The following is a 143,214-nucleotide window of genomic DNA, read 5'->3' as shown; positions in this document are numbered from 1 at the left end:
TAATCCGTCACTATATAATGAGATTAAATTTTAGTTATTTTTCTTTAAGACAAATGAGAAATCCGTAGCATCCGTCGTTAATTAGCGTAATTTAATATGGTCCGTCGCTAATATTCCGTCACTAAACGCCGATTTTTTAGTAGTGAAATGGAAAAGTTTTAGTTCATAAAAAATAAGAAAAATGTAAATAGTTTCCTAAATTACATTGTTAACTAAACTGACTGGAGCAGAAAATAATAAAGAAAAGTAGTTATATACTAAAAACCAACAATATTTAATGTAACCCAAATATACAATTCCACTAAACTAAACTAAAAAATGAACAAACCTACAAAAGAAAGAAATGATATCACTTAAGTTTTAACTTTTCTTAAAAAAAAAAAAAAGTAAAAAAAAGTAAAATGGACTTTAGATTTAGAATCAATCTTATTATTAGAGTAAAGGAACAAGTAGAATACCTACAATTACAATTTACAAAGTAGATAGAGAGAACAGAGATTAGTAGAAAGGAGGGACCCTCGCGTGCAAATTAAAAATAACCAACAAAACACATAAGAAACCGCAGTGGTTCGAACCCACGAGTGTGATAGGCCATGACCTCCAAGTGCCTTTTGAACCCACTAACCATGACACCAAAGCAGCAGCAACATTTTAGCGGGTTCAATAAAGTAAATAATAGTAAACTTTCTGCTTTAAGCCAAATTTTCCATGTAGATTCAACATAATTTCCCGGTGAAGTGGGTTCAATTGATCCCACTAGATACCACGTGGGTCCGCCCCTGGTGATGACATACTTGGAAGAAGAGAAAAACTTGTTCATTTATTCGGTGAAAAAACTAATGAAAGGTGTTGGAAGCACATGGCCTCCTCGACCATAAGCCGCAATGGCTTGGGGCCTCAACTTTGCGGCCCCATTTTTTCTAAAAAGTGTGTATGCATTATTAAATTCTAATTTTCCGCTTTTGCTATTTTTATTATTAAATATTTTAGTTCTGTACTGTTTTAATATGCTTTTTCTTGCGCCAAGGGTCTATGGGAAATAACCTCTTTACCTCCTAAAGTAGGGGTAAGGTCTGCGTACACACTATCCTCCTCAAACCCCTTTATGGGATTACACTCGGTATGTGGTTGTAAATGTTCTAATTCCAAAAAGAATAAATTTTTTTGAAGAATTAATTAAACGGCAAAGGTGCAAATATACCCCTCAACTTTGCGATTTAGAGCAGATATACTCCCGTTAAAAAAGTGGTGTATATATACTCTAGCCGTTACAAAATGGTGCAAATATACCTTGCCCTTACACAAATAGTACAAATATACCCTTTTCGCTAACGGGATTTAAAAAAAAAAATCATTTATCTTATTTTTTAATTAAAAAAATGCCATATGGCTTTAAAAAAAAGTCTACCCATTTTTTTTAGTAGACATATTTTTCTAACGCCACATGGTAAATTTTTTTCTGGTGGGTCGGGTCTGGTTCGTTTAAAAAAATATTTTCATGGCTTTAAAAAAAATAAGTCTACCCATTTCTTTAAAAGAACTAGACCCGACCCACCAGAACAAAAAATTATCATGTGGCTTTAGAAAAATATGACTACTAAAAAAAATGGGTAAACTTTTATTTAAAGCCACATGGTATTTTTTTAATTAAAAATAAACAATGATTTTAAAAAAAATTCCGTCAAGAAAAGGGTATATTTGTACCATTTTGTAACAGGCAGGGGCATATTTACACCACTTTTATAATGGGGGGTATATCTGTTCTAAATCGCAAAGTTGAAGTATATATTTACACCTTTTCCCTTAATTAAATCCCAAAAAGGAGCCCTTGATAGCTATATTATCAATTGAAAAGGATTTGTTAGAACAAATGGATTATAAAACAGTAGTTAATATCTTCACATCTAAAAAACTCTAGACAAATAGACTTTAAATAAAAATATGTATGACTGTTTTTCCTTTCTTTTAAAAAAAGTTAGTGTCTTTCTGTGAAGTTTGGCTTTAGGCCCCTCATCTTGTGGAAGCATATTGAACTGAAATTTGCAAATCAACATGCTTAAAAATGTAAGCTATTGTTTGTCTTAAGAAAAAGGATTTGGGAGTGAAAAATGAATCAAGGTGGTAAAGATCATAGGCAAAAGTGAGTCTATGGACAAAGGTCAAAGAATTAGAGGGTCAAATATTACCACTTCAGAAGTGTTTAGCTTAAAATTCGTCTATTAGCTAGGTAGATCAGTTAAATTATTAATAATGAGGTCACAAGCAACATAAGTAATTCAAATTGTGTAATATTTTGATAACTTGGATATGACGAAAGTGACGTAATAGGAATAGCAAAGCGTACAATCGAAATAAAACAATTGAGAAAATAATAGATAAATTATTTGATTCTCCTTGCTCAAATGATGGAAATCTTTGAAGATCATTGATTAAGTACAAAGTCAATAGAAAATAAGAGTAAACTCGTGTGTGATAAGGTAAAATCATATGGTTACAACAGTGGGGAAGTGGGAAATTTAGGATAGCTAATGATAATTAACTATTTTCGTGATCCTCGCCCGTTTCAGCCGTTACTTGGCTGAGATTGCGAGCACTAAATAAGATTAAATGAAATCCTGAAGATCTTGTAATTTGGTTGTTGTTTGAGTTATCTCTTGCCATGAAACTTTAATCCTTCTCAAATGGCCGGATCTTTCTGGGCTTCTATTATTCGGTGCGAATAAAGTGGGTCTGAGATTTAATTCTCGGATAGTTTAACGCGTCTTTGGTCCGACTGGCATTGACTGATTCAACGATTGACTATAGTCCTCTCTACGACTGTCACATGTCCGGTAAAATACTCTTCACTTCCAATATCTCTGATTCTAACGTCGTCATTTAACTTGTGCCCCCTTTTCAAAAAAATTGTACGTATATCCACTTCGGACAATTTCAGACATATATTGTCTGAATTTAGTCTTGACAAAATCTAGCTTCAAACACAATAAAGTTTCATATATATGGTTGAATTTCAGATATATATATATATATATATATATATATATATATATATATATATATATAGCTGGAGTTCAGTTATTTTTGTGTAACTTCAGGCACATATGACTAAAGCTTAGTCATTTTTGCCGGACTTCTATCATTTCTTGCTCTCAATCATTTTGTCTTACTTCAGCCATACTTATTTGAATTTCAGCCATATATATTAATTTTGTCAAGCCTAACTTCAGACACAGGAGTGAACACGTGCAAAAAGATTTAAAAAGTGGATACAAATTAAGTGACGACATCAAACAGGCTGCTTCGTGAAATTTTACATATATTTTTTCCTTACTTCATATTTTTTACCAAAATACCTATTAAATATTGTTAAAATATCCCACATAGGTGGTTTAAGAGATGGACAGACTCCTTATATGGACTTGGACAATCCTTCCCTCATAAATTAACTTTTGGGGCTGAGTTAGGCCAAAGATCCATCTCTTTACAAATAATTGGGCTTTACATCATGGTTATCGATTAGGGCAATTTGCACGATTGCCCTTATTCGGGGGTGGTCTTTAATTTTTGCCTCTCAAATTGCCGGTCTTTAATTTTTGTCCTTATTCAAAAAATACCCCGAGGGCTCGAATTCAAACTCCTCATTAAAAAAATAAAAATCGCAAGGCATAATTTCGTAGCAAAATTAAGCCTATTCGGTCAAAAGTTAGGCCAGTAAAATTCTAGCAGAATAAAAAAAAATATGTCTTGCAAACTTTTTCTTTAAGGCAAAGACAAATCGAGATGACATTCTCCACGATTAGCATGTTCCAAATTTGTGCACTTATCTTCAAACTCCAGCACCCGATAACCCCAACAATGTCCTGAAAATGCCTGACTGTACTTTACACAATCCTTACAAACAAAACGTGCTTCCACATTTGTCATCTCTACACAAAATCAAATTAATCAATATAATAATAATAATAACAACAATAATAATAATAATAATAATAATAATAATAATTGTATAACAATATCGGGGGTGGTCTTTAATTTTTGCCCCTCAAATTGCCGGTCTTTAATTTTTTCCCGTCGCCTAAAATAACCGGAGGTTCTGGGTTCGAACCCTGACTCAGTAAAAAAAAAAAAAAAAATTCTGAAGGCAGAATTGTGTAGCAAAATTAGGCCTATTCAGGCAAAAGTTAGGCCTTGTAGAATTCCAGCAAAGTGAAAAAAAAAAAAATCTGCCTTGCAAAATTTCGCAAGGCAAACTTTTTCCTTAAAGCAAATTCTGTCTTAAGGCAAACTTTTGCCTTAAGGGCAGAATTTTCGCGAAGTCTTGCCTTGTGAAATTGTATTTTTTTTTTTAATTAGCGGGGGTTTGAACCCAAAACCCCAAAGTATTTTCGGTCAATTTTTTAAGCCAAGGCAAAATTTAAAGACCAGCAATTTGAGGGACAAAAATTAAAGACCATCGCTTTTGAAGGACAATCCGTGCAAAAAAAAAAATGTATCGATTAGTCGTTACGTTACTACGTAATAAGAGTGCTCCTGTTTCACTAGTTTTGTTCTTTCTAATAAATAGTGTATGTACATGCATCAATATAATTAGTGTTGTGGTTAATACTTTGTGCCGCTCATCTCGACCAAGGACAATTACATAATCCAGGGAGTCCAATTTCCCTTCGTAGTCTTCGATCTATTAGTCGTTAGCATTTAGGATCCCTAGCAACCAAAAAAATTTATAGAAAAAAGAGATATTAATTAACAGCCATTGTTATCCCCCTATAAATGTGCAAGCAATGATACCACAAATCTCAGTATCTCACAATTACTTTCTATTAATTGGTAAATTTGACATGGCTAAATCTCAAGTTCTCTTCTCCTTGCTTTTTGCTTTCTCCTCCTCGCATCAAAGGGTGTGTAATAGTCCTCTTTATCTTTGAGAGTTTTATATAGATAGCCAGTTAAATCACTGTTAATTTTCCTAGCCATTATATGTAAATTATACATTGTTATATACATATTATACGTAGATTATACATATAGTATACATTATCGGGTTATTTTTTGTTTAAGCCGTTGCGGCTAACATTTTGCTAGCGTTTGGCCATAGATTTCCAAAAAACAATAATTGAAAAACTTGATTTGGATGAAGTTTTTCAAGTTTTGAAAATGTATTCGGCCATAGTTTTTCAAAACATATTTCACTTTTTGTTTTGGAAAACATGAAACATTACTTATACCCATTAAGTTCTAAAAACTATCAAGAATACCCAATCATACAAAACATACTTGTTAATCCCAAATTAAGCATAACATGATATTTTAACAACAATTGCTAATAACACACTTACTAGCTACTACATTTCAAATTACAATACAAAGATTCATCCGTGCAAGAAAAAAAAACAACGACAGTAACTAGCTATTCTTTAATATAACCTTCTCACATTGTACGAACAATCTTTACTTTATAGAAGAGACTGCTTTAATTGTGGAAACATGATAGATACGACTTTAATGGAGGAAGGTGGTAGATAAAATTAGTTGGGTCATAAATAGATAGGTTTTTTTTTTTTTTTTGTAAAATACAAAAGTTTGGGATAGTTTTTAAAAGTTTTGAAAATGTCAAAACAAGATCTTGGCCCAAAATTAGGTTTGAGCCAGAATTTGGGAATTTGTTTTTAAAATCTATTAAAATTTTATGGCCAAACAAATATTTGAAAACAAATATTCAAAATATGCCCCAAAATCTATGGCCAAACGGGAGCTTAAGTTAATTCCTCGTTATTGACCTTTATATCTCGATTTTTTTTTTTTATCATTTTCATAATCACTATCATTATTATTATCAAAATATTATTGTTGTCATTGTTAATGTTACTTTTCTTATCTTTAAAACAAGATAGGGTCAGGATGTATTTTAAATCCTCAGTATAGTTAACACTTTCTAAGACGTCCGGGAGAATTTCAAGTCACGAGTATGAGAAGAAATTCTTTTCCTTTTTCCGGTTACACTATTGAAACTAATTATTTCGAAATGTATTATCGCATGTTTGATCAAGTTTTAGAGAAGTCGCAGAGTTTAATATTATTTAAAAAGAAAAACTAACTTCACAGAATTGGGTGTTTACCCAAGCTTTAAGACAAAATAAGTGTTTTTGAATAGTGACAGGAGTTATTTTTTAGAAGTTAAAAAATAAAATAATCTTTCTCCAAAAGCACTTTTAAAACCTTGATCAAGCACAAAATATTTTTCTTTTGTAATTGATTAGCCAAATACAAATTGCAGCTCTTCAAAACATATGTTTTTTAAAGCACTTTCTGATAAAAACCACTTTTCAAAATAAGTGAAATTTAAAAGTTTGGCCAAACAAACTAAGAAACCATTGATACAAGAAGTAGTAGTCATTTAGATGTGCCGTAACCAGTATTCATTTTACAAATTAAAACAGATGATCTTTTTTATTACTTGAGATGAATACATCAATTGAACATTACAATTATACCATCCAGATAGCTCACATCAAAACTAATCATAAGTCTTCTATTACATATTTTAATTTACTGGTGATTTTAATTTTTAATATAAGCATTTATAGATAACTCTTGATGATTATTATTGTTGTCGTTGTTATAATAGAAATTTGATTTTGTGTAGTAGAGATGACAAATGTCACTGCTAATCCCTGCTTAAGGTATAGTCAGACATTTCATGGACGTTGCGACGACAGAGAGGCAGAGTGTGAAGACAAATGCACAAACTTGGAGCATACTCTTCGGGGAGAATGTCATCATGATTTGGGTGGTTTGGGTTATGCTTGCTTTTGCTATGTTTGTTGAATTAATTAATTATATATTTACTTGTTTGGCAAGAAATAAAGATTGCTACTTAATTTGTAGCAGTTCAACCTCTTGTTCGGGCAAAAATATAATTAAGGATTTCCAGTTTGTTGTGTGGAATGATTGTATGCAAAATATGTACCTTTGGTGTTTATACTAATTGATCAATAAACACATGATTTATGCTTTTACATCAATTGTTGTATGACTCAACTGTAGTCAGTCAATATGTATATATCATCAGTTTGTCACTTCAATTTTATGACTAATTACCATGGTAAATTAGTTAAACTATGTGCTAGCTAGTATTTGTTTTCTGCGTCTTATATTCTTTACCTCAACGAAAGAAAAATACCAGGTGAAATAATAGAATATCCGATGAAAGTTCAAAAGTTCGTGTAGTATGATTTAGTAAACAACTCTGCTAACAGTCTTGGATTATGGAACATATACTATATTTTTCGATAAGGGAGTACGTACTAATGCTATGTCCTAAAGTTATTATTAGTGGTCGTACCTTTGCGATTAAAAATTAGTAAAAGGGTTATTTAAAGTTCAAACACAAATTCTCGAGCCATAACGAGTGACTATTCAAAAGTTTGTATACATAGCAATTTAGCAGCAACTTAATTTCTTAAACTACATGTACTTGATGACAAGGCTAGGAGACACAGCTACATGGAGGGAGTAGAACAGTGTTGCAAGTTTGCTAGTCAAAGGAGTCAAGATGAAGTATTTTGATACTAATATTTTCTCTACCATCCAGCTCCTCTTATGTTTGCTTTTAAAGATAAAAATGGACGATTCGCCTCAGCAAAATTTGTAGGAGTATCAAAGATAAAGAATTAATATATCACGGTGACAGTGACAATACCTACATTTAAGTGGATTGATGAACCACAAGGACCTAGAAAATATCAATGAACGTCCTTAACTAACTGGGACAAGTCGATCTTTCTAAAAATGAATACATAAATTAATACAAGTGCACAAAACCATTTCACATACTACATGATATATCATGCATACACAATCAATTAAGCATACACACATACATAAAGTCGGCTTGTACCTCCTATATGTTTCACCAGACCGTCCATAAGACACAAGCATGTGGTTGTTTCATTTAAATACTAGTACATGTTTTCGTGTTCGTTGCGACTTGCTGCAATTAATTTCCGTAGTAATATTTAAGCTATTTTATGTGACAAATTAAACTTATTCATTTTCTCCATTGCAAACTTAGATTTCGTATGTCAAATGTTTAAACGTCGGTTAATTTCTTATAATTTCTAAACTACCATATATATTGTAATTCAGTACTATCGTCATATATGACCTTGTTCGTAATAGTGTAAGTCCGTGCTTTGGGCATGGCATGGAAGAATGTACGTGACTGAGAAACTGCTTTAGTTAAGGGTACTGTTGTGCTTCTTAGGAGTTGGAATAGTTTATTGCCTTAAGATTCTAGCACACCTATTAAAAGAAAATTTAAAAACATGAATTATAAAGGTTAAATGGGATTTGTAGAGAACATTTGTTGAGTCATTTCTTTTTTACTTTACTTAAATGCCATCACCAATTCTCGACTCTTAACTATAATACAATTAACTTATTTATTCCTTGTTCCTTTTTTTTTTTTTTTTTTTTTTTCCATCTGTTTAGCGTTTGACTTGATCAAGAAAATACTCTATATATTTCGGAACTAAAAGGACACCAACAAGGTTAATATCTCTTATCTATTCTTTCTCTTCATATATTTTTCTGTCTTTTCGTTACATAAAGAGATAAAGTGGAAAAAAAAAAAAAAGAGGACTTATAAAAGTAAATCGAGTACTATAATCTGGTTATATGTTTTAAAAGAAAGACATACTTATTTACTGTAATTCAACAACTTGATTTTTTTTTACTTATTCCTCGACAAGAGATTGAATTGCAACAAATTACACTACTGAAAAGAAAAAAAAATAGCCGCGGACAAATTCTGTAACTAAACAGCAAAAATCCATTACTAATTCCATTTAGCGAAGATGTCAATAGCTAATTTAAGATTTTTTATGCCGTCTTTATTTTTTGCCAAGAGAGTAAATATATAATGACTTCATTCATTTCAACAATAATAAGAATGGCAAGCGTAATGCCACCAATCAAGATGACATTCTCCACGATTAGCATGTTCCAAGTTTGTGCACTTATCTTCACACTCCAGCACTCGGTAACCCCAACAAGGCCCTGAAAATGTCTGACTGTACTTTACGCAACCCTTATGAACACGACCTGCTTCCACTTTTGTCATATCTACACAAAATCAAATCAATAAAATAATAATAATAATAATAATAATGACGACGACGATGACAACAACAACAACATTAACGGTAAGAAAAGATAACAACGATAACAATAATAATAAAATTGATGAGTACAAAGATACTTTCTCCGTCTCATTTTAACTTTCGCTTTAGCTCAAAAAAATTGTCACCTTAAAAATTCAAGTTTAAAGTTGGCAATTGTTCTCAATTATACCTCTAGGACTTTGTGTATTCCTCATTGACGCTGGCGTCGCATGAGTCTCAACTATACCCTTAACATTAAAGAAGTACTTTCTTTTTAATACTGCTCAATTCAATTCTCAAAAAAAATATCTCGTAAATTTATAAAGTGGATACAAAAAAGTGATGACGTCAAACAGGCCGCCTCGTGAAATTTTTACATATATTTTTTGCCTTACTTCATCTTTTTGACCAAAATACCTATCAAAATTGGGGATTTACATCATGACTAGTGAATTTATCTTTTAAATATTAATTTTTTTTTTTAAGTTTTCAAAGTTAAATATTTCAAATTTTCAACAATTATTTTTAACGCTTATATATATTCTCCTATGATTTTTCATCACTTGAGAGTTTTTAATCTTCGTAGATACTTGTGTGGTCTACATATAAGCGAAACAAAGAAAATAATTTCAAGAAATTTTTATCGTTTTCCGTGTATATAAATTTTAAAATACTAGTTATTTCCTTTGTACATGATATATATATATATATATATATATATATATATATATATATATATATATATATATATATAATTGTATGAATCCTTTTGTAATTTTTGTCTTATTTTTTTTCCTTTCTTTTTTTCCTTTTTAACCTTTTTTCTTTTTTTTATTTCTACATCCCTACACAATTGTTCATTTTCTTTTTAAATCTCTTATTCTTCGCCTTTAACTCCCTGATAATAAAAGATAAATAACCTAAAAATAATTTTTTCAAGTCTTAATATGAATGAAAAAACAAGATATTAAATAAATAGTGTATAAAAATACTATAGAATACGAAGAACTATAGATATTACTGCACAATATATTCAATCTATGGAGAATACAAAAATAATCAATATAGTTAGGAGCTAATAAATAATTTAATGGGAGAAAAAATCATTAGAAATACATAAAGAACCAAAAAATATGATAAACTATTTTAATATTTTCTTATAACAAAATATTTGATTTGACAATTTCTTAAAATCCCAATATTAATCCGGAGTAGCCGCTTCCTTATTTTTCAATTTTCTCTTTACTATGTATATGCTCATGTTCCTTTTAATTGTTATGGATATTGTGCCTTATGTTTGGTTGACAATTGTTGGGTGCAACAATGAAAATAAATCGTTTAAGATCATTTATTGTTAAGAAGTTAGATTTGACCTCTATTTACAAATTATTGAACTTCAAAATAGCTCCCAAATTTGTAGTATCAATTTTTAAACAGATCTAATAGTAACCCTAACACATATAATTGAAAAAAATATGTTTTAATTTGTGAAGGAAATTAAACAAATTAAGAAGTAGAAAAAGAGTTTATGACTTTAGATAGAATATAATCACCTTAGAATAAATGTATCTAACATTGTGGTAAATACTACCAAGTGTACCAGGCTCCTCGATGTGGATGACAAAGCATAAAATATCAAAATTTAGTGAAAATTGAGTAATGGAATTCAAAAGATGTTTTAAACTAAAACGTCAGCATGCCTTTGTCGGTAAAAAAATGAAGTCTATTTGAATATGCTGGGAATATGACACATTCAAATAATTTCAACCAAAGTAGAATATTCTTTAACACGAAAATATTACAAGACAAATTATAATTATCCAAAGTAAAAAATAAAATATAGCGAGTATGGAAAGTAAAGATCAGTATTATCCCTTTGGGTTCTCTATCGGATAATACATAATCCTATCCCAATCTAGGACAAAACAATTGCAAAAAATGAAAACAATATATTAAAGAGCTACATATACTTACCATACATAATATACGGAGAAAAATGTGTGAAAAGTTAGACCCTCGGCATAACTTGATAACTGCATAAATGAAGCGATACAATCGCCCATGAATTGACAACATAAAGTAAAAAACGAATACGAAAGGCGCTTTTAATTTCTTTGGAGATTCTTAATGTAAAGTTCTTCTCAGGTTCAGTGCTTGAAGATGAGATCCTTGAGACCATCCTCTCACACAGAGGAAGATAATAATATGCTTACGAGCCCTCCTAATATGGAAGAAGTAATTCTAATTTGATTTGAATGGGCCGGGGCTCCCGAGGTACATATGGCCGGCCCTTCGGGTGTCTCGGGGATACAAACAAAGAAAAGACAATGGTTTTTAACATAAATAGACATTGAATGTATTAATTGCTCAATTTAATTAAAGATCAAAGTGATTGTTGACCCACGCAAGGAAAAAATGAGTAAACCGATGACTCTTACTAAATTTATGTTGTTTTATTGCATTATAAATTGATCACTAAATTAATGACAATGACTTTATGGCTTTCTAAACTGAAAAAGTAATGGGTAATTAAGCAAAAGTAATCAAGAAATAATTTTTAGATTTTCTAATATATCATATAAATAGGAAAAATATCAAAAATTTGAAAAAGATAGATGTCATTCTTGACTTTAGAGGCATGCCACATCACCTGATCTTCTATTCCTAGTTTTATTATATATATTGATTATTTACGTTACTACGTACTAAGAGTGCTTTCACTAGTTTTATTCTTTGTAACAAATAGTGTATGTACATGCATCAATCTTGGGAGTTCAATTTCCCTTCGTAGTCTTTGATCTATCAGTCGTTAGCATTTAGGATCCCTAGCCAAAGAAAAAAAAAAAGGAGAGAGAGATATTAATTAACAGCTATTAATTGTTATCCCCCTATAAATGTACAAGCAATAGATAGCATGCAAATCTCACAATTACTCTCTATCCTAATTGATAAATTTGACATGGCTAAATCTCAAGTTTTCTTCTCATTGCTTTTCTGCTTCCTCTTCCTCGCATCAAAGGGTGCGTAATAACCTTCTTTTATCTTTGAGAGTCTTATACAAATAGCCAGTTAAATTCACTATTTATTTTCCTAATATATATATATAAAATTATAATTTCGGCTAAATTTAGTTTATGCGGTTGGGTGAGCGATTGCTTAATAAGTCAATTCCTCTTTAGTGATCTATCAATCTCGATCTTTCATCGTTATCATTATCATTAGCATTATCAAGCTTATTATTATATTGTTGTCATCGTTATTGTTACTTTTCTTATCTTTAAAATTAAAGAATATAGGATAGCATATGTACGTATTTTAAATCCTCAGTATAGTTAACAGTTTCTATGGCGTCCAAAGAATTTCAGTTTACCAGTACGAGGTAAAATTCTTTTCCTTTTCTGGGTTACACTCAATGGCGGATTCAAGATTTTCAATCAGGGTGCTCAGAAAAACAACTGAACCAACTTTTGCATTTGTGCTAGGTGTTCAAAAATCAATATATGTACATGAACACCGAAAATTTATCCTAAATATACACTGTAATTTTTTGCCCAGGGTGTTCAGGTGAACACCCTGAGCCTTTACTACATCCGCTCCTGGTTACACTATTGAAAACAAATTATTTCGAAGAGTATTATAGAGCATGTTTGATTAAGTTTTTGAGAAGTCAAAAGTTTTTTTTTTTTTCATACAAAAATGTTTTTTTTTAGAGACTTGAGATATTTGTTCAAGCTTTTAGGAACAAAATAAGTGCTTTTGACTAGAAATTTATTTTTTAGAAGTTAAAAAATTAGTCTTTCTCTATAAGTACTTTTAGAACCTTGATCGAGCACAAAATATTACTCTTTTGTAATTAATTAGCTAAACACAAATTTTGACTCTTCAAATATACTTTTTCGCAAAAGCACTTTTTAAAATAAGCATATTTTATAAGTTTGGCTAAGCATGCTAAGTAAAAGCTAAGAAACTATTGAAACAAAAAGTAGTACTCATTTAAATATGAAGTAACCAGTATTAATTGATTTTACAAAACAGATGATCTTTTTAAGCATTTATAGAGGATTTTCTCTTTGTGGATAATTAGTACTCCTTTCTTCTCAAATTATCTATCGTGATTGCTAAAAATAGTTATCTCAAATTATTTGTTATTTTAGAAGTTAAAGACACAATTAATTATTTTTCACTATTTTACCTTAAGTAGAATTTTGTCATTCATGAAGATGATACATAAATAGAATAAACATTTAATTAAGAGAAATTATAATTTTTAGACATAAATACTGTAAAGTATTCAAATACCCTTTCTAAATATATTTCTTAAGGGGCGTTTAAAACAAAAAAAAAAAAAGACGAGATAATTTGAGACGGAATGAGTATATATGACTCATAAAAAAAATTATTACGGAGTAGTATATATATGAACGTATTACGAACCAGTATCAATTTTTTCATTCGAAATTTTTACGTAGTTTTTAGTACCTTTTGTATTGATTATTATTATTATTATTATTATTATTATTATTATTATTATTATTATTATTATTATTATTATTATTATTATCATATCTTGTTATAATATTGATAGTTTTGATTTTGTGTAGAGATGATAAATGTCAAAGTATCTGCTAGTGATCCCTGCTTAAGGAAGAGTGAACCGTTTTCTGGAAGTTGTGACGGCAGGGAGGCAGAGTGTGTAGACAAGTGCGTAAATTGGGAGTATACTCTTCATCGTGAATGTCGTAATGATTTGGGTGATGCTTGCTTATGCTTTGATTGTTGAATGAATGACTACTAATTATATATTTACTCGTTAATTTGGCAAAACATAAAGACTGCTACGTACTTGATTTGTAGCAGTTCAACCTCTCGTAAAAATAAAGATTACTGCCACTTTGTTACATTTGGGCTTTTTGTTAGAATAAGTACTCAACTTGTACGCAAAATATATATGTATCAATAAATACATGGTATATGTTTTTAGAGAAAATGACAATCTTTAAAAATAGGTACAAAAATGTTTCCTAAACTATGCACCGAATGGTTTTGGTCCTTTAAGTTTGTCAAAAGTGAATACAACAATAATAACATACTCAGTGAAATTTTATAAGTAGGGTCTGAACAAGATAGAGTGTATGCAGATTTTATCCCTACCTCGAAAGTAACAAAGCAGTACGCCGGATAGACCATTAGCTTAAAAAAAAAAAAAAAAAAAAAAAAAAAAAACAGGTCACACAGAAAAAAGAAGCAGGAGCTCAAAAGTCAATATATTTAGTTTTTATCAAACTTGTCTGTTTATATCAAACTTGTCTGTTTAAAATAGTCTCTTAAAGATGTACCGAAAGCCATGTGTATGTGCACATGGCTCGTGTGAAGTTATTGAATTTCTTTGTTGGCTTAAGTCATAGATAGCCCTTAAACTTTGTCACATTTTTTTTTTTTGAAAATTTCTACACAGATCGAGGGTTGTATCTGGATCGTACTTAAACCATTTCACCGATCCTACGTGGGTACCTTTTGCCTATGTGGCGCTGCGTGACGCGCGAGTTAATTGATTTCACTTTTTATTGGGCGCGTGGACCGGCCCTTTCATCCTTAATTTTTTTTTTGGTTAAAATTTTACCTCTTTTTTAAATAAAATTTAATAGATAAAATAATAAAAAACTAACCCACCTTCCTTGTTACCGCCCGTCCGTCCCCCCTCGCTCACCCCATCGTACGTTCCCTTTTTTTCTCCTCTTCTTTACCGTGTTCTCTTCTCTTCTCCATTCTTCTTCCTTTTTTTTTTAATCCACTGTACGTTTGTTTCTCTTCCTTTCTTCTTCTTCTTCCTTTTTTTTTTTTCTCTTCTTCTTCTTCATTATAACACTTCATTTCTTTTAATTATTTATATAAAATTAATTTTTGAATTGGATGTTATTTTTTACCACCATTTTTTTGTCCTTTTTAGATCTGAAAAGTAGCATTGCTATCTTGTTCACCGGAAAAAATGGGGATTCACCATTACTATGACTCTTTTTTTATCTCACCTTTCATTAAAGGTTAGTGGGTCTTGTAAAAACATTGATAGACCTAAATAAGAGAAGAAAAGGGAAATAAATTATTGGTGAGGTGGGAAGACGGCGGTTGGGGGCGGTGGTGCGGCGGCCGGTGGTGGGGGAGCGGCGGCCAGTTGGGGGGTGGGGGCGCGAAGGAGATGAAAATTGGGGGAGGGGGTGTATAATTTATTTTTTAATTATTATGATGGACGGCGGTTGGGGCGGTGGTGCGGCGGGGGGAGCGGGGCGGCCGGTTGGGGGGGGGGGGGGGGGGTCGCGAAGGAGATGAAAATTGGGGAGGGTGTATAATTTATTTTTTTAATTATTATGATGGACCCCACCGCCACGTGTCACGTTTTCATTGGACAAAGTTGTTACGTCATGGAGAATGTAATACACTCTCTTAATTTTGTTGATTATTGTGAAAAAGGTACCCAATAGGATCAATTTAGACGGTTTAAGTGCGATAGGTACAACCCTCGATTGGTGTAATCCAGAGGAAAATGTGGCAAAGTTTAGGGGGCTATCTATGACTTAAGCCTTCTTTGTTTTAAACCATAATTATGTAAAGTAGATGGCGGCGACCATAAGTCTATCCATTGTCATAATTTGTTTACGTGGATCGGAAAAGGGGAAAAAGGAATGTGAGAAACTAAGGACCCGTTTGACCACAAGAATTATTCACTTTTTTAAAAAAATTTTTTTTTCAAAAATCTTTTTTAAAAAAAATTAGTGTTTTGAAATTGTATTTGAAATTTGAAAAACAAGTAAAATCTTATTTTTCACTTTTTTCACAATCAAAACCTTGATGAAAAAGAACATTTCAACAATAAAATATTAATTACAAAAACTATGGTCAAACACAACTTTAACTCCAACTTCAAAATTCCAAAAAAAATGTTTTTTTTTTTTTTTTTTTTTTTTGGTTTCTATGGCTAAATGCCTACTAAAACAGAAGGTTGGTTTTTTAATAGCCCGCTGTAGTTGTTTCACTTAATAAAAGTAGTACTAAATAGGATGTATTAATTAGTAATTATTAATAATGCATGAATGAGTTATGTTGAGATTATATTTAACAAACATAACTATATATTTCGGAACTAAAAGGACACCAACAAGGTTAATATCTGTGATGTATCTTTCTCTTATTTTTCTGTCTTTTCGTTACGTGAAGAGAGAGGGAGAGAGTCGAAAAGAAAAAGAGGACGTATAAAAAGTAAACTCAGTACTATATATATAATCTGGTTATATGTATAAAAAGAAAGACATATTTATTGTCATCCTACAACTTGATTTTTTACTTATTCGTCAACACAAGAAATTGAACTGCTACAAATTACTCTACTAAAAAACCAAAAATTAGCCACGAACAAATTATGTAGCTAAACAACAAAATTCGTCACTAATTTTATTTGTGACTCTTGGTTCATAACTAATTTGAGGTTCTTTTTTGAGAGTGGCCGTCTTTATTTTTTTTTCAAGGTAAATACTTCATTGATTCAACAATAATAAGAATAGCAAGCGTACGAAAACTAACGTAAATTTTTTTAAAGAATAAATTAGTATTAATTCGCAATACGTTTATACTAATTACCCATAAAGAGAGAGTCATTTTATATCACAAATTAGAATTATCAGTAAATTAAAATAGGGATAATTGCGGCCCTAAACACTTTGGCCAACTAGTTTACAAAATATGTATAAGTTGTGTCTAGTTATACTAAAATATACATATACTATACATATAGTATACATACCTTGCGCAACATATACACTGATTGTGTATTGTTGTGTATTTTTTGACCATGTTGGTAAACTAGTTGGCCGAATTGTACATATCCGTAACTTTCCCATTAAAATATATGCAATAGAAGGATGATGTTTCTGAAACTCGAAAAGGGGAACGTGGGGAATGTAGAGGGGTATTTTTGACTCGAAAAGGATGATGTTGGTCGAAAAATACACAACAATATACTATCAGTGTATATGTTCCGCAAGGTATGTAGAGGGAAAAAGGGTCAAAAATACCCCTCTACTTTCTTTTATTAGCTAAGTTTGCCTTGCATTACAAGTTGGCCTATTTATATCCTTGTTGTTATCAAAGTTAACGAAATAACCCCTCAATTGGATGAAATCCCCCAAATCAACTTCATTCGCCAATTTCACTTAAAATTCCGATTTCCCATTTTAACCTAACCCGACCCACTAATTTCCCTTTTTACAAAGTATAACCGTTTAAATTCAATATAAACTTCAACAAAGTTCCACATAAGAAGTTTGGCTTGCCCCAATATGTCTGAAGTTGACATGCATGATTGAATTTTGAATATTTATACCTGAACTTCAATCATCTCCATGAAGTGGGTGTTCTTAGAAAAATTTGAAAACATTAGCACAAGTTGTAATACAACAGTGTTTTTAAGGTTTTGTGGTGTAATGGTGACTTTTAGTCTTTAGTACCAGTAAGGCCTAGTTTTCTTATATATATTTTGAGTAAGACCTAGTTAAATCTTGCAATCTCAAAGTTTTAAAATAACACTTCTAATAGAACATATAATTACTTTCAAAATTGGGAGAATAAAACGAAAAATAAGGTGGTGGCGAAGCAATAATTAGCCTAGTTCTTCAAAGAAGAATAAGGCAATTTAATCGTACTATTCATACATAGTGTTCTGATTTAAGATTTCAATTCTTTCTTATTTTAAAAAACATATATCAAATATATCATAATATTGAAAAGGGGGAAGGGTTTGACTTAGCTTAGTTGGTGATAATTCCTTATGTATATAAGGTTAAAATTATTTTTTATGTATATATAGTAGATATTGAACCCCACTTCATAGTTCGCGTGTTTATTTCTTTATATTTTTAAACCCCATTAATAAAAATCTTGGCTCTGTCATGAATCATAGTTATGTTTTAAATTACGTGTTCAAGCTTGTGCTGTTACATCTCGTGCTATACGCCCACTTGGACCAAAAAAAGTATATATACTTCTCTTAATTTGTAGTCTTCAATTTATCGATCGTTTAGCATTTTGGATTCTTTGATTAGCACAAAGACAAATGGACAAATTGACAACTATGCATTATTCTTAGTTCCCTATAAATGTGCAAGCAAGGATACCATAAAGGCATAAATCACAAAACTACTCTATTTGAGAAGATTAAAGATGGATAAATACCAAGTTTTCTCCCTCCTGCTTTTTTGCTTCCTGATCCTCATTGCATTAAAGGGTGTGTAAAGAATCATCCTTTTTTAATTGTTCTCATCATGTTCTTTCTTTTTGTTTTTGTGTTTTTATTAATGTCATATTATGTTTTGTTGCTATTATCGTGGTGGAGAGATAGAATATGACGCATTGAACATCCTAAATGAGAGTGTGAGGCCTTATTATCCGGTTACCTACGAGGAAATAATAGAAAGATCCATTTGTGAAGAAGAAGAGATAAAAATAATTTGGGGTTATAGACTAGAAAGTAGACTAAAACATAATATTGCCATCTTTATTAAATAGAATATCACCATTTTTATTAATTAGATCAAATTATTAATATCAATCATCCAAAAGTAAAGTTGGAAAAAATAGTAGTTCTTCATTTTAAATAGAAAATCAAATTTTACTGTAGTTCGTGACTTTGTGCCAGACTACCTCGACCAAGCACATCTCAAGAGGCCAATTTCCCTTCGTAGTTTTTAATCTATCAGTCGTTATCATTAAGGATCCATAGCGACAAAAAATGCTAAGATCCACTAATAAATTTGCAATTAATGATACCACAAAATCTCACAATTGCTCTCTATTAATTGAGAAAGTTTTGATCAGATGGCTAAATCTCAAGTTTTCTCCATGCTGCTTTTCTGCCTTCTCCTCCTGGCATCAAATGGTGTGTATTAATCCTTAACATTACATCATTAAAAATAGGAATTAGCGACAGATATATTCTGCAGCTAAACAATAGTTATGTTTTAATTTAGCGTGAATTATCAAAAAAATATACTTTCTGTTAGCTAGCAATTTAGTGATGGATCAGTGACGAAGTTCGTAGCTAATTCAAGTTTCTTTGTAGTAGTTCTTATAGCAAGTATTATTGTTGTTGTCACATTAATTTTTATATAAAAGTAGATAGGATAGTAACATTAGGAAGTATATAATTTCAGAATGTTATTTTTTTTTTAAGTTAAATCACCCAGTAGATGTGTAGTTGTATATATTATAACCACATCAAAAGTTAGATCAGAGCAGGCTATATATAGCCATGCCTCCATACAAACTACTAAAAGAAATTAAACAGAGATGCTCTCCTACATCTGTGTATCACGGAAAATAAAACATGTTACCAGTTTACCAACTAGTCTGATAGGAGTCTAAATGGAGCGACATGCATGGTCAGTAAGGATTTATATAGCTGATCCAAATTCAATTGAGATTGATCGAGGTGCACGTAGTTATTGTTATCGTGTTACAAAGTTTACCAAAAACAGACCGCGACTGAACAATCCCGTCTTAATTCTTAGCAACAAATCACCCTAACCGAGACATACTTAGAATGATTAATTACCAACAACTTAGTTAGTTACTCCTAATGATTTGATTTGTGCAGAGATGACAATTGTGGAAGCAGCTGAGAATGATGACTGTCCAAGGTGGAGTGGTACATTTCGAGGGTCTTGTTTAGGCCGAGAGGGAGAGTGTGAAGACAAATGCACAAACTTGGAGCATACTATTCATGGAGAATGTCATTATGATGATTATTATTTGGGTTACTCATGCTTCTGCTATGTTTGTTGAATGAAGTAATTATATATTATTGATCATTTGGCAAAAATATGGAATGATGCTTTGTTGAGTTTCAATTTCTTGTTTGAATAAGTTAATATTATCCAAGTTGTGGAATGATAATACTCCATAATTTTATTTGTTACGTACTCTTGCTGTCCTAACTTATGTGATGGTATTTGATTGAGCGCGAAATTTAAAAGAAGACGGAAGAGTTCTGAAACTTGTGATCTTTCAACTCATAGAAATTTTTGTGGCATAAATATTTTCATTAAGGATAAAACTGGAAGTTTAAAGTTAATTTTTTTACAAATAGAAAGTTTAATTTTTTTTTACAAATAGAAAGATATCATTTTTTGAAATTGACTAAAAAAAAGAGTGTCACATAAATTATAACAGACAGAGTACTTGTTCAAATCCTTGTCCTCTTCTTAATTACACTACTAATAACAAAGGAAAAGCATGAGGAGAAAGAATAGAATAACAGATATCACACCACAAAAACTACAAATAATTTTGTGAATGGAGAGAAAAATAACACAAGGATTTAATGAGGTTCGGCTAAGCCTAATCCTTGAGGCAGAAGCAGAGAGGCTTTCACTATGAAAAAAAAGAAGTGTACAATATAATGGATCCCCAACTGCAACCCCTATATGTAGATCCCAAGTCCCAAACCTATAAGAAGAGGTCTTCCCAATCCTACAAGGACAATATGTTTTCTTTTCTCAAATATATTAGAACATAGGTTTCCTAAATATACAAGGGAAAAATTCAAGACATAATCAACATATCTTCCCCTTGGCTTGAATTCTCTTTATCAACAGGATCAAGTCTCTCTACCTTGCCCTCAGCCTTCGAAAGGGCTCTATCACATACCAATCAAGTCTAAGCAATGCCTAAACTTGTTGGTCGGGACTGTCTTGGTCATCTCATCAGACAGATTATCATATGCAGAAACTTCTTCACATCAACAACCCATTTTGATTTAATGTCTCAGATAAAATGATGTCTGACTTCAACATGCGTCGTCCGCTCATGGAACATAACTCTTGATAAGATGAATGACATTCCAACTGTCACAAAACACTGAAACCTTCTTCTGAGCTAGTCCAAGATTACTTACCAAGCCTTGTAGCCAAATAGCCTCTTTCACTGCTTCCGTAATTGCCATATAATCAGCCACTGTGGTAGACAAAGCAACAAACTGCACAATCGCCTTCCCAACTGATGACACTACTAGAAATAGTAAAAACATAACATAGAGATCTTATCCGAATCCCTGCATAATCTGAATCAACATAGCCTACTACTTAGTAGCTCAATTTGTCTTTGCAAAAAGTGGTCCACATTTGTAGTACCCTTTAAGTATCTCATGAACCACTTCACTGAGTGCCAATGTTCTTTACCAGGATATGTCATGTATCTACTCACAACACTAACAACATGTGAAATGTCAGGGCTTAGTATAATGCTACCAATAGCACTTGAATATGGAACACGAGACATATGTTCCATCTCCTCACCATGATCAAGGTTTTACACCTCGTCCACTTCCTCTACTTCTGAACTACTGGACTGGGCTAGTGGAGATTTAATTTCTAGCTCTATACTGTCACTGGCACCACGATCTGTTTTTGCTATTATCTTCTCCCTCTGACTGTCCAGTGAGGCAGACTCATTGAATGTCACATCCAGTGAGACAGTCCTTGCCTCAACTGTGGAAGTGCAAGTTTACTGCTTAGAAGAAATGTTTGCTTTTAAAATCTACAATTAGCCTATAATAAAAGTATCATTTGACACTCAATACAAACACCTACTATCATCTAGTCCAAAATGATAGGAGGATATTAATTCTCTTCGCTTGGGAACAAAACTTACTAATATAGAAGACTGAAAAAACATTACAAAATTGCCAAATTTTGTATGATTTTTCAGCTCAACAAATTACAATACTTTCTCCATTTTGCATAAATGCAGAAAATGCAAACAAATAGCTTTGAATGAAGGCTAACAAAGAACCCACTCTAAAATATTCCGAAGGATTAAGAATGCAACTGTTTCTTTTCCTTTTTACTAATGAGTTTTTTGTCATTAAGTAAATCAAAAATTCAGGAAAATTATAATGGAATTTTGTGGGTCACTACGTTAAAGTAATATGAAGTTATCTTCAAGAACAGACACCTTCCGTCATAGTCTACACATTTTTTTATTCCTTTTGGTATTCATACTATATACCACATACAAATTCCAAGTCTATTCACTAAACTAAAAAAAGATACCAAGTATAGATTTAAACATCGGAACACTAACTATTAAGAATTCTTACTTCGTCAAAAAGAAAACACCAACTATTAAGCACATCAGAAAAGGGGAAAAAAAAAAAAAACCTAAATCTTGAAGAATGAAATCAACACTTGGAGATAAGTTTAAACCATAAAATTTTAAAAGCGGAAACAAGAGGAATATGTAGATTTTTCTTTTGCGTCGTCTTCACGCTTCTCATCACAGCATAAAGTAAAAACACTAAGAGGAATATGTAGATTTTTTTTTTTTGTTAACTGTGGTGTTTGGATCAAGGTGCGCATATTTCGACTAATTACTACTACGTTTCATCGATTAATTACTGCTACTTTTACTAGCACAAAACATTTGAGAAGAAATCATTTAAATGTCTTCATATGAGTTTAAATCTGAGACTTAATAATTCTCAACCATTTTATTGATCATTGGGTCACATCTTGATGTGCTCGGCTCTTTTTTTCATTGTCCACATCAACAATATATAAAATTGCCTTGAGTTCATTTATGTGAAATTCCAGTGATTATAACTATATCTACTGCTGCTTTTAAGATAATTTTTTTTTCCCACCCGGGTGCTCGATATCCGCTTTGGAGTATGATTATATCCGAATTTGCGCCGCATAGGGCTCCATTTGAAAGGAAGTGCTCCATACCAAAAAAATTTCATACTGTGACTAATTAAGGAAGGAGCGAGTCTCAACCTTTCGAAACCTTTTTTAATTACTACGGCGCGATTTAAATTTAATCGAGTTCAATATAAATAATACTCTCTCATCCACTTCATCACATCGTTTGGTGGTTGCTTTTAAGTTAATTAGGTGTTACTACAACGCGAATTTAAATTTAATCGAATTTCAATATAAATAATAATAGGCAGGAAACCGAGAAAAGAAAAATGGTAGTAATTACCTTTTGTTTTCTTTTACTTTTGTCCACAACTTTTTCAACTTTATTCCCTTTTGCTAATATTTCCAAATTTCGGAAAATAGCTAAGCAGTTTCTTGGAAAGTGCACTACACTCTACGTGGAACCATCACCTCACTCGCCTCTCTCCTCTCTCCTCTCGCACGCAAAACCATTTCCCATATTAATTTCCTCACACACCACACTTTCCTTCAACCCCCAAACATGGCGCAATGGAAAATGAAACTTTCCCTTTTTCTCTCCTTTCTTCTTCATCTCGTTTTTCTTTCTCCTTCATTCGCAAAGGTTCCAATACCTTCGAGATTTGCATCGAAGCAAGGGGAAAAGTTGATTCGAGAACTCAATTTATTCCCTAAAGAATCTGATAACATCGTCGATCGAGATCCATTTCCTACGGAAGGTTCTAGAATCGTCGAGAAGCGATTCTCATTTCCTAATTTGGCGAATTCGAGTGTTTCTTTTGAAGATTTGGGACATCATGCTGGTTATTATAAGATTAAGCATTCTCATGCTGCTAGGTATATATACACACCTTTTCAAACTCTAGGCTCCGATATTATTGTTATTGTTATTATTATTTTCTTCAATCTATATCCTAATTCTATTGGATGTGTTTGATTTAAGATGGTAATTTTGACTTATATTTATATTAGGAATATGATAATGGTAAAGGGCACGTGGTCCAAGGAAGGGGCGCACCCAAGGGGTGTCATATAGACAACTTACCCTAATTTGATAAATAAAACGTCACATCAAAACCTAATTATGAATAGATAGTTGAATTTGATTATGTTGATAATTCTGACAGTTACGAGCGTGAGCTTGATCTCTGCGTAAATTCAGGGTAAGGGCTGCTAACATTGCATAATAGTCTCAGGCCTGGCTCTTCCTCGGACCCGCACATAGAGTTTGTGTGTCTGCTGCCTTTTTACATTTTCACACATTCCAATTGAAAATTGTCACAGAAGCTGGAACGAATGGAGAACGCTTAATTTATCTCCTGATTTATGGTGAAATTTGTCTTAGTTTCGGGGTTTTATTTTGTTGTTGGGGGGAGGCGGGGTTACTCTCTCCCAGGCCCTGCATCCAAGGGAGGACCTAGGGGGGCACAAGGGGTTCATTTCATCCGAATCCCCTTCGCCGGAAAATTGTCAAAATTAATTTTTGTGTATATATAACAAATATTGAATCTCCTTAGTTTCTTTGTGTGTTTACTTCTTGATATTTTCGAAATCCTGACTCCGCTACTGCTTGCATTGGCTTATATTGGATTACGTTTTGACTTCTTTGGACTGCAGCAGGTTTTCTGTAATCTTTTACCCCACACCCTTGCATGAGCTTCTTTATCTACCTACTCATTCACTTTCCATTTTGGAAACTCGAATGCAACAGTAGAGTGGAATGGTATAGCGGAAGCTTGCAGCCAATTCTAATTATTTTTGGATTAAGATGTAGTAGATTAGTTGATTAACATAGAAATTTTCTGTCTGGTTCATTTATTCATCTTCAAGTATCACTATTAGTTGCTTTCGTGGAGAATTGCGATTATTGTTAGATGGTTAAATAATGACCACTTATTTTACTATGTCAATTATCTTTTAAGACTTTCCGTTTGCTTAGAGATATATATCAGCTTGTTTCATTGAAATATTTCTCCTCCGCAACTAATTATTAAAATATAAATCTCCTGAGAATTCCTCCTTTGTAGATCATGTTCTGGTCTAACTTATCAACCAGCTACTTCTTCTTCTTGTGTGGTTTCTTATTTATTGAATTGTGTCACCTTCCATTTTGTAGGTTGTTCTATTTCTTCTTTGAATCACGCGGTAGTAAGGACGACCCTGTTGTCATCTGGTTGAGTGGAGGGCCTGGTTGCAGTAGTGAGCTGGCCCTTTTCTATGAAAATGGGCCTTTTACTGTTTCAAAAAATTTGTCACTTGTGCCGAATGAATATGGGTGGGACAAGGTATTTTCACTATCTTTGAAATTGACTTTCCAGTTTTAGTAGTTTCTTGTTAGTTAACAACTATATCTTGTGGTGCGTAAACAAAAAAGCTTGTGCTTAAGCAATTGTGGCAGTTTACCTTCTTGTTCTTTACTAGATGATCAGCTTGATTGCTTAGACTTTCTCTTTTCTCTACTCTTGATATAATGAAAGTTAAGAGTAGTACATAAATGGTACATGGGACGGATGAGTTTTGCCTGCCAACATTTTATGCATGTGCTTTATCCAGCTTGTTGTTTCCACAATAAGTACTTTTGTAGAAGCATGCTACTCTTATTGGCAGAATACCAGTTAATTTAATAGCTTGTTCATTGTGGAACTTCCTGTGTGATATTATCATTTTAATTTAAAAAGGAATAATTGGAAAAGGCAATTAAGAAACTGTTTCGGGACAACATATTGTTAATGTCTGTTTCTGTTTTTTCCTTTATCAAAAAAAGAAAATGGCAACTAAGAATATGCTAAACAAAACAGTTAATAACATGTCCATATCTGGTTCGACATTGCATAAACACACGAATCATCAATACAAAGACCTGAGTTCTTGATTCCGCATGCCGAAGCTTCGATAATCCAAGCTTCTGCATACTCCTTCTCCGAGAGTATCCTAGTAGCCACCTAAAATGAGTATAATGTCAATTCACAGACTTGAATTGATACTTGTCATCAATGTGAAGAAAAATCAGTGTGGCCCATTACTTTGCTTGCACATAGTACATCTGTTATGAGAAATGGCCATCTCAGAATTTGAGATGGTTACAAAGTTTCAGTATTTATGGAGTTATCATCAACCAGACTTTGAAAAGCCGTTACTTTTTTGTCAGAAAGGGTCTGTGTTTACTGGAATCTTATTGCTTCGCATATGACAGGTTTTGGCCATTCTTTTTCATTAGACCTCTAATATTTCACTTCCCTGACCACATACTTCTGTCTTCTTTCTGCCTTTTACTCATTGAAATTAAATTACCTGCATGGCAAATTGGCAATTCAAGACTGCAGATGGGAAAGTATTTCAGGTTCCACGGGAACTTCAGTTTTGGTTAGGGTGGTTTGAGTTTTGATTGAAACTTGGAATTTGATTGCCGAGTCTGACAGGATGAAATCTTCTCTGCGTTCAACATTTGTTTCTAAGATTAGAGTACTTGGTTCATTTTCATTAGTCAATTTTCCATTGTGTCCTTCAAGGACACTAAATTACCTTCATTGATTTCCAATCTGAAGAAATGACGTCTGCATGTAAATTCTGCAGGTATCAAACCTTATCTATGTAGACCAACCTACAGGTACTGGCTTCAGTTACAGTTCTGACAGACGTGACCTCTGTCACACTGAAGCATGCGTTGGCGACGACTTGTATGACTTTATTCAGGTTTGAAAATAAACCCCTAAAGCAACTTGGAGCCTTTTATATATATACACACAAACACACACACACACTCTGCTGCTGAATTCATCCATTCAAATCATAGTCTTATGATGACACTGGCTTCCGAATGTTTTCTTACCTATTAATTCCTGGTTTCATGTATGTTATTCATAGGGTTTGCTACATTGGTTAATTTACTGCTTCTTCAGAACGATAAACATTCCACCCATCAAAAAAGGGTGATAAACTTTTCTTTAGGAGAAACTGTACTTGGGGGTGAAATCACAACTTCTACCCTGATCATAAACATCCTCAGGGGTACAAAGTCAATTATGACCTTCCTTTTTTGTTAGTAGCATAATGATAAACAGTTTCTAAACACCTGTAATCTCCTTTCAAGAAATTCGTTCATGAAACTTTTTCTCTCTCACTGAAGTTGTGATATTGACAATAGACATGAGTAATGAAGCTTCTAATGAGCAACAATGGGAAACGTTTCGAGAAAGACTGAAATTAGTAGGAGAATTCTTGAACGATGATATATTTATTACCACATAGTAGGGTTTGCTGATTCCACCCACTCTTATGGTGATGTAAGACGCCTCTATCTCGCTGCTGACCTGTCTAGAATTGGCACCTGTTGACAAATTAAAGTATTTTTGGTGACAGTAAATGTTTTATTGATGTGTCTGGGATCCCTTTAAAGTAGCTGCTTGGACTCTTGGATTGTGCTGTGCTTGTCGGTTCTCGTCTATGTGTTGATCAGTCTACTTGTGGGATGCAAATAAGGGTGACACGTCTACAAAGAGCTCAAAAGGCTCAGTTTCTGAACACTCGAATTCGAGCCTTAAAGAACTCATGATCTTTTACTTGTATAGATGATAGGAGAGATATTATACACTAGGACACTAGCCTTATATTGTGCTGATTAGTGAGCCTTATAGGCGCTTGATGCATGTGATCTGGTCCCAGCAAAAAAGGAGGCATTAACATAGTTGGGGTTCTTTTTTCTTCCAAATGCATTAATGGCAAAAATGTGGTCACATTGCCAGCACATCCTCTTCCTCAACCTTTTTGCAGTAATCAGTAAAACCTTCTTTGTGGGATGGTTGCCTTGTTTTTTAATGGAACTTGCAGCTGATTGCTGAATTTTCGGTTAGATGACTTTTTGGTTAATTATTTCCCTCCCATATGCTTTTGGTTAGCATGTATAACAGCTTTTAACCCCGAAGATTTAGCAGAACTTGGCCTAAGCACCTTAAGACACTACACAATTAGCTATTCAGGTTCTTACCATTGTATCATTCAGATGAACTCCATAAGCTGAATTCCGTGTAGAATTTTTTCATCGCATTATTAGTTGACAACACGGATATATAGCTTTTAGTGTTTTTCCTCTACTTGTCTGTTTCTTCAAGATATAAGGATGGTTGTGGTTTGATTATAAATTTTCTTGAGTATTTGTGGTACATTGTTTATTTTAGTTTCTTCCTTTTTGGTGGAGGCAGTACATTTTCTAACTTGATGTGCAACAGACGCAATTATAATCCTGACTTTTTTGTGTTGATATGATCATTAATGGTTTAGGCTTTCTTTGAGGAGCATCCAGAGCTTGTAAAGAACGACTTCTACATAACCGGAGAATCATATGCCGGGCACTATGTTCCTGCTTTTGCTGCTAGAGTACACAAAGGAAATAAGGGTAAAGAAGGAATACATATAAACTTAAAGGTACGACATTTCACCAGCTGTTGTGCTGTTAGTTCCTTAATCACATGTCTTTACTTCATTGGATCTATTTGAACAGGGATTTGCCATCGGCAACGGGCTTACAGATCCCAAAATACAATACCCTGCATACACTGACTATGCATTGGACATGGGATTAATTTCGAAGTCTGATCATGATCGTATCAACAAACTACTTCCAGTTTGTGATATCGCGATAAACCTTTGCGGTACATCCTGTTTACTTTCTTTATTTCTTCCATATCATTTTGACTTATTCGGGCTTTCCCTCGGAGAAAAAAAAAAAAAAAAAGGTGGGGTCATCCTGATGGGAATGGATGTTCTTGCACTCGCAGCAAATCAATTCTCTATACTCTGTGTTGCTTCTCAGTTTCTGTATGTTTGTTTTTCTCCTTTTAGGCACTGATGGGAAAATCTCTTGCTTGGCGGCTTATTTTGTTTGCAATTCTATATTCACTGCTGTCCGCGCACGTGCTGGGGTGGACATCAATGTAAGTTGTCACCCATTTCAGTCTGTCTTTTCATTTTCTACCAATTGTAGTGCCTGTTACCCGTATTTGTAGAGAAATAGGTGTCAGCAGCCTCAGAAAGAGTAGAAATGATCCTAGAAATTTATCTTTTATAAATTGTTGCGAGAGATTTTTATGCCAAGAGATATATAGAGAACTTCTAGTGTAATGTTGGCCAAAGAGTTTAAATGGAGAACCATGGTCAGTATTCATACAGCCAAGCTTAACTTGTTTGGGATAATGGTGCAGTTGTCATTCTTCACTTCAAGTTAATCTTTTAAATTACTCAGATGGTCACACTATCCCGCAGCATACCTTCCAAAGTTGCGAACAAATGACTGGTTAACCATACAACGACCTACCCAGTGTAATCCCACAAGTGGGGTCTGGGGAGGGTGGTGTGTACGCAGCCTCACCCCTACCCTCTGAAAGTAGAGAGGCTGGTTCCAATAAATGACTGGTTGACCATGTTTCTGATAATTAACCTTTCACCTGCAGCACTACGACATCAGAAAGAAGTGTGTGGGACAACTCTGCTATGACTTCTCAGACATGGAGAAAATGCTGAATCTGCGCTCTGTTAAGCAGGCTCTTGGCGTTGAGGATATAGAGTTTGTCTCGTGTAGTACTACTGTGTACCAGGCCATGCTTGTTGACTGGATGAGGAACCTTGAAGTAGGAATTCCAACCTTGCTTGAGGATGGAATAAAGTTGCTTGTGTATGCTGGTGAATATGATCTTATTTGCAACTGGCTAGGTAAGCTTTGTATTATCATTAAGCTTGATTATAGATGTTTACCACGTAAATATTCATGTCATAACATTGTCCCTTTTAACAGGTAACTCAAGATGGGTTCAGGCCATGGAATGGAATGGTCAGAAAGAGTTTGTAGCATCTCCCGTTGTCCCTTTTGAAGTTAATGGTTCTGAAGCAGGATTGTTGAGAAGCCATGGGCCTCTGAGTTTCCTGAAGGTGCCTTTATTAATCGACACTGCATCTATCAATTAACGATGTTATTGTTCAATTTATCATGATTAGTGTTTGAGCTAACTGTTGTGGTGTCTCGTGGCTAAATGCGTAATAGGTTCATGATGCCGGGCACATGGTTCCAATGGATCAGCCTAAAGCTGCCTTAGAGATGCTGAAGAGGTGGACTGGAGGCACCCTTTCTCAGCAGACGACTGAGACTGAAAACATGGTCGCTTCAATATGATTTCTGATTACGCTTTTCATGGTTTTCAGATATCTGTAAATATTACTCTATCCTGATGGTAGGTGGCCTCTTTGGCTAAGGATTGGTGGCCTTTGTCCAAACTTTCTTTACCACTGTATGTTTGACCAAAGCAAAGGCCTTCCTAAACTGTATCACTATAAAACTTTCTGAATCGCATTGAGGCATGATAAAGATTTGAAGACAAAAAGGCATTTAGAAAAATATGCATATATTATTGTCGGTTTCTTTTTATAACCGTGGTGTCCGGGTCAGCTTGCTCGTACCTCGACTAATTTCATGGGATACCTGGTCCCTCCCACGAGTACATGTAACATGTAATTCTGCGCCACCAAGGGTTGCCCAGATAGATATGCGTATATTATTGTTGGATATACCAAGAAGATAGACAGTTTATATTATTAAGTGTGATGCTTCTCAAGCTAGGCACATTCTATCATCTTGTACAAGCAGATAGGTCTCTTGAATGTAAGAACTATGAAAGTAGTTGCTCAGAAATGGGGGAGGAAAAGAAACTGGGAAGCTTAGTTTAGAATGTATCATTGACTTCTCCCCCGCATTGGACATTTCAACTTACCGAGATAATAAAGCCACTCTGCTTAGATTTTTAATAGCTTATGGCTTAGCATTCTCATTCCTTGTATAGCTGTTGAACTAGTGTTGTAAATCAATCAATCAATCAACTACGTTAGAACCCAAATTAAGTTGGATTCAACTATATGAATGATCTATTTTCATTCTGTTCGATTCGAATTTATCACATTCAATAATGTTCTAAATTTTAAGTCCCGCAGAATGGTGTGTCTGACACTATACCACAAAACATACGTAATTGTGACAAAGAAAGGTTCTCCATTCTTAGCATAGGTTGAATTAATGTAGAGAAATTGTAAATATTTCAAAATAATGTCTTTTCATGAGATTTTAAACATATTTCGTTTCTTTTGTAAGACATTCAATCGTCAAATTTGCCGAATTCGTGGGCTAGTACATATGGAGTCTTCGCAGGACACAGATAAAAAAACTCCAACCACATTCCTTCATTTTATCTGTTATGAACATTTTTGTCGCAATCTATAGTCCATTTTAATAGTCATGTTCTTAGGAAAATAGTAATTAAAAGGAAAATTTGACTAAATTATTTTTATTTATTAGAACAGTCAATTTTTTATTTGTTATTAAAAAAACATTTAACTTACCTAAGATTTAAATATAATTAACTAAACCATAATCTTTTTTTTTTTTTAAACTAGGAAACCTGTAGCTGATTAAGTGCACTATTAAGTGCACTATGGATAAATCTCAAATCACATTAATGCAATAGTCATGTACGTAACTTTGTTTGGATGGCAAATCAGTTCATTAAAAATGTAAAGCATACTTATCTAGTTTATAAATGCGATGTTTAGATAGATTGTAGGTATAATAACTTTGTTGGATGGTTAGAAATTAGTTCATATTTATTAATAAAAAACTCGGGTAAAAGATAAAATAGAAACTTTAAAAAATAAGTTAGTGATGGGTGGGGGGTGGAGGGGTGGGTGGTGTGAGGTGGGATTGGTTGGTGGATATGGTGTTGTATTGTATTGTATGCGTATAATGGAGAAATGAAATGTAACCAGCATAATGTTTACAAAATTAGATTGTATATATACCTATGTATAATAAACTTGTAAATTACATTAATAAAATACCCTCCAAACAGGGGTAAGAAATTAGTTCATATATACTAAACCAACTCAGTCACCCTTAATCCAAAATCTTTTCCTTTTAAAATAAACTTAAGGCTCCTCAGTTAACTTCACTCCTTTGTGGGGACAAAATCGTAAAAATGTCGAAGAAGAAAAAGCACAACTCAGACTCCGACGAAGACGACACTTTCTACTACCGTTACTCCTCCGCACCATCACCGGCGCCGCCGTCCTCCGCCGCCACATCCAAAACCCTAACAAAACCCTCACACGTCAGCAAAACCCTAGCTCCATCAAAATCAACAGTATACGTAAGTAATCTCGATTATACCCTTACAAATTCAGATCTCCACACAATCTTCTCAACCTTCGGTAAAGTAGCAAAAGTAACTGTAGTTAAAGATCGGGTTACCCGAAAGAGCCGTGGTGTAGCTTTTATTCTATTTGTTTGTAGAGATGATGCGGTTAAAGCTGTTAAAGGAATTGACAAAAAAGTCCTTAATGGAAGAACTTTAACGGCGTCGATTGCATCGGATAATGGAAGGGCAGCAGAGTTTATAAGGAAGAAAGTTTATAAGGATAAAAGTAGGTGTTATGAATGTGGTGAAGAAGGACATTTATCGTATGAGTGTCCGAAAAATAAACTTGGTCCTAGGGAAAGACCCGAGCCCTCGAAGAAAGGGCGGAGAGGTAAAATGCATACATTTAGTCATTATTTGATGCAGGTTTTACTCCCTGTGTCCCAATTTATGTGATATAGTTTGACTGGGCATAGAATTCAAGAACGTAAGTAAGATTTGTCTATCGGATACTAAGGTAGGGGTAGATGTTGTTGCATTCTATCCTCCTGACACCCCCCCCCCCCCCCCCTTGTGGGAGTACACTAGGTATGTTGTTGTTGTTGTGGTCTAAAATAAGCCATAGATATTTGTGTGGTTGTGAATCATTTCACTAAGGGTAGAAGGGGAAGTTTCAAGTTAAATTATTTCTAAATATAGAATGTATCATTTTTTTTTTGGGACAGACTAAAAAGGAAAGTATATCACATAAATTGGGACAGAGGGGGTAGTACTTTTATTGTAGTTTGAGTATAAATTATATTGATTTGTGCTTAATATTGTATTTTGTTGTGTAGGAATAAAGAATTTTGGGAGCAACAGTGGTAGTGGTGGTGGAGGAAAGGGGGGTGGTGGGGGTGGTGAGTGGGAGGATGAGGAGGAGGAGGGGGATGATGACGTGGCAGCAAGTTTTGATGATGATAATTGGGCGTCGGTGGTGGACAGGGGAGCAGAGGAGAGGTTATTGAAAGGAGATAATGAGGAATTCAAGAAGGAGAAAAGGGGGGAGAAGAGGAAAGGTTATTTTAGTGATGAGAGTGATGAGGAGGATTGATTTTCTTATAGTGGAATTAGATGAGGAAAAATGGGAGCCTTTAGCTTGTTTCTAAAGGTTTTGAGGAATGGTTTTCAATGGTGTTAATTGAAGGTATTGAAAAGTTTTCGTTCCCTCCTTTTATTGTCAAGTGTTAATTGATTTCATTGGTAAATACCATTATGGTGTTGCATCGTATCTATGATTGTGGAACTAGATAGTAAACATTTTTGACTCGCGCTCTCTATGCGCGGGGTCCGGGGAAGGGCCGGACCACAAGGGAGGAACTAGATAGTAGTTGTATGTATATAGAAATGTAGAACTTATTTAGTTTTAAGTTGAAAAATGGGAGCTTTACCTTGTTTCTGAAGTTGAGGAATGATTTTTAATGATGTTAATTGAAGGTATTGAAAAGTTTGCACTCCCACCTTTTCTAGTGTTTTGGTAATTGTTGAGTGTTATTTGATTTCATTGTTAAATTGATATATGATGTACGATGTCTATGATTGTGGAACTAGATAGTAGTTGTATGTATGTAGAACTGTAGAACTTATTTAGTTTTAAGTTGTATCTTGTTGGCAAAATGTTATTATTGGTAAAAATTCCATTTTATGGACAGTGTGGTTCTTTTATTTTTCTTTCTCTTCCGTTGGAGTGTGAATTGCTCCTAAGTATTGAGATTCCTGCTCCAGCTAGTTGGAATTATGTTATTTGTAGGTTTAACTAAATTATGGTAGCATTATCGAAATACTCATATGCTGTTTTGAAAAGTATAGATTATAAGCTATGTTTTCCTCCTAAAAGTGAGTTATTCTTGGAAATAGCCAATCAAGGTGGCCTCCTTTTCGGCCATCATTCATAGTGGGGTTCCTAACCTCGCGAATATTGGCACATACCTGACATTCCGATGTCAGTCGTCCTTGGTTTTGCTTTGTTAGATAGTGGGGAGAGGGGGCAAGATAAAGATAGAAAAGGAACATAGAAAAGGAACCGCGATCAATTATACTAACAATTGCACCTCAATTCCTAAGTTGACATGTTTAGGTATATGAATCCTCTATATCCATTCAAACCCAACATTCGGAGCAGTGTTTTGGACGGCGCGCGGCGACAAAAGGCGATAAGGGCCTGCCTCGCCTTAAGGCGAGGTGAGCGGCGAGGCGCTCGCCTTTTTGAAGTGCGGCGCCAATAAGTACCAAAAAATTAAAATATTTAATTGCATATATAAATATTCAAAATCTCACTAGCAATAACATATTAGCAAATATTTCAATTCAAAAATTAAAAGTAGATAGTAGATACTAAAAGTTTAGAACTTGAATAAGTCAATGACTCAATAATTATTGAACAGAAAAAACAGTCACTGTCTCACTGGCAGTTGAGAAAAAAAAAAACAGAGGAGAAAATAGAAAAAGAAAAAAACAGAGGAGAAAAAACAGAAAAAGAAGAAGAGAATAGAAGAAGGAAAAAAAAAATTTGCAGAAGTCGCCGGAAACAGAGGAGGAGTCGCCGGAAAAAAAGAAGAAGAACAGAAGAAGAAGCAGAAGAAGAAAACAGAGGAGGAAGAAAGAAGAAGAACTGAAGAAGAAGAAGAAGAAGAAGAAGAAGGAGAAAGAGAGCGTACCTGAAAAGCTTGAAGGAGAAGAGAGGAGAAGGCAAAAAAACCCTAGCCGTTGTTTTCATTTAAGTCTTCAACTTTTAATTGCTTTTTTATTTTAAATACCCACTGTTGCCTCGCCACAACTGGCGCCTCGCCTCGGCGCCATCAGCGCCTTTTGAAGGTGAGCTCGCCAGAGCCCTAAAAGGTGGCAGAGCCACGCCTCGTCACCCCTCTCGCCTTTGGCGAGATGGCGCTCGCCTTTCACAACACTGATTCGGAGAGTTCACGTGAGTATTCATAGCTTCGCGGAATAGTTGCTTGTTCTACAGCTTGGTAATGTTATAACTACAAGCAGTGGCAATTCATTTTCTGTACACCCGCTTATGCTCTAAAGTGACGTATTTGAATCAATTTACATTTTTACCATTTTCACATAATAGCAATCCAACAAGACGAGTAGGTTGAAAGTGATTCAATTTAAGACTGTTTGCGCAGCTTGCACTTTCTAGCATACAGAACGTGCCCTGTGACACCAGTCTTACAAAAAATAAGTTTTGCAGAATGCGGCTGCTCTCTTGCATTTATAACCAGGTGTTACGTTAATCTAACAGCTCTGGTTCTGCAGCAGTGTCTTAGTCTTGCCGTCTTGATGTCTTATTTGAATGCTCTTTCCAGAATTTTCCCCTCATCCTCTTTGCAAATACATGACCTTAACATGCGTCATTTTATTCACTCTTGGTGCTCTGTTTTACATGCTTAGTCCATTGCCATTCAGCTGGTTGGTGGGGATGTATTCATCATCAACATATATATCTGGATGCTAGTGGCTTTTCTTATTAAGTTGCTTGTTTCACTTTTTGCTAGTAAAAGAGAAGGTAACATGGAAAATCTTAGCTTTAACCAATAGGAGTAGCTAGAGTACCCGAGGTTGGTGGTGAAGGATTTGGATCATCTGGTTTTGGAGCAGCACAGAAATTTTTATTCACGAGATATCAACATGTTTGTTGTCATTCTTGTCTCTCTTGTTCGTTCATCATTTTGGATCTGGGGCTTGGAGCTCGCGAAGATTTTAAGGTCCCTGTGAAGTTTTCAGAATCGCTTCAAAGTTTTCTTCATTGAAATAGAGCTAAACTGTCACTGAGCACCATATTCAGGTACTCCGAGCATGTCAATGCAAGCCATTGGGCACTCCTGTTACTCTTGTGGATTAACTACTTGACAAGTTAGTTAGATAGCTCTTTATTTGAGGATGAAACTATGCAGAATGTTGCCTTTTAAGCACTGAAGATGTTGCCAACTTCATAGAAGTTTGATGTGCTATTTACCTCGTCTAGCTTGATTTTCGTCCAGTCTGAAAGGAGTACAGATAATGTCATTTTGAGGCAAGATAGATGATATTGATTTATTCTACTGAAGCGAGAAAGTTCCTGAAACTTGCATTTGCGGATAAGGAACGTTTTTGTTTCCCTCCTTGTGTCCGGTACACGCTTCGGGCCCGAATAATCAGGACTTGCACAGGGAAGTCGCACTTCGGGGGTAATGCGCTTCTTATTAAAGGCCTTTTATTCTCAAGGCTTGAATCTTTTTATGCGGTTAAGGATGGAGGAATATGTATCATTTCACCGCAATTTTGGTGGTGTTGCCTAAGAATGAAACTAGCAGCAAATTTGAAACCAACACTTTATTACAAAGGATACAAAGAAGGAATGTTAAAAGACAGCAGAAATCAGAATAAGAGAAGGGCTCATGTTAACATGTCTGTTCTTTTCATCACCTAACGGAGAGCTACATCGTCGAATTACTTATGATATCACCTATCCATATTAATGTTTATTCTAAAAGCTCTAGTGTTAATGTGAATTATGTGTCACTAGTAAGAAGGTTGTGCAATTATTATTCCTTTTTCGCATCAAGTTTGGAGTTTTAAAATAGAGTGGGGGAATCTTGTAAATTTACGACAAGACAAGATATGGAAGTGTGTGAAACTAACAAAAGAGACTAGTGTAGGGGAAGTAAACAGGTGTTCGTCTAATTAAAGACTCCTTGTTTTCACTAAAGTACAATGTTCTAATAAGTTCAAATTAAAATTACATAGTACCTATAAAAAAAGTGCTAGACTGTTAAATAATTGAAAATTTTGAATTATTTTTAATATTGAGATTGCAAGAAATGTTTGTTTAAAGCAAACAAAATAGCTCTATACGTTTTGTAGATTGTATGCCATACAATCTATACTCTTTTCTAAGATGAATATCACTTCATAATTGCAAGTACTAAACTTCACATAATACACCATTGTACTTTTTTTTCCTCTCCTTTTTTCCCATTAGACATTAGGTAGCAAAAGCTCATTTGTCCTATTGATCCAACGTGAATAAGTAAATTATTGTACGCTAAAGGAAACTCCATTCCTAAGCTAAAACTCGCGATGTTGGTTAACTAAAAAGGTATTTTTATCATTCCACCTACACATTCATGGTACAATAGTACATTACCTAGGGTTCGAATCCCAATATGTACTCACCTACTACATTTTTCATTCATTTCCGCTTATAAAAGAATAAGAGAGGGAGGAAACCCATTACATTAGCTCGTGTTTAGTAAGAAAATCGAGTATCCTTATTGGATACAGAGTCGCCTTTGTTAGAGAGCGCGTTATCCCTCAATGTGAGACTTCTTGGCATGAATTCGAATTCAGTTGTGCCTCAATACAGGATCCAGACACACGACACTCGGTTGGAAAATCCCCCCAAAAAAAAAAAAAGTAAGAAATTTGGTTAATACATCAAAGTTCATTGGCCATTTTTGACTTTCAACAAATAGTCAACCTAAGCTTTTTGGGTTGTACCTACTTTTAATTCCTATCTCAACAATGACAACAAATCAACGGTACAGATTACATACACATCACAAAAAAGCCGTTGAATCTAAATCCTAGTCCTAGTTTAGAACAGTAACTACCAAAAAGGGCAAAAAAAGAGAAGTAGCTGTCGTTTTCCTATCTTGGTTATAAGTTTTAATATCTAATATTAGTACAGACAAATACCTAATTCTCTTACCTATAATAATTGTACTACATTAAAGAACCTTCTACAATTGTTGTCCAAACACATCAACGGAAGCTTCAAAATTATCTAGTTTGATCTGTAAGTTTATATGATTTTGCACTTGTTTTTTTTATTATATTGTACCCTTTATGGGAGTTTAAAGAAAAAGAAGATTTTTTTTTTTTTTTGTGGGGTGTTTTTTAATTGGGTAATTGATATATATTTGAGTTCAAATTGCTTAATTTTCTTGTGGGGTGTTTGTTAATTGGCTAATTGAATGAAATTTGAACTCAAAATTGCTTAATTTTCTTGTGGGGTGTTTGTTAATTGGCTAATTGATAGAAATTTCAGTTCAAATTGCTTAATTTTCTTGTGGGGTGTTTGTTAATTGGCTAATTGAATGAAATTTGAACTCAAAATTGCTTATTTTCTTGTGGGGTGTTTGTTAATTGGCTAATTCATAGAGATTTTGAGCTAAAAATTGCTTTTTGAGAAGTGGGTTTTTGTTATATCTAAGTGATATTTGTTGATTGATTAAGGTGTCTAAGTACTTGTTTTGGGGGTAATCTAGGTTTTCTCGACGTCAAATAAAATTTTTTTTTTTTTTTTTTTTTTTTTTTTGGGTTCTTCTTTCAGTTTTACAGGCTATAGATTTGCATTGATAGGTAAAAAAAAAATTCAAGAATGTAAGCTAAAAGGTACTGCCAATTTAGAACCAGTAGGGGTTTTTTGAACTTGGAATGTCTTTTTGTTTAATTAGGCAAAGTATAGGGACTATTGTGAGAAAGGAGAAAACCTTGTATTTAAGATGTAAACAAACTAGAAAGCCTCTTTTTAGGTTACTTTATCCTTAGCAAGTTCTCGAAATCGAGAACAATGCTTTGTATATTCCTATTTTATTTTCATGTGTAGTAGCTTATAGCCAGAGGCAGATGCAGAGTGCGGGTAGTGGGTTCATCTGAATATAGTACTTTTTACGTGAAGCATAAATTTTGTGAGAAAATCAACTAAAATTGCAACAAATAATGGTATGAACCAATAACTTTAAAAATGCAATGAGTGTTCAATGCCAGGAACTTTAAAGTTTGAAACCATGAAGCTTAAATTTTGGATCTGCATCTACTTATAGCCATGTGAATTTCGAAAAACTGGAACAATAGAACTAGCTTTGTTGAATCAATTACCTTATTACATGACGCCTGCAGTATCTTTTATCTGCATCATAATTGCAAATTTTACAAAATGGAGTAAGAATTATGCATGTTAATTGATTGGTTACCTACTACATTCTACAGGTTGCATAAGTCGTAGTGTCTATCAACTTCAAAATTGGCTTATCAGTGGACATGATCTATGTTCAAGTAAGATTTTATAGAAAAGATAATTATGTTCCTTTTTTGTTAGGAAAATATTTTATTAAACTGATTCTATCTGAGACCATAAGTTGTGTGTTATTGGTTACTCATTATTGCTAGTTGTTGTGCCAAGAATAATATGTTCTTACAAGATAAGAAAATAAACGAAGCTGCAAATCAAATTTGTGAATATCTAAAGAAAAGTGGAGTTATAACAAATGGAATCAAGTCAAATTGCTATAGTCAAATCAAATATACTGTATGAGTTAACCGGCTAAACAGTTTTTATCTACACTTCCCCTTTTTGGTGATCATCGGTATTTCCAATGTGTGGCAGCTCACTTCAAGAAGATGTGGGCAAGCACTTTGTTGTTTCTGAATTTTCTCTATCCACTTTGATTTTCCAAAATATACTGTAAACTTATTCCCTTCGAGCTAAGATAAGACAACTGCTTGGGTCTGATTTGAGGCCATACTTGATCAGGCCTTTCACAGAGCCTAATGCTTTTGATCGATTGAAACCTGAAATCCTTTATATGTTGTGGTAGACTGATGATTTCAAGGATATATGTTTCTTCTATATGGTACTTGGGGTGAGGGTAATGTTGGGTTTCACTGTAGTTTCTGTTTTCCTTTTTATCTTTGATAAGTTGATGTTGGTTCATTGTCCTTCTGGTTTCCGTCTCAGTCTATTTTCACGTCTTATTATCAATTTCCTCTTGGAGATTGACCCCTGTGGTAATGCCCTTTTCGGACCCCCGCGCATACGTGAGGCTTAGGCCGGGCTGCCCTTTTATTATCAATTTCCTCTTGGAAGTGCCTTTCTAGAATGAAACCCATCTCAAGGAACTAAATTAGCTGATATAGCCCAAACCATGTCTATCGAAGGAGACATAAAAGTGCAGCAAATAGAAAGTTAGTAGGAAAGAACTTACGGCACTTGACAGCTTGTAATTCAACCCTCTAACACCTTCCATAGGGTTGCTTGAAAGGATGAAAAAGTGGTTAAGTGCCGTAAATTATTTCTTAAAGTAATATGATACATTCTAGAAAGGCACTTCCAAGAGGAAATAAACGACCCCTTTTTGTTATTTCTTAAAATTGTGTAGGAATTTCCTAGGAAGCTTGTGCTACTAAGAACTTTCCAGCTAAGGAACATATACTTGTAATTGGTATTTGATTTACTATGTCTAACCCTGATTAACAACAAATTCAGGGCCACCTGATTAATGTAAAAAAGAATTTCTTTCTGAGTGCTGAATTATTAATTAAGAACAAGCTTTCTCATTATTTTCTTGCCCCACCAGTGATGATGAACCATTGGCCTTCAAAAAAATGCATGAATTTTCCACAGTGGACGGCTTTGTAGAGATAACTGAATCCTTGGCGGACATGATAAAGTTCATTGCAAATGAGCCCTCCGTGGGGCTTTTCTACATTCAGCAGCATACACAGAAAGCAGCTCCCAACCTTGTAAATCTAAAAAACAATATTGAGGAGAGATCCCGTGAATTGTCTCTCCACACAGAAGACTTGGAAGATTCCATCACCGTGATCGGGTCGATGAAAGAGTGTGGCATTCCAATTGCTAACGAGATGATTAAAGATCTCAGACATAGTCTAGCTGTCATTTCAAAGAAGCAACCAAAAAAAGGATTGATTAGCGGACCCCGTTCAAGTTTCCCCGTCGGTATAACTACCTCTTGGAGTCCTGCCACGTGGGGTCGCAGTACAGGTTCAGAAGAGGACGATGATAGGGCTCCTGGTTATCTCTCGAATGTTTTCAGGTAGGGATGGCAAAATTAGCCAATGAAAGCATGACCCGCCCAACCTGTTCAAGTTTGGGCGGGTCATTCACTAGCTCAGCCCATTTTAGGCCCCAACCATTTCAACTCATCTAAAAATTGGCCTGATGTGTAGCCCAAATTGGGCCATAAAAATCTTGTCAAAATATTTTCGAAAAGATTTTTTTCATTTGATATTAGCCATTATAAAGAAAAAAATAGTTTTAGTAGATACTAAAAATTATACTACCTCAGTTTCAATTTATTTGTCTTACTTTCCTTTTTCGTGCGTTTCAAAAAGAATGCTTCTTTCCTTTTTTGGCAACTCTTTTATTTCAACTTTTCACATGACATATTTAAGATACAAGATTAAAGGACATTTTGGTGCATTCTACCTTTCTTTAGTTTAAGACTATAAAATTCAAAAGTTTTCTTTACTTTCTTAAGTTCTATGCCAAGTCAAAACCTGAGAAACAAATTGAAACGGGAGGAATAAAAACAACAAACAAGGAAATTAAAACTTTGTAAAAATTGGGTGGGTTGGGTTATGACCCGCTTTTTAGCTCATTTAGCCCAACCCCTTTCAGCCCAAGTTTCTTAACTCAGCTCATTTTAACCCGCCCAAGTTCAGCCCAACTAACTCATTTAACACACCTATTTTCAGGTCAGCAAAACAAAAGGCAAGTAACTTCACATGGGCTCCTTTAGAGTCCGGAGAATCTCGACTAGCCAAGAGTGAACCATCTTCATCGGACAAGGATGAGCCATCCGTCTCCCGTACTAATGACACACTATTGGCTGCAGATGCGAGCTCTTCTTCGTCACTCGGACGGGCCAATAGTGAAGATTTAAGAGTGTCAGGTCAAACTATTGATGATGAGGTACAACAAGAACAGGTATACAAAAGCATGTCCCATGATCAACTGATGTCTTTGTCTGAAAATTTCGAAGAATTTAGAGCTGATAAAGAAGCGAAATTAGAAGAGTGGTTAGGAGAATGAGGAATGATGATGACCTTTTGCTCGATTAAACTCTGAAGCTCGATGATACTTTTCGTATGAACGACGACGCTTCTCTTGTATCATGATTCATATACTTTATTATACTTGATGAATAAATGTGAAAGAAAAGAAATGAGTCTTGAATTTATGACCACTATAGTTGTGTTTGTACATTGAGGAATGTATTGTTTGTGAACTGCTTTAGCTGATTTCTATGGTGTGTTCTGAATGCTCAGTTTCATGGTTCAAATAGGAACCAATGTGGGGCGTTTGGTTCATATACTCCCTCCGTCCCAAAAAGATTGTCTTCCTTTCTTTTTTAGTCTGTCCCAAAAAGATTGGCACATTTCTATATTTAGAAATAATTTAATTTTAGCCACACATTTCAAAAGTCTTTCCTTTATTTCTTTAACTTTATAGTTTGACAATCTTTTTATGCGGTGATTAATATTGAGGAGATTGTTGTACGTGATTGCTTTTAAAAGGGCTATCTTGTCTTTAAATAGTTGAAACCCCGCATTGCTAATACACATATTCTTATTCCACGTTCTACATTGGTTCCTGCATAACTGAGTTAATGCATGTGTTAATTAATACCGTCAATCAAACGATTAACATTAGCTTCGTGTGCGAGATTCAATGTTGATATTAATAATTACAAACCATCAACCAAACGACCCCTAACAATCTAGGCACAGCTTATGACATTTTGTAGACTCTACCCATGAATTTAGCCTCTGCATACGTAACCTTTGCAAAGTATAGCCGATCACAAGTCCAAATAAAAGAGGAAAGTTGTGGCAGATTGACATTTAGCGTAAAAGTTTTACATAAATTATGATGAATCTTTTTAATGTTGAGTAGAACCAAATAGATACAACAGATTTGTATATTTGATTCCCGCTAATTTTGAATTGAGGCATGGTTAATTGATCATCGATCAATTTACATCCAGCTCTTACTATTTGATTTGATATGAGAAATGATTCCTAAATAATGAGCAACATTTATGGTTATTTGCGCTTGTGAATATTAAACATTCGAATCTTGCTTATAAGATCGGATCCTAAAAACCAGTGTTTTAAAAGGCGTTTTTGGGGCTAGCCCCGGGGCGATGATTCGAGGCGAAAGTCTCAAAAGGCGTACGCCCAGGCGTATATTTTAAACAATTCGGGGCGTACGCGCAAGCGTTTGGGGCGAGTTTTTTTTTGGGGCGTGTTGGGGCGTAAGTTAAAACTTCTTCAAATTAAAACAAAATTTGTTAAATAAGTCCTTAATATAATGCTCACATTCTCAAAAGTCAACTAGTAATTACTCAAATATTTTAAAAAGGAACCGAAACATTAAATTTAAAAGTCATGATCTTTTTTTATTGCTAGAATGCCTAATATATGTTCTTTTTCAATTATTTATCTTGTCTTCTACTATCTCAAAAAGTAACGACGATCAAACGTTTGTAAGTAGCGTATAATAGATTATTTTGATTATTTTTTTTGTGGGGATGGAGCATATTTATAGTTTTCTTCAAATTTTTACGCTATTTTACCTATTAAAAAGTATTTATTATAATTATATCCTTTTATGAAATACTAAAAATTAAAGTCCCATGAGGCTTACGCGCCGTTATTATTTCGCCGAGCTACGTAAAACGCCTCGATTTACGCTCCCGCCTTTTAAAACACTTCTAAAAACTAGTTGCTTATTGGTAACAAATTTTTTTTAATTATATACTACATGAAATACAAAAAGTAATTACTACACAATTGAGGTATATTTTATAACAAGCTCCTACAAGATTTGTAAGTGCATCTTATGTTGTAATTACAATTGATCCTTTACAACTTTATTATTCCCTTGTATTCATTTTTTGACCTTTCATTAATACAGAACTGTTTTATCTACAATGACTAGTGACGATAGCTCCGGGCAAAATAGAGCTCGGGCCCAATAAGTCTACCCATTTTTTAAAACGAATCAAACCCGATCCATCAGAAAAAAAATTACTATGCAGCTTTAGAAAAATATGTCTACTAAAAAAAAATGGGTAGAAATTTTTTTTAAAGTCATGTGGCATTTTTTTTAATTAAAAAATAACCTAAATGATTATTTTTTTAAAATTCCGTCAGCGAAAAGGGTATATTTGCACCATTTTATAACGGCGGGGTATATTTGCACCATTTTATAACTGCGGGGTATATTTGCACCATTTTGTAACGGTTAAACTTATCTTTCCCGCTCAAAAATGTATTTTGTCGGTAGCCATATACTTGTTTAGAATTTTATTTCTTATGTTCAGTTGTGGGAAATAATTGAATTCAACATTAAGTAATTAAAGTGCGATCACCTCTCAATGGGTCAAGCTATTTAATTTTTATTGTAAATTTCAAAGTTCAAATTCCATAACTTTTCTGATGAAAATTAATAAAATAAATTTAAAATTCATAATGAAATTGTTGTTAAAATCTCCTTATGGCAACCGTGCCATATATAATGGGATAGATCGATGTAGTACAAAATAATCATTCTATCCTTAATTTATAATTTTACTATGATAATCTTAATTAAAAAATTAATGCATCAATTTCTGTGAAATTTTAAAACTAATCTAAGTATTTTTAGCGGAATATTAAATATTAGAAATATTTCTTTGTATTGCTATGCAACATAAATAAAGGGATTAGAATGTTTTTACCTTCGTTCCTTCAAGTTGGAGTAGTTACTTAATTGAATAGGGTACCATACTTTTTACAAATTAATACTTTAATATGTATATCTCAGCAAATTACACAAATAAGGGCTATATACAGAAACAATTTAATATATGCATGGTGTGAGGACCCACCATGTTATCATGCCACATAGGTGCCACTTGGCACATATATTTGCCATGTGGAATGATTAATATATAGATATTATGGGAAGACTAGAGATATAGGGAGGTTTTGTACTAAAATTTTGTCATGGAAAGTCCTTTGGCAGTTGTGTAGAGATTTCTGAATAGGCTTATTAGTAAATAGTAGGGCTTGTATAATAATTATTATTTACATATTAGTCCCTAGGTGAGTAGAAAGATAAAAGGAGGGTCATTCATTTGTAAAAATCATCAAGCAAAATCAATCAAGTCTACTATAATAAAAAGCTTCCTTATTCTAACAAATTTCTCTTGTCTTTCTCAATTACTATTTTAGCGATCTTGAGTATAGTAATCTAGGCTGACTTGGCATAGCAAGAGCGTGAGCAACTTGTGCAAGAACGTGAGCGAGTTGTCAAGTGCCGCACGTGCGCTTAGTTGAAGACTAAGGACGTGACAACGTGGTATTAAAGGTTACAACCGAGGGAATGGCAACGACGGAGAAATCAACGCCGCTAAAACCCAAGCCAACGTTATCCGTGATGCGCGGCAAGAAAGGGCCATAACGAAAGAGGAATGACGCCAACAAGAGCCGGAGGTGCCGCCGGAGGTTGTGCCAAATGAAGAGCTTACATCCCAAGAACCGTCTAAAAAGGAAGATGACGTGGAGGTCCCTGTTGACGTCTCGCTCGGTAAAGAGTGGGTTATGAAGGTTAATGTGGGGATGGACGCCATCGACATATTTGGCCAACGTTTGGGTGACTTATAAAGTGAGGCACTCTTAGCGTTCTTCGGCGGGCATACTCTTGAAGAGATTGAAAGCATCCGAAATGACTTGGAAGGGCACGTACGCGAGATTGAGGTAAAGCAAACCATCAACCGCCTTAGAATGCGTATAGCGTTGATACTATCGATGCCATGAAGACAAAGATAGTGGCACTCGAAGAGCAGTCATGTTGGCGTGACCGTATAAATGTTGTTTGACGAGGGAAGCTAAGATCGATATGAAGCCACCGGTGTTTAAAGGGGTTCGTGATGCACGGAGGTGGAGAACTTTCTTTGGCACTTGGAGAATTTGCGCATGGCAAAGTAAGGGACGATGAGGCCAAGATCAACACCGTTGTGTTGTACCTAACGATCGACTATGGTGGAGAAGAAAGGTCGCCGACGCGGAGGTCATGCACAATCAACACGCGGGATCAATTCAAGAACAGTTCAAAATTTAATTATACCCAAATAATGTTTTTACAAGGCAAGGCGCAAAAGTAGAGTTGAAGCAACGGGGAGCATCCGCGACTATGTATAACTCTTCAGAATTCCCAACCTTACCAATGATGACTTATTGTTTCACTTTATAGACGGGTTGCAAATTGGGACACGGAGTTACAACGCCGTCAAAGTCGCGACATAGACCAAGCCATAAGAGCCGAGTCTTTAATGATACATGACAAGCATGACAAAGGTCAAGGCAATGAGTCATGTGTAGAGAAAGGGGAATGGCGAGTGCAAGGAGTTGCAACAACAATACTCCAAGACTCAAAATGCAAATAAGTTCACGCCTACTGGTCGTCGGCTATGTCGAAAGAGAACGAGAAGAAGATGCTACTTATGCGGAGGGCCAAAAAATTGCCCCGACTCCGAAGAGCATTAGCGCTATGGTACGCGCAAGTCATGAGACGCAAACACCGAGTACGAGAATCGCACTAAGGACTATGTGTGGTCTTGTCGCGAAGCAAGATAGTCAAACCAATGATAATAAAAACCAAGACGTGGATCTCGCCATCAATCCCGCTCGTGCCCGGGTAGACACCGGGCAACTCATAATTTTGTGACCGAGGTCCAATAAGAGACTAGAACTGTAAGCTCAAGACTAACGCCCTCGTTAAGACCGTGAATGCTAAGCCGAAAATGCTCGTGGTGTAGCTAATGGCGTTAGTGTCAAATTGGGCGATTGGAAAGGTACGACAAATTTTACCGCCACTACTATGGATATCTTTGACATTGTTTTGGGGCAAGAGTTCTTTAGGCATTGTCATGTGATGATCGACCCCTACCTCAAACGTCTCTTGGTCATGGAGCGAGAAGGCTCTTCTCATTACCTACGGTGACTATGTCGCGTCGGACGGGCCACACATCTTTCGGCTATGACTTGTCAAGGGGCTCAAGAAAGAGGGGCCAACATTCATGGACCATTACAAGTTTGAAGGAAGATAATGGTACCCAAGAGACACCGCCGCCTTGGATAGATAATTTGCTTGAAGAAAACAAAGATGGTATTTCCGAAGAGCTACCTAAGAGCTGGTTTTAGGCGTGAGCGGTTGATAAGTCTGGAGCATTTAGGAAAGGGTCAAGTCATGCATCGATTACTATTACCGCCTACACGATAGAGATTGAAGCTATCATTGACTACTAGGCCGGTGGAAACAAAGGCAAAAGGCACTGCCATGTTCTAAATATATTGGAAGGGAATTTTTTCTTAGAAGTCATGGGCGGTTTGAAGACTTGTGGCGTTTAAAGACAAGATTCGAGAGTTTATTTAGCGAGCGGTGCGCCGCTTCGCCGCACCATCAGGCGGGGGAGAGTGTGAGGACCCACCATGTTATCATGCCACATAGGTGCCACTTGGCACATATATTTGCCATGTGGAATGATTACATAAAGGGAAGAGTAGATATTATGGGAAGATTCTAGAGATATAGGGAGGTTTCCTTGGAAGACCCTAGAATTTCATGGATTTGCATGGAAAAGTCCTTGGAATACTCTAGTTGTGTAGAGATTTCTAGAATAGGGGCTTATTAGTAAATATAGGGACTTGTATAATAATTATTATTTACATATTAGTCCACTAGTCGAGTAGTATAAATAGGAGGGTCATTCATTTGTAAAAATCATCAAGCAAAATCAATCAAGTCTTCTATAATAAAAAGCTTCCTTCTAACAAATTTCTCTTGTCTTTCTCAATTACTATTCCCTTAGCGATCTTGAGTATAGTAATCTAGGCTGACTTGGCATAGCAAAGCGTGAGCAACTTGTGCAGAACGTGAGCGAGTTGTCAAGTGCCGCACGTGCGCTTAGTGAAGACTAAGGACGTGACAACGGGGACCATAGATTTTGTGCTCAAGTTTTGTCACTTGGCAGCTTAAAGGAAAACTAGCAAACTATGCCTGTACGATGCACGGGGCCTAACATAATTAATTTGGTTACTTAATTTAGTTAGTCTTTATGGTTTGTATATTTTGCAAAGGATACTACGATTTTCCTTAGTGAGTCTCCATATTTTTTTTCCTTTTTCTCTTATTTTTCCCCTTAATTTCTCAATTGTTGTTAAAATTTGTCTCATTTTGATTATGTCTGCCTCTTTTTATATTTAGTAAGTTGGCAATTCAAATATTCTACATGTCAAGTTTATAATCACAAGATTCAAAGGATATTTTATTATATTATACACATTTTTAATTTAGAACCATGAGATTCAAAAGTCTATCTTTATTTTTTAAACTCCCTGTCTAGTCAAACGTAGACACTTAAATTGAGACAGAGGGAGTATATGCCGAATGAAGGAAATGAAAGGACAATTAAGACTTTAACCCGTGGGGACTTAAAAAATAAACACACAAGAGGTAGAATTAATGTTCAACTTAAAATGTACACATGTTAGTCCTACACAAAGTACAATTTTAGTTGCTTTTTTTACAACCTATTATTGTTATGTTCGTTTTCACTGGGCGTTTATACATAATAAGAAAAAGGAAAATATAGAATAGACATATGTTTTTAGTAATGTGACCAATTAATATGAGACAAAGAGTACTTCTACCAGATAATTATTAAAAAAAAAATAGTGGTGTTCTTCAAAAAATTTGATACTCAGCTTTTTTAATGCATGTGCTAATAATTTTCAATTGTTAAATTCAACTCAAACCTTCAAAAATTAATAGACCACTTTATCTTGTTCTAAGGAGATAGAAATAACTGTACACCAAAGGAGAGAGAACCGGAGTGAAGCAAATTATTTGAAATGTTAGTATTTATTTGAAATCGCACACGTGGCTTGGTTTTAAAAGGTATGCAGTACACGTGTTTGTTTATCAATAAAATAAACCCAAGTATGAGGTATAATTCTCAAAGCATTTTGTACATTTAAGTACTGCAGTGTTCATACCCTCTAGCCGTTTATATATATTAGAAAAGTGCCAAGTTCAATAGTCTAAGTGGTCGTAACTTTGGTGGGACCCACAGCTTGACAAGGTAGAGTAAAATAGATAAACGTATAGCTGACATCATCTTTTGAGGGTATATAAAGGCCCTAACAATAACAACAACATACCTAGTTGAATCCCACACATTAAGGGGGTCCAGGGGGTAGCGTCCCGCAGCCTTACCAGATTCCCACCTGGAAGGTAGGGAGGCTGCTTTCGAAAGACCTCGGCTCGAAAAAAGAAAACAAGAGAAAACAAGGAAAAGAGTCGGATTGATACAAGCAAATCAAAGCAATGCGAAAATGAGAAATAACAAGGGCAGAGAAGTCTTGATAAAACAGCATGGATAGACAAGACCCAAGACATAAAAGCAAGAATCAATGGGCAATAAACAATAGAGCAAAACTGCGCCTACTAGTGCGAAAGAAAAGCAAGACTACTTAATAGCCTTCTATCCTAATCTGAGTCCTCCACAACCTCCTATCTAAGGTCATGTCCTCTAATCCGAAAATGCGACATGTCCCGCCTAATCGCCTCTCCCAATATTTTTCTCTTCCTCTACCTCTCCTAAACCGTCCATAGCCAACCTCTCACACCTCCGCACCGGGGCATCTATGTCTCTCCTCTTCATATGTCCAAACCATCTCAGCCTCACTTCTCGCATCTTGTCCTTCACCGATACCACTCTCACCTTGTCCTGGATGTCCTCATTCCTGATCCTATCTCTCCTAGTGTGCCCACACATCCATCGCAACATTCTCATTTACGCTACTTTTATCTTCTGCACGTCAGAGTTCTTGACTGGCCAACACTCTTCCCCGTACAACAGAGTCGGTCTAACCACCACTTTGTTGAACTTGCCCTTAAGTTTTGGTGGCACTTTCTTGTCACACAGAGACCCTAAGCGAGCCTCCATTTCAACCATCCGCACCAATACGATGTGTGACATTATCGTCAATATCCCAACTTCTTATAAATAGACCCAAGATCCTGAAACTTCCTTTGATGAGTACCAAGCTTCACTTCCACTCACCCTCCGAGGTACGCCACCGAACCGCACTCTAAGTATTCCATCTCTCGTCCTACTCAACTTGAAACCAGACTCTTATCTATCTTCAATCCTCTAGCTTAGAGTTAACCCCGCTACGAGTCTCGTCAATCAAGACTATGTCATCTGCAAACGACATACACCATGGCACCTCACCTTGAATTTGTCGCGTATATCCATCCATCACCAAGGCAAATAAAAATAGGCTAAGAGCTGACCCCTGATGCAAACCCATTAGAACTGGAAAGTGCTCCGAATCTCCTCCTATAGTCCTTACCCTGGTCTTGCCTCCATCATACATGTCCTTGATCGCTCTAATGTATGAGTACACCTTTACGTGCATCTCCACAAAACCTCTATCGCACTTTATCGTTAGCTTTCTCTAGGTCGAGAATACCATGGCAAGTCCCTTTTCCACTCCTTATCTCGCTCCACCAATCTCCTAACAATATGAATGGCTTCGGTAGTAGAACGCCCCGCACGAATCCGAACTCGGTTTTTAAATAGACATATCCTCACCTTCATCTCTACACCCTTTTCGCACTTTCATTTGCTTATCTGATACCTCTATAGTTGTTGCGGCTTTGAATGTCGCCCTTGTCTTGTACAAAGGAATCATCGTACTCCACCTCATTCTTCGGCATCTTGTCTTAAAAATGACATTAAAAATCGACCACTCCAATTGTGCACTCTTCCAAAATTCAGAATCTCGTCATTCCTCTTCACCGCACATCCTACGAACAACAGTTCGTCGACCCTTTTTATACTCCTACAATAATAATCGCAATGCCTCTCGAGAACTCCAAATCTCCCAACACAATGTTGCCCTTCTTCGTTCAAGAGTTTATGGAAGTATGCCGTCATCTCCGTCTAATGAGAGCTTCCTCCACCAACACTTTGCCATCCTCGTCCTTGATGCACTTCACTTGATCCAGGTCATGTGCCTTCCTCTCTCTCGCCTTGGCTAGCATGAACAACTTCTTATCCCTGAGGGTATATAAAGGCCCCAAAAGTTGAAATATTTACCAAATTACACAAAGAGAACCAATGAGATAAATTTAAATATGAAGGGCAAAACGGTCAATTTACTTTGAAAGACCATGAAACAGAGACACGTGAAGCTCCTCACTGTTGCTTCTTATATAAGAGAATATTAGAGATGCAATAAATTTCCTTTCAAGTTTTTATTTCAATATCTCTAGTTACAATTAATTTTTGTTATCTGACATAGGTTTTTCACTTACAGGAAACTATCATCTTTGTCAAAAAGTTAAAATTACTGTTTCAAAACTTCACTATTCCCTTGTAATCATTAGTTAGCCTTTTTTTTAATTATTAATAAAGGAACTTCCATATTTCTTTGCATGATGACATTAATTAGGAGTGCAATAAATCATCTTTTTAAGTTTTTGAATTTTCATTTCAATCTTCGAGTTAGCTGTTTAAAGAAGTATAAAACTTTTTCATGGACCAAAAAGCTCATTATCTTGTTTTATGATCGCATTAAAAAGGTCGTAAATACCATTTTCAGATCTTTTAGATTAATACAAACTTGATTTTTTTTTCTTTTATGGTGACATTAGAAATATAATAAATGTTCTTTTCGACTTCTAGATTTTTGTTTCAATTTTCTCGGTCACAACTAATTTTTTGTTTGAAAAACTGATTTGAAAAGTATTTCAAGAGAAATAATGCTTTTCACTCACAAAACATTAATTTTTTTTAAAGTGAATTAGTGTACAAACACAACTTCAACTTCCAAATACTCTATTTCAATTACCTAACTAAATTTTTTTTATTTCAACTTCAACTAAATATTATCCACACGCCTTATAAACAATTTGAGATATCGCGAGAAGAAACTTATGCGACAATAAAGTCAGTAACATGACTTGTTGACAACAGAAGGAACAAGGCATACCTGTAAGACAGCCATTATCTGGGCTGATTCAAAAGCTAACTACTTTCTGTACACTAGTTCTTTCTTTCTATAGTAAAGTACTACTGCTCCTACATATAAAAACAATATATTTCCCTCTTTGAGAAAATAACATAGAATTGCTCCAAGAAATTGGCAACTAGAACGGCAAATTGGGGAACTAATTGCCAGTTGCATCACGGTTTCCAAATCCCTAACACCTGCAAAGCCACCACATAAAGGTCAATAATAAGATACATGTTAAATTGCAGTTTCGTCAACACGACAACTACTTTTACAGGAACCTTAAAGAAATTTAAGTAGTTCTTGATAGTTCAGTAGTACATTCTACATTTGCTAGTTTGCTGTAACAAGGAGAAGACAACAACAGAACATAAAATGCCCTAACAGAAGTTTTTATAGAAAAATGCATCCTAACAGAATCTAAGGAGCATAATGGGGAAATGGCATAAAGATAAATTACCTCATAACGGGCGAGCAAAGCAAAGTGTCAGCTACCATAATATACACGATGTATTCTAACTAGCGGAATTTCCACTAGAAGGCGGAGCACATGTATTCGTGCTATCATCATATATACTCCTGGGATAACTAGGCGCATTACCATTGCTTCCTGTCTTTCCTCCAGCATCCAAAATTGGAGGGGTAGAACTACCACTATTACCCTCAAACTTATCACCAATGCTTGCATTGGGAAGCACATACACAGAACTACTGGCCACTGATTTTGATCCCATGTTGTCATTTACACCAATATTCAAACTTGGAGAAGCTACAGATCCAATAGTGCAAACTGGTTTAGGCTCCAAATCTACATTTGTTGGAGAGTTCGCGGTACTGGTGCTGCCAACTGCTTTAATCCTGCTGATAGCAGCAGGGGAAGAGGTGGTTCTATCGCCTCCGCTTACAACTTTAGCCTTTCTGAAATAAATTCATAACAAGGAACAAGAAAAGGCTGAGATTCACTCCCAACAAACAAAAAAAAAAAAAAAAGAACTAGCTCGAGAGACAAAGAGATGAAGGGGAAAGGGAAAGAGGGTGGGCGCTCATACCTAACTATTTTTCGCTTGAGAGTGGTGCCTTTTGACTTCGTGACACCTGTTTAAGAAGGAAAATTCTTTAGACTTAAACTAATACAGGCCACGGTTTCTAAAAAGGAATAAATGAAGCTACTTGCACCTTCCTCTCTAATAGAGAGAGGGAGGAATATATATATATATATATATATATATATATATATATCAGTATGTATGTGTAGAAAGCGAAAGGATGACATACCAGATTTAAGCGTAAGAGATCTGGACCCAGGTTTGCGCTTTCCCCTATCAGCCTTAATTGAAGCAATTATAGAATCAATATTTGGACCCAAACCTTTTCTTCCAATCAGTTTCACCCCAAGCTTCTCAGAAAGGAAATTCAGCCTCATCTCGTCACCGCCTCTGACCTCTCTGAGGTCAAGGGCTTGTTGCTTGGTTAGCAAGGCATAAACATGAAGCTCATGCTGGTTATTAAAATGGGACTGAAGCTGCTGAAAGAGTAATTTATTAGAAAGATGTCGATCAGGCCTTATCCCATCATGATTCCGTGCTTGGGGCCCACTGAAAGTTACCCTCAAAATTGCTGGTGAATCGAGATCAGAACTTTTTTTAGCAAAAATTATAGAAAAACTACCAAATTCCACGTCTGGCTCCCTAAATAAGTCGTCCAGAACACAAGCATAAGAATAAGCGCTCTTTGATGGTTTTTTCTCAACCTTCAAACTCATGGTTCTAACCTTAGCATGGTGAGCAATGTTCGCAGCTTCTCTAAGCCCACTAAGAAAAGCTCCGTGCATAGTGGCTGGATATCGCCTATTTGTGGCCTCACCAGCAAAGAAAAGTCTGCCATCGCCCACACTTTCTGCTAAAATATCATAGTCATCTCCTGATGCCCCGACTGCAACATTAGAGTAAGAACCCAAGCTGAAAGGATCACTTCCCCATCTTGTACAGACAGTTTGGATGGGCTCTGGCACTTCAATTCCTTGTGGTTCATATATACCTGATAGCAATGTCGCAATTCTCATTACTATATCAGAATCAAGAACCCCAAGCTCCATGTAACAAGAATATTTTATCTTTACTGATATAGAGAGATACACAACCACATATTTCTATCAAATGCAAAATACTGAAGATAGATTAACTAAAGCAGATAGTAGAGTCAAGATGAAGAAGGAAAAAGAGTAAGCTTTTCACCCTCCTCGCCCCCACGTTTTCCTTTTTCACATCAAAATAATTCCTTCTTTTGGGAAAGAGGGATGTGGCCCAACTTTTTTTCATTATAAACGTTACTATAAGGCATGTCTACTAACAATAATTACAAGGAAAAAATAAACACTAGCCTTCTTCTGGGTTGGTTGGATGAACATAAGAAGTTGATATGTACTGAAGAAAACCCTATATTCCTACTTTCTCTTCAAGTTTGTCTCCCTCAAAGAGAGACATCTCCCCTGCCATACATTTATATAATTACTAGTTTTAGAATACGTGTGTTTCACAAAGGAACCCGCACCCACTACTCTTTGGGTGTGCACAAGGTAAACCCTGCTCCAGTGTAATAGCCTGTGTGGTTTGCAAACCACACAGGAGAGGTAAACCGCACTAGCCAAGCCCTGTGCAACAAGCTCGACCGAGAAAGCATGCAGGGGGTTCAAACCTGAGACCCCCCATTTGGGAGATTACTTGCTCAACCAACTCGGCCACCCTTGCGGGTAAAAAACTAAAGGATTATTCGGCACTGATTCATAGTCCACCTTTTCTAAAGTATCAACCTAGTGAGATAAATGATTCAAAACTGAGAGCATTGATCATAAAAAAGTCATGTCACTGTTACTCGGTCCATCTCTTCTAACCAAGACAACCAAGAGAAAATGCCATTATCTCCTTGAGAAAATTTAATTTTTCTGCTCACCAAATTATTGTTTTTTCTTCTTTTTACTATGCTGAATGATATCTTATACAACAGAATGAGAAATTAAATTTCAAAATTATAGAAGTCAGTTGCAACAAAAACTGCATTTTACCTTTTAGAATTTGAAGAACTTTTGTCACTGCATCAGTCGGGGGCATGGTCTCAAACTTGTGCGCAGCTTCTCCAGCAACTAGAGCTAACAATAAGGGACCACCAGCAACAGTTGCATAGCTATAAAACAGAAAGAATTCACCCCTGCTACTAGAATTATCAGTAAGATGTCCAAAGGTATCGAGATCAGTGCCCCAGAACACATACGGGAAAAGCATTGCAACTTTATTTAACAATCCAAATCCCAATCTTTTTATTCCGTCAAGCTTCCGCTGAGGCAACTCTGGAATGAACTTCATAGAACCACCTTTTAAAACTCCAAGCGGAACAGTGCACAGTGCCATATCTCCTTCAAATACTTGGCCCCCAGCGACAACCTGTACTCCATCGCTACCATAACGAATGGTATGCACAATTTTTTCATAAAGAATAGGTACATTTTCGGCCAATGCCTGAACTATTTTTCCATTTCCTCCAGGCAGGAAGCAGTGATCCCCTCCCATGTCAAAAGGGTCATCTTGGTCCCAAAATGCTAAGGAAAGCTTAGAAATCAGACCTGCATTTGCATATTCCAGATTTGCGAGATGCCAATTAAACAAACCCATCTCCTCTTCATTCACGGAATCCTCATAATCCTGACGGAAAGTCTCCAATGCTGCTCCAAGAGAAACATCCTGTGAAACTTCTCCCATTAGCTGCCTGAGCTTGCTTGCCTTCTCCAAAAGTAGGTTATAAGCTACCTCCACCTTGTGATCTAAATCTTGATCAACTGGCTTCCCATCGACACGATAAAGAGGGCATTTGTCTCTGACCTTGTGAAGTGTGTAAGAGAGCTGCCGTGCCAAAAGACCAAGCGGGTTCCCAAGCGTACCCGTCAACACACTCCCTCCTAGATCAGCAGCAGCCACCTTATTCCCACCTTCCATCTTTTTAGTGTACACTCTTCCACCCGCACGCTTTCTTCCCTCCAAAACTGTAACCTTAAACCCAAACAACATCAACTGCCTCGCTGCAGCCAACCCCGCAAGTCCTGCCCCAATAATGATCACACTAGGCTTACTCCGCTCAGCTGGAATCTTATCCTTAATGGCCGGAGCAACTCCAAAATTAATATACCCACGTGATAACACATAGTTATAAGCAGAATCCAGCAGAGCACTACAATGCTTAGGTATAACGTCAACAAACATCTCTTTCGTTATCCAAGTCGATACATTTTCGCGCCATTTGGTAATTATATGGTTTCTAATTAGAATGTAATTAACCTGCTCGATACCACCCACTACAGAAACAACCCCAGCCTCGATTTCCTCGTCAGTCAAAGAGTCAGCTGGAAACCCAGCAGTTAGAGCAATTAACGCCTCAGTCGTTGCCTCTTTGTTAATTACAATAATCTCATCCGAAGCATCGGAAGCAGTAACTGTTCTAGCAGTCAAATTACGCACAAGATTCGAATTGTCCACAAGGGTTTTGCTAAACTGGACAGAAGAAGGAAATGATAATGAAGATGGGTACTGTATATTGTCATTACAGTTATAACTAATTAATAGCCTGTTTGGCCAAGCTTCTAAAATAAGAACTTTTTTTGAATGAAATAGTGGCCTAACGATCCTTTAGACCTTCGGAATTCGAAGCTAGAGGTGTCAGAAAAGTTAAGTGCTTTTTTTTCAAAAGTAAAAAGTACTTTCGGTGAGAAGCATTTTCTGTTAATCAATTTAAAAAGCACTTTTAGGCGCAATTAGTGTTTAGCCTAGCTTTCAAAAAGTGCTTCCAAGTGTATTCTCAAAAATGCTTTTCAAAAACAGTATTTTTTGGGGAAAGGTACTTTTCTCTTTTTGCTTCTACTCCCTCTATCCCAAAATAAGTGTCGCTTTAGTTCACTTCAAGCCCATTTAGAAAAATAATAAATATAATGTATAGTTTCCCAAGGTAGGGGTAAGGTCTATGTACATTCAACCCTCGTCAGATCCCACTTGTGGGATTACACGGGCTATACTGTTGTTGTATAGTTTACCAAGTTACCCCTATTTATTAGATGTTTCTTGAGAACTGAGCACTTTTAAGAAGTAGTTCTTTAATATAAGGGTATAGTTGGAAACAATTACTCCCTCCGTCCAACTTTGCTTGTCCTCTACACTAAAAATAGATGTTCATTCTTACTTGTCCGGTTTGGAAAACCAAGAGATAATTCACCATTTCATATATGTTTTACCCTGACTATTAATTATTGGGTTGGAAACTTCAAGGAATTGTTAATGGTACACAACTTTTAAAGTATTGTTTGATTGATTTCAACCATTAGATGATTTAGTAATAATTAGGGGTGATATAGTAAGATGGACGTATGGAATACTCTTTTTTGTCTTGAATTCCTAAAGCCACAGTTATTTTGGGGCAAATTTGTTTGCTAAAGCGACACTTATTTTGGGTCGAAGGGAGTAAAAAAAAAAAAAAAAACAGCTTCTACGACTATTTTCTCCCAAAAACTTGGCCAACAATCTCACTTTTTAAAAATAAGCACTTTTGGCCTCTAAAAAGCTTGGCCAAACAGGATATAAAACATTTTAGGAAATAGGGAAATTGTGATATACCTGGTCCAAAGACGACGTCGTAATTCGAGGCCTACCTCGTCTCCTTTTAGTTGGAATAGATAACGAAAGAAGCTGATCTGATATCGAATCAGAAATCGGGTTAGAATTCGGGTTAGGGTTAGGGTTTGGAATTGAAGTGAAATTGGGAGTAGAATTAGGGTTTGAATTGGGCAAATGAATGGTGAATTGAAGAGGATTGTTACTAGTAATATAAGGTAAAGATTGAGGATTATTATTATCTGAAGGATCCATGGATGTTTTTTGACCTTTTTTGCAACTGTTATATAGTACTGAGAAAAAGGTTGATGAAAAACAGCTTTGGTTTTGAGCAGGTGGATCTAATATGAAATGGTTCTAAATAAAATTATACTCTAGGCACTTTTATTATTGGAATTTTTACGCATACATACCTACTTCTAATACATAATTAATTGCAGAATAACTATCTTTTATTTTAATTACTAATAATAACTAAATACTTTTCTAATTTAACTATTATGAAAACCTACACAAGAATTTTGAATTACCATTTCACAAATACACCTAAAAATTAAGCACCCCAATCCCATATCCCCTTTTAATGGTAACAATATTAATCACTTAATATATATTACCATTCTCTCTCTTTTTTCATAACTTCTTACCTTTTATGATCGTCTTCTTCCTCTCTTCACCCTTCTGCAAAAATTTCACTTCCATTCTCACCCATCAAGAAGATTCGTCATATTCTTTTTTTTTTTTCAAAAAAAAAAAAAAAGTTTAAAGACTCACGTTCTATCCCATCTCCTTTGTTTCGTGAATTTTTCGCTATTTGTGTTATTATTCTTCCACAAAATTAACTTGGTGGAAGTGATTGTTTTTTTTGCATGTGGTGGTTATGGCGGCGCACACGAGAAAGGGGAAAGAGAAAGTTTTTTAGGTTTTGAGAAGACGAAAAATATATGTATTTGTGTATGTTCTATGATATAACTATCAATTGTTGTGGTTGGTGGTGTATTTTTGTAAGTTTTTCTATATATTTGTGTATTTTGTTCAAATTAATTCCATCGCTCATCTAGTTTCAAATCCACTAGGTGACGCAAATACATGGTAAATTTTTTATATATTTATGTATTTTGTTCAAATTAATCCCATCAAATACATGGGTGATGCAAATTGTTACTCACACAAATACATGAGATTTAATATAAAATACATGGAGTTTGATTGGAAACTTCAAATACATTAGTTATGCTATCAAATACATGGGTAAATAAAAAACGAAATCAATATTGAAAACTTCAAATACATTACCACTAAATACATGGGTGATGCAAATTGTTACTCACACAAATACATGATATTTAATATAAAATACATGGAGTTTGATTGGAAACGTCAAATACATTAGTTATGCTATCAAATACATGGGTAAATAAAAAATGAAATCAATATTGAAAACTTCAAATACATTGGCTGTTGATTGATCGTGTTGTTTTGAAATCACATAAATACAACTTGAATAGACGAAATTTGTGAAATCAAAACGGTGTTTTTGCACGAAAATACCTGATGATTGATCGTGTTTGTTTTGTCAATGTATTTTCAGAGGTGTTGAAGATTTAATTTGAAATTTGAATTTTTACGTTTGAATGTGGAAGAATGCATGGAAGAAGAGAAACGTGTAAGGAAAGGGAATATTACAGCAGATTTTGCGGAAAAGAAGGTAAAAAATATCTTAATTTCTCATTTAATACCACCACCGTTACATCAAATCCTAAATTAAAGGAGCCCATTCCTTTTTTTTACCGCATGCTCATGTATTTGCTGGAAACAAATACATGCGAAAACATACACAAATCAACTGATTTTTAGCTACGAATGGTAATATTAAAAAGGATAGCTACAAATAGTAGGAAGCTACAATAAGGTAGTCATTTGAGAAATTTTACCTTTATTATTACTGGATAAATTTCTCTTTTAGCTAGGTTTGGCCATAGATTCTCAAAAAAAAAAAAAAAAAAAAAATGATAAATTTGATTTGGGCGTAGTTTTTTAACTTTTGAAAATGTGTTTGGTCATAATTTTTCAAAACATATTTCACATTTTATTTTGGAAGACATGAAAATTAATGATACCTATAAGTTCTAAAAACTATCAAGAATACTCAATCGTACAAAACATACATACTTATTAATCTCAAATTATGCAGAACATGATATTTTAATAACTGCTAATAACACACTTACTAGCTACTACAATTCAAATTACAATGCACCGATCCATCCGTGCAAGAAAAAAAGAACAATGGTAGTAACTAGCTATTCTTTAATATAATCTTTCCACATTGTAGGAGCATTCTCTTCACGACGAGCAGGCATTCCGATCAGATGACCGAGGAACGTGGTATATGGAATTAATTGGGTCATAAATAGATGGGGCTTTTTATAAAATACGAAAGTTTGGGGCAGTTTTTAAAAGTTCTGAAAAGGCCAAAACATAGATCTTGGCCAAAAAACATGTTTGAGCCAGAATTTGGGATTTGAAGATTTATTTTCAAAATCTGTCAAAATTTTATGGCCAAACGGGAGCTTATTTTTATTTTTGTCCTTGGTAATAATGCCCATTAATATCAAATGAAACTCATAACTAGATCGTGTCAATCTGTGGAGGCGCCTTTTGTTGTTATTGGATAAATTTCTCCTTTAATTTTCATCTTGTTCTTGGTCATAACACCCATTGATAATGTAGAGGCACCGATGTTATTATTGGACAAATTAATTCTTTAATTTTCTTCTCATTCTTGGTCATAACGCCCATTAATATCAAATGATTCTAAATAGAACTAATAACTAGATCATGTCAATTTGTGGAGACATCTTTTGTTATTATTGGACAATTTCTCTTTTAGTTTTCTTTTCGTTCTTCATCATAATGCTTGTTAATATTAAATGGTGCTAAATAAAATCTATAACTGGATCGTGTCAATTTTTGGAGGCACCGTTTGTTATTGTTTGACAGAATTCTCCTTTAATTTTCTTCTTAGTCTTGGTCATAACGCCCATTAATATCAAATGGTTCTAAATAAAACTAAATCGTGTCAATATGTGAAGGCACCATTTGTTATAATTTGATAATTTTTTCTTTTAGTTTTCCTTTTATTCTTGGTTACAACGTCCATTAATATCAAATGGTTCTAAACAAATTTATAATTGGAGCATGTCAATATGTGAAGGCGCCGCTTGTTATTATAGGACCGCTTTCTTCTTTAATTTTTTTCTCGTTCTTGGTCATAACGCCCATTAATATCAAATGATTCTAAAACAGGATCATGTCAACATATGGAGACACCTTTGTTAATATTGGACAAATGTTTCTTTTAGTTTTCTTCTCGTTCTTGGTCATAACGTCCATTAATGTCAAATATTTCTATATAAAATCTTTCGCATCTGAGGTTATCCTTAGTTGTAAGGGGAAATAAGTTACGGCCACAGTCCTTCATGGCCGCGAAGCAACCTTTTACGCCATCACATCGTATGTTCAAAAAAAAAAAAAGCTTAACGCCCAAAGGTGTATCAAAAGTCCCGAGCCAGACACGTATCATCTGGCCAGGATATCTGATCTGAGGCGCGTACCTCCCCATGGCCTTTTCCTCACACCCCTATAATGCACCTCATATGGGTGAATCGTCACTGTCACCGTTGCGTCGCCACTTTCCATCTGCGCCATCTGAAAAAAGGGAAGGAATTTAGTTTAGTATTTATAAACCACACAAATCCTTTCCTTTTTCAGATGGCGCGTATGAAAGCGGTGATGGCACTGCGGCTCGAGGTGCATTATAAAGGTGTGAGGAAGAAGCCATGGGGGAGGTACGTGGTTGAGATATGAGGTCCTAGCCAAAGGACACGTGTCTGGCTCGGGGCTTTTGATACACCTGTAAAAGCTGCTCGAGCCTACGATATGGCGTCGAGGCTATTTCGCGGCCACAGGACGGTAACTAATTTCTTCCCCACAACTGAGGATAACCTCAGAAATGCGAAAGATTTTCTAGATAAGCTTAATCCTAATAATTCTAGTAGTAATAACACCCATTCGTAGCAATCGAATAGGATCGCTTCCGCATCGGCCAGCTATGCGGTGAGGTCTCCATTGCGCATAAGAATCCTCGGTTTCGTCGTTTTCTGACGTTTAATCTAGGTTTTGCCCCGCTGCCGACAACGATTTATAAATTCTAGTTTGAGGCTTTGACGAGAGCTGGAGTGATACTTTGGGACGGCAACGGCGAGCGGGGCATAGACGGCGACCAAGAATAGAAAAGACAGCAGAGGATTCTGAAAAAAAATTAGCAAAAGAGAGATTTTTAAAAAATTCCAGCTAGTTTCGAGTATCGATTTGCCATATTTTACATGTCATCACATGTGAAAATCACACATTTTGTTATTATTGGACAAGTTTCTCCTCTAGTTTCTTCTTGTTCTTGGTTAGAATGCTCATTAATATTGTGTCTATTCATGGAGGCACCCTTTGTTATTATTGGACACATTTCTCCTTTAGTTTTCTTTTTGTTCTTGATCATAACACCCATCAATATTGTGTCTCTTTGGAGGCACGCTTTATTATTATTGAGTACATTTCTCTTTTAGTTTTCTTTTGTTCTTGGTCATAATGCTCATTTTGGACAAGTCAAAAGAGAAATTCCAAATTCTTACACAAATGAGACTAATCACACCTGATTAGTGATAAATACTGACTGAGTAGGAAAATATTAAATTTGCTTCAATCAGCTATATTAGTCGTAGAGAGTTAGCATACATTGTTTCTCAAACGAGACTCCATCCAAGCCTTCTTTGGGGGAGGTTTTATGCTCTATGAACATTCCGTCATTGAATAATCACTATCAAATTTCCGTCTTCAATCTGAGAGAACGGAGGGTCAAGCCAAATCCTGTCGCTAAACTTGTTTATGTTAAGTACAAAAATTCATTAAAAATCTTTGCTCACCAATACATAAGATAGCGATAGCACATCAAAATTATTGATTTAGATATGAGAAAACCGTATGATAGAGTTGAATGAATACATGTATATCGCATCATGAAAAAAATAGGTTTCAATGGTACCTTCGTTGATTGGATATTCTAATTAAAATGAGTTTCATTTTTTTCGTTCAACAAAAGTGGAAAAAATAGTTGGGAGTGTAAAGCGATCAAGGGAATTGTTAGGGAGATTTACTTTTGCCACATTCATTTTTATTTGTGCAAATAAATTATTAGCTCTACTAAAAAAATTTCAAAGACTATGAAAATTTTATGTGGACCACGGTGAGCACAAACCAGTCAACTTGTAACTTGTTTAATGTTTGCAAATGTTTTACATAAAAACGCTAGTGAAATAAAAGGATTTTCGAGACCCATGCAAGATGCTCTAATTTTAATTTTAATGAGGTTTGTGTTTTTTAGTTATAATAGTCAAGAATATAAAACGATGAATTGGTATTTTGTTTTAGAGTAATTTAGCACATGTAATTAAGGAAACTTTTTATGATTACCTATTGTTATATATCGAACAAACAGAAGAATATGTTACGTTTTATCGAGAACAAAGTGGGAGCAATTAGCTGCTGAAATGGAAGTTTATGAGTATTAAATTCTTAATTACTAGCTAGGAGAAAAATTCTCTTGAAAACAATTTTAGCTTTGATCCATGATATGATTTATCGTATTTCAAGTACCTGATATCTTTTTTTTATAGATATTACATTCTTAAATAGACAATTTTAGTGAGAACATCAAAAAAGCAGAGAGCAATATACTTTGAAAGAATATGGGATAAATAGTGTAAGTCTAAATCTATATTGACATTAATTTTCGTGATCTAAGGGGTTTTAATATGATTTTGTTAGCAAATTAATCGACGTGATGTATTATAACCCAACAAACTAAGCACAATTTAAGTAAAGCTACGGTTCCTTCGTGAAAGGGAAAGGCAACACCTTATCACAACAAGACAAGTTCAGTTGAAAGAGTACCATTGCTTGTCTTTCAACTGCCAAAAAATGAATACTTCCTAAATGTTTCATTATGTCGACAAAATGTCACAAATATCGTCCCGGTACTGGAGAAGCATCTTATGGGGATGGAACTTACTTAGCAATGACCTTCTTTTGAAATTATTAATGAAATATTTGTCCATGTTTGGGATGATTTATGATGATCGAATTGATTGCTTTTTTCTCATATACTGCATAATGTAAAAATCGTACAATTGCAAGTGTGTAAAATCTAATGAATCTTTGAAATCATAAATGGAATTTGCAAATTCTTAATGCTTTATTTGGCCTGTTTGATGTCCATCCAATTCACACTTACCATTCTTGATTATTGTTTTGAATCTTAGAACTTGATAAATATTTAGTTGCATGAGATATTTATATTAAACCATGCAAATTAATTTTAGCAGTTAAACTAGCATAAACTATAAAGCTGCATCATTTGATTTGATGTAAACATTACAGTCTAATAAGTTTTTATCCTAGATTGACGTGTTTTTTTTTTTTTTCAAGTTGATGGTAAAATCAAGTATTATATCGAAAAAATGCTTGGGATAAAAAACAATTCAAGAGATCAAGCCCAATCAAGATTGTCATTCGTACCTTAAAGCTTTTTGGAATGGGCTACGGATTATAAAAATGAAAAATAAATACTAAAGTACTTTCAGAAAATATGTCTGATTAATGCGCTTCCTATTAAAATGCGATTGCTAAAAGAACACAACGTGGGTGCATGGATGACAACATTTATGGTATATGTGGTTTTAAGTTTCAAACAGTCGAGCATATATTTTTTTGGTGTCCTAGATTCGATCTTATATGAAGCTAAGTCCAATTAGGTGCCAGTGCTTAATGAAGTAGTATATGATTTTTGGGAGTGGTTTTGACATATTGCAGAATAATTGTTCTGTTTTTTTTTTTTGGAGTGTAGATATTTGTCATCGTTTGTAACTATTGTGGCACATTTGAAAGAGCTCAAAATATAGCATTTAACCATAGTTAACTGATAAATATATATAAACAAAGACATGCATTTTATATACTCATAGCATTTGTAAATATATTTTATCGGGAGTCCCTCACGAAGGCAATACCTTCTTTCCTACTCTTTTGCTGATGACTTGGTCTAATTCTTTTGATTTAAAAGCTATTGATCCATAATAAAAGATTGAATAAAAAGTTAAACAACAATACCAAGGGCTTCACATTCTTTTTACTTGATTATCTCGCTAATGATTCTCTAGAGACGATAAAACGTGAGTGATTATTTCAAGAAAAACCATGTTGCTTGCTGTATTGATTGCCAATTCCGAGGGCAATATACTTGTAGAACGGTAACTTCTACCTTAGGCTCTTCTTTTCTCTCTTTGAATTTCATTTCACAATAGTTATTTTGTGCTAGACCTATCCATGCTCTCTTTATCTCCCTTGTGAATACGGAGAAAAACTTCATTACGTGTTCTCACATAATTAACAATAATTGCGTCAGCCTTCTTTTTGTTTCACAAAAAAAAATTACTCAAAATTTGTAGATCCAAAAATGTAAAATTTGGATCCATTTTTTTGTCACACAAAAGAACTCACGCAACTTTTTTTGTATCAGTTGTGTAAGGCATACAATAGATTGTTTCAAATACGGATGGCAATGGGGCTCGATAGGTGCGTGCTGGGTGGTGCAAGTTTTTCTCTATGTGGGACGGGACATGTTGAAATAATTCTTTTAAAAGATCTAATATGCGGCAAGTCTAATAAGCTAGACGCATTTGTTTTGAACTAAACCAAAATCAAATTTTCTTGTTACCGATATGAATCATCTAATATATGTAATTTCTCTCATCGTATTCACTTGGACCGATAGTTAAAATTTCAAAATCGCTTATTAATATGTGATTATCGTATGTTAAAGATATTTTATTTTTCACGATGTCATGTCACCGATCAATATGCACGCACCTTAACTATTTTATCAAGTACTTTGTTACTGTGATACAAAAACGAGTATTTTGTCACAAGGATTAGACAGATGTGAAGAAATCAACTAGTGTTGAATTAGACAAATGAGAAGAAATCAACTTTTTTTTTGTTCTTATTTCTCATGAAGCAAATACTTTTCAACTGCATATAGTCTTTGCATTTGTTCTTTATGCAGTTTTATTTATTTTCTATTTGGAAGACAAAGAATCATCATCAAACATTAAGTCCAAATTCATATCTTTTTTTTTTTGTTTTTGTGCAGTTTCAATGGAGTTCCAACAGAGGAAAGTCTACAATGGCGATCTTTCTTAGTTAGGTTGGGAGCAGAAAATCTCAGAGGAGTAAAAAATGAGGAGCTCCTTGTAGCTTGTCACAAGTATGTATATTTTGAATATTCATTTGATGCCTAAGTTTATAATCTGATTTAATAGATTGTTGGCGTATTGATTTGCTTGTATACTAGCGGCTATTTAATAGTATGTTTTTAAACAATATCTATATTCTAGCAATATAGTAAGGCAAGAAGATTTAGGAACATTCTTTCACCCTTAACCAGAGGTCTCAAGTTTAAGCATGAAAAGATCATGACAGGCAGGGGCGGATTTAAAGAGAGCTGAGGGTGTTCACCCGAACACCCTTGTCAAAAAATTACAATGTATGTATAGGCTAAATTTTCTGTGTTTATGTACATGTATTAACTTTTGAACACCCTAAAAAAAAAAAGCAAAAGGTTAGCTTCTGGTCTTTGCGGTGTTCAAAATTGTCTCTAGCGTTGTAAGTTCGATTCCCCTTGACAACGTTATTTTTTATATTTAGTTTCTTCTTTTTTCCGAACCCCCTAAATGAAAATTGTGGATCCGCCACTGATGAGAAGAAGCATTTCTCTCTTTGACTGATCTTATGCGGCACGAATCCGAATTAGTCGGTATGTCAAAGTGAATATCGGACACCTAGTAAAAAACCATTGGGAAGATTTGCAACAAACATTCTTATGTTTCCGCCCTTTAATTTTACATGACTTACGTTTTAACATTTTACTTCTTCTCCAGATCAGTTTATGTGGTATACACAATATTAGGAGGTGTCAGCATTTATGTGGTCGGCAAAGAAGAGTACGATGAACTTGTTTGTAAGTCTATACAGGAGGAATACATCAGTATCCCTCGAAACTTATCAGTAAATTTCATTAATAAATGCTCAAACACGATCTGCATGTTCCAATTGAGCATCTGAACACATTAATAGATGCTCAAACACGGTCTGCATGTTCCAATTGAGCATTTGAACACATGATAAAGTGTTTCAAATTTTGTCAAATTTTTTTAAACACTCATATATTCTCAAGAGGCAAGATATTACGTAAATAAGTTAAACATATAATATATGTCATCTTCTTAGATTATAATACATCAGTCTCAATATATTGGAACAACCTGAGGTTTCACGACTTATTGAGGCTAATGTGTATAATTAAAATGAGATGATATATTTTAAGTGGTTAACTCATTTACGTAAAGGGGTATTGAGAACACATGCAAAAACTTTTCCAAAATTTTGAGTCGGATCGGAATTGTCTAATAAAGAACATTTTAACACATGTTCAGATGCTCAATCGAACATGCCTAGTTTGAGTGTCTAATTAAACGAAATTTACTGACAAATTTAAAGGTTTGTCGATGTATTTCCCGTCAATATATTATGTTTTGTACTAATCATTTGCTGTGTTAATGAAATGTTGACGTGATTATCAATTAATATTGTGGTTTCTTTTGAAGTAACAGAAGTGATATATGCTATTACTTCAGTTGTGAGGGATGCCTGTGGAAAGCCTCCAAGCGAACGTCTTTTCCTAGACAAGTATGGAAAAATTTGCTTGTGTTTAGATGAAATTGTTTCGAAGGTAAATTTTCACATAATCATATATATACTGTGAAATAATATAGCACGAAATATGTAGATATTGGTTAATTTCTTTATTATATTGACATATCTCTAAACTGAAGTTTACACAGAAAACGAAAAAAAAAAAAATCACGATAAATCTTGTGCAGAACTTTATTCCATGATACTGCTAACTCTTCAATTATATATTTCCTCACTTCAATAGACAATAACAAGACTACCTATTCTGGAAAGTGGAAAGCATAAAAGACCGTGGAACGTATTATTCCAAATATTATTTGCTAATGTTTACCATTTAATATGTTTTCCTTTTGTACCTTGAAGGGATTGCTTGAAAATACAGAGAAAGACAGAATCAAAAGACTTGTGAGATTAAAACCACCATCAGAATTTTGAGGGACTAGTACCCTAGCATGCATGATTTGATTATCACATTTACTATTTGCATAAGGCAACACTTGAAATTTTAGTTATTCAGTTTTTAGATTGAATTTTGTCTATTACATGTTTTAAGCATCAGTTCGTTTTGAAATCTTGTATTTTTTGGCGTTTTGAAATCTTGTATATTTTGACGTTTTAATCATTATATACTCGTCGTTTGCAGTACCATAAAAATTCTAAACATATTTTTTTGTATAATTTGATTATCTCTTATCTAATGACAACATACACATGCAAAGTGCCTAAATATGTTTTTGTGTGAATCAGGCTCGATATTAGAGGTGATTTGGCACATAAGATTGCCTATTTTTAATTTTGTCTAGCAATATTATTTGTAAATATATATCTAGGAACACGGCATAATGGGTAAATACTTACCCGCTCTTGGTATTTGTTTTAAATATACAATTTAATCTTTTCAGTTAAAATTTAAGTTGAGTATACATTACTTAATCATGGTCAATATGTGCATGAACAAATACTTAACTTTTATTATTGATTTGATGTAAACATCATATATGAGTATATTATATCAAAATGTAAATAATATATTCTGTCAAAACTTCTATTTGAACATAAAACAAACGGTAGTGGCATCAACAACAATGAACACGATAAACTCGCTTTAGGATTGGGAGTACCTTTTACGTGAACGAAATAAGAATAATCCATTTTATGTTTAACACCTAATTTTGAGTTAAGGTTCTTCTTACTGTATGACCATGACGAGACCAATGTGCATAGGTATTTTTACTCGTCAAAATAGTAAAGTTTAATATATCGTCCACAAGAGATCAAAACCGAGGTTTCTGATTTGTATTATTTTTGTTACTATTTGAGAGGATCAAACCGATGAAAAGAGAGTTGTTCAAAAGTATTGAAAATTATAATAATAAAATAAGAAATATTTTGGATTTTTCTAATAAAAGATAAGAGGTTGGAATATTTTTTAAGAAGATAAAATTATTATAATAAAATCAAAAGTTCATTACTTATTTCTCCGTTTAAAGAATGATTGTCTAATACAATCACTCCACATAACGACAATATGTTAATAGCACCACTCTCGCTTATACTATTAATTTATTGACAATTAACTAGTGACATTAAACAATAATTAATTAATAACACCTCTTTCGATTAGTGTAGTTAACCAATTAAAGTAATGGCTTCAACAAGAATTATCTTAGTTGAGTGCACCTTCTTGGCTTTGGTAAAGTTATCACGGATGCATCCTCCTTTCTTGGCTTTTAGTTCTTGCTCCTTCTCTTTTTCCATGTATTCTTTTCCTGCAAGATTTGTTAGAAAAGTGCGAGAATATGATATAAATTATTCATGTTTTATTTTTAAAATATTATATTTTTATATTGAAATTACATGAATAATTTATACCCATCAGACCACCTTTCAAAAAATTTATCATAAATTCTTACATAATTTACATTGAGCTCTTTGCTTATTTGGATTTCGAATCATTAAGTACTTTCGTATCATATTAGCTTTTTTAGTCAAAATGTGTTGGTTATTACTTACCATTAGGGATACTTTACTAATAATTGTTAGACGATCTAAATGATTTTCAAGTTGTACTTTTGAGGGACAAAATATTGCCTAATGTCATTTTATTAAGTGGGCAATCATATCTTGGGTATCATAACATTTCATATCACGACCTCTTAAGAAAAGAATAGAAGAACAAGAGTATGCCGCAACTACAATAAATGTAACATACCAAATGTATTGTCCCAAATTGAACGGAAATAGAAGTGTAAAAACATGAACGCAAATTTCAACCGTCGTTGAATTATTTGAATGTTCTTTGTACTCGTAGATGTGGAATTTTACTATGTGTCCCGGACAATAGTATAAATATCTGAGACACTTTAATTATTTAATAAGTGTGCCTTGATCCACTCTTGTTTATTTAATGAAAATGAAAGAAAGAATTTACTTAAAAGTTGTCAACAAAACTTAGTAATTAAGTATGTCAGTAAGACAATAACCAAATAGACATCTCTAATTGATAAAGATGAATCTTATGGATATTTAGATCCAGCAATTCTCTCGGTTGAATTATAATTGTCGATAAAATAACCAAATCAAAAACTTACAAATATATTTAAGGCTGGTCTGATATTGAATCAGAATTCGGGTTAGGGTTTGGAATTGAAGTGAAATTGGGAGTAGAATCAGGGTTTGAATTGGGCAAGTGAATGGTAAATTGAAGAGGATTGTTACTAGTAATATCAGGTAAAGCTTGAGGATTATTATTATCCGAAGGATCCATGAATGTTGTTTCAGTTTTTTTTTTTTTTTTTTTGCAACTGTTACAGTACTGAGAAGAGGGGATGAAGAAAAAGCTTTGGTTTTGAGCAGGTGATCTAATATAAAATGGTTCTAAATAAAATTATACTCTATCAATTTGTGGAGGCACTTTTATTATTATTGGATAAATTTCTCTTTTAGTTTTCTTGTTCTTCTTGGTCATAATGCCATTAATATCAAGTAACGCCATTAACATCAAGTGATTCCAAATAAACTCATAACTATATCGTGTCAATCTGTGGAGGCACCTTTTGTTATTATTGGGTAAATTCCTTCTTTAATTTTCATATTGTTTTTGGTCATAACGCCCATTAATATTGTAGAGGAACCTATGTTATTATTGGAAAAATTACTTCTTTAACATTCTTCTCATTTTTGGTCATAACGCCCATTAATATCAAATGATTCTAAATAGAACTTATAACTAGATCATGTTAATTTGTGGAGGCACCTATGTTATTATTGGACGAATTTCTCCTAAGTTTTCTTTTCGTTCTTCATCATAATGCATGTTAATATTAAATAGTGCTAAATAAACTCTATAACTGGATCGCGTCAATCTTTGGAGGCACCGTTTGTTATTATTTGACAGATTTTCTTCTTTTGTTTTCGTCTTAGTCTTGGTCATAACGCCCATTAATATCAAACGGTTCTAAATAAAACTTGTAACTGGATTGTGTTAAACTGTCAATATGTGAAAGCACCATTTGCTAAAATTTGATAATTTTTTCTTTTAGTTTTCGTTTTATTCTTGGTCATAACGCCCATTAATATCAAATGGTTCTAAACAAAATTTATAACTGGATCATGTCAATATGTGGAGGCACCGTTAGTTATTATTGGACTGCTTTCTTCTTTAGTTTTATTCTCGTTCATGATCATAACGCCCATTAATATCAAATGGTTCTAAAACCAGATCATGTCAATATGTGGAGACACCTTTGTTATTATTCGACAAATTTCTCTTTTAGTTTTCTTCTCGTTCTTGATCATAACGCCTATCAATATCAAATGTTTATAAATAAAATCTTTCGCATTTATGACGTTATCCTCAAACTCGCAGAGGAAAACAAGTTACGGTTTCCGTGGCCGCGAACAACCTCACCGTCGGGAGACCGAAGGCTCGAGCAGCTTCCATAGGTGTATCAAAAGTCCCGAGCTAGACACGTATCCTCTAGCCAGATCTTCCCTATGGCTCTTTCTTTGACACCCCTAGGTACGACACTTCATCCGGACGAACCGCCACCGCCTGCTACCGTTGTGGACGGCGCCTTCCTTCCACGTCATCTGAAAATGGAAGGAATTTAGTATTTATAAATCACACAAATCCTTCCTTTTTTTCGATGGAGCAGAAGCAAAACGGTGACGCGGCGGTGACCGTGGCAATTTTCCAAGATGAAGTGCATTATAGGGTTGTGAGGAAGAGTCCACGGGGGAGGTACGCGATAGAGATCCCGTGCAGGACACGTGTTTAGGTAGATTTTTGATACATCCGCGAAAGCCGCCGGGCTCGTGATATGGCAAATGTAGGTCGTTTTTGCGCCCACATGACTGTAACTAATTTCTCCCCTACAACTGAGGATAACCTCAGAAATGCGATAGATTTTCTGGAAAAGCTTAATCTTAAGAATTCTAGTAATAACAACAATTCCAATCAGAGCAGCACTGTAGGATCGTCTTCCAGATCTGGCGCGGTGTGGTGAGTCTCCATTGCCAGATAAGAGTCCTCAGTTTCGTTGTTTTTTGCCATTTAATCCAGGTTCTGTCCTGCAGCCAACAACTCATGATAAATTCTATTTTAAGGCATTGACGAGAGCTGGAGTGATGCTTCGGGACGGCGGCGACAAGTGGGGGATAGACGGCGACCAAGAATAGAAAAGACAACGGAGGATTCTGAATTTTTTTAGCAAAAGAGAGATTTTCTTTTTTAAAATTCATTTGGTGTCGCGTATCGATTTATCATGTTTGTCATGTTACCACGTGTGAAAATCACACATTTTATTTTGTTGCTAGATTTTCTGTTAGGGGCTGAATAGGCACATTAATTTGAGTTTAGGTGTTCAATAGGAACAACTCTTGGCATGAATGTCTAAATGAAAAATTCAGACAAGTTTAAGGGGAGACATATGTATTCAGCCTAAAACATATAACTAGATCATGTCAATTTGTAGAGGCACCTTTTGTTGTTATTAGACAAATTTCTCCTCTAGTTTTCGTCTATTTCTTGGTCATAACACCCATTGATATCAAATGGTTCAATATAAAACTTATAACTAGATCACGTCAATATGCGGGGACACCTATATTATTATTGGACAAATTTCTCCTTTAGTTTTCTTTTTGTTCTTGGTCATAATGCTCATTAATATTGTGTCTATTCGTGGAGGCACCCTTTATAATTATTGGACACATTTCTCCTTTAGTTTTCTTTTTGTTCTTGGTCATAACGCCCATCAATATTGCGTCTCTTTGGAGGCAGCCTTTGTTACTATTGGACACATTTCTCCTTTAGTTTTCTCTTTTGTTTCTGGTCATAACGTTTATTTTGGACAAGTAATTCCAAATTCTTACATAAATGAGACTAATCACACCTGATTAGTGATAAATATTGACTCAATCCAGGCTCTTATGGAATGACTTATTGTATTTTCATTCGTAAGTTGATAAAACATCTTCTAAAATAACATAAATTTGAATGCTTGACCAATTAGGCCCCACCCTAAATACGGAGCATAAGAATTTCAAGAAGTATGTGACAAACCTTTTATTTCCTTAACAGCGTCACTTGAGAAGGCCAATGTCAAAATAATAATATAATATACTAATTTAAAAATAACTCCAATTGAATATTTTCTCTGTTCCAATTTATATGACACACTTTCTTTTTTAGTCAATCCAAAAAAGAATAACACGTTTCCTTAGTTGATAATGATTTAATTTTAAACTTTACCTTTTACACTTAATGATCTATAACCACCCAAATATATTTGACTTGTTTTAAACCACAAGATTCAAAAGTTTTTCTTTATTTCTTAAGGGAAAAGGCTCAAATATGTCATCAAACTATTAAGAAGTCTCATTCATGCCGCTCGTTAATAGTTGGGCTAAAATATGCCACCGCTGTTACCATCTTGGGTCATATATGCCATTACTCACTAACAGATACTATCAGATTTTATCACGTGGCATTATCTAAATCCTTCATTTTACGAATGGCATATATGAGCCATTTCGTACTTCAGTAGCATATTCGAGCCTTTTCCTAATTCCTATATAAATCTCTATCTTTTTTAATTTTATGTAACAAGTTCATCCTTCATACTAATAACATTATTATTTTACATGGAAAAACTATATACTCTCTTATTTAGTTATATTATAAATCTAATCTTATTCTACATCATTCACACTTTTCATGTACTTTATGACTCTTTAAAAAGATCTAAAAAAAAAATCGTATAAGAAAAACAGAAACAGGTTTAAAAGAGAAAGAGAGTACACTAATGAGGTGTAGATAGGTATGGAGAGTTACATTATTTGCGAAATTTGGGATGTTAATAGTGGTTGGGAGAAGGCTCAAATTTAAACCCATCTCTGTTTTTTCTTAAATGAATCTATGTTCTTTTGAGATCTTTTTAAAAAGTCATAAAGTACGTGAAAAGTGTGAATGATGTAGAATAAGATAGGACTGGGCATAAATACCGAAAATAAAAAAAATGGACCGAACCGAACCGAACTTCAAAAAATCGAAACCGAAAGAACCGAACCGAACTAGTTTAGTTCAGTGTTCGGTGTCCACCTTGAAAAAATCGAAACCGAAATAGCCGAACCGAAGTTTGATAAAACCGAACCGAACGCACAATGAAATTTAATACATTACCCAAAAAATTAACAATAGTCCAGGGCTCTTTTTTCGGGTGGTCTTTTAAATTTAAGCCTCATAAGAAAAGGTTCTAGGTTCGAATGTGCATAAAATAAAAAAAATAATTTCGCAAGACATTGGGAGAGCGTATGCTGATCCAAAGATACAATCCTTAAGGAATCCCTAAGTTTTCCATTTGCCTAGGATTGAGACATTTTTTTTTTTTTTTTTTTTTTAAAGAAAATCAAATATCCTTAACATAGGAAGGTGTCTTTAGGATTAATGTATGTCCTTTTTAAGTGTTTTCTTAGTTATTCTTATTGTCCATGTATATAATTTTGCCCCATAAGGCAAAAACTAAATTATCTAGTAATCCTATGTCATGGTTATGGACTTGCTCGAGACATTTTTTTTTTTTTTTTTTTAACTTTTAGTTAAGGCATACTTTTGGTTTACGCCTAATTTGTATATCCTGTGGGCCTATAAGGATGATTTTGATTTCAATTTATCAGCTTTATCGAGACATTTTTTAACTTTTAGAGAATATGAATTAGTGTATAATTAAGGAAAGTTTTCGCTTTACGCTCCCAAGATAATATCATATTAACAAAAATCACTTTATTAAAACTTTCTACATGGTTATTAAAAAATCGTTTAAAAGTTTTGCTCCATAAGACATAACTAAAATGTCTTCGAGGAAAGTTATGCCCCCTCCCGATAACTTTAGTTTTTCCCGCGGGGTTTTGGCGCACACTGTCCACCTTCGAAAAAAAGCGGGTTCGAAACCCGTATAGTAGCAAACTTAAACACTACAAATACGAAGGCAAAATTTAAAGATCGAACATGAAAAATTTAAAGAACCATAAAGAAAACGCGAATTCAAAAATTAAAATACCTGCGCCATTAAATTTAAGCCCAAAAAAAGCCCAATAAGATTAGATCCCATAATAGAAAATCAAATATAAGTAAGTGTTTTAGGATTAATATAGTTTTCCATGTATATAACACCTAGTAATCCTATGTCATGGTTATGGTTAATATAAAGATATGAACTTGTTTGATTTTGATTTCAATTTATAGCTTTTATGATTTATTAGAGAAAGATAGTAAATGGAATCGCTTCTAATATCATATCAAAAAAACTTGAAAACCGAAACCGAACCGAATCGAACTTTAAAAAATCGAAACGAAAGAACCGAACTAAACTAGTTTGGTTTGGTGGTCGATGTCCACCTTCAAAAAACCGAAACCGTAATAGCCGAACCGAAGTTTGATAAAATCAAACCGAAGAACCAAACGCTCACTCCTAGAATAAGATTAGATTCATAATATAACTAAATAAGAGGGTATATAGTTTTTCCATGTATAATAATAATGTTATTAATATAAAGAATGAACTTGTTACATAAAATTAGAAAAGATAGAGACTTATATATGAATTGAGAAAAAGATCAAATATGCCACTGAACTACGAAATGACTCATATATGCCACTCGTATGATGAAGGGTTTAGATAATGCCAAGTAGAAAAATCTGATAGTAGTAGAATTTTATTAGTGAGTAATGACATATATGACAAAAATGGTAACGATATTGGCTTTTTTAAGCCTAACTATTAACGAGTGATATGAACGATCCTTTTTTGATAGTTTCATTGCATATTTAAGCCTTTTCCCTTTCTTAAATACCACGCCCAATCAAACTACATCAAATAAATTGGGAGGGAGGGAGTAGCATTTACTTGAAAGTCTATGTTGATACAAAACTTTTCTTTCCTTAACACCATCACTTGAGAAGGTCAATGTAGAACAAAAAAAGAATAGTCTATGCCAGAAAAGTACTTCTCTTATAAAAATATTAATAAAGCATACCTTAATTAAGTATTAAAATTTTGACATCATCATCATCATCATTTCCATCACAATCTCCATCTCCATTTCAATTCTCCAGCTCTCTGCTCCCCTCTGGAGCTTCCCTATCCCCCACCCCCTCACACCCCACCACCCCACCCCACCCGCAACGCAGTCGTTTCACTGCTATTTAATCAGTTTACTTGTCGTACTGTTTCTTAGATCCAAATTAAATCCTTTTCCGGTAAATACAAATTTACATTCAAATTTAGATTTATATATTTGAGGTTTTTAAATTGTCTTTTCTAATCCTTTGATTTTGTGATTTGGTACAGTTGAGTATATTGAGATGGGGAAATTTGATCTATTACCCATTCCTAAAGATAAATCGGTAAGTTTAACCTTAAATTTTTACTGCAATTGGAAAATTTACTACTCCTATTTATTGTTTATTTCTGGGTTTGAGATTTTGATGAATTTCACTAGATAATTTTTACTCTTTATGACCTGCTTATTTACCTTTTTTTTTTTTTCCTTTCTTTAATTAGTTTAGAATCTTTCTATTTTTGGTAACTTGTAGTGAAAGTTAGAGCACATTGGATTTTATCTTTTATTGAATTTTTGAGTTACTTTTGTAGCATTTCTGTAATCATTTGCTCTATAGTAATTACCTTATATGGTTTTTATTTTTTTTATTTTTTTTTTAATTTATTTTATCTTTCCTTAATTAGCTTAGAATCTTTCTATTTTGGTAACTTGTAATGAAAGTTAGAGCTCATTGCATTTTATATTTTTGTTTGAATATTGAGTTATTTTTGTATCATTTATGTGATTATTTGCTCTAAAATAATAACTTTATATAGGGTTTTTCTTTTCTTTTATTTGACTATTGGGTTGTTTCGGACTTTCGGTAGCATTTCTTTGATCATATGCTCTGTGGACTGTAGTAAACAGTGTTATCAAAAGCGAAAAGCGGAAAAAAGCTCTAAGGTCTGTTGGAGCTTTAAGTGTAAAACCGCAAATAAAGCATGGGCTTTAATGAAAAAAAGGCGCAAATGGAGAAAAAAGTACAAATATATATATGTTTAGTCTATGACTAATAATTATAAGCACGAATAACAAATATATGGATAACGAAATCGATTTTTTTTTTTTAGATAAAGTGAAATATCAATTGTTTAGTGTAGCCTCTTTAGGAAACACTCATTCGCAAGCAAAATTTTATCTTAGAGCCTTGATGATGACACTAAAGCGCACATTAAAGCAAGGCGAAGCGTTCAACATGTTTTGAGCCACGCTTTAGGGCTTAAGCTTGCTTTAAGCGTGTCTTTGACAACACCGGTGGTAAATGCTTCCTCTATTGGTAGCTTTTAATGAATTTTATAGTAATTGTGGTTTATATGTTATTTGAATCTTGGGTTATTTCTGTAGCATTTTTTTTTTCATCACACGCTCTGTGGTAAGTAGCTTATGATCTTCCTATTCGTAACTTTGTAATGAAATAAATAGTAATTGGGTTTTATCTCTTATTAAAATTTTGGATTATTTCTGTAGCATTTGTTTGATGATATGCTTTGTGGTAATTGCAGTACTTAAGGGAGGAACTTGCTAGGGTAGATGAAAACTGGGCTGCTGCTCGGTTTGATTCACTGCCTCATGTTGTTCGTATATTAACCTCGAAAGACCGTGAAGGTGATGTCCATGTCTTAAAGGAGCAGAGTGAAATTATTGAGGAAGTTGTGGATGAAGTAGTGCATGCCTACCACGGTGGCTTCAATAAAGCTATTCAAAATTATTCTCAGGTGTCTTTTTACATCGTCCCTTATTTGTTGAATTTTGTTTAGTAGCGAATTTCCTAGATATGCAAATTTCTAGTTTCAAGCAAATGTTTATTTAACTGAACTGTCCTAGAAAGAGATACTCACAGTCGTTCTGAACTTTGCTTTGGTATCTTTTCATGGATTTGATATACATTGCGAAATTGAAAAAGATATAAACAGAAAGAAAGCTCACCAGTGCAGATACATAAGATCCTGTCATCTTTACTTTCCTCATATTTATGGTGCACTCAATGACATGTACAGATAGTGGAATTAATTTTGTTGAACAGGATTCCTACCCAGTGCATGAATCTTGCATACGGGGTTTCTTTTATCTTTATCTTTTTGTCAATAGAAGTTACTCTTGTTTCTAGAAAAAATCTTAATGAAGAAAAATGTTGAAGCAATGAGTTTGACATTAGCCCTTCCTTTCTGGAAAAAGGAAAGAAAATTAAAGAATCCTATAACCAAAAAACTTGTTTTCTGTGGTAAGGTAGTAATTTATTGATATACAAAAATTAAAGATACTCGTGTATACAAGAGAAGTATACAAAAAGTGTAGAATCCTGGAGTGTCTCCGAAAAATTATAACCAAAAAAGTTATAATTGATTGAATTCACAATATTAATGAATAACTATCTTCACTTTCAATCAACTAAATAACTATATTCTCTTATCTAATTATGAAGTTTTTACAAGAAGCTGGACATCAAAGCAAAAGAATTCCAAAAATATTAACCCTATATCCATTACTTATGAGGTCAATTTGTCTATCAAAAAGTAAAACTCATCGTTTTGCTATTCTCATCTCTAACCAATGCTGGCTGCCAACATACTTTTGAGCTTGGAACGAGAAGTTTCTGTTCCTTAAAAAACGAAAAGAGAAAAAGAAAATGTTTTCTGAACACATAGAAACATATGCTAGAACAATTCATTACAGCTTATTCATTCTTTCCCTCACGGTGGTGAGAGTGGTATATATTTTGAATGGCACTATTCTTGGAGAATGTAGGTATAAGGACGCTCTTAATTACTTTATAAGGTTAGTTATCAGGCTTTGATTGTCAACGTACCTTTTTATGGTTTATCACATTCTCAGGGAATTGTTCTCCGGTTTGCCACTATGGTTAAAAATGCAATAGGTGATGTAGCTTTATCTACTTAAGCTAGTTATAAGACTCAAGACTACTTGGCCCCAGAATACGGTTATATCGGAATGTAATTAGTTTTATTCATCGACCATCCTTTGAAGTTGATTATTTTGAGATTTACTTTGAAGAGCCTTGAGCTCCGATTCTCTAATGTATAGTGAATTACTCTTTTCTTGATCGGAAAAATTCCTTGTGCTCTGATTTAGCTGTTAGGCTATATAAAACAGTAACCTCTTTTTGTAATTGATATACCTTTTATCGATATGTTTTCTTTTGGCATAGAGTTGCACTTTCAACTAATTTAACAACCTAATGAAGCTAGCTGGAGAGGTCTCTGTTTGATTCTGGACCAAAAATCAGGTGCTTGGTGATAGATATTGTCTCTTCTATTTGTTAATTAATTTGGTGAATCTTTTGTTTTGCTAAAGGAAAATACAAAAGTTAAACCAACCTAAACATGTTGCTGTTAAGTTCACAATGTCTGAAATCAATTGAATTTAAATTTTTGGTCTTTGTGAAAGAGGAACATTTTGGTCTTATTATTCTATGAGAAGCTCTTAGTTAGGACAGAGGTTAGTTTCCCACATGCCTCTGTCTGGATCCCTAAGGTGCCGAGGAAGGTGTGCTTCTTGGCATGGCTAGCTACTAGAGGGGTGATCTTGACGGCGGAGAACCTTAGGAAACGAAAGGTTATTTGCACGAGCTGTTGCTTCCTTTGTAAGGAGACGGGAGAGGATGTGGACCATATTCTATGACTACTTTGCAAATTAGCCTCAGGGTTATAGGAGGACATCTTTAGGTGGTTTGGTGTCTCTTGGGTAATGCCTAGATCTGTGAAGGAGTTGATGTCCGGTTGGAAGAGTGGAGCTCGAAGAAGAAGGCACAAGGCTTGGAATGTCACTCCTCTTGGTTTGATATGGGTCATTTGGAAAGAAAGAAATAGGAAAGCTTTTGAAGGGGTGGAGATGAGCTTTGCTCAATTAAGGAGTAGTGTCCGAGCCCTTATTTTCTTTTGGTGCACCCATGTAGTTCCTGTTTGTATAGAGGATTGGGTGTCTTTTGGAGAGAACCATATTTTGTAGGTTTCTCCTTTTTTTTGGTATACCACTTGTATACGGCCATGACCGCGTCTGACTCCAGATCAGAAGGTTGCGTGTTCAATTCACGTCGGGTTCAATCCCCCGATCTTATACCTGGTCCTTCTCTTCATCAAAAAAAAAAAACTTGTATACGGCCATGTTGGCCTTGTTATTATTAATGGAAAACATTACCTGATCAAAAAAAAAAAAGGTCTTATTACAGTTGTTCTCTATAGTTGTTATGTGAAATAAAAAATGACTTAGAGCCTGTTTGAGTTAGCTGATTGTAAATAACTGATAAGTTTCAAGTGCTGAAATTGATTTTATAAATAAAAAGTTACGTGTTTGGATAAACATGTTGAAACTGATAATAAGCAGTTGTTTGCGTTTGATAAAAAGTGTTGAGAAGCTGTAATTTGTTAACTTGGCTAAAATACCCTTACATTTCCACAAAAAAATATAAATTGGAAAGTATCTTTATAAAGAAAATGGAGGAGCAGTGATATGGAGTAGAGAGGAAGTTAGGGGTTTTATTTTGGGAAAGGTATTTTGGGAATTAAAAGAAATATTAAAGAGAAAATAGTAAGTCAAACCAAAGTGCTTATAAGCTGAAAATCCATTAGTTGGGATGACCAGGTTATGACTTTAGGCTGATTTTGGCTTATAAGCACTTGACTTAAGCACTTTGTCTACCAAACGCATGGATAAGCGGAAAGGTTAATAAGTCAGTTTGACCAGCTTATAAGCTTAGCCAAACATCCTCCTATATCTGGTTAAGTTGATGCTGCTTCTGGAGTAAGCACAGAAGCGGACTTCTCTCAGCACAACTTGAAACATGGCATGTTGTTTATGTATGTAATTAGTATTATGCCAGTGCTGAAGTCTAGTTTTGTGCTTTTCTTTTGCCTTTTTTAATATTCTTCTTATTCTTATATATCAAATATTATTCATCTTATTCTTTTAGTCTACTTTTACCTTCAGATTTTGCGGTTATTCAGTGAATCCACCCAAAGTATTGGTGTTTTAAAAGGTGACCTGGCAGAGGCAAAGAAGCTTCTTGGTGCCCGTAACAAGCAGTTACATCAGTTGTGGTATCGGTCTGTTACATTGCGACATATTATCTCCTTGTTAGATCAAATAGAAGGCATAGCTAAGGTCAGTTGTCTTCCTTTATATTTCTACTGGTGTTGCTATTATTCTTGCTCCAGTCCCTGCTATATTTCTAATTAATTGCCGCATTCTGTCTATGTTAAGAATGGATACATGGATACTAGCATTAAAATAAATGTCTAAACTACTAGTTACCAAGAAATGTCTAAACTGCTCTGTTTGGAAGATAATTAGAGCCTTTTATATCTGTGAGTGGACTCAGAAGCAGAAAATTATAAATAGTTTTTGAAAGAATTTTATAAATAACAGTGATGACATGGTCTGGGATCTGCTTATACAGAGCAAAAAGAAGGTTGCCCATCTGTACAAAAAAACCTAATCCTGTGCTGAATGATGTAATCTAGCACACTGTCGTCATCCTTTACATCTTGAAAGTCGCTCCAAAAAACCAAAAATCATAGACATCTGAAGTTGGATTCTACTTCTAAGCAATTGAATGATTCAAAACATAGAATTGCAATATCCCATAAAGAGTAAACATAGTTTTAGTTTGTCGATATAGTACACTATCAGATAGCTTGATCTGTGGCTCTGCCGCTCTTTGCTATAAATGTGAAGCTATAGAAGGACCTTTAGCGCATCTTGTTAAATCGCCATGTGTTTTACTGGCTGTGTTTAAGTGATTAATCCAATAGAAACAGTCGCGCATGTGTCTAAATTACATCAATCATATAAACTTATCCCAAAAAAGGAAAAAATTAAATACATAGAGGTCAGTTCTCAGGATTCAATTATGATAAGTAGCTCATCGCAGTTGGAAGTCGTGATACAATCTATCCTCTGTTTGACATGTGAATATTTCAACGAAATTTCTCCCTTTCCTTTTTATGCCTTTCTCTCTCTTCTTCTGCATTAGAGTAACGTAATGACCTGATGCTTCTTACACATGTGAGAAGATGCTTGACTAGAATTATATTCTCCTCCTAATCAGATAAAAGGAAAGGCTAGCTCTAGTATTGCTTGGTGGGTAAGTTCAGTAAAAAGATGAGGCATTGTTGATTGGTATAGGTGAGCTTGACAGGAAAATATACGGGTGGTCGTCTGCTCTACGGTTTTACTGTATTCTCTATTGTCATTAAGGCTCACAGAGCTGAAAGAATTCTCTATTAAGAGTATCAGGGTGGGAGAGGCTAGCTTGACGATAAACTGTTAAACCCATCCTTGTGGGGAGCTCGAGTTTGTTCTCAGCTCTCAATAACTCTTTGTTTTGATAACCGTGTGTCCGGGCCAGCTTGCGCGCACCTCGACTAATTCCACGGGATACCTGCCACCTCCCACTAGCAACAGGTACCAGGTAACTCTGTCCACCAAGGCTAGAACAGATGGGAATAAATCACCTAGTGTTTTGTCTCAGCTGGGATTTGAACCTGAGACCTCATGGTGCTCAACCCACTTCATTGACCACTAGACCACACCCTTGGGTCTCAGCTCTCAATAATGAAAACGCTCTGTAACTTTTTTCAAGTCTATGACGTTACTTCAACTTTTATTAAACTTCATCTGAGCACTTGTTCTTCCCCAGTTGTGGTATGCGTTTTTCATCTTGGACTTGCCTTATATTTATATTATGTTCTTGGCCTCTCAAATGTTTTGGATGTTGCGGTCCCCCCAGAGACATCCTGTACAAGCAATTTTAATCAAGAAGAGGCTTCACGTGTTGATGATGCTATGCAGATTCTCAGAGTTCTTTCAGCCTTTTATTTTATCATCATTATCCATCTTCATTCTTGTTGATGCATTACCTTGTCTTTTCTGCCACAGGTTCCTGCTCGTATTGAAAAGCTGATTAATGAAAAGCAATTCTATGCTGCCGTGCAGTTGCATGTTCAATCAGCTCTTATGCTTGAACGAGAAGGCCTTCAAACGGTGGGTCAATAAAAACTTCATACTGGTTCTACATTCACACTTTCCCTGTGGCTGCTTGAAAGAGACCGTGGACAAACTTTCAGCATACTGAGTTTTTCTTGGTCACATAGATCAAATTTCTCTACCATATTCATGATACCTAGTTTGCAATCTGCGTTAAAACCGATTTTGTTAAAAGAGGCAGCTTTTTGTTCTATAGTTCCATTGCTATTACAAATGCTGCTTCTAATGTGGTCGTCACAGCAACACCAATTTCAAGTTGATAAACAAGTTTTTAGCACTAATCTCTTGTAGAGTTGTAACATTTTTTGGTGGCAGTTCTTACTCAGTGCTGAAAGGATGGCTTGGTGTACTTACTGTATATTGTTGGCATCATACAGGTTGGTGCTTTACAAGATGTCAGATCTGAGTTGACAAAGCTACGAGGAGTTCTCTTCTATAAAGTCTTGGAGGATCTGCATGCCCATCTTTATAATAAGGGTGAATACAGGTACATATCATTTACCCTTGGTCTATATAAACCTTCTTGCTGTTTGAGGTTGTATTCATGTCAAGTATTTCATTGTTTGTGAGGCCACCTCTAGCAATGCAACTCGATATTCTGTATGTTGAGATACATAATTGGGTGATTAACTAATTTGTTTGTGCTTGGAACTAACGAAGCACAATTTTGGAGGTGATTTTTCTTGTACTTTGTTATCCTCAACTTTCTGTTGAGATTAGCCACATGTTTTTTATTTAGATTTTAATTTCAGATGTTGCTTTATATTTGCTTAACATTGACCTTACCTTTGCAGTTCTACTCTCTTCAGTATCAGTGAAAGGGATGATGAAGTACCCACTACTGTAGCTGTACCATTGTCCATGAACAACTCACAGCCTCTCTCTCGAAGAACTAGGTTGCTAAAAGGTGACAATCAGTTTGGTTCATTTGGAGCTGGTGATGGATCTCACAGAACTAGCTCTATTGATGGCAGGTAAGACAAAAAGAAAATTTTAAGTGATGTTGTTCTGTTGATAATATCATCCTCAATATTGTTGCAGATGATCACATGTCAATCTAGATCTACCTCTTCATTGGTTTCATCTTTAAGTGAAACTCGATAGCATCCTCCATAAACACCTTTAAGTGACAATTTAACTTTATCATTCTTTTGGTAGATTTCTCCATTTATTCCTCTTCTGATAGTTTAACTTTATCAGTCTTTTGGTAGATTTCTCCATTTATTCCTCTTCCTGGTGCAAATGGTAGCAGCTGAGTTCCTTTCTTCTGCCTTATTTGCAGCTCCCAAGTAGAAGGTCATGATGAGGATGGCGAAGATACTGTGTCAGATGGCTATCCTACCTCTTTAAGGATTAATGGCACTGAAGGTGCTTCGAAGGATGTAAAAATTGTCTCTCATCACGTTCCGACATGGCTTTCAGATTCTACACCAGATGAATTTGTTGTAAGAAAGATGCCAAACCCAGCTAGTTTTGGGGTTGTGGCCTAGTTGATTGACTGATATAAAGTTGCTTTCTGCATGCTTGTAAATATCAAAATTCTTATATATTTATAAGAGTTCTAATGCTCCCAATTTCAAATGTAGGAAGCAATCAGGAAGACTGATGCTCCATTGCATGTGAAGTACTTGCAGACCATGGTTGAGTGTCTTTGCATGCTTGGGAAAGTTGCAGCAGCAGGAGCCATAATATGGTTAGTTCCCATGTTCACTCTTTTGGGCCAATTGGAAGCAAAGCTCTGAATTTGATTACCTGCATACTCATCTTGTTCAGGCAGAGATATGTTTTAGAATGACCTCGTAGGCTGGGGGTTGCAAATAGGTGCTAACCAAAAGGATTACCTGTCGTGGGAGAGGTGATTTTGCCAACCACAGAGAAATGATCAAAGGAAGGTCGTAAATCTCTGGTGGACAGTGGAGACAGAGGAGCTCTTTTAAAACTAGTACACGAACTGGCTAAGATCCAATTTTTCAGTACGGCAAACCATGTCAATTAAAGGATGCCACTCAAGGTCTTAAGGCAAATTTGCACTTTTGGTCCATCCTACAAGCAAATAAACAGATTTCTGTTAATGCTTGAATACAATGCTAATGACGATTACCAGAACTTTGATTTGATCTTTGCTCTAAATTATGATGATTTCACTTGTTTACTTTTCATGATTGAATTGGTTGAGTCTTATATTTGTTTCTATCTTTCGGTATAGGGTTATCTTCTTCATGTTTCATTTGTGGTATTTGAATATGTAGTCTCTAATTACTCTTTTTTAATTGTATTTGTTTCAACAGCCAAAGGTTACGACCTACTATTCATGAGATAATCACAACAAAGATCAAAGCTCATGCAGAAAATGCTTCACGACCTCGCATTGGCCAGGCTGCTCAAGCAGCCATTACAGGTCTTCACTATCTCAAAGGGCAGTTGGAGAGTTTTCAGTCATCAAAACAGAAGCATCAAAATGGGATATATCTCGCAGTGCTACTAGCTGTCAGCCCCGTTTCACCTGTCATGGCTCCTACAGGAACAGCACAGGCTGCTGCAAAGGAACTCCTTGATTCAATTCTTGATACTGTTGTTCATGTATTTGGTAAGTGATATGGTCTTGCAAATTTCTTCATCCTTTTTTTTCTTTTATTTTTTCCCTTATTGATTTTGCTTCTAGTAGTCTGCATTCAGTTCCACAATCTTTTACTTTTGGTTTGTGATTGCAACTGAACAATTTCCAGAGAACCATGTTATTGTTGGAGAACTTCTTGAGTCAAAGTGCGCACAACAAGTTGACTTGAACACGCCTAAGTCCATGCCTACAGACATTAGTTGGAACCCTGATTCAGATGGATCTCATGCCACTGGAGGCTATAGTATTGGCTTTTCATTGACTGTCTTACAGGTCAGTTTCTTCCATGTCAATCATTTGCATTCTGATGCCCAAGATCCCTCTAGTTGGTTGGAGTATAGATATATGGTGTAGTAACAAAGCAGTGCTCATTCGATTATGGATGATACAGATATTCACTAATGCTATTGTGCAAACAGAGTGAATGCCAACAACTCATATGTGAGATCCTGCGAGCTACTCCAGAAGCTGCATCTGCAGATGCTGCTGTCCAAACAGCAAGACTTGCAAGCAAGGCCCCTTCAAAGGATAAGAGGCAAGTTAGTGGACTGCTTATCACTGTTGTCCTAAAGCTTGTGATCTCTATGTTTTATGTTATTTTATTTTCCAGTCTTCTTCTCTTTTAATTTAACTTAATTTATCTTTATATTGAAAATCTGTTTGCTTTTGCTCCTATTTCCCGTTTTCTTTGTTTTATTGGTTGTCCTCTTCTGGTTCTTTCATTTGGGGTGTTTACTATGTTGAGGGGAGGAATTGGTTGAATTCATGTGCATTAATTCAGACAACTAGTCAAGTCCCGTTTTGACGTATCTCTTGATACTTCTAACCAAACTGGATTGGCCTAAGTGCTGACTGATGTAGCCCAATTCTCTTAGTGGGTTAGAGTATCTGGAAGGTGGCAACCGCTCATAAACTTGAATCAGTTATCCTTTTTTATATGTTGCAAATTATTAGTTAGTTAGGATTACAAGATGGATAAACCAAAGGCGTTTGATTATTATGGAAGAGATAATTGACAGAGCAGTGATAACATTCTGAAGCTAGAAGGGGTAGCCAAGCTGGAAGGAGATCTTGGAGACAGAAGTCAGGTGCTTATGGCTGAATCAAAGTGAAAGACAACAGTTTATTCGCAGAATGGAAAATGTCATGAAAGATGGAATCACATTTAAAGGCCGAGTAGGGGAGATAACTAAAGACCCAGATTTCGTCAGAGGAGATTCTGAACTCTTATAACTAGCTGTATCATGAGACTGAGGGATGGAGGCATACTTATATATGGACACAATTCCCAAAATATCTACTGGAGAAAGTAACTGAAATGGCCATTCACGGGGGAAAAGCCCTAGAAGTGGTGAAAAACTGAGATGGCTTCACAATTAAGGATGATTTGCTGAAGGCTCTTTATCCGAATAAAAGGATTTGCTGAAGGATGTAAGTTACTTTCATCACTTGGAATGTTAACAGAAGAGCTTAAATGCTTCATACATTGCACTAGTTCCCAAGAAATGTGAAATAAAAGAACTAAAGGAGTTTAGGTCTATTGATGATTCCCAAGAAATGTGGAATAATTCCTTAAGAAGTCATAAAATGGTGAAACTGAGAGGATAAATATTCTAAGGATTCAACAAATAGGGGGACACATGATGGAGCGACTTTTTGGATTTGAGATTTAGAAGGGGTTTTCAAGATTGGGAAGTGAGTGAGTTTCAAAGATTGATAGAATTGCTTTATAGGCAAGTCAATTTGGTGGATAATCCTGGTGTGTGGTGGTGGGCCCTAGAAAATAATGGAGTGTTCTCTGTGAAGTCTTTTTATGAGAAACTTTTGGTTAGGGAGGAGGTTGATTTCCCATGTAATGCAATATGGGTTCCAAGTGTTGAGGAAGGTGTGTTTCTTCACCTGGCTAGCCACTAGAGGGGTGATTTTGACAGCGGAAAATCTTAGAAAGCGGAAGGTTGTCCGTGTCAATTGGTGTTACATGTGCAAGGAGGCGGGCGAGAATGTGGATCATCTTCTTCTACATTGCGGTTTTACCATGAGATTATGGTGGGATATGTTAAAGTGGTTTCAAACTTCTTGGGCAATGCCAAGAAGTGTGAAGGAGTTGATGGTCAGTTGGAAGAGGCAAAGAGCGGGAGAGAGGAGAAGACGAAGGGCTTGGAACGTGGTTCTGCTTGCGTTGATATGGGTTTGTTTGGAGAGAGAGAGAAATAAGAGAGCATTTGATGGAAGAGAGTCGAGTTTCTCTCCGTTGAGGAGTCATCTTCGCTCTCTTATTTTCTTTTGGTGTAAACAAAAAGTTCCTTGTAATGTAGATGATTGGGCGGAGTTTGTAGAGAATCATATCTGTAGATGCTTTATCTTTTGGTATATACCTTGTATACGGCTAGTTTGGCCATGTTTATGAATGAAAATACCTTTACTTGATTAAAAAAAAGTATTCTAAGGCATTATCATTGCGAAAAGTGCGAATAGAAACACCAAATTGATTTTCTATTTCAGTACAAAATCTTTGGAATACAGAAAACAACCGGAGCACATCTTTCTTTGATAAAATTCAAGTACATTTGAATAATCATCAATGAAACTAGCAAAATTCGAAGGTTGAACCGACTCTACTAGGATCCCATATATCAGAATGAACTAAAGAAAAGATCATACTTTGCACAACTCTCAGCACTACGTGGGAAGGTGGCTCAGGTATGTTTCCCAAGCTGCACAATTCACAATCTAATGTAGATAAACTAGGCATAATCTTCTGAAATGGATAAACTAGATGTCCCAAACGTGTGAATTTAGTCTGGTGAATCGGTAAGTGGACATGTTGTGGAGGAATTGGGAGAGTTAAGGTAGTAAAGGCCTTGTGATTCATGCTTTGTTCCAAGTGTCTCCCGTTTTGCGGTCCTGCATAACAACAAAATCATGTAAGAATATTATGGCACAACTCTGGGGTATGAGTCAAACGACTAACAAATGCAAGATTAAAAGGACAATCAGGGACATAAAGAACAAAATTTAGCGTGACTGGATAGGGAATGAGCTTTGTCCAACTCGTTTTGCTTTTGTTTGGAATACATTGGCTAAAGTAAACGTTGGAAGAGATTGCGAGTAAACCATATGAGACAAAAGTGATTTATTACTAGAAATATGAGCAGAAGCGCTTGAGTCCGTAGCCCATGGTACAGGAGTGTTAGACTGTGAAACACAAGCAACAAGATTACTAGCAACAAAAGTGTCGAGCAACAGAGGCTACTGTGGAGACGTCTGCTTACTTATACCGAAGGCTCTCATTATATTTCCCTTCCGTTAAAGAAAACCCCTAGTTACCTGCCTATCGGTCCTAGCAATATTAGTATTTTTGGGCGGTCATTCATGCAATGAGTCGCATACTTCACGAGTGTGTTCATGCTTACTATTGTAACTAAAATCGAGATCCTCTAAAACGATTTCCTCCTCATTGATTCTCCATGGTCCGAGATGTTCGATTTTTCATTGTCTGAGATGCGAGAACAGATGAGTCAACAGTTTATGATGATACTATTGTGTACTGGGCCGCGCAGCAAGGCCAAGTACTCCAAAATAACGCCCACAAGCCATCTGAATTTTGGGCCTAAGAGTTATTTAAATGGCATCCAATTGCTGAACAGATGCTTCACTTTGGGCATTTTGTAGTTCTCCTGTGGAAATTCATATTTCACTTTGGCTCTTGGAAATACATCCAATTTTAGTTGGTGACAGTGACAGCATTAGTTTAAGGAGAAACATAAAGTACGGTCAAACCTCTCTATAACAACATCTTTGGGTACGAAATTTTTCGGCTAACAATGGCTGTTATATACCTATAACAGCATTGACATTTAAATAATACTTCGCTATTATAGGCAAAAAAGATGCATACATAAAATCTAATTTTCATTTTTAATTGCCAATTCTATATTAATCACACTTTGTATAACGAAGGAAAATTGTTTGATTTTGAAAATATATATATATATATATATTTGTCATAAATAGTGTATTAAATGATCAAATATTTGGTCAAAATCTCTACGCTTATTATTGGTAATCATAGATATTCTATTTTTATAAAGACGGTTAATTATTATATTATCAAAAAAAGAAGAGAGCTGTTATATGGGGTGTAATTTTACAAAGAGCGTACTGTTATAAAGTTGGCTATTGCTGTTATAGGTGAAAAGTTGTTATAGAGAAGTAAAATATAACATAAAATTAAAAAAATAATAAATTTATTTTTCAAAATCCTTTTTTGGGTCGAGCTCGTCGCACCGGGCTTGCCTAGTGCAGGTTACCTCTCCTGTGTGGTTTGTGAGCTATTGCACAGGAGCTGGGTTTATCCTGTGCGCACCCAAAGAGTAGCGGCTACGGGTTCCCATGTCATCAAAGGGGAAAAAAAAAAAACATAAAATCGGTGCCGAAAAAATTTGACTGTTATAGAGAGGTGCTGTTATATGCGGGTCTTTGTTATAGAGAGGTCTGACTGTATTACTTTTTTTCTTTGTGAGCTAAGTGGTGAAAATGCTTTCTGTCTTGCAATAATCTAGAGTAGTGGACTGTTGTAGAAGTTGGATATTTTATGCCATCACATAGTGTTCAAATATTTCTTCTTTTATGGGAAAGGCACTACTTTTGTTCTGTTAGCCATTGTATCTCAACTTTCTCTCTAGTTAATAATGGACCATCTTTGATTTGTATTGATTACAGGGATGGGTCAGAAGATGGGCTAACATTTGCATTTCGTTTCACAGATGCTACTGTATCCATTTCAAATCAAGGTATGTCAGGAGGTTTACCAAAACAACAAAGTATATTGAGTTTTAGATTCGTTTTTTTTTTTTTGTTTTTTTTTTTTTTTGGGGCTTTATTACATGTCTATTTTCCTACTGATCTTGCTACTAAACTAATGAGCTGGCGAGAAAGATTCTTATTGCACCTTCATCTCTTGTTTTGGTTAGTTTAATGATTTAACTCTATAACAATTTTCACCCAGGGGTTGACCTCATTAGGCAAGGATGGGGTAAGAGAGGCTCCAATGTACTCCAAGAAGGTTATGGTACATCAACTATTTTACCTGAGCAGGGAATTTATTTAGCAGCCTCGATATACCGACCTGTTCTTCAGGTTTGATCTAATCATAAAGCTATAATCAGTCCAAGAGTACTGGAAAGTTCTTTACTAATTTTACTCCCAACATTCTATCAACAGTTCACAGATAAAGTCGCTTCCATGCTGCCACAGAAGTACTCACAACTTGGGTAAGCCCGATTTTATTGTACCTTATCTTTGTTTGATGGGATCGTGTTCTTAATTTTTATGTGAATGTAACGGTCATAGATAATAAGTAACCTTCTTTTCACATTGATCCCACCAATGTATAAGCAGTGAGCTATTTGCTGCATAATTTGTAATCTGGACTATAATCACTTAAGCTTGGAAATTAATTCTAATACTGTGAAGACGAAGTATTAAAACCTGATTAGTGGTTAAAGCTGGCTGCAAAGAGATGATAGAAGGGAAAATAATTTAATAGAAGGACTTTTAGGAATAATATAGGCTGTCTTTCTCATGACTTGTACAATAACTACTTTATACCAGGTATTCATATCTCACTAGTTCCTCCTATAGGATAGAGAGATTTATCCTAGTCTCTTGCTCACGGTGATGCTGATGATACAGGCATGCTCTTAAACCTTTTGCATTCATGTTTGCTAACACAAATGATTACCAATGGTACACACTGGAATACAAACCAGAAAGGGTTCACCATTTAGCTGTTACACACAAACAGATGATTACCAATGAGATACTCTAGAATACAAACCTGAAGGCTTCATCGTTAAGCTGTACACTCAAACAAAAGATCTCCATTTCCTTCTACATAAACTGTTGAATTGCCCCTATACCAACATCAGTTGCTAACAGTCGCTAGCACCTCTCAGATTTTAAAGTTGTATTGTATTTTTGCAGCACATGCCTGAGAAGAAGCTGCTGCTGATGTGTTTGTAACAGGTTTTAGTTGTTAGCTTAATGCTAGTGGTATCACATCTTCTACGTTTTGTTTAGGAACATTAAATGCACTTGCAACCATGTTATTTGATCCCAATAGAGGTTGCATCAGCAATATTGCAGATCCATGTTTCATGATAATCTGACACTCTTCCTGCACTTTGACTTATAATTATTGTAGGAATGATGGACTTCTGGCATTTGTGGAGAACTTTGTGAAGGATCACTTCTTACCGGCAATGTTTGTTGATTATCGGAAAGCTGTACAGCAGGCAATATCAAGCAAGTCTCTTTACAGGCTACATTCTCTGCTAGCTAATTAGAGTTATTAAAGTTGCAATGTACAATCGTCTGTTGGTAAAAACACAATATAGGGATTTTAATGGTAAACAAGAAGAAGAAAGCATGCTTATGTTAAATGGGAAAATAAGCAAAAGTGAATATTGAATTGCATGTTGTTATCAAAAAGAATATTGCATGAGATTTGAAGATGTGGTACATATTGATGAGACAAGTCCTAATCCAGAAAGCTGTCATTGTTTTTAAAATATCCAGCCAAATACCTTCAAAGAGCACCTTTGATTGCTATTTGTTGCAAAGTTAATTGAGTTCCCTGGCCACATCCTCAAATTGCAACTAGTGACATATTTCCTTAGCATCCATAACCTTTCTTGCATGAGATTTGAAGATGTGGTACATATTGATGAGACAAGTCCTAATCCAGAAAGCTGTCATTGTTTTTTAAATATCCAGCCAAATACCTTCAAAGAGCACCTTTGATTGCTATTTGTTGCAAAGTTAATTGATGCGGATCTTTGAGTCTGATCTCAAAAGTTCCCTGGCCACATCCACAAATTGCAACTAGTGACATATTTCCTTAGCATCAATAACCTTTCTTGTCTGGTGCTGCTTAGTTCTCGGTCGTGGAGTCCTGCATCTATCTGTCCATGTATAACATATGAACAAGTGGTGTTACTAAATAATATGCATAAAAGAATAGGCATCAACAATACTAGCTCTTGGCCAGTGTATTGGGGTCTTCAACCTTTATCCGACGTACCGTGAGAAGTGCAATGAATGACAGTTACTTGATAGTCTTACTTATTAATCACCATTTGAAGTTTGGCTTTAGTAAATTTAAATGGAGTTACATTTATATTAGAACATATTAAGTACCTCTAATAATCTGCTAGAGCATAGGCTTGGTTTGGTGGTAAGAGCGCGACATGTGATATGTGGGTTAAGCACAAGTCACAAATTCAAACCGTGCCACTGACAAAAGCCTGGTGTTTAAGTGGAGAAAGGTAGAGAGGCAGAAGACCATTGTACACTAAGTTTTGAACTGTGCGACTGGTCCCTAGGGATTTCTCCGTTATAAAAAAAATCAGCTAGACCATATTTAGAGATGGAGTTTAAGGTGATGCTTAATATTCCAATTTTCCTCAAATGTACTAAAATATAAAATCTGCTTACATAGTTGAATTATTCTACTATGCTATGAAGTTGTAATACTTAAAGTTCTCTTATAGGCCCAGCGGCATTTCGTCCACGCGCGCATGCTGTCACATCTTATACCCCATTGGTTGAGAAAGGTCGACCAATCTTGCAAGGACTTTTGGCAATAGATTTCTTAGCAAAAGAGGTACTATATGTTCAATACTTTTTCTGATAAATCCTGTATATTTGTCATTTCGTTGTTTTCAAGCAGTCAAGTGCCTATCTGTTCTATGCTGCTAGTAAGTATGAGCGATGTTAACATCATAAATTGTTGTATACAAGTGAAGACATTGTTATTTTTGTCCTCTTATGATACCTTCAGTGTTTCGATTTCATTTGGTCTCCGTCTTTTCTCTCATTGGGCTGCATGCCTGGTTAATATTTTTTCCAGTTCTCTTACTTGATCAGTCTCCAGCATTTAAAATTTACATTCACACAGGTGCTTGGATGGGCACAAGCAATGCCAAAGTTTGCTGTTGCTCTTGTGAACTATGTTCAAACTTTTCTTGAAAGAACATATGAAAGATGTCGCACTTCATACATGGAGGTTTGAACAATTCCTTCTCCTTTGATGGTTGTTCGAGTATAGGTAGCTGGGGTGCTAATCAACATTTCTTGTTATCTGGAGGATTGTCTATGGAATAAGCATTAGTTCTTTATTGTTCTTTACTCAGAATGACTCTATATATTCAGAAGATGAGAAAAGATGTCTTTTCAATATTCAAGAAGATCTTTACAGCTAATGTCTAACTGAAAAGTTTCCAAACAACAAACAAATCAGAGAGTTGCCTTATGAGAGTCCCCCTAATTCTTATATCTTCATGTTTTATTATCTTTTTCCTCATAAAAGGGGAAACTTTCACTTTGTGGGGCATAGTTCAAAAATGGAGTAGAGTACAGAAGTAGAATATTATTAGGTTGCCTCAATTTCTCTTTCCAACTTTATTCACTTGACAATCCTATATCTTATTTATTCAGGCAGTTCTTGAGAAGCAAAGTTATATGCTCATTGGCAGACATGACATTGAAAATCTGATGCGACGTGATCCAGCCAGTGCATGTTTACCCTGTTCAATTGGTGAGCTTAACACAGAAAATGGTGCTGCCAATGGTGAAAGTTCGGAGGTTGAAATGGAAATCAGTGATGCATTATTGAATTTGCGGCCAATCAGACAGGTATCTGTGGCTACATAGACAATAGCTAAAGAGGGTTTATGTTTTTGTCCGGATGATCAGTAACAGACCTATTAGAAATACAATGTTAATTCTAATTGAAAATGAAGTAGAAGAGGAAGATGAATACTAATGTGAAAAGAAGTGGAGTTATTACATGGTGCATTACCCCATAAGTGAGATGAATCTGAAAATAATGGAGTGATATATGATAGAATAGAGCTGACATTGATTCAGCAAACTTGGCAAGTGAAACAGTTTGAGATAATGTACTCTGTGCAGCGTCATTTTTTTTTAATTTTTAATTTTATTTTTTTGTATGATGATAAGCTAGTTTCAATTCATTTTTGCAGGATCACTTGATTCGTGATGATAACAAGCTAATTTTACTGGCATCTTTAAGTGATTCATTAGAATATGTTGCTGATTCAATTGAAAGGCAAGTTCTCAAGTCTTTTTGCATTTTTGTCCTTCATTTTGAATGTTTGCTTTAGTCGGGAGTACAGAGTTTTTCATGGGTTCTCACATAGTTAGAGAGAGCACAATAGATGCCTAATATTTACCTATCATTCGTCATTACCAATCAGCAGTAACAACTGTTGGGTGTCTTGCTTTGATACTCCTAGTAGACATCTCATCTCAATACTTAGAACGTTCTAAATTTACTTTGACCACATGTCTTCTATGGGAAACAAAAGAAAGCAGTTGTCTTACTGAAAGGAAGAAAAAGGTTTTCTAGAGAAAAGAAGGAAAAGTTGTCTTGAAAACACACACACCTGGACATTGGTACCCATAAAATTTCTTCATCTGTCTTCTCTCCCCCTCACAAAGCTCTTTCTCCTCCCCGCGGTGGTTGGCTAAATGCATCATTTCTTATTAGGGGAAGCTTTGACATTGATTATTGTTTGAATATAATGAAATTTTTGGTACAACTGAGTACTATTTGAACTTTGAATACCGTTTTATGGCTTGTCAACTTTTTTCTGATGCAAATTACAGGCTTGGGAAGATCTGCAATAGCACATCAAATCAGGTAGAAGAGAATGGGGGGAAGAAAGCTCCAAAGCATTCAAGAACAAGCAGTTCGCCTCCTAAGGATTTGGCATCTTTTGCTGCAGAATATAAGAAACTTGCAATTGATTGCCTCAAGGTTCTTCGTGTTGAGATGCAATTGGAGACTATTTTCCATCTGCAGGTTTGTGGCATGTGTGGTGATTCCATTAACTTTGTTCTGGAAGAGGTAGTATTTACAACCAACAGTGTGAGCAACTATTTTACAGGAAATGACGAGTAAGGAATACCTAGATGATCAAGATGCAGAGGAGCCGGATGATTATATAATTTCATTAACTTCCCTGGTAAAGTTTTCTTCAGTCTTTAGTGTATAACAACTTTTCCTATCTTTTTCTGGTAATAATCTCTTTCCTTACCCTTACAAACTCTGCTTATAGTAGTAACGATGTGTGGATGTTGTTATCTACCACATGATCTCTATCTTCTCCTTTGAGATTCGAATTCTCACTTTGTGGATGAGCTAAACTTGAATGCTGACTGTTCTCTTGGGAGGGTAGTATGACGATATCGTGTTTCGTCTGTTTTTGTTTTTATATCCCGCGGGTCTCATACCTCCTCAGTGCCCCATATGTGATATTAATTCTAAAGAAATATTAGAAAATTCACTTAGAAGATAAAGTTTTATCCAGTGCCAAAAATTCTGAACACTTGAAGAGTAACTTAGGCTTCGGGGACCAGCTTATATGGTGAGTTTAGAACATGAGTATGTAAAAATGGTACTGCCATTTGGCCAATTGACTAATAATTTTCCTTCTGCAATGGCCTCATGTGGTCTTTAAAATAAGTAAGAAGTAAAAGTCGTTCAGAGAGGTGAATGGCATGGAGTACAGAAGAGGAAAATCATCTCACAATGTTTTGTTGTGTAGCTTCTTCCAGTAGACTTGAGAAACCATTGAAGTCAGATGACTAAGCTTTCATTTTTTTTCTTTAGCATAGTAGTCGTTCAGAATTCATCCTTTGGTTTGCTTTCTTCTAATTGCTTCTTTTTGGGTTTGTTATCAACCGATTGAAGATTATTGTCCATTTCGATTTAGTTGTTCATTCTATTGGAATCAAAGTTACAGAACCAGTTCTTTCTATGTTTTCTCTGGTTTCTGTAATCCAGATAACACGCCGGGATGAGGAAATGGCACCCTTCATTACAGGATCAAGGCGGAACTATATATTCGGCGGTATATGTAGTGTTGCTTCAAATGCATCAATCAAGGTCTGGATAGAGCGGTTCTGTTGATTAAATTCTGATATTCAATTGAATTTTCGACCACCTCCCATCTTATTCTTCTCTTTATTTCTTCCTAGGCTTTGGCTGATTTGAAATCTATCAACCTGTTTGGAGTTCAGCAAATATGCCGTAATTCCATTGCACTGGAACAGGTGGTTTCTCTTTCCTTGAAAGGATTTCCTTATGGTGTTTCCATTTAGTGAGCTAAATGCAATTCAATTAATTTGATCTCTAAATTAACACCTCAACGGAACCAATCTGCCTACTCATTGATTCGATGTAATTTTCATTTTTCTTTCTAGCTTCGATGCTTGCGTTTTTATTTTCTCACACAGCATAGCTAATAGTTTCCTTCCAAGTTGTTTAGGCTTTGGCTGCTATCCCCTCAATCGACGGTGAAGCTGTGCAGTTGAGATTAGATCGTGTTAGAACGTACTATGAGCTGTTGAACATGCCATTTGAGGTAATTAAGTCTGCAAGTTCATGTCGTTTAATTTTCTGATGTCATGCTTCTGATTCGTAGTTGCAACATGTGTGTAACTTTTGAGCTCTTTTTCGCAGGCCCTACTTGCATTTATCCCGGAACATGAGAACCTCTTTTCATTTGCGGAGTAAGTATTCTGATGTTAGTGCAGTTAATAGATGTGACAATTGGGCTACAAGGGGTAATGAAAACAAAACATTCAATGTCTTCTCTTCAGGTACTCTGATCTTCTAAAGGTTCAGGTCCCGGGTAGGGAAATTCCAGTTGATGCACTAGATCGTGTAGTTGAAGTTTTGCCCCGCTAATTCAAACTGAAGTGCAGAGCACTGCCTTTATTGGAATTTGCTGGACAGGAGTGTTTGCAGATTGATTCGTTTTATGTTGCAGAGCTTTGTGAAGTATAGGCATATGTATAGATGGTTGGCTAAACATGAACTGGAAGTAAATGCATGGATAGAAGCTTAACCAGAATGTTTTGGTCAGGGCTGTTAGACTTAATGTTGTTATTATTCTTTTTGTAGTCATATTCTTTAGTGTCCTGCATCATTTTTGGCCAAGCTTTGATTTTCTTCTTGTTCATATGAAGGGCTTTTCTTTAGTGTGGACGAAATGAATCATGTCTGTAAAATTCTGTATTGAGTAATAAAAGATTTCGCTTCAAACGCTGAATGTAATTGGATCATCAACCCACTCTCTAAGAAAAAGTACGTAAGGGATATGCCTTCCTATCTCATGTCTCGAGCACGAGAGATTTGTTCCCATTTTTTGGAACAAGAGGTGTTTTCTGACCTTTATCTTTAATGATTCAGTTTGAGGTCAATTCTTTTGGTAAGAGCTTCCAATAATATTTTTAGTTCTAGTATCTGGCTTCATTGGCTACCTCTTTGTATGTAAAGTGAATTATGCAAGTTGAAAAGAAAACTAATTCTGAATCAACACTCGGAGCTGTGATAGATTGTAAACAATCTGATATGATAAGTTTGGTTTTTCCTTACATGCATTTTGGTTTGTTGAAAAATGTACAAACCAGTAGTCGTGAGCTCTATAGCTTGGCCTCTCAAAAAATGATGTTGCACTCATATCGGATCCTTTAAAAATGCACTACTTATGGACGGTTCTTGTACACCAATGACATTTTTAAAGAGGAGCAACATCAGATTGTGAGCTTACGCACCAATGACATCTTAAAAAGGTTGGAGCAACATTGGCTTGTGAGCTTTCTTCATGGCGTAATCCAGCAACAAGAAGGACGATCTTTATTTTAGTTTATTTTTGTCCGTAGAAAGTGGGTGGTAGAGTGGAATGAACACACAAGATTCATGTTGATTATTTCAATTAGTTCATGATTGAGGTGTAGTGTTTGCAAGTCAAACAATGGAAATTCCAATGCAAAAAAGATGGTTGTGATATTTTAAAATCATTTTAAAATCAGACTTGGAAGTTACAATTTTTATTTTTTTTGGCCAATGGCAAGAGTATGGAAAATGCAAGGGCACAAAGGATACCAACCTAATTTTATTGATTCAGTGAAGATCTAGTCAACAATTACAGTGCAGTATGTATCAAAGGCGGATGTAGATCATATCTTATTGGTTCATCCAAACCCAATAGCTTAAGCTCGGATCCCGTATATATACTTAAAAATTACTAACTAACATTACCAATCCAATAAATCAAATGGAATGTGGTAAGATTCGAAACTCTAGCCCATAATGTTCAAATCTTAAATCCACCTATATATGAACTACATACAACGAATGTTTCTTTTTTCCCTTATTTTTTTTTCCTATTGACACACTCGTCAAATTGGAATGTTGATAGATGATAGTGCATATGTATAAGAATGGTATATAATTTACAAAAAACATGTCATAAAGCATCTTAGTTACATGTTGTTGGGCTACTTACATGACTGTTGTAAATACATGTTAGTAAAAGGGGCTACTTCATAATGCTTTTTACTTCTGTAGACTCAAACAACTGGAATTTCCTTAATATTGGTAAACAGTTGCCTTCACTGTGCTCTTATCTGAGCTTGAAATGTAGGGCTCAACTTCAGTGTCTTCTTAGCCAAATTTCGAATATCCTCTCGCGAAGATTCGTTTGATATTCGTATAATTTCATCCAACGCTCCACTTGACACGATATCTCTAGCGTTACCCTCTGTCATAGCCGTAAGAACATGTCATTACTAGTAAAAAAACAGATATCTTTACTTTTTCAGTATTGTGAAATACTTCATATATGGAATTTTGAGGCAGAGGCATTAGATCCCCAGACTAGCACTTGCCAAGGAACAAGGGTATACCACTAGGCCAGAAGGTTTAGCTGTTTTTAGCTACTATATCTTAATAACTGTATATACATGTGCACTATAATAGGTTTCCTGAATCATAAAAGCAACTATAACAAGAAATAAGTTTGGACAAGTAGCTAACCATTTTGTGCCAAATGGCATAGAGCAAGTTCTATGTGGCGCCTTGTCGAAGAAGAAGCACTGTTAGAGTTGGTTATCAACCATCTTAGAACGCCATCTTCCATAAGAGTAGAACGGCCTTTCCTATGTCCTGGAAAAGTAATACCAGTCAAGTGCATGCTAACAGGAAAAATCAGTAATTACATCAATATCTAATCACGCAAACCTTGAATTGTTCCTCGCGATTCACACTTTGCAAAGTTAGCCAATCCTCTGGCAACTTGCGCAATGACTTCAATATTTCCAGATCTAGCCATTTCTAACAATGCTTTGACAGCTCCATCTTCCCTCAATTTTACATGTAACTTTTCTGTCATGAGATTGAACCTTATCAATGTTCAGATGTTCAACATAAATGAATAAATCATCCAGCCTCAGAGGATCAATGAAACAGAATGTTAATAAATAATAAATAAAAAAAATTAAAAAAAAAAAAAAAAAAAAAAAAAAACAGAATATTGCTTCAATTTTGTAAAATACAAAAGGCAAGGACAACATGGAGTTGAGGAAGATAATGCTTTGCAAACAACTTCTACTAGTCATTCCAAGAATGCACATGAAAGTAGAAATTTGGACACAAACTACAGTAGATAATGACCTAAACTTACCGTTTCCACACAAATTTGCAATTGCTCCTGCTACCATTCGAAGAGTTTGGGCGTCATCAGTTTTGACAGCTGTATTGGCTAAAAGTTGAGCACCTCCTTTACTTGATATTAGTGCTTGATTCACTTCTGAACAGATTAAAATTTGTAAATTTTCAGTACAACGCAAGTGAAATTTGTTCGATCAGCCGTTTACAACAGATTCATGTGAAACGAGAAAGAGCTTTCAGAGGGTTAAAACATCAAACTGACTCAATAATAGTCAAACGTTGCTTTACTCCAGAACATCATAGTGAGCTTACATCGCAGATGCAATTATATTCGGATGTTTATGCCCTCAAACTGAAAAATTATAATCAGATTGATGGACAAGATTTCTGTCACTTGAACGTTCTACAATATATGATTATGGTTTAAGGGAAATTCCTGTGGTTTTTGAAAGTCGATGCAGGCGAAGTAAACAAAGGAGTGTTTGTATCCTGAACGGTTCTGGACCTGGCAGCCTCCTTTTGTTTGTTCTTATTGTTAGCTTTCTGTTTTTTCTTGCCACCTTTTCAATTGTCCCTGTCTTTCTAAATAAATCAGTCAACACTCCTAGGTCCAATTAACTAGTTCTAATAGATTTAGTTTTCCATACTGCCCAATCATAAATAGTTGTTGTTGGGTGTTGGTTTTTGTTTTGTGGGGGGGGGGGGGGGGGGGGAGGTTGATAGACCCTATTCTGCCCCTTTGTATGATCAACAATAACATACCCAGTGAAATCCCACAATGTGGGGTCTGGGGAGGGTAAAGTGTACGCAGACCTTACCCCTATCTCGGAAGATAGGGAGCTTTCTCAGACTGCTCCCCTTTGTATGATCATGAATAGAAATTTGAAATTTAAATGACTGAGCATAACTAGCATATTCATACTTATCATTTGTGTCTAAAATCCTTCTTCCTATGGCCAGCGCATTGAAGACTATGCTAACTTACCTCATCGACATCTCAACAGACACAGAGACATGGTTAAGAAGGTCCCAGTGAATGACAAAATCCACACAAAGGAAATTCTTAGAACAGCTGAGAATGTAAAGAAGAAAAGATTCACAAGTACCATTCATTGCCAAATTGGCAATAGCTCCAGAAGCCACTCTGAGTATAGTTGCATTTTGGGATGATTGTAGCAGCATGAGAAGTGCATCTAAACCGCCTTCCTGCACAATCTTTTCCTGATTGCTGTCTGAAATACAAAAAGAAAGACTCAGGTTTTGCTTCGGCATATTATCTGTTGATTTCTTTTTTCATTAGCGAAAATGATAATAACTTGTTCATGTCATTCTTGTGGAGTTGAATGACTTGAATCAGATTATGGACCTAGTAGGAATGGAAGATTATGTAGCGATACAATGGTAGGCAAAAAAAAATCTTTCATGCATGCCTTTAACTCTTCTTTCATGGCTTTTTGCGAAGTCCGAAGAGGTAATTCAATTTATCTACCCAGCCAAAGAAGCATCATTTTCAGTTACCATTCCAATAAAGATTTCTATCAAGCTAATGCTTATTGCTATCGACAAACACACCATTGTTTTGACACTTGAATATAACTCAATAGTTAGTTATACAGACCTTCAGCTGCAAGATTGGCTACCACTTTCACAGCATGAATTTGGACGTCCAAATCGACTGATGACAACAAAGAGATTATCTTCTGGACACCAACTGAATTGCAAAGTAATTAAGCCTAGTTAATTTAAAGAATCCAAAAGATAAATAGAAAGAAATAGACATGATTATGCTATTATATAACAAGACAGAGACCTGACTTTAACATTCAATGAATTTTACCTTCTTCAATTATCTTTGACATGGTGTTCTGATGGGCAAAAATCCTTTCCCTTGATTCAGTTGATCTATGCATATTGAATGATCTACTGGGTGTATATTGCTTCATATATGACTTCTTCTCCTGTAAATATCAGATGTTAACTCTAATCCGGGTTATAGAAGACAAGAAAAAAAACCATGGTAGCACTTACCTCAAAGCTATCTTCACTTTCAGGCACAAGCTTTTTCAAATTAAACAGCTCATTTTCAGCAGCTTTCCTCTGCTTTTCCTCAATTAAAAGTGTTTGCCTCACATTGTGAAGTTCGTCATGTAATTCTCTCTAAGGACCATGTTGAGGAAGCAAAGATTATTATCAGTAAATTTTTCACTAACTGAATTTATGTTTTTTTCGCTTGTGAGCAGAATGGGATTTTTTTCCTGTTCTTGCTGTTTCCTTTTTCTTTTGCAGAAGGGTTAGGAGGGAAGGTGGACATGGTAAGATAGTTTAAGTGAATTGAACTTTAATGAGAACCTTGAGGGGACAAATGTTAAAGTCCTTAACATACCTTTTCTGATAGTAGAACCTGATATTCTGTTTTTAATGTCTGAAGTTCCTTCTGAGTTGGCTCATACAGCTGATGCATTTCTTCTAATCTGGATCCAAGTGCATCAATCTCTTTTTCCCTCTGAATCTACAATCAGGAAAAGCAATAACAATTAAGGCTGAAAAGAGCTTTAACCTAGAAGATTAAAGCCAAAACTGTTACAACTACTACTCAGTATCGGCTATATGAATTCTCACTGGTCTTGCTCCCCATTTAAATTTATCTCAGGCCAACAATATATAAAATAAAAATATAAATGGAATTACTAGAAGTTCTCCTATATATCCCACTGGCATAAGAGTCTCTAATAGGGCTTAAAAACTCCTAGAGAACATAGGACCTACCGTAAATGCATTAACATGACTAACATATCCTCCCAAGTCCCAACTGATTGATATTGCATATAAATATTCGTGCCTATCCTTAGCTAAGTCTGCATTGATTCCAACAGATTATACTCCTTGTGTCCCTATTTATGTGATACATTTTCCTTTTTAGTCTCTCCCAAAAAAGAATGATACATTTCTATATTTAGAAATAATTTAACTTTAAACTTTCCTTTTTACCCTTAATGAAATGATTTACAACCACACAAATATTTATCGCTTATTTTAGACCACAAGTTTCATAAGTCTTCCTTTCTTTTTTAAACTCCATGCCTAGTCAAACTATACCTCCATAGGTTTTTTCAAGTTTCGAGATAACTTCCTTCCATATGATTTTAGGTCTACCTACTGGGGGACATAACTCACGTCAACAAGTTCACATAGTGCATGTAAAACATGTGTTATGCATTTTTCTTTAAAAAAACACGGGTAACTGATTTTGTAGGGGACGTCAACCCATTCCTATGTAATGCACGAAATTCATGCGCTATAGGTACTTATGTTTGCTTTTTTGTTTACACATTATTCTGGTACTTTTGAAGAAAAAAAACCGCATTGGTTAGATAGGTGAGAAGAGATATTTATTTATACATTTTGATGCCGAGATCAAACTGTCTTAATTATTCAGTGTTCAATATCTAAATACCATATCTTAATATTTAGATGTGTATTCAGATGCAGACATCTTAATCTTTAAAACCAAACGGGGCTTAGTCAACTTCATCAATTGGATAAGAGTGCAAATGCAAATCATGAAGATTCTTAGGATAGCATCCTATAGATAATCCAGATAGTACAGAGGTTAAATGGTTATTCAGCTTTACCTTCATTGAGGTTTCATGATCTGTAAATTGTTCTTCAATTGCATGCAGTTGTTCCTTCATATTATCAACACGAGCATGCTCATCTTTTAGCTGTTGCTCTAATTGTGCTATTTTCGCCTCATACATCAGAGCAGTGTCTGAAATTTCCTTCTGATATGTAGATGTTTCCTTCTGATGGAGCTTTTACGGACAGAAAAAAAAAAAACATAGTTAGATACTTTTTCATTCCTACCTAGGAAACATAGAAACTAAAACGGGTTCCTGGTTAGTTTAAGCATGACAAAAAATGAAAATTAGATTAAATTCATTCCACAGGTTAATTATACGCTTTTAACAACTCAGTACGTGTAAGTTGTATTTTTTGGCTAAGAAAGCCTGTAAAATAAACATTGTAGGAGCTATAGATTCAGAAATGACACTTGCAAGTTGATGTCTTATACAGAAAATGGAGCAGTCCGGTATAAATGGTCAACCTGCAATAATTCCTGAAGGCCAGTTAATTGCTCCTTCATCAGTTCTAATTGTTGTTCAGCACTTTCAGAGCGAGCACGCTCATCTTGTAGTTGCTTCATCAGATCAGTTATCTTCTTCTCATACATTTGCGTGTTCTCAGCAAGTACTTTCTGATATGATGAATTCTCTAATTGTTGTTGCTACTAACACCAAAACAACAAGATTAGTGCCTCAAGCAACCCAATGATAATATGTCCAATTTATGACAGAAAACTAGATGCGGAGCTACTAAATAAGCTTAAAATCATAACCATGAAGCAAATTATAGTTACAAGTCTCCAAATTGCCAACTACTTCAAAACATCATATCAAGTAGCACTTAAAATTTCCACTAGCACATTTCAACTCGAGTTCAGCAAGTACATGAAGAGTACAGGCAGTATCAGAGAAGTTTGAAGGGCTTGATATTCGTTGTAAAAGAAATAAATGAAAGAAACTATAAAGAGGGCGTGAGGAAAAATAAGAAAGTGGGACTGGGGAAATGCAAGAACAATTTCTTTTTTGTTGCAGGAATTTTCTTACAGCTTTTTATAGTCATTCTGTACAATGTAAACAATACATTTATCCAATGTGGAACACTAATACATATACTATTATGTAGGTACATATGTAATTTAATTGCTAAGTCCACAATTTATCAGAGGAATAGGGAAATGAGAATACATAAAAGGATAAAGAAATAGCTCTATATAACTTTAGTAGCTGTATGACAGGGCTATTCTCTTTCAGTGGGATAAGAGCAAACACAAAGGAACCAAAAGGTATAATGCCATGTTGAAATATTCTACCAATACATGTCAAAGTACATATTCAAACTTCTGAAGAAGCTAGACTTCCGGACATCAGAAAATCACCAAGACAATCTCAGTTCAGCTTTATGGAGATGAGTCTACACAAGATTTAGCATTTCTAGCATAAATGCATCTGAAAAGATAAATCTATTTTCAGAAATATGTTCAAACAACATAGTTGGTCAAACCCAGATACCTTGCTATGCTTTAAACTCATTTCTAGACGTGCAACCTCATCCTGCAAATACTTATAATGACTTTTCTCTCGGTTGAAATCTTTCAGTACGTTTTCCAACTCCAATTTCAAATGACCGTTCTCCTTCTCCAAAAGCTGAAATTAGATGAGACATATTTAGTATCTTAAGTCCCCAATGGTTTGAGAAAGTTCAAAATTTGTAGAGGCCTAGATGCTCATTGTTAGTAAAGCGTTTTTAAAAAAAAATCATTCTGCACACATACCTTGCTATTCTTCAAATCTGATTCTAGCTTCAAAATCTCATTCTTCATCGAATTGCTGTGTTGCTTCTGGCAATTCAACTCCTCCAACATATTTTCAATATCTGAAACCAGGCGACTATTTTCTTTCTCTAGAAACTGTAGATGAAATAAAGCATGGAAGTAAAAAATATTAGTTCACTGCCTCTAAAATGAGAAGAAATATGGAAGGGACAAGATGCTATAAGGATTCCTTTTTTTAACAAGCTCAAGCTCAGAGAACGAAGACGATAGGAATCCTGTCCCAAAAGATAGAAAAAGAGGCCAAAAAGTTACCTCGGACCTGGCAACCGTACTTCTCTCTGCTTCAGTAAATGACTTTTGACACTCCCTTAGTTTTTTTTCCATGGCCATTTGGTCAGTTGCCCTAAACTTTTGCTGCCTATCAACCTCCACAGTGAGGTGCTCCACTTGAGTCTCTAGCTTCCGGCATAAGTTCTCGTAATCAAATTCTTCTCTCAACTTTACTGTGTTAACTATTTTCATGGCCTGTATAAAACAGTTAATGCTAGCTCATGTGGCATGAAAGCTTTCTAGTGTATAATATACCAGCAGAAGCACAAAACTTTTTTGGGTCATAAATTGGCAGAAATGCAGTCTGTCATGTCATGATTAGCACGGAACATAAAAGCAGCCAATGATAATCTTTTGGCAGGAAAAGCTATTAAAAGTTTATATTTTGCTTTCGTAAGTGCTTAGCTTCTTATAGGAAGGCTCTCTGTAGATCAGTTCATATGATAAGCAGAAAAAGGATATGCTGCATAGTGCATTGGATGAAAGCATAGGATATATGCCGGATGTTATCGATAAAAGAGAGATTAGGCATTCAAAACAGAGACAAGAATCAAGTTGGCTGAATCTCTTGTATTGGGATAAGAATTTTTATCCACCACCAGAAGTACTAGATATACTTTTCTGATTTTAAAAAAAAGTTAGACCAAATGGTGACCACTCCTTAGATATGAGATAAACTGATTATCGAAACTGCTATTAGATGGAAAAGAACAAAAGGAAGTCTAATGCATGAGTCTTTGTGGAACCAGATTAAAAATAAGATGACAGATTGTGCAAGTTGAATTCAGCAGGAAAACTGAAGAGGGTTGAGAGGCTAAAGGACTATAAAAAAGTGACACACGTAATTATAGAATACAAATCTCACCCGTTGTCCAAACATTATTGTGCTTGTGGTCTCTGGATAATGTCGAGAAGATGGTCCAATGGTTATTATAAGTGAAGTTCGTGCAGAACCTGTTTCATTAGCTTATATTATTTTTCAAATAAGAGAATACCAATAAAGTCAAGATTTGCATTCACATAATACACACTTCCAGCCTAGGCGCAAATTGTAATGTATACAGAAGTGTACAGTCCATCCGGTAATGACAAACTCAATTATTGGGGTCGTTTAGTGCATGGTATAAGCTGGGATATCCCAGCACTAATTTTGTACCATGTTTGGTAGAAGGTATAAATTTATCCTGGGATAAACTTATACCTTCCACCAAACTGAGTATAAAATGAAGCATAATCCTAAGGGTGGGATATCCCACCTTATCCCACTAAGCTTGGGATTATTTTATCCCATCTCCTAGATGGGATAAATTAGTCCCAGGACTATAATCCTGGGATTATAATCCAGGGATAATTTAGTCCGCGTACCACACTCATAATTAGGTATGTGTCTAGAGAAATAGATAGAGATTATTTTAGCTTTCAGGAATGGAAGGAACAGAAGTTAATCACAGCTTATCTGCAATAGCTACCAGAATCTTTTCCCATACAACATACAAACTGAAAATCCCATAACCTGTCTCTCTAAACAAACTTTTCCATTCCATAGCCACCACAACAAATTTCTTTCAACGTAGAAAATTCATTCTTTCTCATATGCAAGCCCACATAGATATTCATTTTACTGAGCTTTAGCTTGAATCTACTGTGTTATCATCTTTATGACTTCACAAGGACCATATATTGCTGTGAAAAGGGACAGGTAGTGGTGGATTTTTTTTTTATTTTTTTTATTTTTTTATTTTTTTGTAAATAAAGGCCGTGTCTACCTCCAACTAGCTCAGGTACTGGGTAACTCTATAAGTTAATTAGCTATTTATTTTTACTTTGTTGCGAATTGAACTGGGTCTCCAAGGGTGGACGTATGATAATTATTTGAGGTCATAGTAAAAGAAATTTGTTTGGGAGGCTAAATAATAGAGTTTTGAATAGACTGTTCAGACCAGAATAGTTGGGCCAGGATACTTCTCACTAATATCTAACTGCATGTAGCAATTGACAAAAGTCAATTAAGAGTTTAAATATGTTTATAGTAGTGAAAAGCTAGAAATAACTAACTCCATGGACCGAGAGGACGACTAGTTCGAGTACAAATATTCACACATTACAGTGAATGAACTGGGCATAAGTGCACACTTACTTCTAAACAATGACACTTAACAGTGAAAGTTCAGGGCATAAGAGCACACTAACTCTCAAATAACCTGTACTTGGCGATAGACAAAATAATCTAAAATAGTTAAATTAAGTGAGAGGAACTTTCAATAACCTCCAAATGAATCACGAAGAAGTCGTGTTAGTTTAGAATCTCTTGTAGGTATATGAGGGCTGTTCTCAGCCAGTGCATTTATACATTTTCCCAGAGAAGTAAGAGACAGATTAATAAACTTAGCCTCTTCCAACAAGCGACCTTCACTTCCTGCAAGATAGTGAAAGACTCAGTAAATATGTTTGTTTATTAATCTGGAGAATGGACCAAATAAAAATAAGAGATATATGAACATGTATTGCACGCTTCCACTTCTTCAAAATTCCATCACCACATTACCACAATACCCTACCTCCCAGAAACAGCCTATGTGTAAAGATTGCAAATATGAAATCAAAAGGAGCTGGTAAGTGTGAATGTAAGAATAACAAACCAGATTTGTCTATTCGCTCTGATCCTGCTAGATCAACTATTAGCAGCTTGCTTTTACGAACAATAGGTATCTGATTGCCATGTTTATCAGTTTTGCTGTCTTTCTCTTGAAAGGCTGAGCCTGTTTTTTCATCATTTTTAACAGATTTACGGATGTTAACCTGTAAAAGGAGAAATATGAACAAATTAATAGACAAGTTACCTGCCTTGTAATAAGATTTAATTTTTTAAAAAGCATGCTACGGTTCAGTAAGCTATGCCAAGCACATTCCCCCACCATTATGGGACACTCTTAACACCCTCCGAGACACCAGGACAAGACTGGAGCGTGGAAAAAATAACACGGGAGTCCAACATTGCATAGACTAAAAAATAGGAGTAGATCTAGCTCTGATATCAAGTAAAAAAATATGAAATTTGAGCCTAACTCAACCCTAAAAGCTACCTTATGAGGTGAGAATTGCCCCATGTAAGGAGATAACAATCCATTCACTCATCATGTGGGGACACTAACACACAGTGTAGAGCAAAGTTAGCACCATGAGACCCAGTTGCAATACTTACAAGGAAAAGTAAATTGATCAACTTATTGATGCTATATGAATAAGTCATGAAACTAGGGTGAAAATAAATTGTGGAATACATTAGAATTTAGAGAACTAATAAGAAGCCATGATAGACTGCTTCATAAACTGATGGATCAATTTGTCTTTTCTAGAGCTAATGCCCTCATCGAAACTTGGTAGCGTCTCCCTGGTGAAAGATGTACTGAAATTATCCTTCATATTCTTTCCGTGGAACTTTCTATTATGAAAGATTCTTAACTCTTAAAGATCAAAAAATAAAGTTGTGTATCTTCATTCCTCAACTGTTTGCAATAAGAGTATAGCTGAGGACAATTTTAACATATACCATAAGAATTGCGTGGCTACGTGATGATTCGGTGTTTAACTTGGTATTTGCTGCAAGACGGTTGGCTTCTCCAATTTGCAATAGTTGCAAGAAATGGTCAAGATCCTGAATCTTAACCACTGTAGCACCAGGGACGGATACTTCTCCAGTCTTGGCATCTTCGACAATTGGAATATTTATCTTTTCAGGAGCAAGCAAATCTTGGATAGACTCCATGTACAACTGTTGCATAAATTACAAATGTTACTAGCAGTGAAACTCAAAGATATAACAGGCTCCATAACAACTAACAAATAAATGTTACTATTTTGAAGAAATATATGTATTTACACCTCTATTGGTATAAAAAAAAATTCTGATACATTTAATGATTTTTTAAAGAATTAAAAGAGTAAGTGGATGGAAATATCCTAGGCGGCCAATAAGGTACAATAATGTTGAAAAGTTGCTTTGATATGTTTCTAATTGAAAAGTCCGATCATGCGACAGTATCTCCATCTTCAAAGGTTCTTAATCACCACAACAGGACTGGTATCTCAAATCTTCATGAGTTTAATGTAGTTTATAATAGGTACTGGACATCTCTCTATACTTACATATGAAACTTGACAAAATCAATTCATTCAGAAGATTAATTATACCTTCAAATAAATAGATCCTGAATGTAGAGTTTACAACCTAAAGATCAACATGAAAGTTATAGTGACCATTCAATCAGATATTGAATAGCCAATAGAAACAGCTGATGCTGGTTATCACTAATACACCAACAATATTGAATGTATGAGATTAACAATTAAAACTTCAACTTAGTCAACAAACTTTATACTAAATGAACAACCATTGGGTTTTAAATTTTCTAAATGCAAACTGCCAAACAAACCTGCAAACAGCATTAGAGATCCACATTCTTGCATTTTGCTTAGCTTTGCTCTCATAAGCATAAATAGCTCTACTACATATGAAGCAAATTGGATACTCATACAAACAGATTTAATCATGGAAACCAATATGAATACCTGCAAAAAAGACATTTCCACACTATCAGATGTGGGGGTTGTATTGACAATAATGTCCTCCAAAGCTCTAACCATGATGCCACGCTCTGATACATCATCTTTACCCAATCTACCAAGCGTATAAGTCTTGCCAGTACCTGTTTGACCATAGGCCATGACTGTGCCATTATACCCATTCAACACGCTCTGCAAAATCAAACAAATTTAATTTATGCAGATTAAACAAGAAATAAAAATAGTTAGACACAATATCCAACCACGGTTTTGTTTCCTAAAAAAGTAAGTCAAATAAAAAAAAAGGAAGAGATCCATAGTTGTATAGCATAAAATAAAGGTTCTGTAGGTTTTATTCAAATAGGGAGCCACATAGACCCTACTAATAATAGCTTTCATGTTGTTAAGAGTCGAAAAAGTTTCACTGCTCCTTGAATACTGAGATCGAGGAATGTACCATATTTTTCACCAACATTAGTTCACAACATTAATCTCGGATACACCTTTAATTAATCAGTTTAACTTGTATTAGTATGACATAAACTTGAACAGATGCACGTCACTTTAACAATCAACTAAACTGAACAATCTTTAAAATTTATCCACATTCTTTCTAGGTGAACATGATACCATGCAACTCTGACTATATCAATCAACCTCAAGTAATTTGAAATATAGTCTACATACGTAAATACTAGTAACAAAATTATAGTAAATAAAAAGAAAAAAGAAAGTAGCAATAGCATTTCTTTACAGAACACAAACATGATATTGATGTCAGTCTTTGGGAAGAGGTGTGTTTCATGGAAAGGCAGGGAAAGCAAGTGCACTATTATAAGCTAAATGCTTCCTGGAATTCTGTTTCTGTTCTTTGGGGCCTTTTGGACCCGTGTCGATCTTTTTTGTATTAGAAAGAAGAAGGAATCTCAAAAAGGTCAGGAATGACTACGACTTGGTAGGTTTCAATAAAATGCATTCCAGGGCTAAGTGAAGCTTAGCATGCTTTAACAGCCAAGTGATGATTCAAGTTTGTGGTGCATGGAGGTGCACCTTGCTCTTTTTTTTTTTGAAGTGTTTTTTCCTAATGCCTAGTTAGCAAGTGGGGCATTGGTAGCAGAAATTTACAGCTCCGATTAAAAACTGGAAGCTATAACAATAGATAATATCCCATCGTGGCGAAATTCAATGCCCTAATTATTGAATACAAGAGCAAACTATGTCTTGCCAAGTTAAGTGAATTGTATGCGTAACTACTCCTCATAGCCGATCACTTACTACTCATCATCAACAAAACCAAATAAAATCAATGTTCCAATAAAAATCTATCGCCACTCATAACCAAAAGCTACTAGCTTTCATTACTAAATTATTACGAAGAAATTATATGGACATTAATGCAAACAAATTCATGAAACTTGATACTTTCTGTGATAGCATAATACACTTTTATATATAGTTCAACCCATTATAGTTGTCATTGTACCACTTACCTCAACTACAGGCTTTGCAACTGTCTCATAAATGCGCTTTTGTGATGCACTTTCAGCAAAAATTTCATCAAACTTGTAAAACTCAGAATTCCAATTATTTTTTCTCAACTTTAACTTCTTGAGCTGCATGGTTAAGGAAGTAGTTTGTTGATTTAGTAAGTTATTACGAATTACAAAGATACACGGAAAGACAGACAAACATGGAAATTCGCTACAGAGGTTAATCACCTCAGGCTGCACTTCAACGCAATCCGCATAATCAGCATCTGAAAGTTCCTGGGCATTTCTTGGGCGAACTCTGATGGCTACTCTAACTCTTCCAGGTTCTAGGAAATTTCATTAGATTTGCTTAGTATGTTGCATGATTTTGACAAATGACCAGATTTTAATGATGGCATAAGGTAATATACAACATGTTCAAACAGGCCCATGTACATAATATCTGACAATTGCATACTTATCACAATCCCCGCAAAAGACTTTGGATGTGATCATCATTGCATATAACAACTCTAAGTAGAAATGTGATATGGTATAAAAAAGGGTTGTATAGTAGATAATACTAGATATTATAATGTGTGTTCACTGGTCGGTTCGTGCAAAAGATGATTTTCTTCTGCACTTTGTTTGAGATTGTAAACCATTCCATTGTTTTCCCACCAATCAATTCATGAAATTCCTTTATTAATTTGGGCACAGGGGTAAGCTTACAAGCAGAAGATAATCAAATTAATATTGTCTGCAGGAAAAGAAATTACGCAGCTAACAAGTACATTCCCAAGCAAAGCGTGGTCTTGTTTGGAATCCATACACAACAAATGATCTTTCTTTTGATAATTTTCTAGAAGCCTAGAACTTTACCGGAAAACTGGCATTCTCCTATCTGCTTTCACTTGTAAAATTATACATTAAATAGTCTCCATATTGCTTTTTTCCTGGATTTGCAGCATGTGGGTGTAACGTTAAATGGACAATAGTATCAATGGACCTCAATAGAGAGGAATAAATAAAGAGTATTCATCTCAATTAGTTTGAGATTGAGGTACAGAGGTGTAGTTGATTAGTTGATCCCTAACTTTTTCAGCACAATTACTTGCACCAATAAACCGAGAAGAATTATAAGGCGTCAAATGACTAGCTCATCACAACTAACTTAAAGGGTTTCCACTTTACAAAATTTTCAAACATTTTTTAATCAAAAAACACATCATCACTCTAATCTAGCTTGAGAACAGCTATCTTCAAACACTTCAAATCTAACATGAAATTCAACTTAGCTTCTTCCATTTCCATTTTTCTTTTTCAGACATGAAAAGACCCGTTTTCCTGAAAGAGAAAGCGATACAACTGCCCCAGTACCAACAGGGGCAAAGCTAGGTAGGCTCCAGGGGGTTCATCCCCTCGGCGAAAAATTACAGTGTATGTACAGGATTAAAATTATTGAACCCTCTAGGTGAAAATCCTGGTTCCGCCACTGACTACCAACTTCAAGTCTGAATATTCAAGAGTATTACTCCCTCTGTCCCTATTTATGTGAACGAGGTTCAAAATACTTAATTTTGACGATAAATTGGGTATGAATTCTTCAATTTGAATTGTGAACTACACGCAAAATTACTACAAGTCACCATTTACATATTTACCTCCCCAAACAGTAATAGCTTCACAAAAATTAGGATGGAAGGAATACAACTCAATCATTAAAACACAAACAAAAACCACCAAGTTCTAGAAAAACAAGAATGTTCAATTTTTCCATAAGAAAAAAAAAAGTAATAACAACACAATTCAAACATGACAAACACAATCTAACCATTTAACTTAAAAAAAAAAAAAAAATGAACCTGGGTCACTTTTCAATTATTCGATAAGAAACAACAATAAGAACATAACCAGTGTAATCCCACAAGTAAGGTGTGCGAGGGTAGGATGTACAGAGAGAGGTGATGTGGAGTAGAGAGGCTGTTTTCGATAGACGTCTGGTAATAAAATACTAACTCCGTCTCAAAAATTGTCTTACTTTCATTATTAGTTTGTCCCAAAAAGATTGACACATTTTTATATTTTTGGGACGGATGGAGTAATAATAAGAACAAAATTCAAAAATCAGAAACACAACAATGTAAGCATTAAATTAAAAAAGAAATGAAACCTGGGTCATTATTATCCTGAGGAGGAGAGCGAGTTCGTGAAGTGGGCGTAACAGAACGTCTTGTATTATTAGCTGATCCCATTTTAGTACGCGTATTTTGCTGCTGTAGTTGGCCATTGGCACTAGAATTTCTTGCAGAAGCATTATTATTATTATTATTATTAGTAGTAGTAGTAGAAGAAGAATGAGGAGGTAACCTTTCATTCCTGTGTGAAGATGATGGTCTACCACTAGAACTTGCCATTTTTTTCAAAACCAAGAAACCAAAAAATGATTTAGGAGAAGAAGAAAATGATTAGAGACAAGAGGGATTCACGTTTATTATACTTCTATTTTCTCTATTCAGAAGAGGCCGGCACGTACTTTTTTTGTTTTGATTGATATAAGTAAGACCTTTTTTTTTTTTTTTTTTTCCTTTTACTTGAATTTACTCACTTCAAAATCGAAAAATTTGAACCGAAATTTTCTCTTTCGAACCCGAACTAGTTCGGTTCGTGTGTGGGGCATCGTCAAAAAACCAAAATTAAATGCAGGTTAAATGAGTTTGATAAATTTCGGTCTATGAAAAAAAAACTCTATTTCTAAATTTAATACATTATCCAAAAATTAAAATAGAGTTGATGTCATTAAGTTTAAAAAAAAAAAAACCCAATTGTAATAAGTCCTCTTTTGCATTTGTAATAATTTTTCACTTCAATTGAAAAAATCAAATATCCTTGACCAAAGAAAAGAAGTGATGTTCTTTGGATTAATGTATGTTCTTTATGTGTTTTTTAATTGTTCTTACACGACGTATATAACACTTAGTAATCATGTCATGATTATAGTCTTATGTTCTTGTGTATCCTGTTTGTTTGATTTTGATTTGATTTATCAAGTTTTATGTTTTATTGTTTTGAGAATATGAATTAGTGTAGGAATCCTTACAATATTATATTAAAAAAGCAAGATTGAAAAAATTTGATTCCCTTTAAAAACCGAAATCAAAGAAGCCGAACCGATTTAGTTTGATTGTATTTCTAATCAAGCCAAGTATCACAACTCTTTCTACGCCCACCCCTACTTGAATTCCCGCCTTGAGTTACTCACTTCTATTTGTTTGCCTTTTTTTTCTCTCTTTCTTATTATGGGGTTGTGGGTACCCTTAATTAAATGCAGGTTAAATGATTTTTTCCATTTTGGTCTATGTATAATCTACTCTATTTCTAGGGATTAGAGTTAGGTGAAAATCTTTAGAGTTGATGTCATTATTTTAAAATTTGGAAAAGAAAAGGGGTTTTGCTTATATTTTGTCAGCTAGTACCCTTTGAGGCCTTGACCATTAGATGGGCAATAATCTCACAATTTTTTTTTGTCCTTCTTGGGATTTTCACTCATTTTGTGGACTGCAACTCCCTGATTTCATTTTATTTGTCCATTATTTTAAAAGTATATTTCACTTTTATTTGTCCAAATTTAACATATCAAGAGAAAAGTAATTTTTCTTTTTCATTTTTAAATTACTCATTTTAGATTATTTTTCAAGTTGATTAAAGTTATGCACCAATTAATATGGATATCATGTAAATTATGTCCTTTATTTATTATTTCTCAAGAGGTATGCAAAGTTCATAGTGGATAAGTAAAAGTGAAAGGAGGGAGTAGATACACTATCATGACAATTTTAATTATATACTTAAAATGCATAATATTTTTATACACAATGATCAAAAGTAGCATACATTATGGCTTGTTTGATACCAGACAACATAGTTTTCTTGTGACATTAATCATTTATAACACCAACGAAGCATACTGTACCAACTTCGAAGAGAACAAAGTTTATGTTACGATGAATCTGCGGAAAGGAGAAAGTTACTACAAAGTAAGAGTGTATTTAATTTAATGTTTTTATCAAGATTTTACTTTAACGTTTTTATCAAGATTTTAAGTGAGTGGAGTTTCTTCATTGTAATACATGACCTTCCCTTGTTCAATCTGACCGTCAAGGATAACAAATTAGTGAAAACTGAAAGTACAACCCAAAAGAAAATTACCGTTAATGCCAATAATCAAGGTTACTCAATTACTCTGAGTGATAACTTTTCTTGACTAGCATCCTGATCAAGTATATTTTTGTGTGTGTATTGATTCATGTATTATAATTTCTTACTATATAGCTATACAATCAAAAAAAGAAAATTACTACAAAGAAGAAGGGGGGAAGAAAAGGTTGAAAAGTAAAAGGAACACCCTTTTCTTTACCTTTATATTTGGAAAAGGAAAAAGGAACACCTTTATGATGAAATCACCACTATCCTTTTTCTAATGATTGACCACGAATTATTGTGAACTTAAAGAACCTTCTGAAAGCAAAACAATTATTACAAACTTTGCATGACCACTTTTTAACTACCATGCATTAATTACCAAGAAAGTGTAGGGATTACTTTTGATATAAGAATCAAAATTAGAAATTTAATCCAGCTTTCGTAATAGTAGAAGTAATCGTTGAAACAGATTGAAGTGTTGCATAATTCACCAATATTTTTGGCACTTTTAACACCTATAATAATTTATGTAGAAAACATGTGAACTTTAACATGGGTTGCCGGCCTAAGCCAGCTTGTACTAGCTAGCTCTACAAATATATCTCTGTGTCACTATCAATATGACATTGACCACGTCCTTGCTATTTTCTGCAATAATTCAAATGTTCTCCCCATTTTTTTTAGGCTTGTTCGAGTTTTTTTTCATTCAATTAAAAAGAAAGTAGAAGGTTAAATATGTTTCCCATTACTTTGAGAGAAAGTTAAGTGGGTGGGCTGGAGGTTAGAAGAAAAATAGCATATGAAGTATTCTAATTTTTGACATTTAATTACGTGAAACGTTGAAACAATTATTTTTATAAATTGTATATACTCTACGATCAATTAATACTATGTATTATTACTTTGGTCGTTCAGTCATGATAAATTAGAATAATAAATACTAGACGTGAATAATTTTTTTCCGCAAGAAAGTAACTAGTCCTTGGCTACACATTTATTACCTCAAGGCTGATTCCTCTAGTCAAGTTTAAGGTATATACGTAGTGTAAAAAACTTTTACACTGCCAACCCACATTTATATAAAATAGTAGGGGAAACTTATCTTATTTTCAAGACATTTCAAAGAAATTTACCGTGAATATCATTTAAATAATTTGATAGTGTAAGAAATTGTTTATGACAACTATATACACAGCTTAAACTCAATGGAAATTATATAACTTAAACTCTGAGACTTAACAGCCTTAACCAGCCGTCCGGTAGACGACACAAAAAGGAGACAAGAGAATAAATAGTCAGATCCAAGAAGGTTCTATTTATGCTTTATTGATTTTTTAATTTAATTTAATTTAATTAAACTTTTTTTGAAGTACACTGGATCTTTATGTTCCATATCTGTCGGCAATATTAAAGAATGCCCCATCGGGTGTGCACGTGGTTTCTTAGTTAGGAAATTCCCTCTTCCATGTTCTAGTCAACCATATTTTTGCAACACGAGCAACATCACTTGGATTATCAATGTAAATAATCAAGGTAAAACTCAATTATCTAAAAATAACTTTTCTTGATAGGAAGGGTTTTATCCTATAAGTATATTTTTGTGTGTGTATTGATTCATGTATTATAATTTTATACTATACAACAATCAAAAAAAAAAAAAAAAAACTTAAAAGAGTTGAAAAGAGTAGGACCTTTTTTTTAGTATTTATCCTCCAAAGTGAAATTTCTCAACATTTGATGAAATCACTACTATCCTTTTTCTAAATTGACCACGTAATTTATTGTGAACTTAAGAACCTCTGAAAGCAAAACAATTATATATATATAACTTTATATTATTTCAAAACATGCATTAATATAAATTGTAATTTGTGTAGGGATATTTTATTATATTAATGAATCAAAATTAGAAATTTAATCGGCAGCTTTATTAATATTTTTAAAGTAATCGTTTAAACAGGAAATTGAAGTGTTGCATAATTAAAACAATAGCAATATTTGGCATTGATATTTTCAATTTTAATAATAATTTAAAGGTGTAAAATACTTATTATTTTTTATCAAATTTTGATTTGGATAATTCTAATTCAAATTATTAAATTAGTTTTACATGTTTAAAGCTCTACAAATATATCTCTGATTTTCTATTTAAATGATGAAATACTATTTTTTAATTTTTGATAAATATTCTCGAAATGTTCTCCCCATTTTTTTTAGGCTTTTCATGGTTTTTTTAAACGTAAAAGAAATTATAATTTAACTCATTTACTTTATTCATTATTTGATGTCTATTTGATTTTTTTACGACATTAATCTCTTTTGGATTATTATATCTTATTTTAAAATATAAATATTTTAAGTATATTTATTTTTGAACATAACAAATAAATGATATTGAATAGCAAATTTTTAATATTTAGATTATATACTCTACGATCAAAAAATACTATGTTTATTATTACTTTGAAGTCGTTCAGTCATGATAAATTAGATTAATAAATACTAGACGTGAATAATTTTGACTTAAGAGATACTTTGGAAATTATTTATTACCAAAGTCCTTTTTTTTTTGGACATTATTTTTTTTTTTAATATACGGGTTTTTTTTTTTTGATATTCTTTGATTTATATAAAATATAGGGCCCACTTTTTTATTTTCTTGGTGACATTTAGTATAGAAATTTTACGTTATTATTTAAGTAATTTTATATATAATATATATATATATATATATATATACACACACACACACACACTTAAACTCAAAACGATTAATATAACTGTAATTTGTCTGAGACTCTAAAACTTTATTATATTAGCCGTCCGGTACGACGACACAAACAACGGCTTTTTTTACATTGTTTGTTTTTTTAATAAGAGATTACTTATTTTTTTTTATATTCTTGATTTTATTAATATGGGATCTACTTTTTTTTTATGCTTTGGAGATAGTGAGTTTTTTTTTACTTTATTTTTTTTAATGTTAACACGAATAATATAACTTTTTTTGTGAAGTATATAATCTTTATTATATTAGTGTTTATTAAACACAAAATTTGCACCATTTTTTTGACGTGGTTTGTTTTTTAATATGGGATTACTTTTTTTTTTATGTTCTTGATTTTGTTCATATGGGGTCCACTTTTTTTTGCAACCGTGAGTTTGGAACGGTGGGTTCACTTTTTTACCTTTTTTTTTTTTTTTTAATATTGGTTGGTTTGTGTTTAATATGTGGGCCCACAACTAAATGTAGTTTATGTTTGATCTAAAACTTTATTATATTAGTGTTTAATTTTAATATAAAATCTGCACGTTTTTTTTGACATTGTTTATTTTTTTAATATTGGTTGGTTTGTGTTTAATATGAGGACCTAATTTTTTATTTTTTTTAAATATTAGTTGATTTGTGTTTAATAATATGTGGGCCCACAAATTTTTTTTTGGGGCCCACAGACGGACGACCAAAAAGTGCACCAAAGTGGTGCTTCTATATAGTAGTAAAATCCAAACTAGTGGGGGCCCAGGTGGGTACCATACACCAGATGTCGGGTGGGACACCAAAAAAAAATAAAAAATCAGTGTACAAATAAACCAAATCCAGGGATTGAACTACAGAAAAAGACTCGTAAATTGCTGGCAAGAACCATAACCTGAATCATTTTACTTCAATCATTGTAAATTCATTCAACAAAAACAACTAAGCCTCAAATCCAAACAAGTTCAAATTGGCCGAAAAGACGAGTTCCCACTGTCCATATTGTTCCATTCGGCTCAACTCAACTCAATCGAACATTATATGTAAAATAAAGTAAAAAAGAATATTATATGTAAAATAAAATAAAAAGGTACAAGTTCTCCATATTTTCTATTGTGTTGGCATATAAAATCTTTGACAGGATTAAGAGTCGTCGAATACATTGTACATTCATCAACAACATAATTATGCTATGTACAATCTTACAGGCCTGTTGCTTGTTAGTTGGCATATAGGCAGAGAGATGCTATTCAATGAAGGTACTAAGCACCCAATTTCAGGAATATTCACCGATGACAGCCGACATATGGTGCACTCATCTTGCAATGACTAAGACCTTATACCTTATCAGATCTGCATAATTTGGAAGGTTCGATACATGCAGAAAGTGAATGCTACCAAGCAGTCACTGCCTAATTTTTCTGCATAATCCTCGATTTTTATGCTGGTTTGATGCATGTTCTTCTTGGGAAGCTGTGTTCTGATCTCATCCAACTTAACTCTTCCAACCCAATGCCTTCAGTTGAGCTTGATTTAATTCAACATGCTTGCCAAGCCTGCAAATTTTTAGAATTAACACTGTTGGGATACTATTGCAAGAAAGGAACGCTGAGAAACACGCAGAAAATCGAAGGAACCAATGGAAACAAGTAAATAGTACAAATTCCCAACCACTAGGCCTATATATGTATCATGTAGCCATTCTAACGACCAGGCCCATGTTAAAATGCGGAAACTGGTAAGCTTTTGGCCTAAATAGCATAATAGGAGACAGGAAAAGTGAACATTTAAATAGGGAAAAGGGCCTAATATACCCCTCTACTTTATTAAATTGTTCAACTTTATCCTCCATTATACTATCTGGCCAATTTTACCCTTGTGGTTACGAAACTTATTAAATATAACCCCAAATTAACCTCCAATCTGGCCAAAATTGTCCAATTTCGATAGAAATTACCCATTTCGAACAAACCCCAATGTAAACCCGACCCGCCACCCACCAGACTAAAACCCTTATTTTCCCTATAAAGAAGTGCAAAGTCAGTTCTTTGTCTGTGTTTTAGGCGTGGCATATTTCACAATTACAGAGCTTTAAATGTGTGTTATCTAAGACTGCACAAATCAGCTTTTATACAGATTGAAGATGTATACATTATAACATGACCTTCCTAATCATATTACTGCTTCACCAAAAAAAGTCCAGAAAGGAAAACGGCAAACTTACGCAAGATCTGCAGGAAGCCTGAAACCACCTATACGTATACGCTTCAGTGCACGCAACTGAAATACAAAAATAATAATAATAATAATAATAATAATAACAGAGTTGAGGTCAACACAAGTAACATCACAAAATTAAGAACAAAAATTGAAACTTACACCAGTGAAAGGCAAACCATAATAACTAATCCAGGGATCTTTTCGGAAGTGAAACTAAAACAAGTGAGCATGTAAGCTTCTGACAATCACAAGTTGAACATGTCTAACAGCTACACCACAGTATAATGATATGAACTCTATCTTATCTTTGCACAAATACATCAATTTCTTTAGCTCTCACTAAGATATGATCCATTATGTAAGAACAGGTATGTTGGCCAGAAAAAAACTCGTTAGAACCAAAATACCTGAAGTCCAGCATTTTTCACAAGTTCACGAACTTCATGATTCCGTCCTTCATGAACCTATATCGTTAGGAAAAGAAGAAATTTAGGTCCACTGAGTCAATTTCTCATGTGAATAAAGAAATCAACAGCATTACTAATAGTATACAGCAGATTGAAGGAACTAGGATATACAAGAAAAAGGTATATTTGCATCAGCCCAGTCTAGACTGGCCTATCTTTTTATTTTTTTATTTTTTTTGGTGACCGAGAAATTTGGCTGGAGCAGAACCTTTGGACCAACCGCAGCCTTTGAAACACCCCCTACCATTCTCTACTTACGTTAGTTAGTTCGCTTGTCATGGGGCTCGAACTTGTGACCTTGGACAAAAGTTCCTCAACCTTTGCCAATTGAACTAACCCCCAGGGCCAGCTAGACTGGCCTATCTTGTGGAACTTGATATGTAGAAGATAGTTTATTACGAAAGAAGGTGAATGCCAGTTAATCTAACAGTTCAGTAGAACCCACTTAAAAGCAACTAAAATCAGAGATCACATAATAAACTCATAGACTGTAGTGAGAAAAATAGAATGCGCTACTTTATCTATCCTTCCATAAATTTTGTAGCCTGATACTCTAGTCTATCCTAGACCGGTATGGCCAACTTCTGCTCAAGCCCTAAACATACATGCACTAGACAAATGAAGTGAACTAGCTACAAGTGCATTAACAGGAATATTATTCAAGGAAAACTAAGTTATATTCCCAACTATATAGCACAATGACAAACAGTACTGGGTAAAAAGAATGAGATTGTCAAATTTGTTTGACCAGTATCGCCGCTAAAATAAGCACAATGAAGCTTCTTATCTTCTGCTCATTTGCTTTAGGATCCTACTCAAACAAAAAATGTGTACCAAAAAAGGGCTTTTAACACATTTGGCCCACCGCTAAACAAATATACAAAAACAATATACACAAATTATGTATAAAATATGTATATTACATATCATATAAAAAAATAGACATTTACCGGCTATTATTTTGGTGGGGGCCTATAAAAAGAAAGTAATTTTTTTTTGACAGCATAGCCTATATCAACTAGTTCAGGATTTTAAGAAAACAATACAGAGCTAGGTGTCTCTTCTAATAGACAAACAAAGATAAGTGACTGAACAGTACCACAATACGCAGACGAGGTCTTGGTTTGTCAGGCTGCCCTGGTAGTAGTTCCACATTATCTGGGGTGCAATGGACACCATCAATAACTGTTCCCTCACAAATGGCTATCAAGTGTCGCTTATGAACTTCACCATCGATAGTTGCGATGTATCTAGAAAAAGAATCATCTGGTTAGTGGTGATCATATCAGAAAGATTGGTTGAATGCTTAAACTTTCAACTATACACATGTTTCGAAGAAGAAGAAGATGGAAAGAACAGCTAATAGCAGAAGACAAGTACAGTAAGGTCGTGTTAGGTATGAAGGAAAATGTTTTCTTGGAAAACAAGTGGGTTTCTTACTTATTTTCTAGTGTTTAAGTTAGCAAAAGAATATTTTATCAAGAGCATTATGGGGATGAGACGGGGTGGGGAGTGGAGGTTCGGGGGTGGGAGCCTGGCAGGGTTGGGATGGTCAAGGGCTGGGTGGGTGGGGAGGTGACAATGAATTTGAAATGTCACTTATGGAACTTGTTTTCTCCACTTCTATTAGGGAACTCATTTTCCTCATTTTTAAGGAACTTATTTCCCCAGAGAAAATATTTTTCAAAGCATTTTGACCAACCAAACATAGGAAAATTGGAATATATCTTCCAGAAAATGTTTTCCTCCCCACTAAACACACCCTAAATGTCACAAAAATATCATCACAGTGTACAGATGATTGTGTATGTGACCCAAAATAGAAAGCAAGGCATATAAACCATAAAAAGGAAAATCATCATAAGACCATACTCCTTTGACAAATTAGACGAAGGATGTGAAATCTGGTGGGCGAACTCCCCTGAAACAACAAAAACCAGATTACTATGGAGTTTATCTTTTCTTATAAGATCTCGGTGAGGTCACAAATAACATGTTCTATGGAATTATAAAAGACAATGCCATCTATACCATCATTAGTCACAATAATCAAGCCAGTCGTGGCAACATCAAGTCTGCCAACTGTATAGAGCCGAGGTTTTGGTTGTCCAGGATGCCTTTTATCCTTTAAAAAGAAGACACAGCAGATATAAAAAGTCAAGAGTATAGTACAAGCAATGCTATTCGAAAGCAACAGCTTCTCTTTTGGACACAACTTTTAGAGCTATCTGTGTACATAACATAATTTCTATAAATTAGCTCTACAAAACAACTCATTATTCGCAGGACACAGTTTTCCACAAGAACAAACATTTGAAGAAGACCCACACAAGCAGAAGACAACGTACCCAACTCTTTATAAAATCATCAAAAAGGGCCATGACTGACTTAGTTTCTTTCTCTCCGGATGAGCATATGTACCTGTAATTTTGTCAAACCTGAATCAACTCGACTAACAGACATAACAAACAAAAGTCCAAACTCCTCCACTATCATTAATAAAAAGAGAAGGATAGACACACCCTTTTGGCTTGTTTAGTGCAAGATAGACCTTTGAAGGCAACTTCTTAGGAAGACGATTTCCGTTGACATAAATTATGTCCCTAGCTGGATCAACTTTAGTCTGCCAACAAGGAGAATAGATATCAACAATCTATCCAAACAAAAAAGAAAAACATGCACTGGATTCAAAACCTAACAACTTTTGCAACATAAGGAGCATTTCTGAACTTGACCTGCGGAGTCTTACAAACAGAACCGTTCACAGTAACCCGACCTTGAAAAATCAGCTCTTCACTGCTCCGTCTGGATGCCACTATAAAACAAATCCTCAATTTCAAATAATCTACTAGCATTGTCATTGTTCTTAATACGTTGACTCTCATTATTTTAACATCTCATAAGTTTTTTTGATATGGTTTTAATATCTCATAAGTATCACATACATGTACAAAAGAGCAAGCCCTGTAAACAAAAAAAAACTATTTTCTAGCACCAGTAACATCCAAATGAGTTCTAAATATTATTGCCACCACAAAACTTTTTTCCTTTTGATAACCGAGAAATCACTGAGGGCCAATAGCTCACGGTCAAAACTTGGTGGATAATGGGGGTCCGCCCCTCAACACAATCTATGACATCAGCAACAATTTTTTTTTTTTTTTTTTTTTTTTGAGAAGGTAACATTGCATCAGCAACTATGTGTCGATACAACTTAAGATATGATAATGCAATTACAATTCTCTTTAAGCTATGACATAACACAATTTATAGCGTCAAGAATTAGCAAAACACAAATCCTTTTAGTCTCTTCTCTCAATTCTTGTAGTCTCGTCTCATTTAATGAGTACTGAACTGAAATGGGCTCAAATGGGGCGGAATATATCGAAAGATTCATATACCCCGACCCCAACTAGTTTGGAATAGACCCAATTATGCAGTGGTTAGTCCCTCAAATATTTCTAGTCTGGAGTATTGGAATGATACGGGCCCCAATGTTGGGGAATACATATAAAAGATACTTCTTGCCAACCCAACTTGATTCCAGATTGAGGCTTAGAGTGTGTTTGGCATGAAGGAAAATGTTTCCTTGGAAAACGAGTTTCTTACTTATTTTTTAGTGTTTGACAAATAAGCAAGAAAATATTATACTAAGAGCATTTATATGTAATCTAGCTAAACACTATGTGAGTGGTATGGGGTGGGGAATGGGGGTTGGGTTGTGATGGTCAAGGAGTGGAGGTTGGGAGTGTTGGGTGGGCAGGGAGTGAACTTGGAATGTCACTTATGGAACTTGTTTTCACTACTTCCATTAGGAAATCATTTTCCTCATTTTTAAGGCACTTGTTCCAAAATATTTTGGCCAACCAAACATGTGAAAATTGGAAAATATTTTACTCCATACCAAACACACCCTTAGTCGTTGTCATTGCCCTTAAATTTAGCACAATGGTGAAAAGGGTATCTGAAAATTCACAAAAAAGTACTATTAGAGATACAAAAGTTACCTCCGGAAGCAGCAAGGACTTTAGCGAGGCGTTGAGGAGGGTCTCTAAAGTTCTCATTATAGAACCGGCGAGCCGCCTTAGAATGCTTAGGCTCAGCTGTCGGACCCACCTTCGTCGCGGCTTTGGAAGCAATCTCCTTTCCCTTCTTCTTTTTCTTGCCTGTGCTAGCATTAGCCATATCATGGAGTAGACGCGCCGGAGGTGTAGATTGGAGAGTGAGGTTACCTTTTCCAAAACAACAAGAACATCAAATCTAGTGTAATTCCACAAGTGGGGTCTGGGGAGGGTAGGATGTACGCAGACCTTACCCCTACCTTTGTGGGGTAGAGAGGTTGTTTCCAATAGACCCTCGGCTCAAAAGAAATGCATACGACACAGTACTATAAGCCCCTTAAATTTGTCAGGATATTCCATTTAGACACTTTCTGTTCCAATTTTGGAAGAAAAAAAAAAATTAGCTTGTATTTTCATTCAGCTATTAGGTAGTTAAGTTAATCACCTAAAATACCCACTTCCTTTAATTATCCACATGAACCTTAAGTAGAAAAACGCCTGGGGTTTTACGGCTTATGGAGGTGAATGCGTATAATTAAAGGAGATAGATATATTTCATGTGGTTAACTTAACTACCTAACAGACGAATGAAAACACACGCAAAAAGTTTTCCAAAATTTGAACCGAAAGTATCTAATCGGAATACTTTATTAGGAGTAGTCGACGTGTTCAATTGGAACAAACCTTAGTTCGAGTGTTTAAATGAAATATCCTGACAAGTTTAAGGGGCTACCTACCTATGCATTAAGCCAATAATAAAACATGGAAATAGCAAGATAGAGGGACTGATATTACCTTTTTCATCACGTACAATCCAAGGTATATACAATTGGCCACTAAGTTCAGTATTATCTAAATTAGGGTTTATTGGATTTGCGGGTTCGGGTTCGGGTTTGGGTTTGGGTTTTGGTGGAGCAAAAGTGATGTTGAATTCATTTGGGGAAGAAGATGATGCAATGAATGTACGAATGTGGCGGCGCGTGTACGGAGTTGCGCGCGTGAGGTTGAAGGAAGTGAAAGCGGATGTCGCCGCCGCTACCGCCGTCGCAATCGCCGCCATCTCCGGTGGTGTTTTTTTGATAAGGTTTTTGTGAAGATGATGATAGGAAATATGGTTATAATAATTAGGCAATTCACTTTTTTCTGTAATTTTTTTTTTTTTGCTAAAATAATTTTTATTTTAATTTGGAATTTTTGTAGTTAAAGTTGTGTTTAGTTATAGTTTTTGGTAAAGAATATTTAGTTTATTTTTTCTTATAATCGTGGTATCTGAGCCTGCTTACATGCATTTCGAGTAATTCGAAGTGATACGTGACACCTTCCACCAGTAATAAATACCGGGTAATTTTGCCCACCAAAACTAAAATATATGTGAAGAAATCTCCTCGTGTTTTAATTATATTGCTAAGGAGTGCGTTTATTAAATTTTATTTATTCAATACTTGAGTTTTTTTTTTTTTTTGGCTTTAAGTAAACTTGATATAATCGATATTTATAAAAAATATGATTAGTGAAGATTTTATTAATGGTAAAAATAATAATAATATTTATTCATTATTGGATAATACATAAATAGACCTTCAAAGGCAAAAGACTCCAACAAAGGCATCAAACCAAAGTATTAAAACACACTCCAACTAGTTGATATTAATCAATTTTTTTTATTGCATAGAAACCTCTTCTATAAATCTTCTTACTATGTTTGAACATACATCAAACCCTTAAAAGATATGACTGCACTTAAGATAGCATTGCAGTTAGCAAAACTCACATCTTAAAAGACCAATTTTGAGTTGATTAATTGAGAGTATTAATTATCAATCCAGCTAGATAATTCAATATATAGTTGATAATAAACAATGTATACTTGCATCAATTAGTATAAAGACTGCAATTTTATATAATATTAAGGTTTAATGTGCGACACTCTGGAAGAATTTATCTTTTTTATATCTTTTTTCAATTATCAACCAACTTCTCTCTTCAAATTTTATTTAAGAAAAGGATTATAATCTTTTTGTCCTTACTGCTAAAGCTAATAAATATAACATAAAATGTCTGTCGAAGTGCTGCTACAGTTATCAAATGGAATATTATTTTAGACGATAATGAAGAAAGGTTTTCATATTCTGAATACATATTAAGAAACATTAATAATAGAGAAGGTGAAGAACCAAAACAGTTAGAAATACCTGGAGGCAACTATTCAATTATATTTAATAGAGACTATTATGGCATGGGATGAAAATAAAAAAAAACTGAAAGAAGATTGATTTTTTTCATCTTTTTGACATTCTTCCCACGAGCCATCTTTGGGCTTAATTCCAAAAAATAATGCCAAAAATTGTCGGCCCAAAATTCTTTGATCTTAGCTTAGGTACTTTAAAAAAAAAAAGAGGCTTTTTGTGGTTTGGCCACTAAAGCAAACTGAGTATATACATATGTTGGAATATATACACTTTATATACAAGAATTATACATTTTTATATCTTCGGATTATTACATTTATTATAAATAAATGGTACGTTAATTATACATTTATATGCATATTATACAATAATGATATGATATTTATTTTTAACTATTTATACATATTATATCTGCGATTTCATGATACATTTTTTATTATGACACACTTTCTTGATATGGTTTATATACATATGTTGGAGTTATATATACACTTTCATACAAAAATGATTTTTTATTCTATTTACATCATATACACAAATGATACATATTATATTGTTTATACCTTAGTGATTCATATTTTATACAATTTCTATCATTACGAGATAATCGAAATATTTTTATAACAAATGATACATATTATATACAAAAAATCGCCTCGAGTTTTTGGGATATTTCTTACTAAATATACACATATTATACATGTTTTGGGATATTTAACCTTTAGTGGAACTTTTTAAATTGCCACTAAAAAAATTTCAACTACTTTAGTGGCGACTAAAAAATCGACCTTTTTTTTTTTTTTTCGTGTGGCCTACTTAAGATAGTCTTTGTGTTAACAAAACTCACAACTTAAAAGACCATATTTTATTGATTAATGGATGAGAGTATTAATTATCAATCTAGCTATTTGATCTTTTCCAGAAAAAACAGCTGAAAAAAATAAAGAGATGTATTACAAGACATCAATTACCATATATCAGTTACAAAACTATAATTACTTTATAATTATATATATAAATAATCTGAAGGAAAAATAAAAGAACAAATGCTTATTAATTCTAAATTTAGTCATTCACATTTATCTTAGTGGGTATATCAAAAATCCCATTTTTGATTTTCCAACAACTTCTCTCTTTTCAAATTCACACACACACACACACACACATATATACTTATATATATATATACTGCTAAAGCTAATAAATATAACATAAAATGTCTGTAATGTGAAGTGCTGGGACAGTTATCAAATGGAATATTATTTTAGACGATAAGAAGAAAGGTTTTCATATTCTGAATACATATTAAGAAACATTAATAATAGAAAATGAAACTAAAAAAGTGAAAAAAAACAGTTAGAAATACTTGGAGGCAACTATCCAATTAAATTAATAGAGACTATTATGGTATGGGACATATAATAGAAAAAAATGAAAGAAGATATGATATCAAAAAAGAAAACGGCGGGAAAAAGCCCGAAAGACATGAATCAGTTACAAGACTATAATTACTATATAATTATAGTATTACCAATAAAGGCTAATCTGAAGAAAAAAAGAATAAATGCTTATTAATTCTAAATTTAGTAACGGAAATCACACGATAGGCTTAGTGAGTATATCAAAATCCCCACCTTACATTCACCTCCTCTACCTAAGATATTTTTTCTTCTTTTAAATTCACATATATATATATAGTTCACAGATATATATATATATATATATATCTTCCCAATACCATTTCGAAAAGATCTATTTTATGTCCAATTGATTCCACATTTTGGTGCTAGCTCGGGCTTTCTAGAGTATAATGATAGAGTACTGTTGTAGTTCTTTGATATTCTGATACAACGGCCTTTTCTAATGTGATGTGTTTTATTGATATATGCAATCCTCCAAACACCAAAAGTAAGGTATAAACTGTAACGTACTTCATTTTATTCTATTTTGTCGGTTAAATGCTAATTATCTATTCCTCCTTAACTAAATCTTTCTTTTAACTGCGAAAGGATTACAACAAACGTGTAAGATGTCCACCTCTTGAATAAAGTTGTTATTGACAAAGAGTTTGGAAAAAGTTCTTCTAAATAACAATGTGTGTCTCTTATTTAAGATTTTTCTTTTCTTTTCTTTTTATTTTTTAATATACTTTTTTCTTTCTTGCTCTATTTTCCTCTTTGCCATGTTATTTTTATTTCTCCTTTAGTGATTCTAATGTCATAACCCATTCAGATGAATGATAAAAAGATATTTTTCCAAAAGACCGAAGTTTGGAATGTTATCCACATGAACTCTTGTGAATTCTCTCCGAACTTTTTGATGTATATGTTGAGTTTATAGGAAAAACATTCAAAGGAATTTAATATTCTTAAAATTTTGAGAAATTTTAGTATATAATAATTGAGGTTGAAAGAGAATTAATATATAATGGAAGGTTGCTAGACATTTATTTTTCTTTCTTAAAGCTGAAGAGGCAAAGGCAATAACAAAGGCAAAACGAAGCAAAAAGAAAACTGATATATCTAAAAGAAAATGGAATATTAACTGAAAGGCAAATATTACAAAATTGATACATTTATTATTTTGTGGATTTAGGTCAGATTTTGGACGTTTTATTTCATTCCTATTGTTTTATAATTCTTTTTGGATTTTAAATAAGGAGAAATTTGAAAGCACTAATATTTGTTCAAAGGGAAAACATATTAATACTTATATACACATTAAATGTACCAGTTAATATAGTATTTATTTATGCTATATTCATATGCACGTACGGAGATCAAATTTTCTTGATTATTTTCTTTGTTTATATGGGTTTTAAGGAAAAACACCACCTTTATTAATTTATTAGGTTTGCACTAATATATATATATATTGTTTGAAATTTTGTAATATGTGGCTATTATATATTAATTTATAAGCGCGGATGAATTACCTAGTAACACGTAAAAGAGAGGGGTGGCGGTGGGGTAACCACTACTTTCTTAGAAAAGAAATGGCTCATTTTCTTTCCCTGACAACATAAATAAGCAAGCTTTGGTAAATAGAATTTGAAATCAAAAAGTTTGTGAGCATAGATAAAACTCATAAAAATAAATGGTTGTAACATGATAACCCTTTTGAGCGATAGACAAACGAATAAAAATAAGAGGTTGTAATTATAGCTGGAAAATGAAAAAGTGTCTCGATCTTACATCAGCAAATACTAAGTAAGTAATTTTGGAGAGATCAAGCTCTCTGTAAAAGCGAATCCATTCTGAGCGATACCTCGCGGCCATAATTTAGAGGGCCCTCTCTGTGTCCTAAATACTTTCTCCCCGCGTTGTGAATAACACTTCGCATACATAACCTATATTTTGGTATAGCCATAGAAATATAGGGATCTGCTATAGTAAACACTTCATTCCAAGATTCCTTGAGACCATAGTCTTTTCATTACCCATAACCTAAAACTGTGGTTCCCCTGATGATACATATTAGAATAAGCACAAATCATTTCATCCAATACCGAAATGCCAATACCAATGACATCTCTCATCAAGCATATTTGCTTGCGGCAATGGTATCTCTCCGTATAACCTAAGTATGAGAATATTGGCAAACCAGAATATTTCAAGTAATTTCTTGAAATACCGACCCGATGAAATGCCTCGTATATGAATGCCAAAAGAATCCATACCGGACACCTCGTTGTGAATGAGACGAGGATGTTCGTAATTTTCTCCAGGTACTTGGTGACCCGGCGCCTGTTCTGTTAATCTTAAGGATCTTATAGTCACGACTAGTTGAGTCATAACTCAATCCCAAACAAGACAATCCCTCAACTGGAAAATTTGAAGCGGGAAGTACAATTGATTCTCCTGTGCAGGGGTTCCACAACAAAAGTATGTCGCGTTCAAAAACATTATCATAAACCCTAATAATAAACAAGCCATCGCAATGACAATGGATTGTGCATACCCGTGGTTTAGAAACTAACGGGCAATCCAGTTTCTGTACATCCTCAACCAGTTGAACTGATGATAAGGGACAACAATACATGGAAAATATACCTTCCTCAGGGAGCAGTTGGCAAATGAGAAATTTTTGGGAATCTTGGTCATTCTTGGCACGATTGAGATGCTTCATCCTAAAGTACGACTCATCGATCAATGTTTTCCAATATCTTGAAACACTTTCGAACCGAAGAATGGACCGCACAGGTAACCTACTGACGATGTCCATAACCATTCCCTCTTTAAAGTGAACTTTCATGGCCTGGATAGGACAAGTAAGCGCTATCAGACACTTCCTTTTTAAAGTATTCAAATATTATACAATTTCAACCAAGAACTCAGAAAAGATAAACCTGGAAATTTCTTGATTTCTTCTCTCAACTATTAACAAACAAATAATAAAATTTAGAAAATTTCAGGTGGACAAAAATTCTTAGGTACTTGGCAGTGGCAACATATGAGCCAAGTACTTTAAGCATTTCTAACATGTTTGATGTCTCAGTGAAGGCATAAAAGGCACAAAATTATCGTGTCACATTGTTTTCTAGAGTGACTGACATTTTTATTATTGAAACCTTCAATGCTTGGTAACGATGCACCTCTTTTGAGTTAAAATTTTTCACTAGAGGCGTGGTCGGTATGAAGGAAAATGGGTTTTTGGTCCTTTTTTCTAATGTTTGATAAGTAAGCCAAGAAAAATTATTTAGTGCAATCAAACAAGAAAAAATAGGAAAACATTTTCCATCTTACCAAACACACCCTTTCTGAAAATGTTTTCCTCCATGCTAAACACACCCTAGGTCTAAAACATTTTAATAATTTAAGTAAACTATATAGGGAAAGGCCCCTTTTTAGCCACAACAACAAACACACATAGAATCTAAAAGTCGAACCAACAACGATCCCTAATAAATAAACTCAATTAGTACACCGTGAACTCACCTGATTAACTTCCATCAGCTTTGCTTTCTTTGACGGCTTCACAACTCTTTTTCCCGCATTTAAAATTGTATGAAATCACCTACCACCCAGCAGAAAGAAATAGATACCTTTGCAAATTTGATTGGAAGGTACTGGTTTCTTCTTCTTTTGTGTCATCTTTGGAGCTTCGATTTGAATGCTAGGGTTTCTCTTCTTCTGCATTACTACGATTTGCATGCTGGAGTGCCTGTTTGGGAAAAAATGATTTTACATTAATATCCAACAAATAAATAACCGTCACAAAAAGAATTAGGGATAAGCCACTTGTACCCCCCTTCAAATTTATCCAAAGTTCCAACGATACACTTTACCTTTACAAAGGTCCTACTCCTCCCCCCGCCCAAAAAAAAAAAATTATTTTAAAGTGTAATAAATATATCATTTGGTCTTTGAGGTGGCACATAGAGTGTGCTCACTATCTTGAAGGCACGTGAGAGGCGAAAATAGGCTAATTTTTTGATTAATGTGGACACATGTCCTTTTTTAATTGATTATTTTATAATTAATTGGTACACATAATTAATTAACATTAAAACTTTAAGCTGATATCTCTTTCATTAATTTATTTTCTTTCTTTATGAAATAGAGTCAAATATTTCTTTTAAATTTTTAGAAATACAATTAATTCTTTTGGGGAGGGGCCAAGTAATTCGAACTCAATCTTCAAATCGGATTTTGGTGTCCGATTTCTACTTGGTTCGTAGATCAAAATTGGTTATTGGCCAAAAAAAGGGGTCAATTGCAAAAGATGGCAGATTTTGATCATTTCCAAAATGTGGCAATTTGTGCAAATTTGTAATTTCAGCTTCATCATCTTCTCCAAAGAGAAGCTCAATTTTTTTGATCCAATACTCAATCAAATGAGCTTAAATTTGAGATACAATTTCCTACAACTCCGTGAACAAATCGACCACCAATTTCTTTAAAGAAGTCTTTTGAATCAACTAAACCCATTTTCAAGTTTCTTCTTCGAAGCTTCAAACTCTAACAATGATTTCCATTTTTTTCCTTGAGCCATGTTATAACGCAAGTTCAGTTTTCAAATAATCAGTATCCAATTATTTGGATTTCAACAGATTTCGGGCCATATTTAAAAGGAGGAATTTTAGGTTTGGGGGTTATTTTCGTAAAGGATCCAAAAGGTAAAAAGAAAAAATAGAAGAAATTTTTGGCTAATTATGAACATCTAAAGAAGCTAAAGGGAAAATGAATGGGATGGGACCCACTGCTCATAAAGAAGCACGTGTATCACACAACTTCTCATGTAATTGGGGTTTGGGTCCACATCATCACTTAAGGTGCAAATAATTACGGAAGAAAATAGTTTAGGCAGTAACAGGATCCCCTGTAAAGATAAAGTGTGTCGCTGGAATTTTGGGTAAAGTTTAGGGCGGTACTGGTACCTTATCCCAAAGAATTATATAGCAAAGGTTGAAATAAACGCCAAAAAGTTGTGTTTGGTTGTTGTATATCATCAACCAACGATAAAGGAGAACAATAGAAGTTATACATATCATTCTTGCCTAAGCAGAGACGGCGAACAACAGATTTTTAGGAATTCAAGTCATTCTTGACATGATTTAGATGCTTCATCTTGAAGGAAAGCTCGGAGATTAATGTGTCCCAAAATTTTGAGAAACATTTGAATCGGAGAAGAGACGGCATAGGTAACTGTCTAAGGATGTCCATCATTATTTCCTCTTGGAAGTGAATTCCCATGGTCCCCTAGAAAAGACGGCCAAGTGATAGAAAGAACATTTTTACCATAGTAAAAACACCTAGAATCTAAGTCCAACCAACAAAAAAACCATGATAAACTCATCAGAAGGCATGGTTGAAAGAACTCACCTGAGGATCAACAATATCCATCTGCGCTGTATTATTATTAGAAGGCTCTACAAGTCTACAACGCTATTCCTTGCAGTTTAATTTAAAATTACGGTTAGGCCCACTCTTATAGACGATAAAGTACAAGCAAAATAGAGGCCTTGGTGAGCAAACCACTTTTTTTTTTCTTTAACAGGGGATACCCTTGCAAATTTGATGGGAAGGTACTGATTTCTTCTTCTCATTATTACTAGTCGCTAGGCACGTGCTTTTGTGTGTATCCCACGTTAATGAGTACAAAATTTTTTAAAATATTAATGAAAAACATATAAGTTCCTAAAAATGATAAATGTAGATCTTATCTAACTAACTCAATTTAAAAAAAAAATAAAAAAAATTCAACATTCGCACCCACAGAGAAAAGTGAACCGTAAAAGAATAGGTCCAAAATGCTCGACTTTGTAGAAACATTTAGTAAGATATGATATACAACATCAACGATATAGTAGTACAACAACAACAACAAGCCCGGTATAATCCCGTGTAGTGCGGGGAGGGTAGAGTGTACGCGGACCTAACTTTGAAAGGTAGGGCGGCTATTTTTGAAAGACCCTCGCTCAGAGAGAGAAAAAGAGAGAAAACAAGGAAAACAAGACAAAAGGTCGAGATAGGGCCAAGCATACCGAAAACAATATGAAAACAAGGAATAAAAAAGCGAGAAAATCATGGAAGAACGATCGGAAGAAAGAAAGCATTAACTACTATAGATAAATAAGATAAACAAAGTACACGGCCGACAAATATAAGTTCAAATGCAATCAAATGGCAATAAACAAATGAGCAAAGCGCAACTCCTATGGTGAAAGGGTAAGCCATCTAGCCTATTATCCTAATCGAGTCCTACTTAAGGTTGTCCTCGGTGGTGGCCGTGTCATATCTGTCTAATCACCTCTCCCCAATACTTCTTCGGCCTCCCTTTACCTCTCCTGAAACCGTCCGTAGCCAACCCCTCACACCTCCGCACTGGAGCATCTCTGTCTCTCCTCTTCACATGCCCAAACCATCTCAGCCTCTCTTCCCACATCTTGTCCTCCACCGATGCCACTCCCACCTTGTCTCGGATATCTTCATTCCTAATTATCCTCAGTGTGCCCACACATCCACCGCGACATTCACGTTTCCGCGACTTTCTACCGAACGTGACATCTCTTTGATTGGACCTCCGCTCCGTACAATAAAGTCGGTGCCTAACCACCACTTTGTAGAACTTGCCTTTAAGTTTGGTGGCACTTTCTTATCACACGGCCTCCAGGCGAGCCTCCATTTCATCCACCCGCACCAATACGATGTGAAACATCGTCGTCGATATATCCCCATCTCCCCGTATAATAGACCCAAGATACTTGACATCTACTTTTCTTCCGGATGACCTGGATACCAAACCTCGCTTCCACGCGGCCTCTTCGAGATGCTTCACCGTACTACTTGTGCCCAGTACTCTGTCTTGGTCCTACTCGGTTTGAACCCTTCAGACTCCAGAGTCTGTCTCCAACCCTCCGACTTAGCGTTAACTCGCTACGAGGTCTTGTCGATCGGGACTATGTCATCGCGAAAAGCATACACCATGGCACCTCACCTGAATTTTTTGCATCAATTCATCCATCACTAAAGCAAATAAAAATGGACTAAGAGTTCATCCCTGATGCAATCCCATCACTGCCGGGAAGTGCTCGGTCTCCTCCTACCGCCCTTACCACCGGTCTTAGCTCCGTCATACATGTCCTTTATCGCTCAATGTACACCGCGGTACACCTTTAGCCTCCAACCATCTCCATGTTAGGACCCTCTCTTCGACACTTTTTGCCGTGAGCACTTTTCTAGGTCAATGAGTACCATGTGCAAGTCCTCTTTCCGCTCCCTATATTGCTCCACCAATCTCCTTACAATATGAATGGCTTCGTAGTCGAGCGCCCCGGCATGAATCACCGATTCTACGAAATAGACACGCCTCTCTCACCCTCATTTCCACCCACCATTTCCCATACTTTCATAGTGTGACTTAGCGAACTTGATACCTCTATAGTTGTTGCGGCTTTGAATGCCTCCTTGTTCTTGTACAGGGAATTATTGTACTCCACCTCCGTTCTTCCGGCATCTTGTTGTCTTGAAAATGACATTAAACAACCCGATCGCCACTCCAAGCCTACGCCCGCATTCTTCCAAAATTTCCCGGGAATCTTCGGTGCCGCTCTTCCCTGCGCATCCTACGAACAACGACCTCCCCTTCACCTCCTCGACCTTTATACTCCTATAATAACCAAAGTCGCGACGCCTATTGCTCCAAGTCTCCCAACACAATGTCTCCTCGTCCCCTCTTTCGTTCAGAGTTCATGAAAGTTGCCCGTACTCGTCTAATGCGGGTTTCGTACCAACACTTTTTCCTTGATCTCTTGATGCAAGTCGCGTAGCATAAATACTTCTTATCCCCACCTCGGTCCTCTAGTCTCCGCATAAAGGCGTTTGCCCGTTTTGCCGCCGGCACCCTTCGCCTCAGCTTCTCGCCATCTTATACTTTTCCTGTTCATCCGCTCTCTCTTCATCATCTTTGCTATCTGATTTTCCATATGCATGCTTCTTTGCTTCTACCTTCCCTCGACTTCTCCATTCCACCACCAATCCTTTGCCCGCCCACGCGGCCTCGTAGAGACCCCAGATACCTCTCTATTTGCAACTAGTCGTCCTATCCCACACTTTGCTCGCATCCCCCTACTATCCCACGCTCCCATAGCCATCAACTTCTCCCCCATCTCTAGGGCACTAGACGGAGTCAAACTCCCCCACCTAATCCTCGGTCGGTCATCCACGACCCTCTTCTTCTTCTTCTTCTTCTTCTTCCTTCTTATCTCCAAATCCATCACTAATAGCTTATGTTGGGTCGTAAGATTCTCACTCGGTATGACCTTGCAGTCCTTACAGAGGCCTTTATCATCTTTTCTAAGAAGCAAAAAGTCTATTTGCGTCACAGCCACCGAGCTACGAAAGGGTTTACCAGTGCTCCTTCTTCGGAAAACTCGAGTTGGCTACCGCAATCCAAAAGCTTTTGCGAAATCCGGGAGTGAGACTCCTCCATTCTGTCCCCGAAGGCCAAATCCTCCATACACCTCGTACAACCCTCGAAGCAGACTCTGGCTAACGATGAAATCTCCTCATATGAATAACTTCTCAATAGGTGGTATACTTACTACCACTTCGTCCAAGTCCTCCCAAAAGCGCCTTTTTACCTCCTCGTCCAAACCCACTTGTGGCGCGTAGGCACTAATAATGTTCAAGATGAACCCTCTAACGACTAACTTAATCGCCATCATCCTGTCATTGATCCTTCTAACCTCTACCACCTGGTCTCTAAGCTCACTATCTACTAAGATCCCTACCCCATTGCTATACCTCGACTTGCCCGAGAACCAAAGCTTGTACCCGTCCACATCTTTAGCTTTAGGTCCTACCCATTTAGTCTCTTGGGCAAGCTATATTAATCCTCCTTCTTAAGAATCTTAACTAACTATGAACTTTTCCGATAAAGTCCCAATATTCCAAGACCCTACTCTCAACCTAGGGCCCCTTAGCCCCTCAACCATAGCCCCAGATCCCACCGAGAACATGACCTACTGATACCATCCCTCACCAAAGCGATAAAGCAAATATACGCTAGTGAAAGGTTAATCTAAGATAAACGAAGGATCAATAATAAAGCACAAGATAGCAATAGTCTATAAGCGATGAAATAGGTATTCAATTAGGTGGGCGAGCCAAAATTTATAGGGCTAAAAGACATAGAGAAATGGGCTATTGGAGGTACCAACTCCAAGTAAATAACACTTTGTTCGCGAGAAGTCTCTGTTTGCCGCGGAAATACGTTCAGAAAACTCGAATACCTATGCGAACACACGGTGGAGGGTTTCTTTGATATAGAAGAGAAAGGAAAAGAGAAAGAAAAAAAAACAAAAAAGGAAGAAGGAAAGAAAGAAAGAGGAGAGAGAACAGAGGAGAGAGAGAGAGATCCGGCCGGGTCGTCGTCGCCGGTCGCCGGTGACCGTTTGGGGTGGCTTGGTTGGGGGGTGGGTGGGGTGGGGGTTGGGGAGGGGGGATGTACTTACCGTTGGAGAAATATGAGAGGAGAGAGAAGATGAGAGGAGAGAGAAGGCTATTTGTGTCTTATTTTTCAACCAGAAAGAATAACTTAGACAAGTTATTAATTACATCTATACTCAACAGAACTTCATAATGAGAAAAACCAAACTTGTTATAAAAAATGAAGAAAAATGCACTTGTTCGAACATTTAAGATATCGTACTTATTAGTAGCTCCCACGCTGACACACATGTATTCCAAATTGATGTTACTGAATGTTGCCATTTACTGGTCAGGTATTGGTGGTGCTTCCTCTAATCTCTATAATTCACGCTCTGTTAGTACATCTTCACCATCCTATGTGATATTGGGTCCTATCCCGTCTCCTACTATTTGTCAAGTTGGCGCATTGCCGGGTCATAAAACTTAGATCGCAGTTATTAGCACTTGAAGTAGTCGTTCTAAAATCCACAACCCATGAAATTAAAAGCAGCAGCATCAGAAAGAAACAGGGGATACCTTTGCAAATTTGACGAGAAGATACTGATTTTTTCTTATTATTATTAAATTTGGACCCAGTTATTAGCACCTGACGTCGTCGTTCTAAAATCCAAAACCCAAAAAATTGAAATTTCTCTGGGCAGACCAGACCACCTTTAAAAACACACACGACAGCAGCAGAAAGAAATCAGATAATAAATATCATGATTTGTGTCAACTTCGAATCTGGACTACAAAATTCGCGGTGGTTATAGTTAAAAGAGCAATTCGGAGAAACGTTAATCTGCTCACCAACCATAAGATAGACAGTAATAGAAAGGTCTGAATTAAATTGTCAATTTTTGTGTGAAGTTTTACTTAATAGTCAATACCACAATAGTGATAGTTGTGTCATAACTCGTTAGTATCAATTGTTCCTTCCTCACTGTAACTGAAGTAGAAACAAATATTTGAAGAGAAAACTATTATCTAAAGTTCAATTAAACCTGAACAGAACCTTAGATAATTAAAAATTTGACTTCATCATTCCAATTAACCTTATACTCCTATTTAATAGTAAGATTGGTATCAGTTCTAGCAGACAAGGCAGGCAAGGCCATAAAAACTGTAAAAGGAGCGACGAACATTATCGGCTTTAGGCCATTAGCTCCTCTATTTGTTTCATTTTTGTAATCATGAATGAGAGAGAGTATTCTTATCAACATAACACATATTTTAACTCCTAATTCTAATCACCTCGAAACTTCTGTCATTACTCCGCACAATCAGTAAAAAAGATAAGCCAACTAAAACTTTTCAAGTGTTTGAAAGGCGCCTAACTTACTTGGGTTGGAGCAGTATTCCTAGCCAGCTGTTTAGAAATTTCTCATGGACTTGATGAAGCAAACCTGTTGCAGCTTTTTTTCCTGTGCAAAACTGTAGCAGCCTTTTTGCTTGTCAAAATTCATATGATAAGTGTGAAGGAAGAAGCAAAATGGAAAAAAGTGAAAGAAAAGCTTAAAGAACATCGAAGGAAGGATCAAGATTTCTCTCGCTTTACACCAAAACGCAGAAGTTAAACTCAAATATAATTCTCGTGAAGTGGTGAAGAAAATTTAAGCTATTGATATCGCTGAATCTCACTGTGTTCTGTCTTGCAGGAGAACATGAAAAACTCTTGGCATTTTGGTTTGCCTGCCATACCTGTTCATTACCTAAGTACTATTCTTTTGCGAAAAAAAAAAACATAAACCTTGAGTTGAGGGTCTATCGGAAACAACCTCTCTACCTTTCAAGGCCGGGGTAAGGTCTGCGTACACTCTATCCTCCCCAGACCCAACCTGGTGGGATTATACGGGATATGTTGTGTTGTTATTGTTGTTGTTGTTAAATTGTTAAACAGTACAATAAAGGTATCAATTATTCAATAAAAATGATCAAGAAATATAAGTAAAAATTTCCAGATGAAGCATATGCACATACACAACTAAAAAATCAGGAAGGAATGAGGATATGAACAAACATATCTTCTGGCTGTTTAGTTATTAGAAAGAAAGATGACCGAATAGGCATAGGAGGGTCAGTTCTTCAAGAGCTTAACAGAAGGTATATATGCTGGAAGTTGTAGAATAGCTAACACCTCAAATAAACCCATGAAGTTTCTAATTTAAATCACTTCCACTTTTAAGGATTAAGAGGTTACCAAAGTGCCTCCTACTATCCTCAGTGTGCATAAAGTAGCAAGTAGGAACCTAACAAAGCAGTTGGTGTGCATAGTTTATGGATCCAAGATGTCCTTTCACTTTTTTAGATCGTTGATCCATATTGCATCTATGTTTAAATCTTGCAACTTTGAAGTATATAAGGAGATAGTTTACTTCGAATAAACTAAGACGGAAGATTGCTATGAACAAATAACTTTCATAACATAGGTTGAGGTAAACTAATTTTTTTTAACAAAGCATAGGATGAGAAGGTTAGCTCTTTGGTTTGTCTGTTTCTTCTTTGCTTGTTGCCCTTGCTTCTCCTGAAGTATATGTCTTAAGAGGAATGAGATTAATGTAGATAGCAAGAAAAAAGAAATCATCAAATAATATCTATTGTGAAATCATCACATCACATAGCAGAACATAATTTTATTCAAAGTGGACCAATAAAATTGAACAAAAAAGTAAAATAACAACAAATAATGCAATTTCTCTTCAATATTGATGAGCAAATTCTAATAGAAGCAGTGAGAGGAAAAGAGATAAGTACTTACCGTCGTCAAAAAAATTCAATATCTCATGAATAATCTCCGTATCAATATAACCAAAAAGAACCAAAATTACATAACAACAATTGTAAAGTAAGCTGCAATCTCGCTGATGAAAAAAGATTTATATTGTGTTACCCTATTATTCTGCACTTATTTTCAAAAAGCTGCTTAAAGCCAAAGTTAGAAAAGCAAAAATGATCGAGAAAAGTAAGTAAAAAATTCAAATGAAGCATATGCATAGTAAAAAATTCAAATGAAGCATATGCACATACACAACTAATAAACTAGGGAAGAATGAGGATGATAATATAAAAAGACATAGCTTACGAATGAGAAAAATGTGGAAGACTCATCCTTTGTTGATTCCCCTGGAACTACAGCTATAATTGGGCTGCATTTATGATTGAGAGATAACATCCACGCGACAGAACCATTTCTTTCAAAGGAGAAAAAGTTCTTTATTGAACGCACATAAATCTTTCCATCATCACTGATTAGTGGCTTGCCGATCCTGCAAAAAGTAATTTATTGAACGCACATAAACCTTTCTATCAAGGCTGATCAGTGGCTTGCTGATCCTATATGCAACTTTCTTGAAAGATTATTGATCTATTGAAAACAAATATAAAAATTCACCAGATTTTAGAAGGATGAAAAATTGAATCTCTCGTACTTCAAGCTTTGTTGGTGAACCATGTTTGATGCATCTAAGATTACACAGTGGAAAATGAGGCCAAAAATCAAAGCTTAACTGTCTAGAATAGGAAGATAAGTAGATTCAAGAAATATTGTAAGCAGGTATATGAAAGAACAAATTTTATTTACATTAGTTGGTACTTGAAGCTGTACTCATTAAAAAATTACATACAACGGTAGGAGAAAAACACATCTATTCTATAATATTGGGGCATGAAGTTGGCCAATACATATCTAAAAATTAGTACTCCTATTTTCAAATGCTTTTGTCAAAAAAGAGCCAAGAGGCGTTGGCCCAAACTGTTTGTCAAGGTTACAGGATAAAACTCAAAAGAAGATATAGGATGCGACCTCGCGCGGTGCAGTCAATTTAATCTTTCAGCATATAAAAGGTTCAACTACTTGAAGAAGCAGATTGAAGTATTACAAAAATTGAATACACTATCCATTGTATATAAGTTAAATCCAATCCATAGTATGAAAGGCAATAGAAACACTAAACAATTTAAAGTATCTTAGTTGCAGAAATACTCACTATTTGTTCAACATCTTCCTTATTAGTAATTCTAATTTGGTAAGCTAATGCAGTAAACTACTTGTTATCATGGGTTAAAATGCACTTATAATAGAAAAATTCTTCACACTGTTACTGTATTATTCAAACAAACCTCTCTCATAAATGCACTTAATATAACCGTACTTGAAAATGTTTGGGGATATGCAGATGACGGAACAAATGCAGATGATAAACTTAAACTTCTTCTCCTCTACTGATTTCTTCTCTGCCTTTGCTGCTATTGGATTTGAAAATCTTAAATGTTTTGTTCGAAATGGCGTGGCAGATGCGCGGAATTCTTCTCCTCTATTGATTGATTGATTTATGTTTTTGCGAAAGTTGATGCGATTTGGCACTATGAATTGGGCGAAGAAATTTCCAAGAAAACGCTTAACTTTGAAAGAATAC

At 34.9% G+C, this 143,214-nt stretch overlaps 8 protein-coding genes and 1 long non-coding RNA gene across 13 annotated transcripts; 6 read left to right on the top strand and 3 right to left on the bottom strand.

The window, feature by feature from the left end:
* Positions 1-23,351: 23,351 nt before the first annotated feature.
* On the top strand, positions 23,352-30,274 carry LOC132059099 (serine carboxypeptidase-like). The gene is made up of 9 exons (XM_059451589.1): positions 23,352-23,719; positions 24,999-25,167; positions 26,456-26,575; positions 28,160-28,303; positions 28,380-28,530; positions 28,721-28,812; positions 29,329-29,587; positions 29,670-29,803; positions 29,916-30,274. The coding sequence occupies exons 1-9, from the start codon at positions 23,406-23,408 to the stop codon at positions 30,042-30,044; spliced, it is 1,512 nt and encodes a 503-aa protein (XP_059307572.1). The 5' UTR covers positions 23,352-23,405; the 3' UTR covers positions 30,045-30,274.
* Positions 30,275-31,822: 1,548 nt separating this feature from the next.
* Positions 31,823-35,991, top strand: LOC132059098 (U11/U12 small nuclear ribonucleoprotein 31 kDa protein). Of its 4 annotated transcripts, XR_009415497.1 has the most exons (3): positions 31,823-32,443; positions 32,889-33,238; positions 35,589-35,991. XR_009415497.1 is itself a non-coding variant. In XM_059451587.1 (2 exons), exons 1-2 carry the CDS (start codon positions 31,894-31,896, stop codon positions 35,639-35,641), a joined length of 603 nt encoding a protein of 200 aa, XP_059307570.1. In that variant the 5' UTR covers positions 31,823-31,893; the 3' UTR covers positions 35,642-35,991. The 4 variants fall into 4 exon arrangements, 3 of the variants coding, with proteins under 3 accessions (XP_059307570.1, XP_059307569.1, XP_059307571.1); XM_059451587.1 differs by lacking the exon at positions 32,889-33,238; XM_059451586.1 differs by lacking the exon at positions 35,589-35,991 and having other exon boundaries at positions 32,889-33,345.
* Positions 35,992-37,727: 1,736 nt separating this feature from the next.
* LOC132059096 (uncharacterized) lies at positions 37,728-42,113 on the top strand. Its single transcript, XM_059451585.1, has 4 exons — positions 37,728-37,870; positions 39,067-39,132; positions 40,434-40,913; positions 41,575-42,113. Exons 2-4 carry the CDS (start codon positions 39,125-39,127, stop codon positions 41,909-41,911), a joined length of 825 nt encoding a protein of 274 aa, XP_059307568.1. The 5' UTR covers positions 37,728-37,870; positions 39,067-39,124; the 3' UTR covers positions 41,912-42,113.
* Positions 42,114-51,785: 9,672 nt separating this feature from the next.
* On the bottom strand, positions 51,786-57,947 carry LOC132059095 (protein FLOWERING LOCUS D). Its single transcript, XM_059451584.1, has 6 exons — positions 57,603-57,947; positions 55,013-56,489; positions 53,227-53,988; positions 53,001-53,046; positions 52,412-52,869; positions 51,786-52,148 (listed from the first exon to the last, which is right to left on the bottom strand). Exons 1-5 carry the CDS (start codon positions 57,852-57,854, stop codon positions 52,467-52,469), a joined length of 2,940 nt encoding a protein of 979 aa, XP_059307567.1. The 5' UTR covers positions 57,855-57,947; the 3' UTR covers positions 51,786-52,148; positions 52,412-52,466.
* Positions 57,948-64,803: 6,856 nt separating this feature from the next.
* Positions 64,804-68,052, top strand: LOC132060591 (uncharacterized). Its single transcript, XM_059453588.1, has 5 exons — positions 64,804-64,963; positions 65,866-65,979; positions 66,653-66,732; positions 67,379-67,503; positions 67,830-68,052. The coding sequence occupies exons 1-5, from the start codon at positions 64,911-64,913 to the stop codon at positions 67,899-67,901; spliced, it is 444 nt and encodes a 147-aa protein (XP_059309571.1). The 5' UTR covers positions 64,804-64,910; the 3' UTR covers positions 67,902-68,052.
* A 3,760-nt stretch (positions 68,053-71,812) lies between these two features.
* On the top strand, positions 71,813-72,169 carry LOC132060590 (uncharacterized). Its single transcript, XR_009415957.1, has 2 exons — positions 71,813-71,970; positions 72,045-72,169. It is a non-coding gene; the product is annotated as an uncharacterized LOC132060590 (long non-coding RNA).
* Positions 72,170-76,034: 3,865 nt separating this feature from the next.
* Positions 76,035-97,825, top strand: LOC132059094 (exocyst complex component SEC8). 2 transcript variants are annotated; one of them, XM_059451583.1, is made up of 27 exons: positions 76,048-76,227; positions 76,319-76,374; positions 77,573-77,785; positions 81,015-81,188; positions 82,965-83,069; positions 83,450-83,559; positions 83,867-84,046; positions 84,355-84,517; positions 84,659-84,765; positions 85,361-85,659; positions 85,799-85,962; positions 86,109-86,224; positions 90,412-90,482; positions 90,698-90,828; positions 90,913-90,962; positions 91,895-91,995; positions 93,243-93,355; positions 93,650-93,757; positions 94,189-94,386; positions 94,737-94,822; positions 95,383-95,578; positions 95,664-95,741; positions 96,563-96,664; positions 96,757-96,831; positions 97,047-97,142; positions 97,241-97,290; positions 97,381-97,825. In XM_059451583.1, exons 2-27 carry the CDS (start codon positions 76,333-76,335, stop codon positions 97,466-97,468), a joined length of 3,216 nt encoding a protein of 1,071 aa, XP_059307566.1. In that variant the 5' UTR covers positions 76,048-76,227; positions 76,319-76,332; the 3' UTR covers positions 97,469-97,825. The 2 variants fall into 2 exon arrangements, 1 of the variants encoding a protein (XP_059307566.1); XR_009415496.1 differs by lacking the exons at positions 96,757-96,831; positions 97,047-97,142; positions 97,241-97,290; positions 97,381-97,825 and having other exon boundaries at positions 76,035-76,227; positions 95,644-95,741; positions 96,563-96,633.
* A 1,048-nt stretch (positions 97,826-98,873) lies between these two features.
* LOC132059093 (kinesin-like protein KIN-UC) lies at positions 98,874-114,469 on the bottom strand. The gene is made up of 22 exons (XM_059451582.1): positions 114,165-114,469; positions 112,241-112,338; positions 112,013-112,135; positions 110,529-110,714; positions 109,510-109,731; positions 108,599-108,758; positions 108,226-108,375; positions 106,825-106,913; positions 105,942-106,154; positions 105,630-105,764; positions 105,367-105,501; positions 104,340-104,519; positions 103,867-104,046; positions 102,618-102,743; positions 102,263-102,391; positions 102,072-102,192; positions 101,853-101,945; positions 101,341-101,466; positions 100,248-100,373; positions 99,806-99,949; positions 99,602-99,730; positions 98,874-99,326 (listed from the first exon to the last, which is right to left on the bottom strand). Exons 1-22 carry the CDS (start codon positions 114,406-114,408, stop codon positions 99,178-99,180), a joined length of 3,258 nt encoding a protein of 1,085 aa, XP_059307565.1. The 5' UTR covers positions 114,409-114,469; the 3' UTR covers positions 98,874-99,177.
* Positions 114,470-120,039: 5,570 nt separating this feature from the next.
* Positions 120,040-126,813, bottom strand: LOC132059092 (putative ribosomal large subunit pseudouridine synthase SVR1, chloroplastic). The gene is made up of 11 exons (XM_059451581.1): positions 126,493-126,813; positions 125,644-125,868; positions 124,372-124,451; positions 124,159-124,259; positions 123,985-124,057; positions 123,668-123,761; positions 123,509-123,557; positions 122,736-122,886; positions 121,577-121,633; positions 121,174-121,229; positions 120,040-120,505 (listed from the first exon to the last, which is right to left on the bottom strand). Exons 1-11 carry the CDS (start codon positions 126,755-126,757, stop codon positions 120,445-120,447), a joined length of 1,212 nt encoding a protein of 403 aa, XP_059307564.1. The 5' UTR covers positions 126,758-126,813; the 3' UTR covers positions 120,040-120,444.
* Between the last annotated feature and the right edge of the window lie 16,401 nt (positions 126,814-143,214).

This window comes from Lycium ferocissimum, chromosome 6 (genome assembly GCF_029784015.1).
Source record: "Lycium ferocissimum isolate CSIRO_LF1 chromosome 6, AGI_CSIRO_Lferr_CH_V1, whole genome shotgun sequence".
Classification (NCBI taxonomy): Eukaryota; Viridiplantae; Streptophyta; class Magnoliopsida; order Solanales; family Solanaceae; genus Lycium; species Lycium ferocissimum.
Note: the sequence above shows the minus strand (reverse complement) of the source record. Positions and strands in the feature narration are given on the sequence as shown.

Excerpts from the sequence above, each read along its gene's own strand:
- LOC132059099 (XM_059451589.1), top strand. The coding sequence starts at position 23,406 with ATGGCGCAATGGAAAATGAAACTTTCCCTTTTTCTCTCCTTTCTTCTT. Across the intron at positions 28,531-28,720 it reads TATCGCGATAAACCTTTGCG|GCACTGATGGGAAAATCTCT; the intron begins GTACATCCTGTT and ends TTCTCCTTTTAG. Across the intron at positions 29,588-29,669 it reads TCTTATTTGCAACTGGCTAG|GTAACTCAAGATGGGTTCAG; the intron begins GTAAGCTTTGTA and ends CCCTTTTAACAG.
- LOC132059098 (XM_059451586.1), top strand. The coding sequence starts at position 31,894 with ATGTCGAAGAAGAAAAAGCACAACTCAGACTCCGACGAAGACGACACT. Across the intron at positions 32,444-32,888 it reads CTCGAAGAAAGGGCGGAGAG|GAATAAAGAATTTTGGGAGC; the intron begins GTAAAATGCATA and ends TTTGTTGTGTAG.
- LOC132059096 (XM_059451585.1), top strand. Across the intron at positions 40,914-41,574 it reads TATCTCTCGAATGTTTTCAG|GTCAGCAAAACAAAAGGCAA; the intron begins GTAGGGATGGCA and ends ACCTATTTTCAG.
- LOC132059095 (XM_059451584.1), bottom strand. The coding sequence starts at position 57,854 with ATGGATCCTTCAGATAATAATAATCCTCAATCTTTACCTTATATTACT. Across the intron at positions 53,989-55,012 it reads AGTTCTTCAAATTCTAAAAG|GTATATATGAACCACAAGGA; the intron begins GTAAAATGCAGT and ends CATTGCTATCAG. Across the intron at positions 53,047-53,226 it reads ATCTCTTACGCTTAAATCTG|GTGTCACGAAGTCAAAAGGC; the intron begins GTATGTCATCCT and ends CTTCTTAAACAG.
- LOC132060591 (XM_059453588.1), top strand. The coding sequence starts at position 64,911 with ATGTTGCTTGCTGTATTGATTGCCAATTCCGAGGGCAATATACTTGTA. Across the intron at positions 66,733-67,378 it reads AGAGTACGATGAACTTGTTT|TAACAGAAGTGATATATGCT; the intron begins GTAAGTCTATAC and ends TTTCTTTTGAAG. Across the intron at positions 67,504-67,829 it reads TAGATGAAATTGTTTCGAAG|GGATTGCTTGAAAATACAGA; the intron begins GTAAATTTTCAC and ends TGTACCTTGAAG.
- LOC132059094 (XM_059451583.1), top strand. The coding sequence starts at position 76,333 with ATGGGGAAATTTGATCTATTACCCATTCCTAAAGATAAATCG. Across the intron at positions 83,070-83,449 it reads AACGAGAAGGCCTTCAAACG|GTTGGTGCTTTACAAGATGT; the intron begins GTGGGTCAATAA and ends GGCATCATACAG. Across the intron at positions 95,742-96,562 it reads TAATTTCATTAACTTCCCTG|ATAACACGCCGGGATGAGGA; the intron begins GTAAAGTTTTCT and ends TCTGTAATCCAG.
- LOC132059093 (XM_059451582.1), bottom strand. The coding sequence starts at position 114,408 with ATGGCAAGTTCTAGTGGTAGACCATCATCTTCACACAGGAATGAAAGG. Across the intron at positions 108,759-109,509 it reads GTAGCCACGCAATTCTTATG|GTTAACATCCGTAAATCTGT; the intron begins GTATATGTTAAA and ends CTCCTTTTACAG. Across the intron at positions 101,946-102,071 it reads GTCAAAGATAATTGAAGAAG|TTGGTGTCCAGAAGATAATC; the intron begins GTAAAATTCATT and ends TTTGCAATTCAG.
- LOC132059092 (XM_059451581.1), bottom strand. The coding sequence starts at position 126,757 with ATGGCGGCGATTGCGACGGCGGTAGCGGCGGCGACATCCGCTTTCACT. Across the intron at positions 125,869-126,492 it reads GATTGTACGTGATGAAAAAG|GTAACCTCACTCTCCAATCT; the intron begins GTAATATCAGTC and ends GTTTTGGAAAAG. Across the intron at positions 124,452-125,643 it reads AGTCCTTGCTGCTTCCGGAG|TGGCATCCAGACGGAGCAGT; the intron begins GTAACTTTTGTA and ends TTTGTTTTATAG.